The following is a 126,638-nucleotide window of genomic DNA, read 5'->3' as shown; positions in this document are numbered from 1 at the left end:
TTGGGAAGGAACTCCTCCCTCTGAGGATGGGGAGGGGCTGGCATGGCTTTCCCAGAGAAGCTGTGGCTGCCCCTGGCTCCCTGGAAGTGTCCAAGGCCAGGCTGGACGGGGCTTGGAGCACCCTGGGAATTGTGGAAGGGGTTGGGATTGGAACTGGATGAGCTTTAGAGTCTCTTCCAACCCAGACTATTCTGGGATTCTACACTAGGAGAAAGGCAATTAGTTTAATTAGCTCTAATTGCTCTTAGTCAGTGAGACTGAACCTGTTCACAGATTCACCTGCACAGTTTGGTGCTGGCCCTGAGCTCTCCTGGGTTCCTTATCAAGCCACCACTTGTTCTCCTTATCTTGCACGCGCCTCTCTGTTATCTCTCCCGAGCTTACCCTGGATTTGTGTTAATCCTTCCCATTAAACCCATGGCTTCCTGCCTGTTCCCAGTTCTCCTCCTGTGCGAGAGCAGGAGCGTTCAGAGAAGTGCCAGCTCAGTTCTTTAAAAAGCATCAAAATCTTCGTAGCAGCCTTTTCCCAGCAAGGTGCACCCGAACCACGGCTCACGTTTGGAGGAGGATTTGATGTCCAAACATCCCAGCTTGGGTTGTTGCTATGTGTTTGTGCTAGAAAAGGTATTTTTTCCCCCAGAAAAGCTTGTTCCAAATTCACCATAAACAAGGGAAGTGCTGCCCAGCACCAAAACGCTGCCACGGCTCTGGGCTGAGGTCACATCGTGTGCCCAGGGTGGGATGGGGCACCTGGACGCAGCACCCACTTCTTTGGGGCTTTAAGGAGATCCCATAGAATTCCCCAGCTGGAATGGGGCTGGGAGAGGGTGGGAATTTTAATGACTCCAGCAATGCAATCCTCATTCTGTGCATCCTTCAGGAAAGCTGGGCCCCACCTGCCCAGGCTGTGCAGGGGTTTGGGATGGGAGGTGTGGCGTGGCCAGTGTCACCTGCAGGGTTCTCCCCTGTGTCCTGTGGGGCACAGATGGCTTTGGAAAAGAAAATCGGGGATGTGGCACTGCTCTGACCCTGCTCCAGTTGTGCTCACAGCAGGTGTTGTGACTCCTGGGAGTTGCTGCTTCTCCTTCTTTTGGTTGTTCCCATTTTGTCACACAAAAGGAGGAATTTTCCCTCTGGAAAACCAGAGCAAAGTCCCCCAGCAAGGCTGACCTGCAATACCCGCTCAGAGTGCTCCTGTAAATATTTTATTGCATGATTATTTTCATCCTTTTGCGCTATTTTTAAGAAAACAAACCCAGACGAGTGTTTGAAAGAGGATTTTTGGCAGGTGTTTAAGCAGCTGCAGAGGCCATTGGCTTTATTTTATGGCATGGAATGGTTTGGGTTGGAAGGAACCATAAAGCTCATCTTATTCCATGGGCAGGGACACTTCCCATTATCCCAGGTTGCTCCAAACCCCATCCACCCTGGCCTTCACCTGGTTTATGGAATACTGCTGGACTTTAAACCTTCATGTTTGAGGGATCTCGAGCTGCCAAGCAGGAATTTGGCACTTTTTGTCCCTGCAGTATTTGGCAGCTGTCCCAAACTCCAGGGAAAATCCACCTGCTTGGCTTCACCTGGAAACAATCAGCTCTAGGGAATGTTCTGTGAGCCCAGAACCCACCTAAAAGCAGAATCCACATCAGAAGTGGGAGATGGGAAGATTTTCTCCTGGTTTTTAGTGAGAAAGGAGAGCTGGGGAAGCTCCAGTGAAAACAATGGGTCAGTGTTGGCTCCCACAGGCTGACACTGCTCAGCATGGAGCTGTTTAAATTCCCTGTGCTATCTGCAGGCTTTTGATGGAAGGAGGATGAGAGCAGGGCAGAGCTGCCTCCAAGGCTCGCTTCCATCCAAAGTTCAGGTCTGGCACGGGGGAAGAGGTTTGATTTTTATTTTTGTGTTTTCCTGAAGTTAAATAAACCTTGATGTGCAGAGTAACCCCTGGATAATCACAATGAACCAAAGGGCATCCAAGGAACTGCTGGAGGTTTTCTTTTCCATTATCCACTGTCTTTTCTAACCTCTGATTTATTTGGGGCTTGGTCCCATCCGATGCCCGTTTTCTGCCCTGATCTACACCCCATAAAAGTTTGATGGCACTGATTTATGAGGATGATTCCTAGGAAGTTTTGGAGCCTCATTTTGCTTGGGAATGGTGAGTCCTGGTGAGTGTTCCCAAGGTCTATGGAAGAATTGTTAATTAAAAGGTTGAGGTCTTGGCATTGGGCATCTCGGGACAGCTGGAAGTTGTGTGGGGAGCTCTGAGGAAGGCTGGGCCCTTTTTAAGGAATCCAGCTCTTGGGATATTCTCCATCCTTTTCATTGATCTGGGAAGTGGAAGTTTGGGTGGAAATCCCTGGATTTTGGCTGCTTTCCATCAGGAATGTTTGGTGAGCAGAGAAGCAGTTTGGGTCAGCTTAAAAGGCCTTGATTTTTTTTTACCTTTTTTTAATCATTGAGAGGATTGGAAAAGCTCTTGGTCTGGAGCACTGTCTCCATCTCTGTGATCTTCCAGGACCCCAGCTGGAAGCAGTCACACCACTGCAGTCAAAATGGAAAAAAAATTCAGTTTTCCCACCCATTCTTACTCTGGTGCTTTCTTTTGGCCGTGGATTAAAAATCCATTGGATTGAGCAGTAAAATTAAGGCTTTTTTCCAGGACATTTGTCCTGTGTTCTTATCTGTTCTTATTATCCCTTTTTTCCTGATGGAAGGAGGAGAAGGAGTGGTGTGGGATTGGTTTTTTCCCTTCTTTTAAGTTGTCTTCTTAGGAATATTTATTTGACAGCTTGATGCTACTGAAGGTTAAATATTGTTTAATTGTATTTATGCTGGCAGAGCCCCGTTTGGAATTCTCTGGGATCCTTCACAAGCCTCTGTTTTGAGGTTTATTGCATTTTCTGTGTTCCCTCCATGCACAAAAACTGGTGGAAACGAGAGCCAGAGGTCAAGTTTGATCTTCCTCTAAATCCAGACTCCTTGGTCTGCCCGGAGCAGGGAACGAGCTCCATGAATGGAGCTGTCTGTGGATTTCTTCTTGAAGTTCCTTTGGCCAAAAATGTTGTTTCCTTGAGATTATTTGTGGGCTTGAGCAGATTTCTGGATCAGCAAAAGGAAGTAATGAGTTTTGGAATTGTTGCAATTCTTTTTGTCTTGCCATCTTTAAGTTAAGAAGAAAATGTGTCGTAGTTGAGAGATAAATACAAAAGCAGGCCTCGGTGCACAGAATTGTGTGGTTTAGTGAGTTTGTGCATGTGAAAAACTTCCTAGCAACCAGATTTTCTGTATTTCCCTGCCTCTCCTGCCTTTACATGTGAGCAGGAACTGATGCATGACTGAGCATCATTAAAATCTGCATAGTTACGGACTTCATGGGGTTTTGCTGCCTTCCTCAGCATCACCTGAACTTTGGATTTGGGGTTCAGTCAGTCCCAGAGGAAATGTGCAAAACCTGAAGGAAAAGAGCAGAAAGTGGGTGCTGTGCTTGAGTCATATCTCAGAAACATCAGGGAGCTCAGGAGCGGAGCTGCCACTTTTCCTGCTGTCCCCAGTGTTTGTTTGTTGACAGGAATTTCCTGGGAGTTGAAATCTTTTGTGTTTTTCTGTCATTTGTGGCATCTTTGTGCACAGAGTCAAAGCTGCTGCCTCTGCTTCCTGCTGAGCCCTGTGTGGGCTGCCTCGATTTCCTGAAATATTCCACGGGCACTGGGGTGTCACAGGCTCATGTTCTCATTCCTGATTTAAGGGCAGTGCTACCTAGCCAAATATTTCTGGCCCACCCCCTCACTGCATCCACCATGTTCCCTGAAGCTCCTCAAGAAACGGGATTCATTTATTTACTTTAAACCCAGCGAAAGCATTTTCTCATGGGCTTCCTTTCCGTCCCGAAGCCGGGTGAAACCGCAGTGTTAAGCCATCCTCTTCCCAGCCATCCCTGGGAAGTGAGAGGGAGCCAAGGTACATATTTGCTGTTACTCCAAGCAGATAAGTGTCAGGGTTTCAAAGCGAATTCCAGCGCTGAAATCTCCGTCGTACCTCGGCTCCCGGGCCTGGACTCGGAGCAGTTGCTGCGTTTATGGCAGCTCTCTGGTGTTTTCCTGTTCTTTTTGATGGAATGGGCCTGGATGCATTCCAAAATTACCTGTTCTTGTTATAGCCTGGAGAGGAGAAGGCTTCAGGGTGACCTAATTGGGGATTTTGGTGCCTAAAGGAGCCATGAGAAACACGGAGAGAGATTATTTACAAGGGATGGAGGGACAGGAGAAGGGGGAATGGTTTCCCACTGCCAGAGGGCAGGTTTAGGTTGGATATTGGGCAGGAATTGCTCCCTGTGAGGGTGGGGAGGCCCTGGCACAGGGTGCCCAGAGAAGCTGTGGCTGCCCCTGGATCCCTGGAAGTGTCCAAGGCCGGGTTGGATGGGACTTGGAGCACCCTGGGCTAGTGGAAGGTGTCCCTGCCCATGGCAGGGGTGGGATGAGATGATATTTAAGGTCCTTCCAACCCAAATAATTTCATAATTCCATGATAATCCCTCTGGGAAAACCCTTGAATGGCGGGGAGATTGCAGGGAGCAAAGCAGGAGAGGATTCCAGCTGGGGAGCTGCGGGTGTTCCAGCCAGGAGGGGACAGGGATGGTGAGAGGTGCTGAGCTTTGTCATTTTGGAAGGAGCAAAAGCCACTCCTGTGCTTGCTCAGGAGAAGGTTTGAGGCCTGAAGGAAATTCCTGTCCCAAAGGGATGCACCTGTCCAGAGGAGGGGCTGCGTTATCCATGTGGGGGGAGGCGAGCCTGTGGACGTGGTGAGCCATAACTCCTCCACATCCTGTCTCCCTGGATGTCAGGTGGGGATCAGGCTTTCCCCAAGGTTCTTCTAGAGCTTTACCTACAGCTCCTCCATAGGAACAGGAGGTTGCAGCTTGGATAAGGCACAGTGCCTAAAATAACAACGTTTTAGTAGCGGGATTTCGGTTTCTATCCTCAGCTTGCAGGCTCTGAGGTGATTAAACCATTAAACCCAGACTATTCCAAGCTCTGAGGTGATTAAACCATTAAACCCAGACTAACCAGCTCAGGGGTTTAGGGAGCAGGTAGGGAGCTGTGGAGGTTTCTGGGGTTGCCTCTGGATTCACCATTTGTTATGGAGGAGACAAGGGGTCATTTTCCATTTGTTTCGTGCCTGTTGTGGGTCGTGTCCCATTCAGCAACTTCCCTGGAGCTGGGCTGGAGGAGCTGTGGGATGGAGAGAGTGGGAAGGATGAGGAATCCTGAGCGAGCTGTGGTTCTCCCTGTCCCCAGGGATTGCTGAAGCTCCCTGGAGCAGCTCGGGGCCGGCGGTGCCGCGTGGGCTCCGACTGCCCCATCCCATGGAGAGCCGGCTTCCAGGGCTGGCTGGGAAACAGCAGAGCAGGAATGGGCCCTGGAGCTCCTGGCTGCTGGGATGGCACCTCCCAGCTGCCTGCCTGCTATGGAGAGGGGATTTTTCCCTCTGGAGAAGAGGCGTTGGGGCAGGATGACAGCACGTGGAGACCTGCATGGGAATGGGGCAGTGGTACTGAGGGAAAGTCATTCTGCAGCTCCCAGAAAATAGGGAATGAAAGGAGAGAGCAAAGATGATCCCCCCAAAAACAGTGAGGGAGGGAATAAAGAAGCCATGAAATCTGGGAGCATCCTCAGGGGGAAAAGAGCCATGGAAAAGGTGAAGGATGAGGAGCAGAAACTGCTGGGAAAACGGTTCTTGTCCCCTTGTTTCGGGTTCCTGAGGGAATGCTGGAATTTTGGAAGGGAGAACGCATGTGATGTGTCTGACAGTGACAGCACAGCCCTTTGTCACCGATTGTCACTGGGACAAATGCTGCCAGGACCTTTTTACTCCGTGAAATACAGGTTGGAAACAGCAGGGGTGTAAATCTGGGGTGGTGTCAGGGCAGTCGGATTTGCCCAGCTGTGCTGGATATCTCAGCCAGAGGAAAGCACAGCCTGGAGAGACAGAAATTCCCAGAGGGATGGCGAAGGGAATGCCAGGGAGGTGTCTGAGGGGATAATGCTGAGCTGCAGCTCTTCCCATCTGTCCTTTGCTAAGCTTTAAAATCGCACTCTTTGTCCCCTTTATCACAACATGGAATATCAGTATTTCACATTCTCATTTACATGGCTTCTTAATATTCCTAATAATATTCCTAATAATATTCTTCTGGCTCATTCAGCTTTTCAAACAGATGGTGGCCAGGGAGAGAAGGAGAAGAACTTTAAAGTCAAGGTTTGGTGGTTTAGAATCAACCCTTTAAATGTGAGCTGCAGTAAATCCAGCTCTGGGATTGATGTGACCTGGCTGTGCCCGAGGCTGGCACTGGCTCCGGGGCCATTCTCCCTCTCCTGCACATCTGTGGGCACAGCACAGGGAGCTTTGTCCCAAAAGGCTCCAGGATTTCCAGCTGTGTTGGCTGTCAGACCCTTGGGATGGGTGCTGGATTTAGGATTTAAACTCACCCCCCAAGTCAGGAGTGATCCCGACCTTGGAGCAGGGATAAATCCCCATCCTTAGGGATTTTCCATGGGCTGCTGGGTGTTTGATCCATGCTGAAGCTCCTTCTCTGTTGTGGAAAAGCCTTCCTCGTGTTTGGCTGTGTTGTGTCAGCCCTAGGATGTAGCTCAGGGGGTGATTTCAGCCCTTCTAAAATTTATTTTAAAAGAAAGTCACTGGATGCTGATATTTCCCCATCCAGGAGCAGGGAGACCTCAGAGATCTGCAGGGAAAATGCTCCAGAGATGGTTAAGCAGGGGAATTTGGCCAGGACTTTCTAGCACACAGCTTAGACAGTTAAAATAATTTATTAGAATATTTTCCCATCTGTTTGTTATTATTAAATATGAAGGACTGGTGTTGCACAATCCTACCTTTCGGATTTATGGCCAGAAGAAATAGGTGGAGGTTTTTATTGAGGACCCTTTAACTCTGGCTTAGTCACAAACAGCATTTGGAACTTCTCCTCGGTGAGTTTTTAAAGTAAAATGAAATTAAAAAGCTCCTGACACATGCTGCTCTCTAAGGGTCAGCACTTTCTCTTTGGAAAATTGTCCTGTACAGTGATATCTTGGAGTGTTTGATTTCATTTTTGAATCCTGGGATGCCACAGGTGCTAAAATCTCCCCTCTCTGCAGATGTATCAGGAAGAGGATCTGGGCTCTTCTTTGGAAATGTGATTTTCTCTCCTTTGGGAAGCTTTGCTGTGCTCTCTTTTCTTTATTTCCACATTTTTAGATACTTTAAACAATAATTTATCTTTAATATCTGTGCTTCCCCTGCCTTGTGCTCTCTTAGAGTGGGACACTGTCACTTTACAGAGAGTTGATCTCTCTTAAATCCTTTTCTAGACCAACTGGCAATTTGGAATGAGATTATTTTTAAGGTCCCTTCCAACCAGAATCATTCTGTGATTCTATAAGAGAAGGATATTTTTGTGTATAAAACCCAACGGCATTTAAAAACTGGCTGATTAATAATGATTTTAACAAATAACAGCTATTTGAGATTTGGGGTTGGTTCCCTTTTCACGTTTTAAATGATTTTTAAGCAGAGCATTTCTCCCTCCTCCACCCAGGGTGTCACTGGGGTGCCACACGTGGCCTCAGGTGGTTGATAAATCACCAGGATAAGCAGTGCTGGTGTTCCAGCTGCCTTCCCACATGGTTCCAGTTAGGGAATTCCAGCCCCCAGCTTTCCTGACAAGTTCCCCATTAGTGACTGAACCTTTGCATCAAAGCCTGGGCAGTGATTCCTGTCGATAAATTGAATTCTTTCTTGGAGAAACGGCTTCAGAGGTGCTGCCATCCACTTGAAATTGCAGGGATTAAAGCAATGGCAGGTTATTTTCCCAGGTTTTAGGGTATGGATAATTATTTGTCTGGAAAATCCCTGAGCTGTAGCTGCTATTTTACGATTCCAGGTTGGCTTTCTGTTGCTGAACACTTAAAAAACTGGGGTTTTTTTCTGGATCCTCTGTTCTGGGGCGTGTACACGATGATCCTGACAGTCCCTCCCACCCCAAAGTATTGTAGGATTTTCAGCCTGATTTAATAAGTGCCGAGTGAGGACTGAAATCATTCATCTGGTTCATTTTAGGCACTGAAGTCATTTGGATTCCTTACAGGGCAAACGACTCTTGTGGTGCCGGGACATCTGTGAGGAGCTGTTTAATATCACTTGTCACTGCCCTGGCTGATTGTTGTTTTAATGTGGTCGATTCCAGTGGTTTCCAGTGAAATGTAAAAAGCTGCTTCTTCAAATTAGAAGCAAAAGTCCGTAATTATATGGCGGGGAATGTGCTCACAAGTGCCTGTGATGTCACTCGCCTGGGAGAGCCACCACCCAGGCTGCCGGCGGCGCAGGAAAATCTTGCTGGGTTGTGTTATCATGGAACTGCTGGATCCTTCCAACTGGCAGCAGCACTCAGGGAATGGGAATATTTGTGGGAAAACGTGCTGCTTTTCTGCTCCCCTCCTCTCTTCACCAGGAAGGCTCCGCGGCGTTTGCAGCGGGGCTGGAGGAGGGGATCTTGGGAGCAGCCGTAGGTGGGTTTTTGCTGGGTTAGCCAACCTTGTGACTCTCTTCAGGAGCTGTGAAAGTGAGGCTGGAGAGGCCCTGGCACAGATTCCCAGAGGAGCTGTGGCTGCCCCTGGATCCCTGGAAGTGTCCAAGGCCAGGTTGGACGGGGCTTGGAGCAGCCTGGGACAGTGGAAGGTGTCCCTGCCCATGGCAGGGGTGGGATGAGCTGATCTCTGAAGTCCCTTCCCACCCAAACCATCCCAGGATTCTCTGATTTAGAATTCTCACTGCACTCTGTGTTGCTTTATGAAAGGATTACTGAACTGGTTCATCTTTCTTTGTATCAAGAGGCAGATGTCAGGGAGATTCTGAGCCTTGGCCCATAATTCAGGTGGCTGACCAGCAGCATTTCTGCCTCTGTGTGTGTTTGCTCCTCCCTTTGTGCTGTGCAGGGAGAGAACGATTCCCTAACCCAGCTGCGGTTTTGCCATTGGTCCCATCATCACCAAAAAGCTGCTGCTTCCTCCTCCATCTCATCAGATCTCTTTAAAATCAGGTTTTGAAAGCAGCTTTTTGATCTTCTGAGATCCACGTTTGGTCTCCTTCCTCCTGCTCCCCCTTCCTTTGTTCCTGGAGGTTCAAGCTGTGGGCGTTGGGGTCCCTTTGGGCACTTCCCTTTGGTCATTTCTGAGCTCATGGTGTTGGAAAAGATCTGCATCAAAGCAGCCCTGAATTGCAGCGGATTTCCAGCACCAAAAATTCCTTAGAGTTGGTTGAGTTCCGTGAGGGGTGTGGCTGAATGAAGACTCTCGTTTACTTTTGTTGGGATGGAGGGATATCCAAAAGGACCTGGCAGTGCCCATTTTCTTACTTAACTGTAATCCCGAAAAATAGCCTTGAGCGTGGGCAAAGCAAACCCCCTTTTAGGATCAGAGAAATCACATTTATGGGTACTGAAGTGGTTTTTGTCATGGTCTCTTGTTTAAATTGGGTCCTTTTTCTTGTTTGGTTGGGTTTGGGTTTTTTTTTTAAGGGTTTCGGGTGTAAAAGATGGTGCAGGAATCCCAGAATCATTGATGTTGGAAAAGACCTCCAAGACCATCAAGCCCCCACCTTGTCCCCAGCCCAGAGCACTCAGTGCCACGTCCAGGCCTTCCTTGGACACCCCCAGGGATGGACTCCAAAGCTTCCTGGGCGCTTCCAATGCCTGAAACCCTTTCCATGAAAAAATTCCTTCTGCCCTGGTAAATTCTATCAGAAACCACTCATGGTCTTCTCTTGGAATGTAGAAAATATTTCTTCATGTAAAGAGTTGTCAAGGCCTGGAAGAAGCTGCCCAGGGCAGTGGTGGGATCACCATCCCTGGAATTGTTCAAAACCCACATGGATGTGGCACTTGGGGACACGGTGAACATGGTGGCTCTGGGTTGATCACTGGACTTGATGAATTAAGAGATCTTTTCCAACCTTAAAAATTCCATAATTCCCACACAGACCTTTCAGATCACACCTTTGGTGTCACTCCTGTGTCTGTTGGGGGGTGCTGGACAGGGATATCTGCCTTGAGGTTAATCAGTTATCCAGCAATTTTTTCCCTACTCCATCTACAAGCTGTGCTTTAAAAACACCATTCAGGAAAAAACATCAGGGAGGCAGAGATGATATTCCATGAGAGCTTCACTTCAAATTCGGGGGCAAGCCTGAAGGAATCATCCCCTGGCCTGGGTTTATCTCCTGCAAACGCCGAGGGTAAAACCTGTGCTCACACGAGGCTAAAACTGGATCTCTGCAGGGCAGTGGGAGTCTCACGTGACACAGCAGGAGAAATTTGTTTAATCTGCTTTTTATTTCGAGGCTTGCTCACTGTCTGCTGGCAAAAGCCCTTGCCAGGTGCCTTCATGGTGTTGGGTTTAATTTGTTCCTGCTTGAAGTGTGCGAGCGGGGAATGGCAGTTTGGGATGGGGAGGGAAGCGGGCTGGGATCGGGGGAACAGCTGCTCACGGGGTCTGAAGCTGCCAGAGCAGCCTGAAGAAAGATTTAAGGCCCAGCAGACACCTGTTGGGAGCAGCTCAGCTCCTCGTGGAGGCACGGGGCTGCAGGGGGCCTGGCCGGGAGGAGCGGGCGGCGGGTGGTGCAGAAGGCTGGCCGTGGCCGCGGGGCGAGCGGGACCGCGCTGCCGCGGCCTCCCGTGCTGCTGAAGGGATGGGCTTCTTTCCACCGCGTGGGCTCGCCCGCTCGTGGCGCTGGCATCGCTTGTCCCGGGCCTCTCCTGGCTGCCTGTTCCCATTTCTCAGCCAGGCCCTTCCAGCCCTTCCCGTTTCATTTATTATTCCCCGTGGGATGTGTGGGCTGTGTGTCTCACAAGCTCTGCTTTTCTTCAGGTTGGACATCAGGGGAATTTCTCCATGGGAAGGGTTTTAGGTGTTGGAAGTGCCTAGGGAGGTTTGGAGTCCCCATCCCTGGTGGTGTCCAAGGAGGTGGCACTCGGTGCTCTGGGCTGGGGACAAGGTGGGCATCGGGCACAGCTTGGACTCGATGACCTTGGAGGGCTTTTCCAGCCTGAATCCTCCTGGGATTGTGTCCCTTTCCCTGTGGCCAGTGTCAGCCCTGCTGTCTTTGGCTAAATTTAGGGGGGAACCCTGGGAATACTCTGGCTTCTCTGGGCTCTGAGCCCTTCCTGGTGCTTGTTCCTCTCGCTCCCTGGGATTTGAGGCACAGGTCATTGGCTTTGTGAGGATTTTCAGGGGTGGTTGAGATGTTCAGAATCCTGGAATGGTTTGAGTTGGAAGGGACCTTAAAGTTCACCCAGTTCCAACCCCAACACCTTCCACTATCCCAGGTTGCTCCAAGCTCTGTCCAACCTGGCCTTGGGCACTTCCAGGGATGGAGCAGCCACAGTTTCTCTGGACAGCAGGAGTGCAGAGAATGCTGTTTCCCATCTCCAGGGACATCTCACCCTCCCTGACCAGTGTGGGCACCTTCTCCTCACCTTGAGGCCAAGCTGGAGAGCTCCTGGTGCCCCTGGAGTTCATAGGAACAGGGCTGAAGTTATTTGCCTTCCACAAAGACAGAGTAATTAAATACAGTATGTACGGATCCCTCAAATTGACAGCCGCCCACAGAGCTAAAAACAGGAAATCCATTAACTTCATTATTTAAAAAATAAAATAAAAATCCTCCCAACTGATTCCTCTGTCACTTAAAGTTCTGCATGGAAGGAGGGCTAATTTAACGCTGCATTAACTCCCTGTTATCACCCTCCTGTTACCTAAGTAGTTCCTAATGACTACCCTGGAGAGCACTTGGAAGCTTTTAAAAGTTTTTATGCTAAATTTTATTTTTTTTTTCTGGGGAGTTTATACTTTAAGAACAAAAGTTCCTGCTAACGTTCTCCCAAATCCACCAACAGCCAGAACTTTCCTGGTGGCTGCAGAAATGTGAGGTACCCCCAGTCTGAAGGAACTCTGGTGAACAAGAAATGGGAAATATTTCATGGTGGTGGTTGGAGATGGGTTTGGCTGGGGGAAGCTGGGTCAGATTTTGGCTTTGTTGGTGTCCTGGGGCCGGGGTGGAGGGCTGGGGTTGTCAGCTCTGCCCAGGATGTGGTGCCAGAGGGGATTCTGAGCTTCAGCTTCCGAGCTTTGGCTTTCAGAGCCCTGAAAAACCTCGGGACCCTGCGGGGCTTGTGAGAGGTGTCCCTTTGTTGTGGGGTCTGGCAGTGAGAGGCACTGCTGAATGAGAAGCAATAAATCACAGGCTTTCCTCGTTGTCTCTTCCTCAGAGATCTGATGGGCAATTTCTTCCTGTTTTAATCATTTATGCTTTATCACTTCTCCTTTCTCTGTCCTGGTTCAGCTCTGCTTCTCAGAGCAGCATCTCAGAATTCTGGGGGATTTTTTTGGGGTGACCTCAAAATGAATCATCCTTGTTGCTCTGCAGTGTATTAAAGTCATAAAGTTGAAACTTTGTGCTTTATATTGATCAAAAAGGGAGCTTTGCTGTGCAAGTGCCTGGGCGTTGCTTTCCCACTGACTGGAAAACCGGAGTTATTTGAATATTTATCCTCACATGTGTGCTCTGCCTGTTGATGGAGGAGATTCAGAGCTGCTCTTCCATGTTCTTAACAGGGGGTTGATGTTTACGGGTTGTGGTTTTTGGTTTTTCCATTAGGAATCGCCACAAATCCTGTCCGGTTAGAGGGAAACTGGGAAAACTCGACATGAACTGGAGCATTTCCTACATGGTTTTGTGCCTCTGTTTCTACTAATATTGGAAAGGTGGGGGGTAAAAGGAGAGAGTTTGTTGCTCTGGGATGGTTGTTGTCCTTCTGGAAAAGGAAAAATGACTGGGAAAAAGGCAAAAAGCCCAGAACTGAGTGAAGAACCCTCTGCCCCAGGCTGCAGTGGAGAGGGGAAACCAGCACATTCCAACAGGTGGTAACTGGGGCCTGTGGAAGCCAAAGCCAGCTGGACCTGGGGGTAATTCTGCACTGGGTGTGAGTGGGACCAATATTCCCACTGGAGATAAACAAGGTGTTTGTGGTGAGCTGGCAAGAGCAGGATTTGGGGTGTTTCTGGAGTTTTGACTGGAGGTGTTGTCATCTCTTATAGGGATGGTTTGGAGCTTTGCTTTCTTCTGAGGAAGTTGTAATGATCCACAGGGATCATCTGGCCCAGCTCCTGGCCCTGCACACCCCAAAATCCCTGTGTGTGCATCCCTGGGAGCGATGTCCAAATGCTCCTGGAGCTCTGGCAGCCTCAGGAATGGGACCATTCCCTGGGGAGCCTGGGCAGTGCCCCAGCACCCTCTGGGGGAAGAACCTTTTCCCAATATCCCACCCAAAGCTCCCTGCCCCAGCTCCAGCCCCTGCCCAGGATATCCCGAGGTCCCCAGCAGCACTCAGATATTTCCAACAGGTGCTTTAATGCTTGAGCTGAAACCAAACCACGCTGGGTTTCAGGGAGGTGGGCTCGGGAGCAGGTCTAATTCCAGGGAAAGTCGGTCTGGATTGGATATCTCCCTCCCCTTGGCTGCTGGGCTGTCTGACACACAATATCCACAGGGAGACAGCTGCACTGGGAGCTGGAAAATCTGGATATGTTGGAGCAGCATTTGTCTGTGCCATGCAGACATGCTCTCTGTAAATCTGATGTACAACGGGATTTCTGTACAGTGAGAAACATTTGGCTGTTTTCACCTTATCCCCTATTTCAGGAAGGGGAATTAATAAAAATTAATTACATGAACTGCTTTTGGCATAGCCAGGTGTGAGGGTTGATTTTGGCCAGATGATTTTTTTTGAGTCAGAAAAACAGAAAATAACAAAATTCATTACCTTTGGACCTAATTTTTATCTTCTCCTGAAGGCTTTCAGCCCTTCCCTCCATCCCTGCTTTCTCCCTGGTTGTCCAACAGAGTGGTTTGGGATGTGGAGATTGGAGGAAAGGGACTGTGCTGGCTCCTCTACAGCCATGGCCAAGCATTGATAACCTGGGATGGTGAATTTATTGATGATAAATAAGAAAGATGAAAATTGGGCATCACTTGGCGTTGAGCTACGAATACAAACCCTACATTGCATGAGGGGTTCGAGCGTTTGAAAGAGGTAAAACCCTTGGAAACCCTAAAAGGAATATGGGAAAGCGTATTTAGGTTTCGGGTTTGCCTCCTCCCTTCCCTCCTCCCCTCTGGCACATCCCTGCTGCTCCTCCTCTTTCCCTGCCCCAGCAGAGACCTCTGGAAAATGCCAAACCGTGCATTTTGCCACATCAAGTTCCGAGCGTGTCCCAAACCCTCGGAGCGCGTGTGGGGTTGAGTGCAGCCGCCATTGGCGGTTGATTTTATTCCCTTTTTTTTTCCCCCCCCCCCAAAAAAAACCCAGCCCGTGGCTCCCTCTCCGGCTGCGCCAGAGATAACAATGGGGGGCTTTGTGCTGCCCTGCAGCTGCTGAAATTTGACGAGATCCAAGTGAGGAAAACAGGAGCAGGTGGGTCAACAACGTGACCCTTTCGTTCCCAGCAGTATCAGTGAGCCCCAGGATGGAGCCCAGGAATAAGGATGTGTTGGTTGGGGCTTGGAGGATGGCAGTTGTCTCTTGGAGGGAGCCCTGATGGGGTTTGCTGCTGTTTGTGGGATGGGTTTCACACCCAAAACTCCAGGACTGGGGAATGTTGCTGGAGGTGATAAACCGGCATCGCTACAGGCAGGAGATCTTTGCTCCCTTCATTCCCAGATTGTTTATGGGTTTTTGGGATGCTCCATGGCTTCCACATGGATGCTCTTGAAGCTCCCAATGGTCAACATCTGCCTTCCCATCCCATAGCCCCAGTGGGGCTGTCCCAGATATGGCTGCCCCTGGATCCCTGGAAGTGTCCAAGGCCAGGCTGGATGGGGCTTGGAGCACCCTGGGATAGTGGAAGGTGTCCCTGCCCCTGGCAGGGGTGGCACTGGGTGATCTTTAAGAACCCACCCAAACCAATCCATGATTCTATCTCAATTTCTTCTTTGAGTCCCCTCAGGTCATGGAGATGACTCCTTTGTGTCCATGTTTGGTGCCGTGTTAGAACCACCCTACCAAATGTCAGGGGTGGGAATTGCTGCAGTTGGAGGAGGGCTTGGGATGTGCTTCCCAGGGCGTTTGGTGCACATGGAGGATGTGGCTGTGCTGGGCTCCTGGCACTGCCATGTCAAATGCCTCTTGTAGAATCCTGGAATGGGTCGAGTTGGGAGGGACCTTAAATCATCACCTTCCTCACCTTCATCACTGCTCCCATTTGATAGCAGCAAGAGGAGGGCAAAACCAGGGAGAGAAATCCTGGAGTTTATGAGCTGGGAATGAGGGTCCCTGAGGAACCAGCTGCTCCTCAGGGCTCCCCTGCCCCGGCGGGATGGCCTGGCTGATCCCTTCGGGTGTCACAGCACATTTGGGCTCTGTGAACCCCTGGATGGTGTTCAAAGGTGGCAACGCCCAAACCTCAGCAGGGCTTTGGCTCTAACCTCACACCTGTCTGAGAATCCAAAGGATTTGGAGTCTGAAGCTTTTAGGGCCGATGTGAACAACTGTGTGTGAGTCAGCAGGGAGGAACGGGAGGTTCTGCCGATGGATTTGGTAATCTTGGGCCTGGTATCAGCTTACAGCCAAGTGAGGGTGAGCTGGAGCCCAGCTCCCCCCTCGTACGCTGAGCTGTGGATTCCCTTGTGCTGTTCAGCACGTTCATATCCTCAAATCTTCCTGATTGAGCTGGAATTTTCATAGAAACCACAGCACAGGAGCATCCGGGATAATCCCACCATTCCAAGTGCTTCCACTGGTCATGGAGCTGCATCCAGCAGCACTTTGCACAAGGTGAAGGCTGAAAGAGGACTGGGCTCAGTGGTCTTAGAGGTCTTCTCCAAGCTTAATGTTTTTCTAGGAATGATGGGTTATGGTCAGGATGAGTCCGTGCTGGATGGAGAAGGGGAGAGGGAAGCCTGTGGCCAGGAGAGGTCCAGGGCAAGGACATGGATTGATGGATGGAGGCTGGGAAGAAGCACAGTGGGTGATGTATCCCAGAAAACTGATCCCACATGGGCAGCTGTGGAGAGACTCTGTCCCTCAGGAAGGGGGGTTGTGAATAAATCAGAGCCTCTCCAAGCTGATCTGACTCTAAACCTGGTTTTAGCAGGACCTTGTGACGTGCCCTGAGGTCAGGAGCACAGCCCCACATGTCACATGTGCCCTGAGCAGGGAGCAGCCAGAGCCAGGCAGGATTCCACCCCAAACTGGAGGAATTTGGGGCCCAGACTCCTGACCCGGCCTGTGACCGCAGTTTGTCCTTGGCTGCACTTGCAGTTAAGCCCGGCTTGGGGCCGGCTTAGCTGTCAAGCAGCCGGGGATGCCGGAGGTCTGTCCCGGCAGCTGGCAGCGCTGTTTACTCCGTGCTCCGCCGTCCCCTTCCCGGCACGGCTCCCGTCCGGTTGTGCCAGCTGGTGCCAGGATTCCAGCCTGTCCCTTTGGGATAAAAGCACAGGTGCAAGGCTGAACTCGTGGTCCAGGGAGGCCAGGCCACACTGGGAAGGCTTCGCTTGGCTTGGGCCACGTGGGTGCTGGGAGCATCCTCCCGGAGCCACGGGATGTGCGGGAATTGTCCAGCGGGATCGTGCCATCCTTCCGTGCCCCTTCCCTCCACCTTCCTGGGAATTGGGGCTCCAAACAAAGCAGGAGGAGCTGCTGGTGTGCCCCTCTGGCTGAGGGCAGTGCTGCTCTCTCTCCCAGGGAAGGGATGCGCTGGGATGCGGGAGGGTTTGGATCCTACCCCGACACCCATCGCCACGCAGGGCAAGGCGGTGATTAGCATATGAAAACAGGGATAACAGTGGGATTCTTGTGCGGGCAGGAATGAGGGAGATCTACGACCCTTTTGGTGCCAGTCAGCCCCGGAGCTGGGTTCAGGCACAATTAACCTTTCACTTTTGGGATGAGCCGGTGCTTTCCTGCTGCAGCTGCTTTTGGGACAATATTCCTCACTTCTGCTCCCAGAAACGTTAATTTGGGCAGCTGGGGGGGCTGTGCTGGGAACCACAGGATGTGTGGAGGGAGGAGGGGGAGTTTTTAATAGCTTTGATGTGTCATAATCTGAGTTTTAAACATTTCGTTTTGATTTAAGGGGCTGTGTGCTCATTAAGATTAAAAAGAGATGAGGTTCCATGACTGTAATTGAAAATATTTTGAGGCAAGTTCCACGTCGCTTTGCTTGTGTGACAACATCAAATCAGGGCTGGAAAAATCTTGGGGTGGAGGATCAGGGGGCTCAGGCTGAAGGTGGAAGGGATGGATGGGTTTGGAATGTATTTCCCTGCCTTTTTGGGCTGGGTGAAGGGAATTGCTCTGGATCAAACTGGTGAAGTGCCTGGAGAACCCTTAAGAAGGAACAGGAGCTGTGGATACTGCATGGTTTAATTTATGTAGCTGGGAATATCAGTGCCTTAATGCTCCAACAAGGAATTTTCAGGAATTCTCCTCACCAATGTGCCTTTTTTTAGTGGTTTCAGAGTACAATTATATCACACAGAAATATTTGAGAATCAGAATAATTGGAGGTGGGACAAAGCTGCAGCAATTTAGTTCTGGCAGGGATAAATTGGTGCTTCCAAACGTGGTGGGGGTTGGACTTCACCTGTCAAAACAGAGCTCTGTGTTCTGCCTCTCTTGGAATAATCATTCCAATATTTATAGGCTGGGATGGAGGAGAAAATGCAAAATACAGATTTGCATGGATTAGGTGGAGTCTGGCTGCTCCAGAGCACCCAGGGAGCAGGTGCGTGGTGGGATCCCAAGGCTCTGCTTTGAGCTCAGACCACGGTAATTTGGTTAAATCCAGGGATGTGTAAAATCCAGCGATGGGTACAAGTGGCCCAATGGACAATTTTGTTACTATTTTGATTTGTATGATTGAAAATTCCAGGCTTCTCATTGCACTGAATGTTGATGACAACAAGACTTAATAGGACCTTAATTAGTGTCTTTTGAAACTAAAACTGCCCTGTTTTGACACAAATCCAGCCCAGCCCGTGGCACTGCTGGATCCATCCATGACTGGAGGAATCAGTGGCACTGCTTGGTTGTCCCCTGTCACTTCCCAAGTCCCTTAAATCCCATTTTTCTCTGCTCCACAGAAGTTAATAATTTTTATAGAACACCCCCTTTTATGCCATGTGTGCTTGGAGAAGAACAGCACAACCCAAAAGCTTCAAACCCCTGAATCCCCCCTGTGTGGGGTGTCTGGTTTAGGGCAGCTGGTGTCTTAATTTCCCCCAAATTAACCTTAAAAAGCATTCAAGGTGGGTTTTTTTTTAATGCTTCCATTTAAATTTAATTCCAGGATAACTTCCAGCACCTGCACCATAATTATTTCCTTTTTCACTTCTTGTTGGCCCTGCAGGATGGGAATCACAGCTCCTGGAGACAGGATTCCTGGGAATATTCCTCTGCCCGCTCTGGACCCTGTCCCGCCTGCCCCAGCGCTCTCCTCCTTCCAGAATTGTCATCTGGGCTTTCCGCTGGCTGATTTTCAGGATCATGCTCGGAGCGGTGAGTGGGAATTCATGTTCTGCTTCTTGGAGCTGACAGCAGCAGGAATGTCCCATCACAGCTGGGAATTGCCCCAGTCCAGCACCTCGGAATCCATTGGTTTAGGAGTTTTTCCAGTTATAGGGAAAAGCTTCCTGCTCTGGTTTGCAGGATCCTTCAGCTCGCTCCTGGTGTTTGTTTAGAGGAGGAAAAGCAGGAGGAAATGATCACTGTGGATGTGTTGGTGCTGCACTTGAGTGGCTCTTGCAAAGGAATAAAAGGGAGGTTGGGCATTGTGGCTTTTCCATAAGACTGTTGGAATGCAGTGGGTAATTCCCAGCTTTTCCCAGATTTCTTCTCCTTTGTGTGTGCTTTTCTGAGATGTCACTCTCTGCTCTGTGGTTCCAAACAGAACAATTGCTGCAGAACTGTCCTGGTGCCAGAGGGAATTCCCAGGCAGCTTGTAAGGGAGCAGACACATCCCTGTTAAAATAAAGGTGTGGCAGGGGTGTTATCCCGTCAGCTCCATCTGCTTGGATGTTCCAGAACATCCCAGAACTTTAAACTGAGGATCATCGCTGTAGGAGGAGCGGTTGGGTTTTTTTTGGAGTGGCTTTTTTGACTTGGAATTTTTTTCAGGGATCTCAGGGTGAAGATTTTATTTGGGGCATTTTTCACTGATGGGATCGGAATCAAATGTCAGCACAGGCCCTTCATCCCTGAGGGATGGAGGCTGAATCCCAGGGTCTCGATGCTACTTGGGATTCAAGGAATGCCTAGATGAGGCACTCAGGGCTCTGCTCTGGTTGACAATGTGGGGATTGGTCACAGGATGATGATTTTGGAGGTCTTTTCCAACCTAAATGATCCCAGAATTCTGTGGATCTCAGTTGTGATGCTGCTGATTGAATGAATGGACAGCCCATGGCACCAAGTCTAGCGAAACATCCCTAATTTCCTTAAAAATTTATCTGATCACCAGTTTGCATCCTGCTTTCCTTCTAAACTGGGATCTGCTTGAGCTTTGCTCCTGCTGATGTGTCTCATACATTCTGAATTCTGGGACAGGCTGGATGGAAAGGAAAACTGTGCTTCCCAAACGTCTGTGTTGCTGTTACTTCTGCGCTGCTCTTGGCTTTACCAGGACAGCAATAACTCCCCCGATATTTTCAGGAAGAGAAGTGCCCCCGTGTGCCTGGGACGCTGATATATCCCCAACAGGCATGGGAGAGGAAAACATGGAAAGCTCATTAAATGGGGACCCCCACAAGCAAGTGACTGATGGGATCTTGAACGTTTTGGGGCCCAAACTCGTGTAGGATTTCTCCTGGGCCAGGAAAACGGTGCTCGCAGGCAGCGGGAAGGAGAAGGATCCTCCTGGAATCCAGGTGCACCTAGGGCATCTTTGGTTTCCTCCTGACCTGGCCAGGAGCTGAGCATGTGCTCCAGTGTGTCTGAAGGAGGTTTTCCTGGGGTGGCGTTGGCAGTAGTTGTGTTTTAGGCAGGAAGTTCGGCTTTCCCGCGCGGTTCTCCTGGGATTCTTCGGGCTATTTGGGGTGAGGCCTTCCTTGGGAAATCCTCCAAGCATTTCCTGAGGGCAGCTGGCCTTTCCTCACCTTGTGCCAGGTGTGAGGGGAGCATGTTGGAAATGCTCCTTGGGGTGGGCAAGGCGGTGTCTCCTCTGCAGTGATGGCTCCAGGTTTTCATCCCATCGCTCTCCTGTTCTCCATGGTCAGTTCCTGAGCCGTGGGGCTGATTTCACTTGGCAGCCCCTTTTCCCTCCACTCAGTGTCTCATATTTGGGATTGTTTTCCACATGGAGCTCTGACCACGTGGGACTTCGCATTGAGCAAACCTGGTCTGGTGGAGGATGTTGGAGGAAGGGTTGGAACGGGATGATCTTTACGGTCCCTTCCTACACAAAGCATTTCATGATTAGGGAGTTGTGCTGTTTCCAGGCTAAACCTCCACCCCGAAATCATGTCCAGACCTTGCTTTATTTTGCACATTTCCTCTGGAGCTGGCTGGGCTTGTTTAGGGGTGACACAGCACCGGAGAAGTGGGATAATCCCGGCTGTGGTGGGAGGTGAGGAGCTCAGGCAGGCGCTGCTGCTGGGGTTTGATTGGCAGCGAGTGCTGGGCTGAGCTCAAATATTGCTGCCTTTTTAAAAGGCATAATTACGTGATTCAATCTATATGTTTGATGTTCCTAATAATCCATTAGAGCAGGATGTAAAGAGGGGATGCTTCCCAGGAACACGCCGAGGCAACAGAATAGGGGCTCTTTGTGTGAGCCAGCAGCTTGTTAGGCAATAAGTGCTGCAAGCACACATTTGCAGGGCTGGTTTCCCTCAGAAGAGCTCGGTGGTTTGATGGCTTCATCATTTTGTTTGTGACTCTCTGTCACTCGGATTTCTTGAGGCTTGGAAGATGCAAAGTGGTGGATTTGTGATCCCACCAGAGTCACGAGGTGGGAGGCAAAGGTGTGTGCTGAGATTTCTGCCGCTCCTCAGGGGAAGGGATGAGAGGAAATGGCCACAACCTGCACCAAGAGGGTCAGATTAAATATTAGAATTTTTTTTTTTTTCTCTGAAGGAATGGTCAGCACTGGAATGAGTTGCCCAGGGAGGTGAAGTCACCATGGAAGTGTTCAGGACATTGGACGTGGCACTTGGGGATGTGGTTTAGAGGTGCTGGGCTGATGGTTGGACTGGATGGTCCTGAAGGTCTCTTCCAGCCCGGATGGTTCTGTGATTCCGTGTTAACCAAGCCGCAGGGACTTCCCAAGAGGAGCAGCAGGGTCCTTGACTTGGTGGCACTGAGGTGTTTTGTCACCTGCAGCTGCCTGGGGACCCTGCTGTGCTCTCCAAGCCTTGTCCCTCTCTCCAGTAAACACAAATATTTTATCCAGCAGGCAGAGTTGGTTTTCCAGCTGCTCCATTCCCTGTGGAGCTGCTGTTGGGGTCAGTGCTGGGATGGGTTTGGGGTGGTGCCAGCCCCTTCTCTGAGCCCCTCGCTGCAGGCTGGGGGTCCTGAGGGGGCTCCTGGCAGCCATTTTCCCAAACTGCAGAGTTTAATAACCCCTGGTTCCCAAGAAAGGGATTGATTGGAGCTGTGCTTCCATGGACCAGCATCTCTCTGAATCTTGTGGATTCCCAAAGCCCAGTCCCATTGGTGCCAGCTCTTCCTGGAGCTTTTGGGGGAGCTTCTGATTGAATCCCTATCCTGTGCTGCCAAGGTGAGGCTTTCCCTCCCAGATGGAAGAGTTCCTGCTTCATTTTTGGGTTGTTTTGGGGTTTTATTGGGCAGCAGCCTTGCTCAGGAGCTCTCCATCAAACACCACTCGTGGCTAAAACCGCATTCAGCAAACGTTAGTCCTGGGCTTTTTCCTGCAAGGCTTGAGAGTAGATGACAACTTCATGGAGTCCATATATCCTGGGGAATTCCCTGCTGCAGGTGAGACCCACGTGCTGGGGGAGCCCAAATTCCTGCCCACGGATCGACTGGAGCTGATGAATTGCCAACAGCATCCTGGGGAAAGCCTGGAGTAGCTCCTTGTGCCGTGAAAGTCATCAGGGATTGTTGATACAAACCATAAAACTGAGTTTCTGTTTCTTCATCAGTGGAGAGGCTGAGGGACGTTGTGTGAGCACGAGCTCAGAAATGTGAGAATTTCATTGGCATCAACACCTGCCTGCAACTGCAGCAGCACTGAGCACACCTGGGAACTGCAGGAACGCAGGGAAAGGGACAGGAGCGTGGGAATGGGATCTCAGTGGGGTTTGGGAGGAGTCCTGGAGCAGCAGTCCATCCTCCAGCCCTGCACTGGGTTAGGAGGCAGTGCTGGGGGGCATCCCCTGATGTCTCTGCCCTGGGGTTTTCCTGGGTTGCAGGAGCACCATTCCCTGACTGACTTGTGGGGTGGGGGCTCTGGCTGCATCCTGGGGTACTTGGATGGTGTCCATCAGCATTTTCCCAGATCTCTCAGCACTGCTGGGATGTGTCCCTTATCCAGAGGACTCCTGGATCACGTTTGCCCCCTTGATGATGTTCTGTACAAGGAATATTATCCTGGAATGGTTTGGCTTGGAAGGGATCTTAAAACTCATCCACTTCCAACCCCGAGACCTTCCACTGTCCCATGTGCTCCAACCTGGCCTTGGACACTTCCAGGGATGGGGCAGCCACAGCTTCTTTGGGAAACAGGGAATAATTCTCACTGCTGGGGGTGCATGGAGGGGGTGCGGGAGCTTTGAGCACTGGGGGTGCATCAGCACGTTGGAAAACTGGAAATAAACAGGGAATGAAGGTGGAGCTGAGCCTTGCAAAGGATCCCAGACATATGGAATAAGTTACCAGGGAAGGTGGCTGGAGCAGAGAGTGTAAGTGAGTCTGAGACGTCTTGATTAGTTTCTGCAGGAAAGGATTGGAGAGTGGAGTGAAAAACCAGGGAAACAGGATTTAAAGCACATTACCACTTTAATTTAAAAGTGCCCAAAGCAAGGAAATTCAGATTTAAAGCTGCCAATCTCTCCCTGGCTGCTGCAGGTGTTGGGGCTGGGAGGACTCCGGGGTCTGTGTCCAGATGGGTCCTGGGGCCATGAGCCCAATCCCAAACCTCGGGTTTGTCCCAGGAATGAGATCCTTTAATAGCTACGTCCTGTAATAATTTTATTATTTATAAGAGAAACGTATTTTTATTAAATAATCTGCCCTTGACATCTTCCCTGTGTGATTCCCTTAAAACTTGCAGGATCTGGGATTTGGTCCCTCAGGAGGGGTTTTCTTCCCCCTCTTAGGTTCACATTTTGGAGAGCCCTTCCCAGGAGTCGTTCCCTCTGCTCCTCCTTACGTCCTGCATGAGATCCTGAGGAGCACACAGGGAATTTAGGGAAACCCAAAAGTGTCATTTCCACGTGGGATCTGTGACTTGGCCATCCCTCCCCTTGCTTTGCTTCCTGTAAACAAAATTTCTCTTTTTTTTTTTTTTTTCCCCACTTCCCAGCTTTCCCTTTCTGACTGTCAGACTGACCCCTCTCTTCCCAAATCCAGGCTCAGCCTCTCTGAGCTGTTCAAGAACTTCCTCGGAAGTGGCTGCAGAACAGAGGAGTTGGGAGCATTTCTTGGCAGGCAGAGACTTAGAAAATAATTTCAGTCCTTTGCTGTTTCAAAGCTACACAAGAGATATTTTCCCCTTCTGCAGGAGGATAAAAGATCACTTAAAGTGACAGTTTTGGGGAAAAAATGGTGCAAAAAGATCTATAATAACCAATATTTTTTCCCCTGAAATTATCACCATTTTTTCCTGTGGCTTTGTCCATCTTTCTCAGAGATGTGTTTTCACAGAAAAAGGATCAATTCCTTCCAGATTACTTATACACCACTTGATATTTAATATGTTTTTAAATGGTTTTGAATTTTCTTTGCTATTAAAAAAAAAGTATTTCTTTTAACCCACTGCAGCAAATCCTTTTAGAACCTTGCGGTTCGTGTGAAACTCTTCGTGTTCCTTGTTTTGTTTTTGCTTGGAGCCTGTTAAAAGTGTCAGGACGTGGGTGGCATTTGAAAGGTTACTGGAAAGGGTGGAGCTGTGATTAGCTAAGAAGGGAGATGAACTTTCTGGCAAAAATAAGGAAGACTTTGAAGCAAACAGAATCTGGATGCCTGCAGTAAAATCACATTCGATGGAATCAAATAAAAGTTGGAATTCAGGCGCTCCTGACGGCAAAATCCAGCGGATGTAGATGTCAGCTCGGTGACAAGCGTGCCCTGATCCTGGGCATTATGGCCCTGAAATGGAGAATAATTATTCTAATTTGTTTTATTACATTAGCGTGGGTAGGAGGGAAGAAAGGGAGCTTTCTTCGCTGCCTTTCTCATTATTCCTCGGCGAGCTCGGCGGGGCCAGCTCCCGGCTCCCGCGCCGGGGCTTCATGGGAATTTTTGGAAAATGATGTCTGCAATGTTCTGACCTTTGCCGTCCCAGCTGCAGCCTCCTCCTCTCTGCAGGGATCCCACACTTGACTCCTTAGCAACCTCCTTTGTGCCTCTGATCTCTCTCCATTTGTCTGGTAATAGCCCTTGGCAGCGGGACTTGTTGTTCCTTGGTGGCTGGAAAAGGCAGGAGCCACCAATGCCAAGGATTTTGCAGAATCCCTTTCACCCACTGCTTGCAGCGCTGCCTTCAAAGCCCCCCAGATGCTGCTGCGCTCCTGGTGGCTTCTCAAAGGGGCTTTTTGGGGGAGCTGAGCAGGGGAAACAGCAGCGAATAAAAGGAAGCAGAAGTCAACACCAGGGAATTCTCCTCCAGGGCTGCGGTTTCCGCCCGTGTGGGGCTTTGTGGTTGTGGTGGCTCCGGTTTGGCTCTGCTGGCCCAGCCTGGGCCTGTTCCAGCAGGATGTGCAGGTTCACCTGAGCTCCTGCAGGTGGGACCTGTCCTGGGGCCAGCTCAGAGCCCCTGTGTGCAGGAGGGGACCAGGCAGGTGGGGTTTGTTCACCTGGATCGTCGCAGAATCCTGGGATGGTTTGGCTTGGAAGGGACCTTCATGGGCAGGGACACCTCCCACTATCCCAGGCTGCTCCAAGCTCCATCCAGCCTGACCTTGGACACTTCCAGTGTCCTCAGGATGGTGTGGAAGTGCCAGGCTTGGAGCTGAACAGGGCTGGCTGTGGGCTTGGAAGGGATGGGTAAGGGCCGGAGCAAAGCAGGGTCAGCTGAGGAGCATAAATCTCATTCCCTGGCTGAGGAATCGTGAAACATGGAGTGGTTTGGGCTGGAACAGACCTTAAAGAGCATCCAGTCCTACAGTCCCACCCCATCCATGGGCAGGGACACCTCCCGCTATCCCAGGTTGCTCCAAGCCCTGTCCCACCTGGTCTTGGACACTTCCAGGGATGGAGCATCCTGTTCTTCCTCTTTTCATGGAAGAAGCAGCAGGAATCTGAATTCAGTGAGGTTGGTGTGAACATCAGGTGCCGCTCTGGTTCAGAGCTTTGCTTTGCTGCTGTCACAGCTGTAGCAGAAGCTGTGCCTGTGTCACCTGTTCCCTAAATGTGTGACATTCCCTAAAGAAAAGAAAACCCGGGATCCAGCTCACCCTTCCTGCACCACGGACCTCGATCCGTCAGCAGGGTGGGAGATGTGGAAGGTCTGGAGTCCTGGAGCTCTGAGAGGTTTCAGACCTCCAGCAGAAGTTGGTCGCGTTGGATTCCTCGGATTTAGGTTCTCTGGGAGCCTCTTCCAGGCCTGCCCTGTTAGCCATAAATGATTTCATTTTTAGATTTCACCTTAGGAAGCCCCTTCCTCTCCCATGAACTGGGGTCTGAATTTGTTTCAGAACACCCTGGTGAACGTTTGGCTCTCACAGAGATGCTGAAACCACTTTTCCTGTGGGTAGCAGAGGTGGGGAGTGCTCGGATCTGGGATTTTCTCTGGAACCGTTTCTTATTTATAGCACGAGCAAAATGAAAATGTAGGATTTAGATTAGGATTTTTGGGTGGGGTTTTGCCCATCTTTTGTACAGCAAAGACAGAGAAAGGTCTTTAAATTGCCTCTAAATTTATAACATGGGTGCCCTGTTCCCCACCCTTGCCTCTGGAGCCGGGATCAATAGGGAATTTTGCAGACATAGCTTGAGTCACCAGGCTTTTGCTCAGCTTCCCGTGCTATTGGCCTGTCTGTACCATTTTTTTTTTCAGAATTAATTTTGGGCTGAAAAAGTCTCAAAGAAGTGCTTTGTTCCTCCTTGACACTCACTCCAGGGGAAAAAAAAAAAAAAAAAAAAAAAAGAGGAAAAAAAAAAGGAGAAAAAGGAAAAAAAAAAAAACCGTGGAAAATCTGACATCTGCATTGTAGAGAAAAATCAATAGATAGGGAGGAATATAATTATCCCCCACTCCTGAAGGAATTTTTCAGATATTTTTTGGAACAGTGACTCATATGGGCTTAGGGCTTGAATGACATTTTAATTATTCCGGCTTTTTTTCGGTTTGAATCACCCGAGTACAGCAGCCTGGAAGGGGCACAGCCATCCCAGGAAGATGAGAGGGCAGGATTTGGTGCTGGAGCTGAGCTCTTCCCTCCCTTCAGGTGAGGGGCTGGATCCCCCCTGGATCCCCCCTGGATCCCCCCTGGATCCTGTTTGCTGGCATCCTGTAAATAAGGGAACTCTTCCTCTGCTTTGGGAATGTTTTATTCCATGTTCCAAGTGTAAAATCCTCGTGGAATTGTCTGATGGTGCATCTGGAGCTGGGGCTTGTGCCTGGGTGGGATTTTTTTTGGGAATGAGGATCAGGGATGGTGGTGAGGGAGGAGAGGGAGCAAGAGCAGTGCTGTGGTGTTTGTTGGGATGTGAGCAGGTTTAATTAGAAGGGAGCAGCTAATTAGGAACTAATTGGGAGGAGAGAAAGGTCTGGAGAGAACCTCCCATTCCAGGGGGTTCGGACCCTCTGCCAGGGGTGGCAGGATCAGGAACTCTTCCCCGCTCCGTGTCCAGCTCAATCCCAACATCAGGAGCTGGGAATGATCCAATCCAAGGAGCAGTGTCCAGACGTGCTCCTCTCCCTGCAAAAACCCAGTGGGAAAACAGGGACCCATCCTTTTCTCCTCCTGGCTGTGATTTGGGAAGGTGAATCCCAGGATTCAGGGCAGATTCCGATGTTGGTGCCCTTAAACTGAGGAATGCTGAGCCTTTGGAGGAGTTTGCTCACCTCTCATCCCAGTTCTGTGTTGTGCTCCCTGTTCCACCACTGCGATTTCTGCCATGATTTAAGGAAACTTACGGATTTAGGAAAGAAAAGCTGTTCCTAAACTTCCTCCTTGTGGCTTCATTCCCCCTGAAATCCCTTTTGTTGACACTCTGGATGCCAAGGAAAGAGAGGGGGGGTGTGAGGTGACTCTGTCAGGCAAGACTAGAATTGAGTGAAGGGATGATTTGATTTCCATCCCCAAAATCCCTTGGATACCGGCTGGATTCAGGAATCTCCTCACATGAGAGAGAATTTATTAATCATAATCAGCCAGTTTTGGTTGGAGTTTTATAAGCCAGACAGCAGGAAGGCAGCAGGATCCATTTTTGCTGGGAATTTGCTGGGAAATAGATTTTTTTTTTTTTTTTGGTCTGATTCCTCATGGATCAGCTCAAGTGAATTTGTGGCCACATTTCCTTGAGCACTGTAGGGAAATATCAGAGCTTGTGATGGTGCTGGAGTAAAATAGGGGCTTATTTATCTCTTATCTTCTTTCTCTCACCTGGCTCTATCTTATCTAACAGAAAAATACGGTGGCAAAAGTCTCCCATGGTGTATCCAGAGTTTGGGAAGTGCCCTTCAGGTGTGATCCCATGGATGCAGAGCAGGGCTGGTGGATGGAGTGTGTGGGGACAATGAAACGCAGGAATTCTATTATCCACCATTAAACTAAATTAAGAAACAAATCCAAAATGTAATTTTCCTTGCCCTGTGAGAAATGCTGCTGGATTTAATGCCCCTTAATTTGGGGAGCCTGGAGTTTTCCATGTCCAAGCAGGTGCTGCATCTCCATCCTGCCCGAGCTCCTGAGCTATGACCTGGAGGAAGCAAACCTGGCAGGGGAGGAGGAACTGAGCCCATATTTCATCCTGGAGCTTAATTCAATCCAGGGGCAACATTTTCTGCTCCTCCTGCTGTAAATTCCTGTGACGAGGACCTCGAGTTCCTCCTTCCCAGGCCAGGAGCGCTCATTATCCCAAGGAACTGGAGTGCCATGAGTGCCCGACCCCGGTGTCCTTGCAGCCACCAGCCCAGCTGTGGGAATTTAATAATCCTGGCTGGAGCTGGATTCAGAGCAAGGCCACAGAGGTGAAAGGGCCACTGCTGGTTCACTTGGCCACCTGTTTGCTTGCCTTGAGCTCAGATTGGACTTGTATTCCTGAAAACTTCCCAGTTTCCAGGAGTCCCCTCGATGTGCAGAGCTGGTGTGGGGTGCCTGGTGCTCAGGGATCTTTTCCACCCTCAGCAATTCCAGGATTCTGTGATTCCTCCTTCTCTTTTCCTGCCCCTCCTCAGCAGAGCTGAAGCCCCAGGACACGGGGATTTTCTGTGCTCCTTTGGCTCTTGTTCCTTGGTGCAAATCCTTGGGAAAACTGGAAAACTCAGGTGCCAGTGTGGGAGTGGAGTGGTCTCGAAGACAGCTCAGAGTAAAGCTGACTTTGAAACCCTTTAATGATGGGAGTGGGAGGTTTTTATGCCGCAAAACGTCTTTGATACGAAGAGCTTTCAGTGACTTTCCTGTCTGAAAGCTTTCTAGTAAACAAAAAGGGATGAACTGCCTGAGTGAGTGGAAAATTGGGATTTTCAGAGCGCTGCTTTTCCCCGATCCTTGTTTTAATTGGAGTTTTAATTATCCCTGCTGAATAATAGTGCTTGATAACAGCCCAGGGAAGGGAGAGGAGGGAAGGTCATCAAGATAACTGTCCTGTTTTAATATTGCAGCATTCCTGCCCAGAGCTTCCTCCTGTGGCCTGGCCCTGCCACGGCTGGAGCTGCAGCACATCCTGGGAGATGCTATCGCTGGGTCCTGTAATTTTGGAAAAGCTGGGAGGGCAGGACAAGCCGGGGGTGGCTGGGGAGGGGAGGATGGAGCCATGGCTGTTGGCAGTGAGGGTGTCTTGTCCCTGCCCCTCCTGCTCCAGAGGGATGGAGGGGAGAGTGCTGGGATGTGCTGAGTAAATCCCTGGAGATAAAACTGCTTTGCCATCCCAGAAATGCTGGCTGATATCACTTTGCATCCCTTTTCTACCAGTCGGGAGTTCATAAACTCTGCTCTGCCCTGTGCTCTCAGATGTCACACAGACAGACATATACAGCTCTGGATACTGGATATTCCTGGATATTTCTGAGGTCTGGACAGTTTTGGAGGGTCTTTAATTGGAATTTTGAATTCCTTTTGAGCTCCAAACATGTTAAACTTTGTTTAATGCTGCAAGCGAAGATTTGTTTTAGCGTGAGCAGGGAGGCTGGAGCAGAGGAGCCACTGTGGTCTCTTCCAACCTGTTCCAATTCTGTTGGAATTTGGGTGGAATTCATAATGCCCTAATGCTGAAATCTCCTCCTCTGGGCTCAGATTTTAGTACTGGGAGGTCACTGATCCCTTTCCTGCTGCAAATGTAAGGAAGCCTCAGGATGCTCCCGGTGGAGCAGCAACGGTTCCCGAAACTCCCAGAAACTCCTGGTGTTTTTGTCCTGGAGAAAGCAGGACCATTATAATTAGGGCACTGTCAGAGGTAGGCAAATACCCCCTAATTGTATGCAGATGACAGAGCTGCTTCAACCTTTTGACTAGTGAAGCTTTCCTCAATTTGGGATATTGTGATCCTAATCAGGGACCTCTCCTGGACATCAAAGCAGGCCTTGATTGCATGGCTTCCTGCTCCAGCCCATCCCTGCCCAGGTGTCTTTCCTGCTCTGGCCGACTGATTCCTTTCTGCTCTTCATCACTGAGGCAAAGAAATTTAATCCCAATATTGCTGCCAGCCCTGGAATGGACCCAGTGATTTGGAAATGTCCCCGTGTTGTTGCCCTGAAGTCCCGGTGCAGGGGATACCTGCTGGTCTCCCTGCCAACCTCTAACCTGAGGTGGGGCAGAGCTGTCAGCAGTGCAGCCATCTGTGCTTGGAGCTGGCAGCTTCCTTCCCCTGCTCCTCTTTTGTTTCTCTGATTGCTTTGATTGCATCTCTGTCCCTGCTCTGTGTCCCCCTCCCAGCTCCGTGGCACTGCTTCCTTTTCCACAGGCAGCAGAGGTGGCTTTGCCCGAGGAAAACAGTTGGGTTTGGATGTTAAAATCGTGAATCTTGCTGGGTTTTGTCTGTTATCCCTGGTTTTTCCTGTTGCTGCTTCCCAGGGATGCTGGGAGCAATGCCAGGAGCCCAGGGCTGCTCAGACCTGAGCAAAGGCTCAGGTGTGGCTGGGGCTTCTTCCTTGAAGGGGAATTTGGCATATTCCACAAGGATTTATGCCAGATTTTCAGTAACCAGGCAGTGGAATGAGTCACATCCATTATGTTCCCTTGGGAACAATGACTGGACCGAGGCTGTGGATGTGCCGTGGGTCTTGTTCAGCCTCTGCAATTTAACCACAGAGTGTGGCATCTTGAGACACAAAATAAAGTAAAATAAAATATTTGTGACCATATTTTTGCCCTTTTTCCCCCCAGGGGCTGATTAAAATCCGAGGAGATCGCTGCTGGAGAGAGTTAACTTGCATGGATTATCACTATGAGGTGAGTGATGTGCACACAAAACCTCATTTCTCTTGTCTGCTTTTCTTTTGTAAAACAGTTTTCCCTTTCCTCTCCTCTCCTCTTCTTTCCTGCTAAGTGAGCTCTCCATGTTCTCCCTCTTGTTCCCAGCCTCTGGCAGTCAGGCCATGTCCATGTGCCAGCTGGGTGATGCTGGTTTGCCCAACCACAATCCCAAAAGTCCCATTTCTCTCCTTCCCTCCCATCCCCATTGTGGATCCAGGAGCAAACCTGAGCCTCAGTGAGAACTTCCCCTGCAAAACTGCTGCAGGGCAGGGACAGAAAGGAGCTTTCTGTGGTGTTGTCCCAGCTTACACTCCCAAAATGTGACAGAAACAGAGCATCCCTGTGCTCTCCAGCACGCAGACAGATCGCTGGCAGTTCAGAACTCCGTGGGTTTATCTTTTTGGCATCTGTTGCAGTGATTATGTTGCATTCTGATTACGAACTGGGGGTTGTGTGCTGGCTCTGGGGCTCCTCTCCTCTCTGGTTACAGAGGCAAACTCGGCTCCCCCTCTCTCCTCACCTCTATTTTTGCATTTGAGTTTTCTATCAATGGTACAAAGGAGAATGCTGCGTCCAGCGATGCTCTCGGGGTGAGGAGCTCTGGGTTGGTGAAGGGAATGGTCCTGAAGGAATATTTCCTTCCCTGGACTGATATCACAGCCACTGCCAGTGGCCCAGGCTGTTATAATGCTTCTGCTCTGGAATCCATGTCCATCAAGTATTTGGGAAGACAAATCTGATGGGGAGTGGCTGAGGGAGCTGGGAAAGGGGCTCAGCCTGGAGCAGAGTAGGCTCAGGGGGGACCTTGTGGCTCTGCACAACTCCCTGACAGGAGGGGGCAGCCGGGGGGCTTCGGGCTCTGCTCCCAGGGAACAGGGACAGGCTGTGCCAGGGGAGGTTCAGGTTGGACATTAGGGAAAATTCCTTCCCTAAAAGGGTGTTCAGGCATTGGAAGGGGTTGCCCAGGGCAGTGGTGGAGCCCCCATCCCTGGAGGTGATCAAAATCCATGTGGATGTGGCACTTGAGGATATGGTTAGTGGTGAATGTGGTTGGTGTTGCTGTTTATGATCTTAAAGGGCTTTTCCAACTTTAACAATTCCATGACTTTATGAAATAGAATTTTGCAGGTCCTAAAAGCTCTGTTTGCCGTTCCAGCTTTAAATCTCCTTTTCTGTGTCACTGTCATTTACTTTTACTGGGCTTCCCCCCTTTAGTGTGGGGCTGTGCCTGTCCAAAAGCTGCCGCTCTCTTGGCTCTCGCACAACACCGAGGATACAACTTCATCCCGAGTAAAACTTGGGATGAAAGGACCCTGCAGTGCTGTCATTCCTAATCCTGAACATGGAGGTGGCTGCAGTAAATTATCCCAGTAAATTATCCAGTTTTGCTATCCAGGCACCTGGCAGCACTTGGGGAAAATCCAGCTCTGAGCCAGCCCCCAGCCGGCTCCGCCGCTGACCCCAGCCCACAACAATCAGTCCCAATAATCCCAGCTCTCCCAAATCAATCCCAGCATCAGGTCTGGAGCCCAGAGGGCTAATGAAGACCATTCCTGTCATATCCATAAGGATCCCTAGCCTGCACAGGCAGTTGGGACCAGGGGCAGGGGGCAGATCTCGTTATCAATATCAATTATTTTAATCCACACAAAAGAGGCTGTGAGAAAAGGAAAATGAAAGAGACCAAACTTTGTCCACCAGCAATAACAGCACAAAAATCCCAAAGGGCTGGGATTCACCTGCTGATTTCAGCCAGAGGGAGGGAGAAAAGGGGGAAGATGAAGGTACCTCTTTGAGGGAGGGAGGGAGCTGGGAATCTGCTTGTAATTAGGATGATAAAAGTGGGGACTGGAGCAGGTCAGGGATGGTTTTGGGCCAGATGGAGTGTGCTGGGATGTATGTTGGCCACCCCAGCTCTCCTGCTCCAGCACGAGCTTCATCCAAGATCTACATGGGCTCCTGTGCCAAGAGAATTAATGGAAACACATGGCCTCCATCCCTGCCTGGGCTATTTTATTTGTAGTAGAACCTGCAGCTCTGCTCGTGGAAGAGAACATTTCCACTTTTGTCAGGAGTGGTGGATGGAATAGTGCGGTGGTGTTATGGTTAAATGGGTCCTTTTCCTTCCCTCTTTCCTTTCTGGGATGTAGGGCCTTAATCCCAGCCTTTCTGGGGCTCTGCTCCTCACTGAGGGCTCTCTGGGTGATTGGAGAGGGGAGTGGCATGGTTGGCATGGGAGAGGGATTTTCCCACCAGCCTGACCCTCCTGCATCCCTGAGGAGCAGATGGGATGGAAATGTGGGAGAGAATTCAGGCTCTGCTGGAGGTGGAGAAGACTTTGCTGCAGCACCAGGCACAGCTTTGGCACAGGAAGCTGCCTGGAGCCTGGAGTGAGGGTTGCTGGATTAATCGTGGCTGTGGGTGCCAGGAGTTCCAGACTCCAATCTCAGCTTGGCAAAACACCACGAACAGGGAATTTAACCTCCTTCTCAGTGGATTTCTGTGCTATCCAGGCCAGGGGCTCCAAGGTGGGCACGTGGTTTGTGCCTGGAGTGTCTCTGGGTCGGGGTCTTGGAGCTTCGTGTGCTCCACGTCCACATGGACACACCTGGGTGGCACCTGGCAGGGGAAGCCCTGGAATCTGCCATGCATGTGTTTATTTATCCCTTTTTGGGGGTTGCTATTGTTTCACTGTTGTTAGAGGGCTCTTTGCCATGCAAGAAATCCCAGGAAAAGGGAGTTTTCCTCAGTGGAAGCTGTTCCTGGTGCAGCTGATGCAGAGGGAAGCTGCTCTGGGTCTCGTGTCTGGCGTCAGGATTATTGGGATTTACCTGCTGTGGACACCAGGCTTGACCAATCTGTGTGCAGGGATTGCAGGCTGGAGCTGGAATTCTGCTTCCACTTGAGCCTCTGGCATGGATCCCATGGTGTTCAGGGCATCCTGCCTGCCAGGGAAGGCAGAGGCAGCCTTGGATCCCTGCCTGTGCAAGGGGGAACGTGGCTGAGCATGTCCCCCTGTCCCTGGCTGCTCCAGAGGGATCATTCCCAGAGCCCAACAGCTCCATCCCACAGCCAGTCTGGGAAGGGCTGCCTTGGAAGGTTTAGAGCCACTCCAGATCATTTCTGGAGCTTGCAGGACATTGTCCAGGTAGGCTGGAGCAGCTTTCCAACCCCTCTTAGCAGGTACCGGCTCTGAGCCAGGATTGGGATCGGGATGGGGGAGCACCTCCTGTTCCAAGCTTTATCTGGCCCCAGCTTGGCTGAGCCTGGGAGTGCAGCCTGGCTGGCACAGGCACAACATCCTAACGTGCTCCAAACGGAGCAAATCCCCTCAGGCAAGAGCCAGGCTGGAAAATCCCACCAGTCCTGCAGCTCCCGACCCTGCAGAGCTCCCTCTGCCCAGATGTCCTGGCACGGAGCAGCTGTGGTGGCACAGGCAGGACATGGACATTTCAGATCCCAGCCACTCCAGTAGGAGCCTTTGGATGCTGGTGGAGGTTTTGGCAGAGCAGTCCAGCTGATAATCAAAGGAGTTTGGGAATGGGAAAGTCCTCCATGGTCTCATCTCTCCCATCCCGCCATGTTCCACCAGGGAAGTGCTCCGGATGGGATCCAATCCAGTGATGCATTTTCCTAATGGCTGCCAAAGTGCTGCTGCTTTTTAATTCCAGACAGATATCTTGGAAAATTCAGCCACCAACTGGTGGGAACAGCTGTGGGAGCAGCTGCTGGGGCAGGAGCCCTGCTGGGCACCAAATCCATGCTGGAGCTGCTGGACACGGCCACGGGTCCCTCCTGAGGGACCTCACTGACCTGTCCGAGGAAAGGAGGGGCACTGAGGGGCTGGAGCAGGTCCAGGGAAGGGAATGGGGCTGGAGAAGGGGCTGGAGCAGCAGGAGTGGCTGAGGGAGCTGGGAAAGGGGCTCAGCCTGGAGCAAAGGAGGCTCAGGGGGGACCTTGTGGCTCTGCACAACTCCCTGACAGGAGGGGGCAGCCGGGGGGGGGGGGTCGGGCTCTGCTCCCAGGGGACAGGAGCAGAGGGAACGGCCTCAGGCTGTGCCAGGGGAGGTTCAGGTTGGATACTGGGAAAATCCCTTCCCTAAAAGGGCGTTCAAGCATTGGAAGGGGTGAAGTCCCCATCCCTGGAAGTGTTGAAAAAACGTGTGGATGTGACACTTGAGGATATGGGGCAGTGGTGGCCATGGTAGTGGTGCTGGGAGTGGTTGGACTTGATGCCCTTAAAGGTCTTTTCCAACCTTAATTGATTTTCTGAAGCAAAGGGATAAAGGGAAATCAAAACTAAACCACACTCCTGGACAACAAATCTCTGTCAGCGTTGGAAGTGAGATCTGGGATTTGCTGCCCTGCTCCGGAGTTACCTGGAGGAGCTCGGGATGGGTTGGTCACCACAAAGCAGCAAAGTTTGCAGGATTTTACTGACCCAACCTCTGCTTCATCTGAGCCCCATTTTAGTTCCCAAAGTATCGCTGCTGCTGAGAAGAGCTTTGTTCTGTCCCCAGCCCCTGCACAGCCACAATGCCACTCCTGACAGGGACAAATTGTCCCTAATTATTGTGGAACTGCTTTTCCCAAGCAGAGGCTGTCAGTCAGTGCTCCATCCCCTGCCACAGCAGCTCGCCAGTTCCTGGAGAACCTCTGGAAGGAAACACAATGGATTTTGTGCCTAATTAGGGCTTGCTGACTGATAGCTGTGCTGATAAGGGCGATAAGGAAGCTCAAACTGCTCCTTAACTGCCTCTTCATTCCTTTTCTCCCTTCTCTCCGCTGGATTAGACCTCGTTAAGCTTTTCATCCAGCTTTTTCCAGGCCATTATGAAACAAAAAGTAAATAATATTTAGCAATCTGTTCGGATGAATCAGAAAATGAGCTGCTTTTATGAGCCCGGATGGCTCAGGGTGGGCTTTGTTCCAACAGTTTGCATCGCTGGAAGGGAAAATGTTCCTAGCAGGGAAGCAGGTGCTCAGATTTCGTGCTGAAAATTCTAAAGTTGCAAATTCAGACGAGGGAAGTGGTGCTGAATTAAAGAGAAAACAGTAATTATTAAAGGAAGTTACCATGCAAATAATTTGGGAGATCTTTTCGTTGGTAACATTAATAATTATGCTATAAAATATTTATGGAGCGTCCTAAGTTTACAATCCTTGGACTTGTGCCAGGACCTCACCACCCTCACAGGGAAGGATTCCTTCCTGAATTTAATTAAATGCAGAATAATTTGTGTCTCTGCTCCTTCCTTCGTGCAGGGTGGGAACTTGAAGGGTTTTGCTGATGGATTTTGCTGGTTCCAGCTCAGGGCTGTGTGAGGCTTGAAGGAGGGACAAGATGCAGCCTTGAGATGGGGAAATTGTCCAGATTTCCCCAAAACTCATTTGAAAAGTTTATGGAAGTCCAGCAGCCCTGGGTGAGCTGGACACGTGGCAGTGAGCTCAGGGCCACTTCCAAGAAGTGACCGTGGGATTGGCAAATTGAAACAGAAAAATTCACCCTCTGGAAGTTGTGTTTCCATGAAAATGGGAGTGAAATGAGCTGTGCTCCATCTCTGCCCTCATGGGACAGCTCTCTGGAGAGGCCCAAGCTGCTGTTGATGAGTTCTGGGTAAGGAGAGCAAAGAGGGAACAAAATTCTGCCCATGGAGGGCTGTAAATGCAGTTTATTTTCATCTCCTGGTGCAAAAGCAAACGGCTCTTTGAGTCAAGGTGACTGATACCAAAGGAGGAACACACTTGGGCTCAGCTGCTTTAGTTTTTTCCTTCCCATTTGGTCCTAAGTTTTGAGAATTGACCTTTTCAGAGGTGGAATTGCAAAACCACTTGTCTTTATTCCCACGTCTCAAAGGGCTGCCTGGGGGTTGGAAATTGAGGATTAGGGGCTCTCTGCTGGGTTTTGGGGAGTTGCATGAGGCTGGAGGAAGGGCCAAGGGCTGAGCTGGCCTGGGATCAATGAAATAATGAGATCCATCATAGGGCAAGTGCTTGGAGCAATAACATTGGCAGATAAATGTCAGCAGGACATCAAAAGCTCATTATGCTGTATCTGGACTTTGTATGGGGCTCTGCAAGAAGGGCTTGGTCTCAGACAACTTTCCAGATGAATCCCAGGTCTCTGACATGGATTCAAGGGATCTTTGAATGCAATTTGCTGGAAAGGTTTGTTATTCCCAAGGCTGAGTTGGCTCTGCAGGTCTGAATGTGCCCATCACTTAAAAAAAGAGGGATCAAATGCTTTAAATCTGGGATTTGGGCTTGGCTTGGAGGACCTGCATTGCTGGGTTTGCACAGGTCAGGTTTGCTGGCAGAGATTCAGGGATATCACTTCCAGCTGAGCACTTCTGGGAAGGAGTGCTGGTTTCCCAGGATTTGGAAGTGCTGCAGACGGGCAGTGCTTCAGAAAATGAGGGCTGAGCTCTCGGAGCAGTGAATTCCCAGAAGTGTAACTGTCCTGGTGGAGTTACAGTTTTAGGAGACAGCATGATAAATATTGACAGTGATGCCCAGTTAGGCCAGGTTTAAAAAGTGGAAAGGAATTCCGGGGCTTGTGCCCTCAAAGGATGTGCCGGAAGAACAAGGGTGATTAATAACGCCGGGCCTGAGGCAGAACAAAAGCAGATTTATGCAGGGATGTGGTGGGGGATATTTTATTCCAAGCAGAGCAGGCAGGGAAGCAGCTTTCCAGAGGCAAGCACTGGTGGGAGCAGGGCTTTGCTGTCAGTCAGGGCTGGAGCAGAAGTCTGGCTCATGTTCCCGGAGCACCTAACATGGCAGACATGTGGGAAGTGGAGGCCCAACACCTCAAAATCAGCATCAGTTTTGTGTCCAGGGGGACCAGGATCCTGGCAGGGAATTCAGGAGAAGGGGGCAGGAGTGTCTGGTCAGAGAATTATCAAAATAAAAGGTGGAGCTGCAAATCAGCATCAGAAAACAGCCCCAGCATCTTTGGATTCAGGAAGCCATGGCCTGCTGGAGGAAAGTGGATGGAGGCAGGTGCTGAGGGAGAAACTTCCCAAAGGAGAATCGTGCAGGAACTTTTACAAGGGCTTGGAGTGCCAGGACAAAGGGGAATGGCTTCCCACTGCCAGAGGGCAGGGATAGATGGGATATTGGGAAGGAATTCCTCCCTGGGAGGGTGGGGAGGCCCTGGCACAGGGTGCCCAGAGAAGCTGTGGCTGCCCCTGGATCCCTGGAAGTGTCCAAGGCCGGGCTGGACGGGGCTTGGAGCACCCTGGTATGGTGGAAGGTGTCCCTGCCTATGGCAGGGGTGGCACTGGATGGGCTTTAAGGTCCCTTCCAACCCAATCCATTCCAGAATTCCATGTAAATTCTATCTAAGTTCCAATGACAATCCCTCCCAGACACGGCTTCCACAGGCAGTGGAGCACCGGGTTTGGAGCAGGATTTTGTCTCTTTGCTGCAGTTCCAACCTGCTTTTCTCTCTGTGATTCTTCACCATAAATGCTATCTGTATTTACCCCAAAACACCTTCTGGGATTCCCCCTTGGCCGAGCAGGTGGGTGGCACCTGCCACTTATTGTCCCCCACTGGTTCCCTCAGCTTTCCATGATTCCATCAATACCAAACCAAACCAGGGCAAACCAGCGAAGGTTTTGTGGAGATTCCCCCCCGGGGAGCTTTGTGTGGTGAGGGTTTGGGGTGTGGGAGGGGGATCAGCAGCAGAGCTGTCAGTCACACGCCAGGCCTGCATTGGGAATATGCCAATCCCCTTTCCAGCAGTAACACAATTCCTCTTCCTGGATTCTTTGCTGTTTTTCTTACGGATTTGTTTTAAGCCTGGTGAAAGCTTCCTGTACACCTATTGGATTTCATCTCTTCGTTACACTCTCCCACTGTTCCCAGCTCGTTTACAGACCACCCAGGACCCTCCTCACTTCCCTTAAATATTCCCTTTTCCTCCCCCCTCCAGCCTTTTGGTCTTTTTCAATCCTAATCAGATGAATCCTTACAACAGCCACTCCACCAGTTCTCTGTGCTCTGCCCCGGCACGTGGCTCTGGTCCTCCCTGGGCTCCTCCAGGGGCAGGAATGTTGGATCCCATCACATCCCTCTGTCTTGCAGGGCTGTGGGGAATAATGCACTGCTCCTGGAACATGCAGGGCCCAGGAGGTTTGGCAGCTTGCAAGATAACAGAGGCAAGGCTCTGGTAGTTATTTAAATTATGGATTTATGAGCCAGTTAATGGGGTGTTTTAAGAAATGTGCAAAGAGAAGGAAGATGACAAATTTTGATGCTTTCTGGAAGACAGAAATGAGAGGGGGAAGTGGCAGAAGAACATTTTCCAGTCTTTAGAAGTAACATGGAATGGTTTGGGTTGGAAGGGACCTTAAAGCCCATCCAGTTCCAACCCCAACACCTTCCACTATCCCAGGTTGCTCCAAGCCCCATCCAGCCTGGCCTTGGGCACTTCCAGGGATCCTGGGACAGCCACAGCTTCTCTGGGAATCTCTTCCAGGGCCTTCCCACCCTCACAGGGAGGAATTTTTTACCAGGTCTGTTTTTCTTGCTTTAAGAAAGAGGAAGGCCCAGGGGCCTCCCGGGATGTTCCTACAAAGGTGTCTCGGTCCACAACCTCCAGTTTGGGGCCTTGGGGCCTCCAGACCTTGCCCAGAGCCCTCATCCCGATGTATCCACACCTGGATTCTCCCATTGGTCAGAACTAATCCCCATGGCCATAAATAGATTCATTTCTTCTCATCCTTCCTGGCACTTAGGGACATTAGTCTCTTTCCTGGTGTCCTCCTTGGCAGGTGCAGTTTAGGGAGTCATTTTTCCCATCCATTCCCACCTTTCTCAGTGTTTGTAGGGAATTTACCCTCATTCCGGGTCCCTCGCCTCAGTTCTGCTAGAGAAGCTGCATTCCCAGTGGTGGATGGGGGTTCACAGCTCTCCTCCTCCTCCTCCAGTCTCTTACTGGGATTTTCTTCTGGAAATAAATGTAATAACCCATCCCAGTTCTCTGGTTAACATTCCTGGCACAGGGTGCCCGGAGAAGCTGTGGCTGCCCCTGGATCCCTGGAAGTGTCCAAGGCCAGGTTGGACAGGGCTGGGAGCAGCCTGGGATAGTGGAAGGTGTCCCTGCCCATGGCAGGGGTGGAATGGATGGGCTTTAAGGTCCCTTCCAACCCAAACCATTCCAGGATTCCATGATAATATTTTTTGTCATGCACCAAAGGTTTTAAGCTCAGCTTGAATTTTTATTCTCCCAGAATAAAACAGGGTCTGGCCAGAAGAGCCCACGACGGGCAGAACCTCATAGAAGCAGTGGAGCCCTTCCCTTATTTGGATAGCTCCAATTTCCAGTTAATTTATGCCATTTCCATGGAATTCCCTGTGGTTTTAAGCTTCCCATGTTGGACATACATTGATTTGAAGTGCAGCCCTCAGATTGTGTCACCTCAGTGATCAGGGGCCGATGGCCTGAGCCAATTCCCAGGCACATTTCCCTCCTTCCCAGAGATCGGGAAGAATTCCACATGTTTTTCCAAGTTTTTTGTGTCTTCTGAGTACTCCAGTGCTTACAGCAAGCCCTTGTAGCTCTGGAAAAAGAAGAATCCAGGGGTAGAGGGGTGCAGGAATGAGTTAATTTGAAGTCTCTGCCGTGGTGTTTTGCTCCAAAGTCGTGTGCGCCAAACTGACCTTTAATCTTGGAATATAAATCACTTTCCAGTCCTATTATTTCTAAAATCCTACAGGCTTGCAAATGCACAAAAGAAGCCTTTGTCTCTTATTAATTTAATTTATAGGTTAAAGTTTCAAATCAGTGGCAAGCACAAGCTGATTTACTGTGCACTGCAGGAATTGCTGTTCTGGGAAGCGCAGCATTTGCTCCACTGCCTCGAAACGGGGATGTGTAATTAGGAGCTTCTGTAATTAGATGTGATGTAAGATAATTTGCTTATCGTTTTCGGAATGCATTCTCCAGAAAAGCTGGGAGGGGAACTCAGTGTGGATTAGCTCTTTCAACCCGAAAAACTCCCCAGATCAGTAAAATCATGTGTGGAATCGTCCCATCATCTCCTGTGTGATGTTATTTGTGCTGCAACAAAACCCAGCCACTTTTGGGATAAAATTCCCATAAAAGCAGGAGGAAGCCTTTTTCCACCAGTTTAAAACAGGACACCCTTTCCTATTTTTTTTTAATTTGAAATGTTTAATTTTTATTTACTTTGAAGCTACAAAATTCCCATATGGAGTCAGATATGAGGCACTGGTTTCTCTTCCCAGCCTTAGGAGCGTTCCCATTTTCAGACTCGTTTCTTCCACTTCCTGGGATTTCTAGTTAAGGAATTTTGTAACCAAGTTTTCTAGTCTGCCTCCAAATAGCTTAACACAAAGAAATAAAACTTTTTCCTAACCCTGCTGTCATTCCCCATTCCAGGGGAAAAGCTTTGACTCCTCCAGGCTCACTCTCCAGAGGCTTTTCCCTCTTGACCAATTTACACGGAAAACAGGGATTGTGACTCGCTGCCCTTGCCAAGATCGTGGAAATATCTGTATTAAAACCAGCATTTCTCTTCCTCCTATCCACAAATTCACTGATCTGGGTTTTCCAAGGATCACATTCTTCCTGTTCCCTCTCAGTCTCGGTGGCTGAAAGGGCTTTTCTTGCCTCAGCATTAATCAGGACATGTGACAGGACTGAGCTGGATCGTGTCCAATTAGCCCGGGACAAGATTGAATTTCCCACTGTCATGTTGGATCTGTTTGACTGTAACACAGGCTGGGCAGTGTCTGCAATCAACCCATGGATTTAGGGATTCTGGGATGAGGTGAGGGAGTGCCCACCCTTCCCCGGAGCTGGGCCTGGGCTGTGCTGGGGTTTCCCATCAGCTGCTGAGGGCATAGAATCAAAGCTTGGTGGGACAAGCAAGGAGAAGGATTTCTTATCCTGGAGCCAATGAGTTCCATGAACTCCCCTTCCCTAAGAAAGGAGAGCTCCTGGAGTCCTGCTGCTGGTTCTGCTCTTCTCCCAGTATTCCACACTGCCGGTGAGTTGGGACCAAAATCCCTTTTCCACCCCTCTTTTTCCCTCAGGAATATTTCTACTTTTATGACTTTAGGGTGTCAGGCCATCCCTGCTCATGCAGAGGAGCATGTGAGGAGTCCTCAACCAGCAACTGCTGGAGCGCCTTCAGGTCCTGGAAGGCCACAGTGAGGTCACCCCAAAGCTTCTCTTCCCCAGGCTGAACAATCCCAACTCTCCCAGCAGAGCTGCCCCATCCTTCTGCTCATCCTGGGGCCTCCTCTGGACTCTGTCCAGCAGCTCCATGTCCTTCCTGTGCAGGTGGGGTCTCACCTGAGCAGGGCAGAGGGGCAGAATTCCTTCCCTCATCCCTGTCACCTGCTGGAGGAGCAGGAGTGTCCCCTTGGAGGTGGCTCTGCTCCACGTGGGATCTGTCAGGGTTGGTAAATCCTTAAGGCAGGAGCTGCAATGAACAGTTTGCAAGCGGCCCACGATGGAAATCTGCTGGAATGTGTTATCCTTGGCCCCGAGGAGAAGAGGGGAATATTTTAATTCGAGGAGTTAGCTGCAATTTTAGCAGCCTGTGAGAGCTTGGCAGGTGATGTGAGACCCTGTCCTGCTCTGATCTCAGCTGAAGGACTGGGAACACCAGCATAGATGTGGGAATCAACCAGCAGCAGGAACGGGCTGGGAATGTTTCTGGGCTCTTTCTGTCCCTCATTAATGATTTTTAGTGCAGCTGCCACGCTTTTAAGTTGCTGAAAATCATCATAAAGGGTTTTTCCAGCAGCTCCAGCAGGAGTTCCCCATGGGCACGGAGCAGGGTGGATCCTGAGGCCTCCAGACAGCTCCAAGTGCCTCCTCCCTTCCCTCTCCCTCAGCAGTTGTGTTGGTAAACAGAGCTGATGGACATTTCCCTCCCTTTGAACATTGAACCTGAACTATCCCAGGGCACAAGGATTGACAGGAGGGAGCGGGAGCCAAGGAGAGCTCCAGGAACTCTTTGCTGTGCCGGGAGAAGTGGAAGGATAATTTGGGCACATTTATCAAAGGGGGGGGTCCCAAAGCCGGTCAAACCTGACTTTCCTAATTAAACTTTGGATTTATGATGCAGAAAGGAACTGGATTTGGAACCTGCTGAGATTAAAGTTCATGTGCTGGTGCAACCCATGGGCAGGGACTCCTTCCACTATCCCAGGGTGCTCCAAGCCCCGTCCAGCCTGGCCTTGGACACTTCCAGGGATCCAGGGGCAGCCAGAGCTTCTCTGGGAATCTCTGCAAAGGCCTCACCACCCCAGATTCCTTCCCAACATCCCATCTATCCCTGCCCTCTGGCAGTTTAAACCCATTTATCCATGGCTTTGCCCTGTTCAGTGTCTGTATTTGTATCCTGTAGGAATTTTTGGGTCTCACTCTCCTTCCAAGCTGGAATAACTGAAGAGTGACCCAGCACAAGGAGTGGGACCCTCCGTGGTCCCAGGGGAGCAGGGGTTTCCTTCACTCTTGGCTCAGCACCATCTCCTGTTTTATCTGCCAGGGATGAATCCAGGTTTCCTGTCCTGTGCTCATGCCAGGCTGCAGCATCTCCCTCCCAGAGCACTTTTTTGGGCAAGAATACAGGATTTTAGCAGCATTGCCTCGACATCACACATGGAATGGGTTTAATTGCCAGTTTGGATGTCCCTAACTTCTCCTGGATGTCTGATGTTTCCTCCCCTCCAGGATTTTATCTGTCACCCTTACAGGAGCCGTTGGGGCTGGGGGTTTCTGGGAGAGCCCTCTGGAATTCCTGGCTGTTCCTCCGGCACTTTGGTTCAATTTACACCATGGACTGAAGGAAGAGTTCCCTTTAGGGTAGGATAGGTTACCTACTCTCCTCCATGGAAGAACAAAGAGCTGCCTGTTACATGATAAACGTTGGGAGGTGATGGTGCAGATGGGGATTTTGGGATGTATTTTGGGATGTATTTCACATTTTAGGGGCGTGAAAAGCAGTGAGAACCTTGCAGTCAAACAGGACACAAACAATCCTTAAACAGTGGAAATACAGGAATAAATGGGATGATAAAGCCCAGGGATCTGGCTGCAGTGCTGTTTGTAGCTTCGGGAATGCTGGATCCTGCTGGCTGAGGGGGCAATGGGGTCAGGGGTCACTGCTGCCCTTGGGCTGTGTCAGAGCCCATGAGCAGCTCAGCCCTGCTCCAGAGGGTGCATGGATTCCTCCACCTCCATGGAATCTCTCACTGCTGAGCTTAATTCACATCTTTGTACCAGTCTGGGATTTTTTGGTGCTACTGGTTAAAGGTGGTGGCCAAAACGGGATGAAATCCCTTTGGGTTTTTAATTAAAATTTAATCATTTAGCCAGATCCTCATGGGGGACATTGTTTGCCTTTCCCTGCATTGTCCCAGGTTCTCCTTGGCACATTCAGGAGCCTTTTATTGCATTTTTGGCCCCATCCCCTCCAATGATGGAGCCAATCCTGTGTTTTTTGTGGCAGGAGAGCCCTTTGTAGGGTGTGCTGTGACATTCCCGGAGTAAACCCCTATATATCCGTACACTGATGTATTTCCCTGGAGATTTTTAGTCCACCTCCTCCTTTAGGGCCTTCTGGAGATTCCAGGCAGGAATTTTTATCCTGGAGTAGTGGATGAAATGATGAAGTTTGTTTCTCCTGCCGTTACAGAAGAGCTACCTTTGATCCCGAAGAACAGAGAATTGATTTCTTTAGATCTCCTCCTTCTCCTCTTACTCTGATCCTTCCTTCAGCCATGGATCTCGTTGCCACTTTCCAAGTCCTGGTTCCCTGAAGATGATCCCCACTTTCCCAGCTGGTAGATCTGAGCCCAACGTGCCCGAGGTGATGCCAGACCTCGGGCTTCTGTCCTGCAGTTTGTCCCGTGGCTTGGGAATGGGGAGTAAGGACCATCAAATCCCGGGAGTGGGGTTTGGCTGTGGAACCAGGAGCTTCCACAATGCCTGATGCAGTCATGAGTTCGTGCTGGGAAGGTGCCAGCCCATGGGAATATGGGATTTTTAGCCAAATATTTGACTTTCAGCCAAAATTTGCTCTCCTGAAAGCATCTTGGGAAGAATTCCTTGCCAGGAATTTTGTTGCCAAGTGTGCCGTGGCTGTGTCAGGGTTACAGGTGTCAGTGGGCAGTAATTAACTCACCATTTAATATTCCACATTTTTAATGGTTTCATGGCTTTGGAGAGCCCAAAACCATTAAAAACTAAAAAACATCCAGATTCTTGATTTCTGTTGTTGTAACCCATTAGGAAAACTTGCTCTGGGATTTGCTTTACCTGTTGAAAGAATTTATTATAAAAGATATTAAGAGCTTTGTCTTGTTTCGTTTCCAGATTTCATGGGATAAATCACATCCATGTTCCAGGACCATGGATGTGTGTCTGTGACAGCAGCTGGTTTTGATAAACTCCAAAATGTCCCTCTCGAGTAAATGAAACACAAATTTCACCCAGCAATTACACATCGGCCTTTTCATTCCCTTCCCTCCAAGCTCAAATTTGATTTTATTGCCTGAGATGTAGCAGAAATTTAATACTTTATCTCCTTCTGAACCATCCCTCTCGGACCCAGCATTCCTTTGGCTGGATTTGGGGTTCCAAGCACAGCTGATATTTTGCCAAATTGAAGTAGTTCCATGCCCAAGTTTTGGGGATGGCTTAAACTTTTGAAGTTTGCCCAGAAATGAGCTTTATGCTGAGTTGTGTGGCAGGAGAGGTCTCTCCTTTTTCATTTTTTGTTTAAAGCAGCCTCTGGAGAGCCCAAAACCATCAGGAGTTGCTCTTCTCCCCAAATTCTGGGTCAGGGCTGCAGCAGGATCTGCTCATTCCATAGGGATTCAAGGCTTATCTTTATGGAAAGAAAGGAATTCCGAGGCAGCTTGTGGTTCTCAGCTGAGCATTTGCTCTGCTTCACAGTGGAGATGGGATATTCCCACCTTCCCAGTGACAGGAATTCCATCTGTAATAAACACTGCCATGTGGGAGAGTTGTGACAGTCCAGGATAGGATTTTTATGGATGTTGGTGCACAAAGGCTTGGGATTGTGGGGTTGAAACCAGATCGGTGCTGCTGGAGAAGGAAAACCTGGCACACAGGTGGGAGGGGAATGGGGTTAGAAGGGGTGTGGGATGGCTGAAACCAAGGGAATGCTGGGGTGCCACAGAGCTGATGTCACAGGAAGCATGGTGGGGTGAGGATGTTGATGTGGGATGAGGATGAGGAGCTGGAGGAACCAGGAATTTCAGCTCCTGCCAGCACAGCTTTCATGGCTTTGGTGCCGTGTGTCCATGAGGGAGAGGAAGCTGGGAAGGTGTTGGTGCTGTTGGAGCCTGCAGCAGCAGCCCCATGAGCTCCCTCCTGGATGGGATCGTGGCTTGATCCCAGAGATCCGACTGCTTTTGTAGGGCCCCTGGCTTAGGCTGTCTCTAGGAGAGCCATCCAGTGCTTCCCACAGCGCTTGGAGTGTCCCAAACCCTCCCTCTGGGGCAAGGGAAGGCCTCTCCTGGCTTGTTTTGTCGAGCTAAACCAAGGATTTGAGGAAAACCAGGTGCTTCTGAGTTTCCTTGGAGGCTTCACGTTGGGCTTCTCCTCGGAAAGAGCTTCTGGGTTGCAGAAGTTCAGTTGTGAGAGACAGGCCCTGCTCTGAGGCCTGCCAAACCATGAATATATTTCATGTTCTCCAACATGGTTGATCCTGGTCTTTTAGGCACCATTTCATGGAATTCTCCCCTGGATGTTAAAGCTGTGGAGACAGACTCTTGGCTTTAGGGTTTGCTTCCAGCCTGGGTGCTCAGGGAATGTGCTTTGTTCTTTTAAATAAAAGGGGGCCATTTCTGCAGCAGGCCCTGGGCCCTCCCGTGGGAGGCTTGGGGTGGGTGGAAGAATGTCCCCATTATTCCCAGGCACACGTGGCTGCTCCGTGTCCTTTGCAGGGACAGGAGGAGGAAGGCAGCAGGTTGGGTTCTCCGCAGGGGCTTCACCCCAAAGTTATCAAGGTGTCGTCCCATTTTGGTGAGTTTGGCTCTGGTGCAAAGATCCCCAACCTCCCATGGGTGCGCTGGCAGCAGCTCTGAGCACGGTGTGCTCGGTGAATTATTTTCACGTGGCTGTTGGTGTGGAAATCTGTGTTGGGGTGTAGAAACAACAGCTTTTCCCTTTCCAGTTAAAAAAAGAAACCAACCCACAGTGTTGTTTATTCCTGTGGGTTTTGTCCAGGAACTCCAGGCTTCTTCTGCCCGAACGCAGCGATGGAGGCAGCAAATCTTTTGTAATAAAATAGGATTTTTTCTGCTTTGATATCTGAAGCAATTCAATTTCTAGTGCTTTTCCATTTTCCACTTGCATTTCCATTGCCTAGAGGATTCGGATGGATATTCCAGTGAAAGGTGTCCCTGCCTGTGGAAAGGGGTTGGAATGGGATGAGCTTTAAGGTCGCTTCCAACCCAAACCATTCCATGGTTCTGTGATGTCCTTGTGGATCATCGGATTAGGGATGAGTGCTGGGACTCCCCAAGGCAGGACAAGGCTTTCCACGTGGGATGAGCTGGCAGGAAAGCCATTGTAAAGCCATTGTAAAGCCATTGTAAAGCCATTAAAGGTGTCACGCTTCTTATCTGCTTTTTGCTTATTAAAAAAAAAAGAAAAAAGAAAAAAACAGAGGTTACAAATAAAGCTGTGTCACGAGATCCCCCTGGTAATTGAGGGGCCGAAATTAATTAGCCATGGTGAATGTTCTGCATGGCTCTCTCTCCCCTCGGAAGAAGGAGCCCTTTGTGCATCCCAGCCAAAGGCAGGATCTGCACATGGAATACCTGAGGGCATCACGGGGCCTTCTCCTCCCTCTGCTCTTTTCACACTTCTCTTCCCCATTCCCTGCCTGTCCTTTCAGATTCTTTGGATGGGAGGATTTCCTGACAGCTCTTTTCAGCGTGGCTTCCTCTCCAGCTCCCTCCCACACCCCTCAGGAGTGGTGGAGTCACCCCTTTTGTTTAAATTTTAACATCGGGGATGAAGCCGTGGATGCCCGGAGTTTGGCAGGCTCAGGTGGAGCTGATTGCTCTCAGCACAGGGTGGGATTGTTGGGATTGTCCTGTGCAGGGCCTGCAGTTGGACTTGATGATCCTCCTGGCTCCCTTCCAGCTCAGGAGATTTTAGGATTCTTTCTGATGCTGTTTGTGCTCCTCTCTTGTGCTGCTTAGTTTGGGGTTTATTGGTTATTTTTTAGATTTGCTTTTTGTAGTCAATTCCATCCTTCTTCTGTGAGGATTTGCACTCTTCTGCTCTTCATCTGCTGACTGAGCTCTGGCTTTTTGGGAGTGCTTTTGGAGCAAGCCTGGATATCTCTAGAGTTGGGATTTTCTGCCTTTTTATTGTTCAGTCTCTTCCATTTTTTTGCATGGCAGATTCCATCTTACAGACAGTGGCTGGTAAACAAAGTTGTGTCGGATAGAATCATATCATTTATATTGCAATTCATTCTTCAGTTGAAATTTAGAATAAGCAATCAGCAGATTCCTGGCCTTTTTTGCTTTCCACCTTTAATTTGTTCTTCCAGGCCTGGCTTCTGCCCTCGCAGTGCGCGCGCGGGGTTTTCCCTAAAAACTCCCCCTTTTCCGTGGGGATCCGCAGCTGGGGAGCAGAGCTGGTGAGGAATGTGTCCATCAGCCCCGGGATAAATCAGGATGGGAAGTGTGTCGGGGGCAGTAATCCCCAGCTGCTGCCCCAAGCTGTCCCTGAGCACTCAGGAATTAAAGCGGGATCACAGACACGGGCTCGTTCCGGGATGTCTCCGTTCCCTGCGAGGGGAGGCGTTGAGCCAGGCTCCACAGGGAGCATTCCCGAGGGCTGGGCATCCTTTGGGAGCAGCACCCTCTTTCCTAAGGATCTGTGCCACAGCCCCGTGCTCGGGAGGAGCTCTGGAGGAAACCTTAAAGCAGGATAAATCCAACGGGAAGCCGTTCCCCCCAAACCTGGAGCAGTCTGGGAGCTGCCTCTAATCTGCAGTTGAAACTTCCCATTCCTCACCCTCCTTCCCTTGTAATGCTTTTGGGGCCGTTGAAGCCGAAGCTGCTCAGCGTGAGCAGAATCTGATGGCAGTGGTCAGCACAGCCCGGGCTAATTAAACTCCACATCCTGACACTTGGGCCGGAGCAACTGCACTAAGTCAGGCTTAAATCCCGCAGCCAGGCCTGGCATTGGAGACATATTTCACAGGGCAGTAACGAGCCGAAATTCCAGGTATTCCTCTTCCCTGCACAACACACTGTTTACTCAAGGAAATGAAAGCCAGCACCGTGCATGCTGAGGGGCTTTTATTTGGTTTTTTTGTCTTTGAAAAAACAACAAAAAAATCCTCACAACCCTCCCAGGCTGTTAAAGTTTGTGCATGATTGATTTTAGGATTAAAAGAGCAAACTTTTTTTAATTTAATTTTTTTTTTTTTTTTTTTTTTGCCACGTTTCAAATCATCCAAGGAGACTTTTCCACCCCGGGAGCGGGGTGTGCGTTATCCCAGATTTAATTGTGGAGCCTGGATGTGTGCAAAGTGTTCCTGAAGGTAATTGGATGAGGGTCACTGGCTGCCCTGAGATATATGGGCACAGTAATCAGAGAATAATTTCGACCCAGGTTGGAGTTGCCAGTAAAAGTTGTAAAAGTTAATTTTATAGGAGCTGGGACAAAATATCAGCGAGAGCAGGTTCAGGGTTCTGGTGTGTTTGCTTTGTCTGGTGACGTTTTTATGATGTTTTATTATTATTATTTGTGTTTTAAATGCAATTTGGGGCAGAGGGGAGGGAGGGCTGACCTGATTAGCAGCGTGTGCAGATGGATCAGCCACAGGAGGAGGAATTCGGCACTGAGAGGAGCTGCCCTGGGCACCACCAGCATTAAGTTGCAGGGTGATTTATTTATTTTCACCATCCCTTGATTTCCAGCAAGGAGCAAACCCCATCCAGAGGGTGTTAAATAAGTGGCTTTTCATATTCCTGTGTGGATGAAATCTTCCAAACCTCTGTCCTGGCTGAGCCCTGTGGGGACAGAGGCAGGGATGGAATCATTTAGGTTGGAAAAGACCTCCAGGATCATCGAGTCCAGCCTTGGGACAGGGCTCACGGAGTGGGAACACTCCCATTTTGGAATCTCTGCAGGGCAGCATATGCCAGGAGCAGTCAGTTGGTTTGGAACTTCATCAGATCTATCACAGAAGGTCATTTCTGTGAGTCCTTCCTTCATCTGGCCCTAAAAATATCCCGTTGTGCACGTTCCATTTGTGTTAATGGGTAGAAACCGAGTGTCGCTGGGTACAGGTTGCTTCCATTTCTGTTCTTATTTCAGGTGAAATCAGAGAATCCTGCAGTGGTTTGGGCTGGGACAGACCTTTAAAGGCCAGATTTTTTCTTTTGTTTGACTTGAGTGGCACACAAAAGTATTTCTTGTAAGTGTCCTCAGTGGGAGGACACTTCCCTCGCTGTTGAAAATTCCCTTGTCAGGCATGATGTGGTTCCTGGGGGAGAACGGGAAATATTGATTATTCCCAGCACCAGTCTTTGCAGAGTTTCTTTTAAAAAATAGTGGGCTTAATTATTCCAAGGAAGACAAATATTTGCATGATGAAAAACATCTGCATCCAGCTGAGATTGCTCTTATCAAGAGAAACCTTAATTGCTTGTGACTGACGCAGCGAATGTTTATTCAAATCTGCCTTTATGTTGATGATCTTGCTAATTAAGCCCTTTATTTTATTTAGACAATTATGTCTAAACAACTGGGGAGTTACAGTAGCTCTAATTGAGCTTTTATTTCCTTACCTGCTCCAAGATTACACAGGGCTTTAAGGAGAGAGGGAGAGGAGGGGCTGAGTTCGTGTCCTGGGGGATTTCAAACCCGTAAACTGGTCAGCTTTCAGTTCCTGTTTCGGTCTGTGAAGGTTACAGGGAGAGGAGAGGGGTTTGGTTTATTCTTGATGATTTTTTTTTTTTTAGTGGATTCTGCTTCTCCCATCCCAGCATTTCCATTCTGGGAGTGGGGGCTGCTTCTCCCAGGGAGCTCCTCTGCTCTGGGAGAGCTGGAATTGTTCACCCTCAAGAATTGAAGGTTCCAGGGAGAGCTCAGAGCCCCTTCCAGTGCCTAAAGGGGCTCCAGGAGAGCTGGAGAGGGATTTGGGACAAGGGATGGAGTGACAGGACACAGGAATGGCTTCCCACTGCCAGAGGGCAGGGAGAGATGGGATATTGGGAAGGAATTGCTCTCTGTGAGGGTGGGGAAGCCCTGGCACAGGGTGCCCAGAGGAGCAGGAGTTTCAAACCACTGCAGTAGTTTAGTAATGGGGCTCAGGAGTTGTTTTAATTACATTTCCTAAATGTATTCCAGGTGCAAAATCCCTAATTTGCCTTTCCTCCTTTCTCCCTCTCTTTCCATCCCCTCCTCAGGCTCTGTGGTGTTTCTCTCTTGGCTGCCACCAAAAGCCACAGCAACCCCCCACTGTGTCCAGCCTGGGGACAGGGACAGACCCTCGGTGGCCCCACAGCTTTTGGGGTTTCAGATCTGTGCCAGGGGGATGTTATTCCTTGAGATTCCAGTTGGTGCTGCTTTTGGGAGGCAGGCAGGGAAGCGTGTGCCTGCCTGGCTCTGCATACCCACATCCCAACACCTCGGTTATCCCATGCTTTGGAAGAGAAATTCATTATTCCAATCACGAATTTGGTTCTCATCTTGGTGTCAAACACAGAGCTGAGGGACAAGAGAACGGGATTCTGAGTACTGGAGGTGCCCAGGGAGGTCTGGAGTCCCCATCCCTGGAAGTATCCAAGGAAGGATTGGATGTGGCACTCGGTGCTCTGGGCTGGGGACGAGGTGGGGATCAGGCACAGCTTGGATCTTGGAGGGCTTTTCCAGCCTCAGTGATTCCGGGATTTTGTGATCTTGCTCTAAAAATGGGAGTTTGCATCATCAGCAAAGTGCTCTGCCCACTGCTCCCCCAAGCCCTCAGCTCTTCCCCTGAGTGCAGCACACACAGATGAATGTAAGAACCATTTTGTCACCAGCTCGGGGCGGGGATGTTTTGACCCTTGCAGAGCTGTTGGGAAGGAAAAGCAGCTCCCTTGCCTTTCCCACCTTGTTTGTCCCTGCAGGACCGGTTATTAAATTAAAAATACTCCTGTCCTTTGGGCTTCAGGCTGCTTTAAGCACCAAGGTTTATATTTTAGAGCTTCTGTGGTCTGTGCCTGTAGAAATTGGGGTGCTCTGCCCCTGTCCCTTGGTGCCTTCCCTGTTCCTCTGCAGTCACCCCAGGGTTTGGTGAGGAGCCCATGGGAGCTGCACATCCCTGGCACTGTCCTGGCCATCCCAGGGGACTGCAGGCAGCTGATCCCCTTGTCCTCAACTTCCTGACCTGGAATCTGAGCAAATGAAGTTCATTCCAGACCTGTGCTGACCAGGAGCACGGATTAATCCAAATTTAGTTGGTTTACTTGGAACAGGAAGGTGCCATTTGGGATGGGCCACACCGAGCAAAGGGGATGAAGGAAGTAACTCCTTCTCCTGTTGCTTTTCCCTGTCTGTGCCATCCTGTCCTGGAATGGGATTTGGAGAGCCCAAAGTGATTGTCAGTGGTCCCATCCCAAATCCCCCCTGCTCACTGGGGCTCCGAGGCCCCGGGCTCTGGCAGGTGTCTGTCCCAGGGGTCCTGTCCGGATCAAAGGGTGTTTACTGCCCTGGGGACAAGGAGAGGCTGTGTTGTGGCAGGTGTGACCGAAGCTGGCAGAGGATGCTGTCCCTGTGGCTGGATTTCCGGAGCTCCTGGATTTCCCGGAGCCGTTCAGCCCTGTCCCGTGCCGAGGGTAAATCCCGGGGTGATCCATCCCCCCCTGAACTGAGCCAGCCTTGGTTCTGCTCTCCCAAAAACGCAGCAACAAAGAGGAGTTTCCTTGTTTGTGTTTGCTGGGAATGTCAGCGGGATGATGGATTTGCCTGGAAAGGTAAATAATCCACCAGGGTGAGGCGTGGCCCCAGCAACCCTGGGAATGTGCAGTGGGTATCTCGAAGGTCTTTCAGTTGTTACCTTGGATTTGACAGATTTTGGGGACTGCTCAATATTTGCCCTCTGCTTTGGGCCCGTACTGTTTATTTCTGTTGGAAGTTCCTGAAACATCCCAAATTCGCTCTCTTGAAGCAGTGGCTCAGTTTGTAGAGGCTTTAAGGCAGTGGGTGCTTCTGGCTTGGCTTTGCAAATAAATAAATAATCCACTTCCAAATAAATAAATAAATAAATAATCCCCTTGCAGGGTTTGCAGTTCTGTTTATTTTCCTTGAGTCCTCACATACATAGAGTGTAGCTGGGGCTGCAGGGCAGGCCTGGGTGATCCACTGGGTTAATTCCATCCTGGCTTATTTAAAAGGGATGCACCACGAGGGCCTGGAGGTGGAGAGGTGGTGTTTAAAATGTGCTGCCAGAGCACTGCAGCGGCTGCTGAGGAGGTGCAGACAGATTTTGGGTAAAGCAAGGCCATAGGATTAAGGGAGATCCCATTCCCTTCTCCCCAGGTGATGCTCTCCACTCGGCTTCTCCACACACAACTTCTACTCCTGGAATTAAAGCTCGTGTACAATGAGAGTAGTGCCAAGCTGAGGAGGAGCAGGGGAAACCTCCCTGCTGCGAAATCCCCACAGCTGCCGCCACATCCAGCCCATGAAAGGATTCTTTTTGGCAACTTTGTTGTCAGCCCAAGTCGTGGTATTTTGGGGCAAAGGGTGATAAATTTGCTCAGTTTTTGGTGCTGGATTCTTGTGTCCTGAGACAGAGGGAGAAGGGGGAGCCCTGGGATCTGTGGATGGGATGCTCTGGGAGCAGGAGAGGCTGCAGGGTGGGATTTGTAAGACCAAGAACCCCTTGGGGCAGAGCTGGTGTTGGGGCAGTGGGAAGGACGTGAGGGAACGTGCAGAAAGTCATCCTGATGTAGGGAAAAATGTGATTTGTAGCTTGTAGTAAGTCAGTGGTGATTTATAATTGATGTTTTCTCCCAGAAATCATGGAATGGTTTGAGTTGGAAGGGACCTGGAAGATTATTTAATTCCCACCCCATGACACCTTCCACTATCCCAGGGTGCTCCAAGCCCCATCCAGCCTGGCCTTGGACACTTGCAGGGATCCAGGGGCAGCCACAGCTTCTCTGGGAATTCCATCCAAGCCCCTCCTCACCTTCCCAGGGAGGAATTTCTCCCTGATATCCCATCTATCCCTAACCTGGGCAGAGGTGTGGGCAGGGCAATGTCCCCCATATCCAGGTGCCCGCAGCAAGGACACAGCTCCTCAATCCCTGCTGAGGGCTGGGCAACCCCACTCCCCACTTCTTATTTTAATTTTTGGGGGTATTTCCATGCTCCCAACAAAACAAGCTCCTATCCCCCCAGTGCCTGGAGCCATTGGGAAGCAGATTAAAAGTTTTCATCAGCTCTTCTTAATAGAGGCAGATAAAGCAGCCTAATGGTCATGTGTTGAGTTATTGAAGGGAATTCAGGTACTACAAAATCACCTTTAACCCTCGGCTTCCTCGGACCTCCTGCCTCGCCATTGTTTGGCTGGGGTGTAAAAAACCAGAGTCCAGTTCATAAATTATTATGGAGTTCCAGTCCCCTTAATGCAGCACAGCTTTGCCGGTGTTTCATTTTGGGGTGGGAGCTAATTCTGGCTGTGAGCACCATAAAGCTCCAGTGTTCCCAGGATTAACCCTTTCCCTGCCAGCTGGGGGCTGGCTGGAAGGGAATGATCAATATTGGTACACCGGCGTCTCTGGTTTATTCGTGGGAGTGATCCGTGAGGAATTCTCTCTTTTTGCGAGTTCCTGGGTAAAACATAGCGGGAAGATTTTGTTCAAAAAATTTTAAAAATCATCCAAGTTGTCACTTTTTAGAATTCAGCGTTGACTGCGATGATTTTGAGGATTTCGGCCTAAAATTTATGGCTAAAAATTTTGCACCGATGATCTTAGAAAAAGGTATTTTGGTGTAATGTGACACAGAATCGTTGTGGGGTATTTTTTATTGATTACAAACCAGCAGATTCCATGCCCTGGGCACTTTCCTCTCCACTGACCGCGGCAACTTACCCTGAATTCCTTGCAGCAGTTCCTCCTCTTCAGCAGTTGCTGTTTTCCACGTGAGCTGCATTTTTAGGGAGAATCCGTGAGGGATGAAGTTCAGATCTTGCTGTTGGACACAGCAAAGAGGAGTTCTCTGCCTTTGGCCTTGCTCTCCATGCCGGCATTCCCAACGTTCCTTGTTTTTGGAGAAAGTTCCTGCTCCATTAGCTCTGCAGGGCCTGGATGGCATCCATGAGGAGGGAGATGTGCACCAGAGGAGCTGCACTGCCATGGGGGCGGCTGAACTGCTCCCAGTTCACAAATCCGATGAAAATGATCCCTCTCCACACTTTCCTGCACTGGCAGCTCCATCCAGAGAGAAGCCACGGACTCTCCAGTCCATCCAACCCCCAGGGGCTTCCCATATTTGCCAGTTTGTTCCCAATCCTTGGGAATGTTGTTATTAACATGAAGCAATGGTCAGATCCATAGCTGGTTTTTCCCTAAATATAGGAGGAAATTGCTGGCTGTGCTGAACTGAAGATGTTTTAATGGCCAGTTCTGTTCAGGAGTTTTATTTCTCGGCGTGTTAATTTTATTTTAATTAATGCCTGGACTTGGAAAAATGTTAATCACCAATCCAGAGGTTCTAGCAGCTCTCTTTTGGGGTTGGGGCACACTTTGAAGGCACTGAGCTGCCTGTGTGGGCGAGAAGCTGCCTTTTGAAATATTTTATGGAAGGCACGAAGTCTCTGAGGTGTTTTATGTGGCAAGCTAAAGATGGAATTTAATATCAACAAATAGCTGAGGGGTTATCCAGGGAAAGTTTGTGTCTGTGCAGGAATGCTGCAGAATGTCAGAGAAAATCCAAATTTCCTACAAGTTGTGTTCTGTTGGCCCCCAAAATCACCGAATCTCAGAATCCAAGATCATCAGTTCCCAGCTTTGGAACCTTGAGTCACAGACCAGGGCACTGTGTGCCACGTCCAGTCCTTTCCTGAAGGACGAGCCGGTGGCTATATTTGGGTTGCCTGCTTTTTTTATGGAATAGTTGGATCCTGAAGTCTTTACTTTTCCCTGCTGGGTTTCTGGAGCACTCAGGGTCACCGACTGTGGGATATCTTCCACTGGCACGTGGCTTCCAGGAGGGGTTGGACCCAGTGACCACTTGGATGTTCTGGCTGTGATTGGAATAAACCCCATTTCTCTCGCTCAGAAATTTTCCAAAATCCCATGTGCTGGGGGCCTGTGAAATCAAATTTTCAAATTCAAAAATTCAAAATTCAAAAAAAAGTAAATCTGTTGTAGAAGTCTCTATAAACATTTTTTATTCCCACCAACTGTCTCCTTCTCAGCACTGAGTTAGAAGGGACAAAAATGGCTCCAAACCCTGGCTCTCCCCATTATCCTTTGGGATAATGTGTGGAGTTGGAGCTTCTGGTCCCATCCAGTACCAAAGTGCCACCAGAGGAGAGAGGTTGATTGTAAAGGAAATAGAAAATGATTTGTAGTAGAAATGGTGTGAAATGTCCTTATGGGGGGACAGTGGAAGTGGGGAATCAAGAGATGGAGAGACCCCTCTTCAAATCATTGATTTCATGTTGTGTTTTAGGGCCATCCCTTTTTCATGCTCCTTTCCTCCCATAAATCTTTCTGATCCCTCACTTCCTTGCTATTTTCACCATGCTCACATAACTGAGTCCCAGACGTGGACAAGCCACTCTCCAACCAAAAACACCAGGATTTTTTGTGTGCAGACACATTGGGGATGAGCAAACACGACAGCCCTGAGCACCTCTCACCTTCTTGTTTGCTCTCTCTTGGCAGCGCCCAGGACCGGGCTGCAACCATTGGAATAATCCATAAATTACTGGCAAAAACCACAGCCCATTGCGCAGGGCTTGGGCAGGGCTCTGTGTCCATCCAGCTTCATTCTGATCCCAAATCCAGATCATTTAAATACTTGGATGGGCAGGGAGGCGCGTGGGGGTGGCCTCATCCCTGCGCTGCTCCCTGGATTCCGCGCGGCCGGCGGCTCTCGCTCGATTTCACCCGTGATTGGAGTACAGCTGGAAAGGCAGCTCCGACTGCATTTAATAACCACTCCTTCAACACAGCGAGGTGCAGAAAGTAATTTGTCCCCTTGCCAAGGAGCAGGAAGAATGGGCATTTTGTTCCCGGTGATTTTACCTGGCTGGACTCTGCAGAGAGAGCAGGACTTTGTGCTACCGTTGCCCCGCACGCTGTGTTGATTTATTGAAATTGGAGCCCGCGGGTGCAGTCCTGAGGTACCTCCTGACATGGAATTTCTAGGAGAAATATACAATTGGCTTGGTTATTATTTTTTCCCTCCTCCCTCTGCTTGGGCGTCTTTCCAGCTTTTGCACTAAGGAACAAGATTTTAAATTAGCCTTGAATTTTAACACGGTGCAGCTTGGCCTTGCTATTCCCAGGGTTTTATTATGAAGCGTCTGACGCTGTGTCCCGGTTTCATCTCCATCACCTGCCCTGAAATGCCGAGTTTCTTCTCTTTTCTTTATCTTTCTTACTTTTTTAGTTTTTGTTTTTAGAGGAAGGAATTTAAAAGAGCCTGTGGGCTGTTGTCCTGACTGAAATGTCATCGTCCCCCTTCCCTGTGTGTGTGTCTGCAGAGAGGTTGTGGAATCTCCCTCGCTGGAGATATTCCAGAGCTGCCTGGGCACAGTCCTGTGCTCTGGGATGACCCTGCTTGAGCAGGGAGGTGGGAGAAGATTCCCACTGTGGTCCTGCCCATCCAGGGATTCTGTGACTTTCCAGATGTTCACATCCAGGCAAACCATCGTCTTTGGAGGGGAGTTCCCAATGGAGCCAAACTGCTCCTCAGAGGGATTTGCCTGTTTGTCCCCAAGGAGATGCCACAGTCGGCCTTCCTGGCAGGAAGAGGAGGAGCCAGGCTGGGCTGGGAATGGGTTTTATCCCATTATTTCCTGGCCTATAACAGAACTTTCTCTCTTGTTTTAGTCCAAGCACAAGTGAGAGGCAGGACGAGGCTCTCTAGGTTGGGATGGTGGAGCTGGGCTTTTGGGGGGCTTTATTTTGATTGATGTGCTCATATTTCTGAATAATTTGGGATCAGCTTCCAGGAGCTGATGAAGGCAGTGGGGTGAAGGTGTTGGGGTTAGGAATGGCCTGTCCATCCCAGGGAACGAGCTCTCAGGAAGGTGCTGAACGTTCAGCTAAAGCAGCAAAGGGCTGGGAGCAGAATCTCCCCATGGATGTGAAGTTCCCAGAGGAGCTGCCACTCAGGCATTCAAAAACATGGGAAAATTTCAGCTGGATTGTGGTGAACGGTGTTCTCACCCCTCAGTCTTCCCAGCAGGATCATCACCTCAAATCTATTGCTCTATTCCAGAGGGAGGACCAGGACAGCCAGGCCCCCACTGGCAGCCAGATGTGCACTGGGGGCTGGAAGAGTCCAGCCCTCTCCCATCTCACTTGGGTTTATATATTTATATATTCATATATTTGTATATTTATATATTTATATCTGTCTTCACTGAGGCCTAATAAAGCACAGGGTATGGAAAATACTCCACTGGCTATGGAAAAAGTGATGAGAAAACCCCAAGGAAGGGATGGCTGGAGATGTGGTGCTGTGTATGTCTAAGATCTGTGAAAAGTCAATTCCCTGATAGCAACTCCAGTTAATGCATTTCCTCTCAAGCAGTATTAAAATACGAGTAAAAATCCTTCTCTTAATAAATATTTATCTGTTTTTAAGTTTAATTTATCTGTTTTTATCGTATTTGTTTTTAGAGCAAAAAATTTCAGGATTGGTATTTTATGCTGATACTTCCAGAGGTTTTTTGCATCTCCTTATTGGACATTTAGGCTGCTTCTCATCCTGTTTTGATTTATTTCCTGCACAGGTTTTAGGAAAAAGCTCTCTTTGGGTGAGAACCCTGCAAACCTCGTGGGGTTATGTTGAGAACCAGCCTGGAATCTCTTCCCCTTCACAGATTCCCACCAAATGGAGTTGGGATTTGAGCAGCAGTTTTCCCTGTGCTTCACCATTAACGGGTTTCTGTTAATTATTGTCCCTCATAGTTATTAACAGTACCTGTGCTGGTCCATGGTTCTCCATGGAAGACAAAGCTGCCTCTTGCCACTTGTGGTAATTCAGGAAAACACCGGGATGCTCTGGGAGCGGGAGCGGCCGTGTGCCGCCGGATCGGGATGGGCACGGCCACATTCACCACCTGGTAGTGGTAAGAGGCAAATTTTGGGAGCACAGGTAGGGCCAGGAGCTGGAGCTGCTGCTGTGCAGAGCCTGTGGCAGCTCAGCACAGCTCCTCCAAGCCCTCCTGCTTCCTTCCCGTTGGATCCGCGGCACAAAGCCGCCTTCCCTCTCTGGTGGGAGCCCGGCTCCCGAGTAATGCTGTGCAGCTGGACTGACAGAATGTGATTGCTCATCAGTTTGCTTGATGACTTAATCTGGGGCTGATTAGCATCTTGGAGCCTGTCCAGACGATCAGAAATGATGCAGAATTCTGCTACGGGCCCCGGTTTATTTAACATTTGAGCATTGTCCCGGCTGTGGCGGAGCAGCAGGGGCTCGCCTTGAGGTGCCTGTTTGCTCTCCATGAAGTCTGGGGTTGGGGAGGGGGGTGTGCCGAGGCCAGGCTCCTGTCAGGGAGCTGGGATGGCCCGGCTTTGTGGCCCAAGCATGTGTCAGTCCACCAGGCAGGGATGTAGAGCATCTCATGCTCACTGTGGAGCATCCCGTGGCACTCAGTGCTCTCATCTGGTTGACAGGTGCTGATCAGTCTCAGCTTGGACTCAGTGATCTTGGAGGGCCTTTCCAGCCTCATTTAATTTGTGATCACTCCCAGCAGTGTAGTGTGCCCTTGGAGTAATGGTAACTCCATGGGAGCAATAAAAATCCTCTCCTTCCCCTAAAAACTGCTTCCTTAAACAAGTGAGGACATTCCCTGCTCCTTCCAGCAGTTTCAGCTCATCACCCCAAGATATTTTGCTGCTGGGGGAGTTTGGGGAGCAGGAGATGGGACAAGGGCCAGGATATGGGATGATGTGGGAAGGCTGAGCTGTGGAAGCAGCCGGCTCCTGCCCAGCAAGGGTTAAAGCTGGAGCAGGGACTGCTGGAAGAGTTCAGTTGTTTCACATTAGGCCGGGCAGCCCTGGCTGCCTTCCGTGCTCGGGGAGCCGGGGGCCGAGTCCCCAGCGCTAAATCTGCGTAACCGATGCCGTACAACTGGCACCAGCCTTGACCACAAGTGGCCGTTAAAATAAACATCCCCGGGCTTAACTGACAGGCAGCAGCGAGCAGAAACAGCCCGGCATGACGGGGAATATTAAACACCCAGCCAGAACCGAATTTCGGCAGGCAAACCCCCCCCATCCCCGCCCGGCATCGCCCCGGCCCCGCGGCATCAATGGGCGCAGTGTTTGGGACCGGCGCGTGCCGCTCCCGGGGGTGACGGGATGGTGCCAGCAGTGTGGGAGATGGGAGAAGTCCAGCCCAAAACACGGCCTGGGTAAACACAGGGCACGAGCTCCAGGGTGGCACCGGCATGGAGAAATCCAGCCCCAAACACATCCCAGGTAAATGAGCCCCATGGCAGCACCAGGATGAAGAAACCCAGCCCGAAACCTATCCCGGCTGAAGACAAGGCACAAGTCCCATGGAAGCACTGGGATGGAGAAATCCAGCCCCAAATATATCCCAGGAAAACACAGGGCACAAGCCCCAGGGTGGCACCAGGATTGGCCGGCACAGAGGACAGGAGCTGCCATCCCTTGGGCACTGAGCTGCTCCAGGATCTTGTTTGGCATTAGGAAAGGAGGTAAAAGGCTCTATTAAAAATGAGCTGTTTGCCTTCGGTTGGCAGATTTATTTATAATGGTGATTTGTGAGTGCTCCAAGTCAGGACAAGAGTGAGGGCATTATTATGTCCACGGGGATAGAGGAGCGACACTTTTATTGGGTGGAATTTATCTGCCTGGAGAATTTATTTATTTCTTTTATAAGAAAAGCATAGAAACAAGCAACACTTGCAAAACAAGCGATTACACAAGGGCAAAACTTGCCAGAGCTCGAGGCAAAAGGATTTGGACATTGGGATGGGCGTTGATTGGTGCTGCTGGGTGAGGCTTCTTCCCTCCTGGATAAGAGCACAACTCCCTGCTCTGGCACGTGCTGCTTGAAACCCATCACGTTTTTGTGTCAGAAGGGAAACCACTGGAGTTATTAAGGGTGTGCCGGAGAAATTTCCTGAAATTGTGTCCTTTAAAATGTAGGTAATTATTGTTTTCACCCAAGGAAGGCTTTGAGAAGGACAAGGACATTTCTAAGAAGTGCAGTTTTGTGTCCAGGAGTCCAAAGATGCCCGAGCCTGTTTTCCTGGCATTAGCAGGATTTAATGTGTGTGTGTATTACATCCTAGAAAATTGTCAAGTTTTGTAAGAAACCCTTTAATTTTTCAAAAAAGAGTTATTGGAATGATGGCCACACGAGGAGATGCAATGCCTGTGTCACTGGTGGAGAGATGCAGCTCATGGAATCACAGAATCAGACTGGATTGGGTTGGGAAGCAGCTCAAAACCCGTCCAGTTCCAACCCCAACACCTTCCACTATCCCACGTTGCTCCAAGCCCTGTCCCCCCTCACAGGGAAGAATTCCTTCCTAATCTCTAATCTAATTCTCCCCTCTTTCAGTTTAAAGCCATTCCCCCCTTGTCCTGCCACTCCAGGCCCTCATTCATTGGCAAGGGGGAGCAGAATTGGCTGCTGGGTTCACCCAACAGAGTTTGGACATCAGCAACTCTCACAGCCGAGAGTTTACTTGTGACTTGTTTTGCTTGTCCTAAATTCTTTCCGGCTGCATCCTTTGTTACTCAGGAGAAAGCCTAAAACAGAAACACGCTCTCCTAAGCTTTTGGCTCCATCTTTGGGACAGCAACCTGGTTTTTCCTGGTGTCTTATTTTTATCCCATTCTGCTCTAGAAATGCTCTTGGATGAGCAGGAGGTTCAGAGCTGGATCAGTCACGGTGGTTCCTGTGGGGCTGGTGATGGATTTAAAACCGTGTGGATGTGGCACGTGGGGCCATGGGTTGGTGGTGGCCTTGGACTCGATGATCTTGGAGCTCTTTTCCAACCCAAATGATTGTGCAGTTCTGTGTTGGGTGTGCTCTGTCTCCTGGGCAGTTGCAGAGTTAAACGAGTTCCCCCTCCTGCCACTGGCGCTGGCTTTGGCTCGGAGCGCGGTGGCATTGCAGTTCGGAGAATTCCAGTGACCAACCAGGTAGTAGGCTCCTAATGGCACAATTTACCCTTTGTGAACACATTTTATGAAAGCTCTCACTGTTTGTCTCGAGTTGTGGAGGAGGGGGGAAAAAACCCAACCCAACTGTAAATGTCCAGGCCACGGAACTGCCTAATCCAAACACAGGCACGAGCCGGGGCTGCGCCGGCGCTCGCAGGCTCCCTGTGTTCCTTGGCCTGGTGCTGAGCTCGTGTTTATGAGCACACACCAAAAAAAAAGCCCTCCAAAGGAGACTGGTCCTGGGTTTAGCACTGGACTTTTTAAAGGGAATAAAATGAAGGCATGAGGAGCTGTGGGGTGTGTTTGGGGTTGTGAGTGGAAGGGTAAAGCTCTGGGTCCTCTGAGCAGCTGTAGCCATTGGAGAGATGTTCAGGAAGATGTTCTTCCACTCTCCAAAGCCATTGGGTTGCCCTTCAAGGCACCAGAGTGTGCAAGGAGCTCTGCTGGAAAGGTTGGAAAATCCCAGTGCATTGAAAAATGCTGTAGTGAAATAGTCCAGGTGACTTTGCTGACGGGGGAAGGGCCAGAGGGATGAGCAGGAGCATTGTCAGGGGATGTTGGATGTGCCAGACATCCCAGGGGAATGGGCTGTGCCACCCAGTCTGGTCCTGCCTGGAGTTAAGAGCACGGAAGATGCTGCTGGCCTGGGATGGCCCACATTCCTTGGGAAGAAATGCTGCCATCCTTCCTTCTGGAATGTTTCTCACTTGGGAAAAACAAGAGGTTAATGTTGGAATTGTTAAGTTCTGTCTCCTCAGCCCACTGGATGGTGGAGCTTTGGGTCTTGCAGTGATGCTCAAGGCTTGTCCTGGTGTCCTGGCTTCATTTTCCCTGCTTTCCACTGCTTATTCCCATCGCTGTTCTGTTTCCTCATTTATTGGTGGTTCCTGGTGCATGGTGGGAGCTGGCAAATCCCTCACCGTGCTCATGAACCAAAGCAAAACCTCTGGCCTGCGGGAGAAAACACCAACTGAACCCCACATAATGGGTATTAAAGGAAAAAGCAAAATGGCAGAGGGCACATGGAGTGAGCAGAGGTATTTTCTGGCTGTCTGGTCGAAGGTTTGGTATCATTTTTCTCCAGGATTACAGGGGCTTTCACCTCATAAATTTGGGCCTGTTTGAGGTCGTTAATCTTTCTTTACATGTTGCCTTGCAATTTTAGAGCTTTGCCACCATCTGGGATCACATTTTAAATGGAGTTTCCACTCACTACGTCCCTTTTCATGGAATTATTTATATATGGAGAAATGCATAATAAATACATCAGCTCTGGGTTGTTTTTAAACATTTTCAGGGCTTACCTTGTGTGGAAAAACTTGTCTTCTCTAATAGAGAGTCATAACAGTGACCAATTAAAGGATCACGTTTGCAATATGCTCTTAAATGGCAATTTAAAATATTGGTGAGTGATCCGCAGGGAAGGAGAGCTCCAGGCCAGGGAGCGCGTTCCTGAGTCGGAAAATCCCGGAGTGTGAGACATAACAGCACCATCTGATGGAAACAGCAAACCTGGGCAAGGATTTCAGCTCCTCCCTGGCCTTTGGGATGGGACCTTGTTCAGTTGCCCTTAAATCTCGGTTTTTCTTCACAATATGGTGGTGTTGGGTCAAAGGTTGGACTCGATGATCCTGGAGGGTTTTCCCACTCTCTGATTCTTATGGATGGACCTTCCAGCCTGTCCCACTCCCTAAACCCAACGTGCCCCATCTCTGCTGCTCTTGATAATCCAACCTTCTCCCCAAAGGCAGGGGGGACCCACAGTTGGTTTCACCAGCTCCTCTTGGCCCCACCAGAGCCAAGATGTCTGCCCCAGGCCCCGCCAGTTATTTGAATGGGGTTTTGAACAAATAAATAGCCTCAACAGTTCAGTGGTTCCTTGTGTAATTTTAGCTCAGGACCTCTCCAGGAATGTCCAGAATAAATAGGTGAATCTGTAATCCATCCCCAATTAACTGGATATTCCGGGAGCAGCTTGGAGCACGTTACGGAGGAGCAGTGTCAATAAACAGGGATGCTGTGGGCCCTGGAAATGTGGGCTCTGTTCCTGGAGAGGGAAGGCTTGGACCAAGAGGTGGGTGCAGTCTGGAAAAGCAAACAAAAAGGAGCCTTCTGCCCCCACCCAGGTGGCTGGGATTCCACCACCCATCATTCAGTGTCCCCCCAGTCCTCCTGGGGCGGCTCACCCTGAGCACAGCTGAACGTGGCAGGGAGGTTTCACCTCCACCCGTGACTTTGCAGCGCTGTCAACAGGAAAACAACAAATTCCCTGGGAGATTTTACACTGCTGAGGCATGAAATTGCAGAGCAGAATCTTCTCCCTGAGCCCCCTTTCCCCTCTGGCGGCTGCAGCCACCATTCCCGAAGAAATCCAACCTCCAGACGTGAATCACTGCTCAGATTTTTCATGCTTTTAACTTCTCCTCGCTGAGCCCTCTCAGCCAGGAGGAACGGGGACCTGCTGGAGCTCTGAAAAACCTCCGAGCAAGGGCCGGCTGGGGAAAGGAGTTAAAAATGAACCAGCAGATTTTTATATATATAAAAAGTAAAAATATATGTTCTCCATCTGAAGTTTATTTAGGTCCTTTGGGAGAGTGGCGCGGCACCACGTCTCTACTAAATTGCCAACATTTTATGGCCGTGCTGGCACCGAGTCAAACACGCATCTCCTTGGCTTGCTCTGCTGTCTTAAACAGGCAGATTCCAGTCTGTTTTTCTATGGACTGAATATTCCTATTGACTGGGCAAGGGGAGCTCTGCCCAGCAAGAACGTCCAGGCAACTTCTCTTTTTATTACTTTATCGAGGCTTGATTATTTTGATATTGCGCTGCCGAAGAGCCGACCCCTTGTGACCCACGGGATGTCAGAGCAGTGTGCATTTCAAGCCAGATACAGCTTTTTCTTTTTTTCCTTCTGATTTTATTTGGATTGGAATCTTATTAATAACTGGAAACTTTTGAAGGGGCTATTTTTAACTGCTTAGCTGTCGTGTGAGTATTTCAGTAGCGTGGACGTGGAGCTTTGAGTGTACAGATAAAACACCCCCAGCACGAGGCGCTGCTGGGTTTAAACCCAGCCTGAGCAGTTCCCTGCTCCATTTCCTTCCCAAACCCTTCCCTACATGAGAATCCTTGTGCAAAATCCCTCTGCTGCTCCTCAGTTGAGCTCGCTGCCTGTGTGGAACCCCTACCACGGCAAGGAAGCTCTGGAATCTCCCCCTGTTCCAAGCTGGATGTTTTTTAGGAATCCTTGGTTGCCGTACAGCCTGAGACAGTCTGACTTCAGGCAGGACACACATCTGCCCACACTTCCCAGCAGCTGGGAGTGACCCTCTTTGTCTCCTCTCCGCTCGCTGCCTCCTCGCACAGGGCTGGGGAGACGTTCCCGCTCGGGCTTGGGAACGTGGGGCTTTGATCTGCAGATGCCTGAGGAGCCAGGTCAGGCTCTGAAGCAGAATGGACTGGCAGGGAAAGCCTGTTGGACTACACTGATCCAATTATGCTCCGTGATGGAGAATCCTTTTTACTTTCTGGACCAAAGCACAAGAGAAGCGAGGGCTTTGCTTTGAAGCCGAGGAGATGAGTTCATGCCTCGGTGCTTGCAAAGCTGGAGAGCTGAGCTTTGCAGTTCATCTGCATCTTCCACAGCACTCCAGAAGACATTTAATAAACCTCTCAGCCTGGTGCTCCAGGGACTGCTGCTCCTCACGCTCCGCTGGGTGTGCCAAAGGCTTTCTCTCTCTCCTGCCTGTGGCAGCCTGCAGAGCTGTTCCTGACGTGTTCGCTGCACCTCTGTGGGTTCAGGATATTCCATGTTTCCGTAGGACAAGGGGCAGTGGCTTCAAAGTGCCCCAGGACAGGGTTAGGTGGGATATTGGGAAGAAATCCTTCCCTGTGAGGGTGGGGAGGCCCTGGCACGAGGTGCCCAGAGAAGCTGGGGCTGCCCCATCCTTGGAAGTGTCCGAGGCCAGGTTGGATGGGGCTTGGAGGACCCTGGGATAGTGGAAGGGGTCCAAGGTGTCCCTGCCCATTGCAGGGGTGGGATAAGATGATCTTTCAGATCCCTTCCAACCCAGGCCTTTCTGGAATTCTGTTTCTTTTGACCAAATCGTTGCCTTTTCTCATTACTTATTCCTATTTGCTGTTGTTCCATTTCCTTCTGTTTTTCAGAATTTCTCTGCCGTGAAATGCACTTGGTTGGACTCGTTGATCTTAGAGGGCTTTTCCAACCTAAACCATTCCATGATCCTATGATTCCTTACCCTCCACACTCCCATGCTGCTCAGTTCCTTGCATGGGAGCTATGCTGTGAGCTCAATAAAGAATCTCAGGATGGTTTGGGTTGGAAGGACCTTAAAGCCCATCCCATTCCACAGGCAGGGACACCTTCCCCTATCCCAGTCTGCCTTGCTGTCTGAGCAGTGGGTTGTTTGAGGACAATGTGGGATTTGTTTCCCTCTAGGAGAGGCTGGAGCTTTCCCTAGGCTGGGCTGGGCTATCCAACCCCGGGATTAAATCCTCTCTCGGAGTTTCTGGAAAGCCGTGGCAGTAACGGGGCTGGGAGGAGGGACCGTGGGCATTTACAGCCCCCAAGAAGAGCCTTCACTCTGCCATATAATGGCCTTCTGTTGGCTTTTAGTGGGGTGCAGTTTAGTAAATTAGGAGTCTTCAGGTACTTAGCACTTTAATGGTTCTCACTAAGAACATAATTAAACCATAGACCCCGTAGGGAGAAAAACCAGTTTATTGTGCGTATTTTTAGACTCTGTTACCAGCCCTCATAAAACCTGGTCGATCCAAGCCGGGGAACAGGCCCGAGCTGGCGACCCAGAATTCCTCCAGCAGCACTCACACCTTACAAATCTGCCCCGTGAATTATGGAATTCATTTTCCTGCTACGATTTCCAAAGGCGTTTGCAGCGGTGGTTTCTGTCCGGCTGCTGGAGGTGTGAGGGAGGCACGAGGGTTATGATGTTGTGCTGGCACACAAAGCCAGGGTTTGCTAATGGTTTTTTTATTTAAAAACATTGTATGTCTCATGGAGGTGCCCAGAAACGGGACTGCTCCGAGCCCACGGCTCCGCTCGCTCCCTCTCCGTGTGCATCCACCTTGGGCTTGGTTGTTTAGTTCTGTCTGACTTGGAGCTGCATTTCCCATGTCTGTGTGTCAGGAGGTCACAGTTCTGGATGTAGAGAACTCCCAGCTGCTTCTAGGATGCTTCCTAGGATGAAGAGATGGAGAGGGAATTTTCATTAGGAACTGGAGTGATGGGACAAGGGGGAGTGGCTTCAAAGTGAAAAAGAGCAGGGTTAGATGGGATATTGGGATAAAATCCTTCCCTCTGAGGTCAGAGAGGCCCTGGCACAGGCTGCCCAGAGAAGCTGTGGCTGCCCCTGGATCCCTGCAAGTGTTCCAGGCCAGGTTGGATGGGGCTTGGAGCACCCTGGGATAGTGGAAGGTCCCATGGGGTGGGAGTTAAATCATCTTCCAGGTCCCTTCCAACCCAAACCATTCTGAGCTTCCATAATTCTCCTCACAGCGCAGCCACAAAGCAAAGTGTAAAGCTCCAAATCCCAGGAACAAGCTGGGTGAGGAGAGCCTGGAAAGCTCTTCCCTCCTCCTGGGCTCTGACACGGCCACTTCCAAGACTGCCGAGATGTTTCCATGGGATAGGATTACTCTGGAATTGCAGGTGTGGGGCAAATTCCCTCTCTGCACCCAGCAAGGTGCCCTGGGTGCTTTCCCCAGCAGTGAGTGCCTCTGGGCACCAGTGCACTCGGGCACAAAAAGAATCTAGGAAGTTTTCCAGCATCCCAGGCTCCTGGTGATTCACAGGCTGCTCTGGGTCTTTGCTGCGGCCTCAACGCCCCATCCCGAGTAAACACGGCTCTCTTCCCGGGAAACCTGTGCTCTGCAGCATCTGGAAGGCATCGGGAGGAACACACACACAGAGATCTCCTCCCCCAGCAGCTTTTAAAGGATATCTGGGACGTGTGAATCACTTCTCTATCACTGGGGTTTGGTTTATCCTGAAATCCCAGACTGGTTTGGGCTGGAAGGGACCTTAAAGCTCATCCCATTCCCACCCCTGCCATGGCCAGGGACACCTTCCACTATCCCAGGCTGCTCCAAGCCCTGTCCAACCTGGCCTTGGACACTGCCAGGGATCCAGGGGCGGCCCCAGCTTCTCTGGGCACCCTGTGCCAGGCCCTCCCCACCCTCACAGCCTCCAAGCTGGCCTTGAACTTCCCACTGCAGTGGGATTTGAGGCTGGAATTTTCTCTTTCTGCCCTTAAACAATTTGGGATGACAATATCTCCAGTCCCAGCCCAAACAACAAGTGGGAATAAAACATTAATGTATTAATTACAATTATAAGTAGGTGTGGAATTAGTAATTCTGCCTGCTCTCCGTGGTCCTCATCCATAAGTGCCAAACATTCCAGCCTGTTGGATCAATACCTCAGCTGGGTCAGGCTTGGTTAAAGCACTTTAAAACTAATAATAATAATAATAATAATAAAAACATTAAAAAGAGCCAAGGAACAACCTGCATGTTTGGAAGGATAAAAGCATTTCTCAGCAATTTGGGATCAAGGTAAAAACACCCCTTTGCGAGCCTCCCTGGGAATGCTGCGAGGAGCCCAACACGGGATTAACTGGAAGCAGGTCCTGGCAGAGGGGAAGGACCCTGGGGGGCACCTGGGGCTGCCCTGACCCCCCAGCCTGGCCAGAGTGGCCTTGGCACAGCTCCCTGACCCCGGCCCGGCTCCATCCGGGAAGGAAGGATGCGGTCTCCTGTCCTAAGGGGCCACAGCAGCCTCCAACCCAGGCGAAGCAAGAGCTTTATTAATCCCAGCTTTGCTAATAAGGAATTACAATAGTTGTGGGATTTGGCAGTGGGAGCGTGCTCGGCTGCCATGCATCCTACAGGATTTTCCCTGGTTTGTTTGTATTTTGGATTTAACTACAAATAATTTAAAGATGTGTTGTGTCTCCTTCAATTAACATTGGTGTTTTCGACCTCTCTCTTTTTTTGTTGTTGTCGCAGTTTTAAAACAATACCGGGGAATTTGAGGCTGTCAGATACGCTCAGATAAATTAACATTTCTTTTTGCTCCACTTGTGGGATTTCTTAGGGTGGCACCTATTAACATATCAGAATTTGGGGTTGCTCCCTTCGAAAAATTTGCCGCTTTCTTGTCCTCGATGGAAAAATCTCCCCGTGTCAAAAAATTTCAGGCTGATAAAAGAATAATATTGTCCCAAGGCCAGTATGTAAATACCTTAACCAGTATAACATGCTTAGAGGAATTACACTTTCCTCTCCCAAATTACCATCTTGGAAAGCAGCTCTACCACCACATTTATTTGAATTTTAAACATTTTGAAAGCAGATCTCCGAGGTTTTGAAATCTGGTTTCCATTCCTGGCTCTGTTTGACCCAAGGCCTGACCCTGAGCAAATCTTGGGCTCAGTTTCTGGATCTGCTCCGTTGCTCTGAGGATCTTCACTCAGTTTAACATCCCTCAATGCTGAGCTAAGTGTAAGATTTCAGTGTCAAATAATAGTGGGGTTCATTTAAGATGGGGTTTGGTTGTGATGACAAAAGGGAAACTGAAAGTCTTGGTTTTTAAAAGATGAATTTGTTTAAAGATGCGTGAAAAAACTTGAATGAAGTCATTTTCTCTGCCAAGAAACGAGTTCCCAGAGGTGAAGGATGGTTCTCCTGAGGGCACACTTGGGGAGAGAAATAAGGAATAAGGCCAGACCTTTGTAGTTGCCCTTCGTAACAAGTTTTGGAGGGGATTAATTCCTTTTTTCCTGTTATATTCCAGACGCAGCCGGTGCCCAACCCCATCTCATACTTCATGCACCGCTCGCCGTGGTGGTTCCACCGCTTCGAGACCTTGGTCAACCACTTCATTGAGCTGCTGGTGCCCTTCTTCCTGCTCCTGGGCCGAAGGATGTGCATCCTGCACGGGCTCCTGCAGATGCTGTTCCAGGTGAGCTGCTCCTGCTCTCCTTCCTGAGGCTCCCATCCTCTCCAGCGCTGGGCTTCCCGACTCCTCTGAGCAGCACCGGGCTCAGGGGGCAGGACAGGAGCTCAGGCTCCAGGGAATGAGGATGATTCCCAGCCAGGAATTCCTGGGTGCTTGCCACTGCTCTCAGTGCTTTGCTGGAGGTTTGGTTTCTGTGTGGCAGAGAAACGGCAGCCCAGGATCAGTGCAAAGGGTCTGATCCTGCAGCTCCGACAGCTCTGGGGAATCCCTGTCATTCCCCCAAAAGTTAATCTTTGTAGACGTCTTTCCCGCTCTGAAGGGCTTCTTCTTTCTGTGTTGATCATTCAAGGATTGTTCTTTGTCTCTGACAGTGGTTGAGCTGCTCTTCACAAACACCAGACTGACTGAGCCGAGGCTCAGAATGGAAATAATTCCTTGAAAATGTAATGGATTCACGTTCCAGTTGATTTTTGGGTGGGTTTTCTTTGTACCTCTGCAGAACTCAGAGGACAAAAGCTGCTGCAGAAATACTTTCCTAGAGCCCATCTGATTTTTGTCCTCTCTGCCCTGGCAGAGCTCAAAGAGCTCATTAAACCTCTCAGACACTCCGTTTCCAGCCCTTGCTGCCCTGTCTTTGTTCAGCATCATTTCAGCATCGTGAAATTCATACTCAGGAGCTGTTGCTGCTTCCTGTGAGTTCATGTGATGATTAAACTGGAGAACAGCTCATAAACCCCCTTGGTAAACCACAAAAATGCTGATCGGGTTTTAAAGGTCTGACAGAAACCCCACCGGGTTTGTGCCCTCGCAGAGTCCCCGGTTCCTTCTGCTTCCCAAACGCTTCCTGTTGTGTCTGGGTGCCACTGAACGTCAGCTTTTACCTCTGCACAGCTTTTGGGGGCAGCTTTGGTTGGGTTGGGATGGATCTTGAGCAGCTGGAGGGAGAGGTGTGACCCAGGGAGGTCCCAGGGTGTCACTCCAGAAGTGCCAGCTGTGTTTGTGACAGATGTCACACCTGAGGTTTTCAGAGGCACTGGGAGGATTTTATTCAGCCTGACCCTAAAAATACTCCTGTTTTGTCTCATGGACAAAGCAAAACCTCCCCTCTCTGCTGGTTAAGATGAAGGAGGGCAGGGCTAGGTGGGATATTGGGAAGAAATCCTTCCCTGGGAGGGTGGGGAGGCCCTGGCACAGGGTGCCCAGAGAAGCTGGGGCTGCTCCATCCCTGGGAGTGTCCCAGGCCAGGCTGGAGCACGCTGGGACAGTGGAAGGTGTCCCTGAGGGTTGGAACAAGATGATCTTTAAGGTCCCTCCCACCCCAACCCATTTCATGTTCAATGCTCCCCTCCCATCCCCTTCTCACCTCGGGGTTGCTCCGTCCCTGCCGAGCTCCTGGCCAGGAGTCTCCAGCTCCTTCCTGGCTCCTCCAGGGGCCCTAACGAGCAGCAGGGCCCTGGGGGGGCTGGGGGACGTCAGACAGAGCCACGGGGACCTGGAGCAGCCGAGTCCACCCCATAAAGGCTCCTAATGACAGCGAGTAAATGCAGGCATCAAGCGCCCTTTAATTGGCCCTTTATTGATAGTTGGCAATTACTGACTTATTTCGATCACAAGGGGAGTCTGCAAAGGCAGAAAGGGTCCCAGTGTAAGAGGCAGCTCTGGTGCATTTATAGCATTTCAACAAAAACCTGTTTATTTAATATTTACTGCCCTTTTCTTCATTCAGAATGACTTTTATTGACAATCCTTGTGCTCTGCAAAGGAAGCAATAAAGTTTAATGTTGATATACCACTTAATTCTGCTTTTCAAGATTTGAATTGACATTACAGACAAGTTTTATTGGACATTTTATAATTGTTATTGGAGTCATGGTGGCTAGGTTGAGTGAGTATACTTTTCCAGATTCCAACTGGCCTGGAGAATATTGCTTTGTCAGGAACCCAAAAAAAGTTGGGCTTTAAAGGAGGGGAGTGGGGTTTTTTTCCAAGTGTGAACTTATTCTTCTTGCCTGCTTCACGTTTGTAAGGAAAAAAAGGCTTAGTGAGGCTGGAAACGTCAGAGAGGAGGGGCTCAGCAGCCTGAGGGTGGATGTGTGTTCACCATGGGATTCCTGTGGGGTTGTGATCCCAGCCTGGAGTTATCCCGAGGGAGCTGCAAGCTCCACGTTGTTCCCAGCCTGGATGTGCACAGGAGGTCCCTGCTGGAGTTGGGATTTGATGGTGGAATTTAGGGTGGATTTGATGGACCCCAGAGTGCTGCCAGCACCTTGATTCCCCCCTGGAGGGGCCACAGGGACCCTCTGGATGAGCCCATTCCCAGGCAGCTTCATGCAGGGCTCGCTGTTGCTGCTCCTGGCCAGGAATGGTCCCTTCTGCAGTGGCTTCCTGCCCCTCAGCTTTAGGGTTTTTGCCACGGTCCCCTTGTGAGCTCAGCTCAAACCCCACCATTTCTGTGGATCTCCTGGGCATTGCTGCCAATTGTCTCTGCCAGGAATAAATTATCCCTGGAAGTGTTCAGAAAACGTGTGGATGTGACACTTCAGGACACGGGGTAGTGGTGAATGTGGTGCTTGATGGTTGGATTTGGTGATTCTTAAAGAGCTTTTCCAACCTTAACCATTCTGAGATTGGCTGGTTGTTGCAGTGGAGGTGGGGTCTGGGCCTCAGAAATGCACACCTGGATCTGAAACACCCCAGTGTGCAGGAGAAATCAAATCCAAAATGTGGCTGTCAGTACCTGGAAGGGGGAAGAAGAGATCTTGGAGTCCCCACGTGAGGTCTGGACTCTTATTCTTGGTTCTGTAGAAGTACCAGGGCAGAGCCTGCCCATACATCGAGGAGTTTGTGGGGTTTTAGGAGGTGGGAGGTTGGAAGTGCTGCTGGGGAGGGCAAATCCTGCAGCTCAGCAGGGGTTTTGCTGCTCCCTGGAGCTGCCTCCTCAAAACCCTGGATCTGCCTCTAAAAGCCCTGGATCTGCATGTTTTTCACGCTGTCTAACTCACAGCTCACACCAGCAAACGTATTTCTTGGCTCCTTGGAAGCCAGGCAGTAAAATTGCACTGCTTGGCAAAAGAGTTGATGAGGGGAAGCAAGAGGAAAGCCAAGAAAAAGGCAGGAAAAAGCCACCTTGCCCCTCAGAGCTGGCAGGTAGTGCTGGGTTGGAGGGAGGGAGGGAGGGGGCTAGGGTGGATTTGGCAGTGCCAGGTGGGAAGGAGCTTCAGGATGAGAAAGGTGAAATCCATAAATGAATAAATAGAATGGAAAGTCCCCGGCTGGTGCTGTTGGAAGGGCCAGGGCCATTGCTTTGCTTCCTGGTCACAGCCAGAAAGGCACAATCTGGGGAGTTTGGAATGTGGGGAGAGTTTGAAGCTTTTAAATCCCTTTGGATCTGGATGGATTTGTGGAGCCTGACTCCTTCCCGTGGCCCCTGGAGCATCCTTGTGGCTGGAGAAGCCCCTGGATGAGCTCAGCCCCACATCACATACCAGGACAGAATTCCCTGAAGGAGCAGAAGTGGTTGTGGAATATTTCCCCGCTCCAGATCCTGAGTGTTGGCGTTGCCAGTTCTTCCCTGCACCCCAGCAATCCCGGGATGGTTTTCAGCAGGATCCATCTCCAGAGCAGAGGGATGACAATGCCAGGAGCGAGGCACAATTCCAGCAGGCAGAGATAAAACCTCCCCAGCCAAAACCCCTCCAAGGTTCAGAGCCTGGAGAAGGAACCACCCGAGGCAGCTCCCGGCATCCAGCCAAGGAACACGGGGACTTCAGGAGCTGGAGAGGGATGGGGGGACCCGCTGGGAGAGGGACCCCAAGGGGGAATGTGGCAGAAAGCTCCGGCTCTGTTCCCTTGGAAAACAAGCTCCCAGCACTACCCTTGCCCAGCTGGGCACTGCACCAGGGACACACAGCCCCTGGGAGCTGGGAATGTGCAGGAGAGTGGGAACAAAGTCATTTTCCTCCTCATTTTTTTTTCCTTCTCAGGCAGAAAACAGTTGTTGAACAGATATTTTCTGGCTTTTTTTTTTCCTCTTTGGCTTGGCCAAACCCCAGCCTCTTAAAAATTTTGATAGAAACGGACGTTTCCCTCTGGTTGATTTTATTCCCATCTCTCCAGGAAGGCAGGGGAGGCCAAGTGGGGGTTCCCCCCTCTTTTCGGGAGGGGAGGACCGAGCCCCCTGTTGTCCCAGCGCTGCCTCTGCCATGCCAGGAGATGCTGGAGGGATGAGCTGCCCCTGCAGCCGCACACACACAAATTGGATCAGGCTGCTGCGGTGCCACAGCTGCAAGAGATTGTGTTGCTGACTTCGGAGGTAGCAGAGGTCACAGCAGCAGCCTGGAGAGAGGGAACAAAAATTAAGCAGCCCCCCCTTCCCTGCAGAAAGTGTCTGAATCCAGTGTTTGTTTTCACTTGTCAGACCCGAGCTGGGGTTTGTTCTCATTGCAGGGCTGGTGTAAATCAGGGGTGTCTCCAGCAGGATTAGCGGGGTTAGGCAAGCGCCAGGCTCGTGGCAGGAGGATCAGGCCCTTCGTTAGGGCTTTAATTGTGCACCCACAGGACACGGGCACTGCTCAGGGAGGGGTTTTTCTGTATTGGTGCCCAATTAACTGGAGGATGGAGCAGCCAGAAAATTCAGGAATTATTCTGCAGTTCACAGAATCCCAGACTGGTTTGGGGTGGAAGGGCCTTAAAGCCCATCCAGTGCCACCTCTGCCATGGGTAGGGACACCTTCCACTATCCCAGGGTGCTCCAAACCCCATCCAACCTGGCCTTGGACACTTCCAGGGATCCAGGGGCAGCCACAGCTTCTCTGGGCACCCTGTGCCAGGGCCTCCGCACCCTCACAGGGAACAATTCCTTCCTGATAACCAATATAAATCTGTTTTCTTTCAGTTTAAATCCATTCCCTCTTGTTCTGTCACTCCATACCCCTGTAAAAAGTCCCTTTCCTGCTTTTCTATAAATCCCTAAGGATGCTGGGGAGCGTGGCCCCCCGTGGCCCCCGGCCCGGCAGCGCTGGCAGGGTGGGACTGGGTGGGTGTCACTGCCTGGGCTGGGCAGGGCCTCCCCTGCGAGAACAGAGGAAATTCAGCCTTCACCGAAGTCCAAACCTTGTTGATTTTGTTGTGGTTTAGAAAGAAAGAACAAACAGAGAATCCCAGGAAAGCAAACAGCAGGACACGACTGGAGGAACGGACCCATGGAAAAGAGTTTTGCAGTTCAGTTGTTTAAAAATCCGCTTTGGACTCGGGTGAGAGATGGAAGATGCAGGGAGAGAGATTCAGAGGTTCTTTGGGAATGTTGGAACTTTGGACTGGGATTATGGAGGTTGATCCCCAGCGCTGTGCACCCATCCTGGTCCCAGGGCGAGGGTGGCCCGGGTGTCCGTGCCCCTCACTCCCTCCTGGATCCCCCAGATCTCTTCCCTCAGCCCTGGCGCTGCTCCAGCTCAGCTTTTCTGTGCAGCAAAACAAAAGGAACGTGGAATCAAAGCAGTCACAGGGCATCTGTTACATTTAAGCCCCCTTAAATTAAATACCAAGCTCTACACCCCCCAACAAGAAACATTCTGAGTTAAGCAGGCAGAACCCAAACTATTTAATCACTCTGATATTTGATTTCACATCCAGCTTGATAGGCTCTGCTGTGCCAGACACGGGAATAGCAGCACATACCACCCCAAACCAGTAAATAACACGGCTCCCATAATGGGGTCTGGGATTAGTTAACAACAAGTTAAGTCCTTGCATTCTGCAGTAGTCAGAGGGACTGAGAAACACTTACTGGGAGCCATAGGAGTGCATTTAATTAGCTCCTGATTCAGGGCGCTGGGGGTTTTTTCTCCTCTCTTTTTTTTGAAATCATTAAATAAAGTGTCACCCCAAGCCAGTGCTGTAAACTCTATTTTGATTGTGGCTGCAATAACCCCTTTGGGCGTCATTCAGATTGTACTAAACAGTTTCTGGAGAGCGCTGGTTTCTCTCAAAATAAACCCAAGTCCGGCTTTGACAAGCTCTAATGAAAAACAAATTGTTATATTACTTAGAAAAATAATTTGAAGGAAGTCTGAATTAGTTGTAAAGGTGGAAAAGGTTCAGCTACTTGAAAATAGAAATTTGGAAGGTATTTATTTTAACCATTAAGCCAGTGGCCTTGAAATACAGCCTTGTTTGTTCCAGAATGCTCCTAACGAGAGCCATGAATCATGCTGTTAATCAGTATGGGAATTTGATTAATTGGAGAGGGGACCGGCAGTGACTCCAACGGGCGGAGCCGCCTGGCAGCAGCTGAGCCTGGAGCTGGGCTCGTTTACCATCACTCATCCTGCTGGCACGCCAGGGGCTTTGGAGGCATCCCACAGCCTCGGGCTTGGGGCTTTTTAAAGTTGGGAATCAAACGTGGCTCTTCAGGACTCCGTCAGCCTCGGATTCCCGTGCTTCTGCCTTTGGTTGGCTCGGAAGGGGCTGGTTTTCCATGGAGCAGGGTTTGGAGTGTCTCTGGTAACCCCATCCGGCCTGGCATGGCTGTCAGCTCACCTTTGCTACTGCTCCTGGCTTTGCTGTTAAACCTGAGAGGGAGATTTGACGCCCAGCCGTGAAATCAGATTTGCATGGGAGGCCCCCGGGGTGGGAAGCGCTGCCATGGCTGTAAAAATGCAGCAGGAAGGTTGGGATTTGTTTTCACTCCTGACCGGGGCTCTTGGCTTTGGGGCCAACGGGAGCTGCAGTGGGTTTGGCTGTGCACAAGCACGGGGTGGTTCTAGGGCCGCGTGCGTTCGCTCGTGGGGCAGCAGGGAGGGGAGGCAGGGATGAGCTCCAGCAGAGTTTCAGGTTCCTGCTGGAAGCTGCCACGTGTGCCGGGCTGGCCCAGTGCTGGTGGCCCAGTTTGGTGCCACCTCTGTGCCAGAGAGCCACGGGGACAGGGTGGGCCACGGTGTCCCTGGGAATATTGCTGAGCACTGACTCCTTAAATTGCGAGATTTGCTTAAATGTAGTGGAAACTCCCCCAATCCTGGTGTGTTGGCCACATTACAGCTTTCCAGGGGCTCTCAGCTCTCTCTTTCTGTGCTGCTCCCTGTCCGCTCTTCCCGCTCCAGGAACACCTTCCAGAGCCGATGGAATTACGTGGGAATTCCCAAGGGAAGAGCCTGAGGAGGATTCCACCTCCCTGGGCTCCGGGGCAGCTCGAGGTGGTTGGTTTTTCTCCCTGTTGGAATTTTTCACCTGATTCTCAAGCTTCCTCCGTGCTCCAGAACCTTTGCGTCCTCCAGCAGAATTTCCAGGTGCTTGGGCTGGATGGGGAAAATCGATGCCGAGGATGCTGGCAGTGCAACGATCCGAGCTGGCCGGGCTGCAGGAGCTTCCAACAGCTGCACTTCCCAGATGGGATTCAGCATTCGGGCCCAGGCTGGGAGATAAAGGATGTGTTGCACGTGTGAGTGAGGGCATAAAACATTTCTGTCCGATGAGAGCCAGAGCAGCTGGAAAGCAGAGATGTTCCTGGTGTCCATGACAGGATCTTCACCATGCTCTGGTACCATATTTCCTGGGATAATTATTTATTTACATTTAGGTGTAGCTGCTAACACTGAGAGAAACCATCACAGTCCATTCCTGTGCCCAAGCCAGAGCACTCGCCCACTAAAACGTGTCAAATATCTTTAAATATCCTTGAATTTCTCCGGTTTCAGTGCAATGGTTTGAAGACATGGTGAAGTTCTTCCGAGTTTAATCCCATTTTCTGTCCCTTAGTCCTGATCTGGACTGGTCCCTTTGCACCTTCCCAGGGCAGGGTGACAGTGGTGGGATTTGGGATCTGGGATCTCTCCTCCCACCAGCAAGATGACAGGACCTTTAAATTATGTTTTCTATTCCATTTCAAAAAAAGAAAAAGAAGATGAAATCAGAACAGCCTAACTGGAAACAGATGGCAGATGAGGAACTTCTTTGAAAGGGAATTTTTAATACATTTATTATGAAGAAAATCAGTTATTGGTGTCAGAGATGGACGTGTGAAGACAGAATGAGCCCATGTGAGGAGTGGAAGGGGCTGGAGTGGGATGATGCCTTTGGTGTGGTGTGCGTGGAGCGAGAAGAGGATTTTGCTGCTGGTGTAGTGACTTTCCCGGCTGAAAGGAGGCTTCTTCCCATCCCTGCTCCTTAATCTTCCCTCTGGTAGCACTGGCTGTCAGAGCAGTTTCAATTATGTTCTTACTGTGGGTTCCTGGCATGGTTTTCTTGGAATGGTTTGGGTTGGAAGGGACCTTCAAGCTCATCCAGTTCCAACCCCAACACCTTCCACCATCCCAGGTTGCTCCAAGCCCCATCCAGCCTGGCCTTGGGCACTTCCAGGGAGAGGGCAGCCACAGCTTCTCTGGGCACCTCTGGCTTCTGTCCTCCCAGGGGGTCAATTTACAGTTACTTTAAAATTAATTTGCATATTCCAATCAGTTCTGTCCGGTCAAGTTAAATGAGTGTGTGCTTTTTGCCTGTGGATAGTGGGGATTTGAGCCCACCTCGTGTCAGCTGGATGTGTAGAAGCATCCACAGACAGAGGTGGAAGTTTTCCCAGTCCTCCTCACACAGAGATGGGACAGCTTTAATTAAAGCAATTTAAACAAACCCCACATAATTTCAGAGGATGGACCTTGGTGTCCGGGCTGCTCAGGGATGGAGGTGAAGATGGATTTTCTATTTTCCTGCTTTGATGAGAATAACTCTTCTGCTTGTTCTGGGTTTTAATGTTCCTGTGAAACGCTGCTGCCTCCAGAGAGGTTTTATTTTGCTTTGGAAGCATTGGGATGAGGATGCAGCCCTGGGATGCTTTAGCCCACACGCAGTTTACACAGCTGCATCATCCCGTTCCCCAGGCTCCAGCAGGGCCGTTATCTCTTTGGTGATGCAACAGCCAGAAATTGCAGGAAACCTGTGTCACTCATTACTTTCATCTTCCTATAAAAACTGGGATTTTTGGAGCTGTGACTCAGAGATCAGTGCAGGATACTCTTGGAGCAGCTGGGGTTTGTTTGGTGCTGCGCTGGGACAGGCTCCTTCCCCTGAACGTGGGATGGAGATGCTGGGCCGTGGTCAGTAGTCAGTGGAGAATTGTTTGCAAACCCCAATCTTGCTTTCCCTTTTCCCAACAGATTGTGGCATCCCCATCCCTGAAGGTTTCCAAGGCCAGGCTGGACAGGGCTTGGAGCAACCTGGGCTAGTGGAAGGAGTCGCTGCCCAGGGCAGAGGGTTGGAGATGAGCTTTGAGGTCCCTTCAAACCCAAACCATTCCATGATCCCAAGATTTCTGCTGGCATTGTGCAGAGGGTCCTGGATTTTTCTTGCTGGTCTAAACCCTGAGCTGAGCCCCAGAACACCTCGATGCAGGCAGGTGTCTGCAGCACGAGGTCTCACCTCTCCTGCTTTCTTCTGAGGGACTCTTGGGTTTTAATTCCATCTCTGCCAGGAGCACAGCAGGATGGTTTGTCCATGTTCCTGAGTAACTTCTCCCACACGTGAAACCCCCTCTGGAGTCGGGTTAAGCTCAGCAGGAACCACGTGGGTTTGGTCTGGGCTTGGTGTCAACTCGTGGAGCTGTTCAGGGAGAGAAGCAGCACTTTACATTTCCACCCTGCTCCGATTAGAAAAGCCTGGAAGCAGGGAGAAATCCCAGATGGGTGCCAGTTTCGGAAAGGCTGAGAAAGCAAGTGCCCTCCTTGCAGAAATCATGGATAAAGGGGGTGCATGGAGGAAGTCTGGGAGAAAAGTGCCCAAAAAGAGCAGTTTGGGAACGTTTTGTCCTAAATTTTGGCCAGTGTGGCGTGGCAATGATGGTTGGGATGGCTCATGGATGGATTCCCCACACTTTGTGAGTGAACAAGCAGAAAGGGACAGGAATTCCATAAAATCCTGGAGTGGTTTGGGTTGGAATGGAGCTTAAAGCTCATCTTGGGCAGGGACCTGTCCACTAGACCAGGTTCTACATCACGGTCACCCTGAGAGAAGCTGCCAAAATCCAGGAGCAGTACCAAACTCAGGATATTGCAGTCAACAGGAATTTCAAAATTTCCTCTGGAAAAACGAATCAGATTGCATTGATTGGATGGGTTTGGGAATGGCAGGAGTGGAGGGTGTGAAAGAGACAGGGATTACTTTTATGGCATCAATAATGTCATTTATTCCATAGCCAGCCCTTGAAAAGCAGTTGTAATCCCCACACAAATCCCTCTGGAGCAACAAGGGCAAATCTGCCCGTTCTGACCATCCAACACAGATCGTTCCTGCAGCCAGAAACCTCAGAGGGAGCAGAGCCAAGGTAAAAGGGTCAGGGGCTGCTGAGGGGGGCACCCTGAAACCCAGTGCATCCAAATCAGCTCCATCTCTGGGATTCCAGGGGCAGTGGGATTGTGCTGGAGACGCTGCAGGGTTGATATTGCAGGGACAGTGGGGTCCTAAAGATGGAGAGGGATCGTTTTCCTGGGGTTATTTGGAAAAAAATGTGCCCACAGATAAGAACTGGAGCTTCAAAATGTTGTGTTCCTTCCCAATTCCCCTTCTCCACCCAGGCAGGAAGGGATCAAGTCCTTGTTGGGCAGTCTCAGGTCCTGATTGTTGTCAGTGAGAGGGTCCTTGGTGCTGCAAAATCTCTGCTGGAGGGTTTTCCTCTGGCCCCTGAAGCCCAGGGAAAGGGAGATGTTTTCATGGAAATCTGTTCCTCAACCGTCTTGGCAGGCAAACCTGAAAGGATTGGAGTCTTTTGCCCCCAACTCCACGTTTATGGTCAGTGTGAAACCCCACCTGTGATCACCACATGCGGCCTCTGTGAGACTGCAGTAAATTAAAGCACCACGGGGAATTTTAAGGAATACATCCTCTTCCTTCTTGGAGTCAGGTTACAGCGACCTCGGAACATCTGGACACAGTGTCTCAGGGCTCCCAGAGGTTCTGCTGCATTAAAGGTTCATCTGCCTTTGTTAAATTCCCGGCCTTTTCCCTTCCTCGTTGCCTCCCCTGGATTCAGGGTTGCTCGCAGTGTTCCCAGCCATCTCCTGGTTCCCTGTGTAAAACACCCCACGGAATTTTAGTGGTGTCTTTCCACAGGCAAGCACAGATCCATAACTCCATGGCCACTTGCTGTGCTCGTGGGAGAACTCTAAAATAAAACACACTCCTATTTTTCCAAAAGCCTAAATTCCCTCTAAGCTACTGGTTCCCAGCATCCTGAAAGACTCAATTTAGGAAAAAAAAGCTATTCCTTAATATTCCCTAGATCTTAGGGATGTCCTTGGTGGTGTGATGCTTCTTTGCCTTGGAATTCCTTTGCCTGATCTCCAGGTTGTCCTGGCAGGGTTTGATTGAAATAAGAGTGTGGAGGTGGATCCTGCTGCCTCCAACCACTGGGGTTTTTGGGAATCCAGAGCAAGGGAGATGCCAAAGCCATGGGGTGGCTGTGGTGGCTGGATCCATGGTGGTCCATGTGGTGGTCCCTGTTGAGAGGGTGATGTTGAACTCCAGCATCTCCTGGAAGTGACCCCATCCTTCCCCTGGGAGCAGCACATCTCCATCCCACCCCATCCCACCCCAACCCTCTCGCTGTTGTGCAGAGCTCAACGCCCAAAAGGAAAATGCAACTCCAGCTTTTTGCTTTTGTGCCTCTCAGGCCCAGACCTCAAGGTTTTAAAGACTTTCATATGTGTTTGACTTGATGTGCTCCGAGTATTCCCATCGAAGTGAACTAAGTGGATAAGACTTTGCAGGATTAAAGCCAAATGAATCCTCACCCACCATGCTGGGAAGTCTTGTTGAAGTGGGTCATTGGAGGGAAAGGAGGAGGAGGCGGTTCCGAACTTGCCCCTTTCATTTTATGCTTTTATTTATTTAAAGGATTTTTTTTTTTCTTTTTCTAAGGCAGCTTGGGGGGAGAAAAGAAAATAAAAAGCCCCAGGCTGTGGTGTAACCACCGCAGGCAGATGTTGTCATGACTACTAAACAAGAAACCTGATTTATAAAATGAGGAAAAACAGATGAACGTGAAATAAAAGAGAAAAAAGAGAGAGGCGATCTTAAAATATTAACTCTGATGTAGAGAAAAATATAAACAGACAGGGTTAGGAAATTCCATAAGGAATATGACTTGTTTAATATTAATCATAAAGGAAAAGATTATGAGAGCTCCAAAGGGTGCCAAATGAAATACTCCACATGCAGCCACTGCTGTGATAAGAGTCCTTGTGATGGTTCTCCTGGGCTCTCCCTGCCCTTGGCCATGCTCTGGGGGACATGTCCTGCTTGGAGGTTGTTCCAGGGATGGACTTGGTGGTTCTGCTGCTTCTCCTGGTGCTTTTCCTCCCTTGCAGTAGTTTCTAACTGAGTGCAAACCCCCAGCGTGTGACAGCCAAAATAACCTGTGCTTTTATTGACAATACGGGCAAGTTGGGAAAAGTGATTGTGTTTGGGGATGTGGAGGGATTTCTGTGCCAGGGTCGGGTCAGGAGTGGGTGTGAGGTGTTTTCAGCCAGGGGTTAAGGATCTCCCAGAGCTAAGGTGGCTGCAGATGAGTGCCTGGGTGGGGCTCAGGTGGCTCTGCTCCCATCTCCGTGGGTGCTGTCACACTGCTGCTCTTCTTGCCCCTCTCTTGACATCCTGAGCTGGGAAAGCCCGTGAGGATCTGGCACTAGAGAAGTGCCAGGTATCACAGTTCCTGCATGAACGCTCCCAGACCATTCCTTGTCCAGGGCAAGGCCGAAACTGGGAGCCCTGAGGGTCTTCAGGACCAGGAGAATCCTCTGGGCTGGTTCCAAAGGAGCTCTCTGGGTCCATGCCAGTACCCCTTTGTCTCTTGGGCTGGCACCACTGGTGTTCCCTGGTGACAGTGCCCAATGTTGCCCGGGCCCAGCGAGCCCCAGCACCGTGACAGCGGCGCTGCCACCGCAAGACGCCAGAAAGGAGCAGCTCTGACCACAGCTGGGAGCGCTGGGAAATACCTCTGTGGGATCCCGGCTGGAAAATCCTGGGCAGAGCTGTAATTTGCCGCTTGGTTTCACTTCCCTCCGTGCTGTCTGGGCCACTCACGGCTCTGTCACGCCGACATTTCCAGGCCCAAATGGTGCGTTGGGAGATTAATGCCTTGTGGCACGGCCTGTGCTCCGGCAGGGAATTCTGGAACTCTGGGATTGCTGCTCCCAGCCCACATTGGCCCCGGCTCTGGCTTTGGCACTGGCCTGTAAACAGTTCAGTTTGCAGAAACCTTCAGGGCTCCTTCTCGCTGTCAGGAGAAATTAAGTTACAAAGCCAGACAGAAACTTTCTGTAACAACAAGTCCATAGCCTGAAGGTCCAGGGTGGAGATGCCCACCCAGCAGGACCTTGCAGGGCTGCAGAGCAGATTCCCCTTGCAGAATCCATCCAGGACACCTGGGCAGATCTACTCTCACCTCTCCAGGTGCCTCTGTCCTGCTCCTGATCCCGTGTCCTGACCTGGCACTGGCCGTGCACACATTGCCAAAGCTGTGAGCACTGTGGGGATGGTGCAGAAAAACTGGAACAGCCAAGATTTCTGCATCTTTTCCCACCTCCCTGCATTCCTCCCCCAGTTGTCTGCATCTTTTCCCACCTCCCTGCATCTTTTCCCAGCTCAGCAGCCTGGGAGCATTCAGCTCCCTGCCCCTTCTTATCAGTCCCTTTCCAGTGCTCCTCCAGCAGCACCAGGCAGTGCCTGGCACGTTCTGTTGCGCCAGAGTCTCATTCCCAGTCTCCGTCCCAGTGTCACTCTGGCACCTGGCTCAGAGGAGCTCATTATCCACGTTGCTGGATGAGGCTGCTGGAATCACAGGATGAGGCAATGGTGGATTTTTGCTCTTCCCCTCTGTTGACAAACCCAATTTGTGGGTGAATAATGAGTAACCTTTGAAAGTGAGCCCCGTGGCTGATGTGGATGCCCTTGGGTTTTGTGGGATGAGTCACTGTGGAGAGCAGGAACTTCCTCATGGACAGGCAGCTGCACTTCATCCTCTGCTGCAGATTCCTTGGAGCTGGAAAACCTCAAGTCCTGTGCAGCATTTTTCCAGGGGAGCATCTTTCCCTGATAACAGCACAGCTGTCACTGGGTGTTTGTCAGGGCAGTGTTCCCCCTCTGGTGACAGCTCTGCCTGGAATATCCAGCCTGGAATATCCCTGTGTTTTCATTCCTCTTCCAAGGTTCCTCTCATATGTAAGCCATCAGTGCAGCAGCATGAGCAGGGATCTTGCAGCTGTGACCTTGCAAGTGGGTGGCATTTTCTGCTTCCTCTCCAGCATCCTCCGGGATCGACAGCTCATGTGATCCCATCTGCCACAGGCCAAATCCGGGCTGGGAAAAGGAGGATGAGGCTACCAGGAAATACCCGCTGCACTCTTATGGCTGGGATCTTCAAAGCTCCCAGGAGGAGCCATGGGGCGGTGCAGGTGGCTGCAGCCACCCTGGCCCCTGAAGATCCAGCAGACACCAAGCTGTGGTGGTCGGACCCCGAAGTTTAATGCATCACTCTGTAGTTAGGGTGAGAGCCCATAATCCCCCAGTTCTGCAGTTTACATATTTGGTATGATAGGTTCGTGTTTTCCCCTCCCTGTTTTATGTATAAGTTTGTTAATATTCATTTCCCCGAAGTTAATATGTATTAATTCTAGAAAATTCTGTAGTACTCGACACCCCATTGATTCCCTCCCTAAGTCCCTCCTGTGTGTTGTTCCCATTGGTTCCCAGTTTGTTAATATTCATTTCCCCAAAGTTAATATGTATTAATTCTAGAAAGTTCTGTACTACTCGACACCCCCTTGGTTCCTTCCCTAAATCCCTCCTGTGTGTTGTTCCCATTGGTTCCCTTGCCCTCAACCCCACCTCCTGTCACGTATCCCATTTGCTGTATCCCTTATCCCAGCCTTTCCTCTCCCCGCTATAAAATCCCTGGACACCCTCAGCTCCTTGGCTCTCCATCTCTGCCTCCATGATTTCGCCTCAGTGAACCTTCTGTGTGGAACTCACACAGAGGAGAGTCCCCCCTCTCTCTCTCTCTCCCTTCTCCGCCTCTGCGCCTTCCCACCCTATTTGGGGAGGGCTCCCTGGGGTGAGGAGCGCACCCCGTCTGTCTGTCTGCGCTTCTGTGTGTCTGTCTGTGCCGCCGTAGTGCAGTCAGCTTGTGGCTACACCTGCAGGCTCTCCTTGAGCCAGCACGCTAAACCTGACAGAGCCAGGCTCCTTAGGCAGCCCTGCAATCCTAATTTGCCGTTCGTGCAGGCAGCAACCTCGGAGATAAAGAGCTCCAGGTTTATTACATCCCATCCCTTTGGAGCACCTGGTCTTCCTCTGCAGAGCTAAAAGGAGGATTTGGGTTTCTTTTGGCTTCTGTTCCTGTCTAGTGTTGAATAGACTCCATCAATCCCTGTACTGGAGGTTTATTTCAGATTTCTAGAAGTAAATAAATCCATATAAATAAAATAAAAGTTCCCCCTAGCAGAGCTGGAGCAATGAGCATCCCCATCTCTAGGGTTCCACATGATCTTCCCTGCCTCCATCCCAGCATCATTTTGTCCCACGTAGAACCAACTGCTTAGAGAAGGCAAAAGCTGAAAAAACTCTTTTTTTTTATCATTTCATAATTTACACCTCGCTCCCATTGTAACTGGAATTATGAGTAAGGCTGAAAAGAAACTGCTGCAGATGGCAGCATAAAAATGTGATTTTTAACACATTTTGTGTTTTCTTAAGCATCTCTGGTTTTGCCCAGGGTACATTTCATTTGCTATTTATTTAGTCCCCACCTCTGACAGCTCAGGGATTGCTAAGCTGCCATCTGGGATGGAAGGAAAATGGGAAAATGCCCTTTTTATGCCTCTTTTTCTTCTTTTAACTTGGAAAATTTAACGAGGGCTCGATGTCCAGGGGGTGGGCATTTTGTAATTTAAATGTGCCAGTGGGCTGAGTGGTTACAGCCTGGAGTGGGACTTGGAATCCTGGAATGGTTTGGGCTGGAAGGGACCTTAAAGCCCATCCAGTGCCACCCCCTGCCCTGGGCAGGGACACCTTCCACTATCCCAGGCTGCTCCAAGCCCCGTCCAACCTGGCCTTGGACACTTCCAGGGATCCAGGGGCAACCACAGCTTCTCTGGGAATCTCTGCCAGGCTGTTACCAAAGACTTCAGTGATCCTCGTGGGTCTCTCCCAGCTCAGGATATTCCATGATTCTCTGACATTTATTTTAAGTTTTAAGCCATTTTCCATCAGGGTTGAGGGAAGGATTTGGGTGCTGCAAAGGCCCTTCACCGAGGCACGGTGGCTGTTCTGCCCTTGCTTCACATTTCTCCTCTTTTTTTTTTTTTAGCATTTCCATAAAATTTTTACATCCAGTCCTTCACTGTTTTTTATCCTCCAGGCTTTTGCAGCCTGGCTTTATTGAAATCAAATGCTGCCCAGCCCCAAACACAGCACTGGGCTGGGTTTTCCTGGTGTGTTTTCACACCACAACTGTTTCCCATTTCTCCCAGGCTCTCAGGAGCCCACGGGCTCAGGGCTCAGAGATCAGCTCCGTGTGTTCCCCATGAACGTGCTCTTGGTTTGCTGGAAAAATCCAGGTCACCCCAGAGCTGGAAATGCACCCAGCCTTGGCTTCCAGTGACACCGAGTAGCCAACCCAAGTTAAATATTTCACTGCAGATGTTGCTGAGAGCTTAAAGTTACCCAAAATTATGGATTTAATGAGGCAAGGACAGGAGCTGCAGAAAGATCCAAATCAGGGAAGCCATCAGTGTTTTCCAGCCTGGTGTCAGGCTGATCAGATGTGACATCCTTGACTTTTTCCTTGCGTTTTCCCTGTGCCTGCGGATGTGGTCGTGTCCTTTCCTTTTAGCTTGAAAAGGCAGAGATGGGTTTGAATCCGTGTTGGGCTTGAATTTGGGGAGCAGAGTCCCAATGTAGCTGTTGCAGAAGTCTCCACAACTGGTGAAACCAAAACCTTGGATCTGAATTGTTTTGGAAGGGGGTTGTGACACAGATCCCGTTTCTCTGTGCCAGGGCTGTCTGAGATTGGCCATACTCAGCATTCCCATCAATATTTATTCCCAAGAATATTGTTTTCCCCATATTCTGTCTTTAATACCAATTTCATCCAAATTTTACCAAGACCTGGACTAGTGAAAATGTTTGCTATCAGAATAGATTTTTGTTCTGATGTGTTCTCCTTCTCTCCTTCCCCAAAAAAATTTGGTTTGCTCTGATTTTGGCAATTGTTAAATACATCTAAATATTGCAGAAAAAGTGATTTTCAAAGGAGCCTGCAGTGCCTGGATGGGGAAAGGGAATGGAAGCATTTTTGCCAGAAGTGTTTTAGCATTCTTTCAATCAAGGAATATAAACAGTTCCATGTGACTTTGGGCTGATCCAGGATTTGAGAGCAGGGTTTAATTCACATCATTTCTCGCAGAGGGAATTTTGAACCCACACATCTCCTGGTGAAGAATGTTCTAATTAGTAGGGAGAAGGATATTCTGGATGAATATTCACTTTCTAGTCTTGATGGTGTTCCACTTCATTATTGATCACTCAGTTATCATGCAGCGTTAATTACAGGGGAGTTCTGTGTAACTGAGTTATTGATTGGTGCCTATTGACAGCCCATTCCAGGCTGTAATTAAACCTCAAACCAGGATTATTTCTACACGGCTGAAAAGTGCTTTTCCTGAATCCTTCTTTTCCTGTGTGTTGGTAATAGGGGATAATCCCGGCTCTGCAGCACAAATGGCAAATGAAAATGGTGTTTGTGGTTTGACCAAGTCCAGAGTTGGTCCTTGCGGTGTCTGGGTCCTGCTGAAGCCGGTGGGAAAGGCCCCATGGAGTTGAGGGCTGGTTCCAGCCTCCAAAATCTGCGTGCCTGGAACCTTTTGGGAAGGAACAAGGTGCTGGGAATGCCTGGGGTGGAATTCCTCATCCTGGCCACCGTGTAGAGCTAAAGGGCCCTCATTTTACCACTTGAGTAAGTGACCGTCTGCTTTTTGCTTTGGTTTGCACGTGGTTGGAAATTAGGGAGGAATTTCTCTATGGAAAAGGCTGTCCAGGGTGGAATACCCATTCCTGGAGGGATTTCAAAGCCATGTGGATGTGGCACTTGGGGACATGGGTTAGTGGTGGCCTTGGCTGTGGTGGGGGAACGGTTAGACTCGATCTCAAAGGGCTTTTCCAACCTAAACAATTCCATGATTCCGAATAACACCCACCCCAGGGTAGGTCACAGGGACAAGCCCCCAACCCCTCTTGGCAGCCACATGTTTTCCCACAGGGATGGTCTCTGCCATGGATGTGCCCTGGCTGTTCCCAAGGCGCTGCATCCCAGCTCCACTGGGATTTGTCTTCATCCCCTTCCAGAGGCACATCCAGCCGACAGCACAACCTCCCCCATGTAACTGTTTGGGGGTTTGACAGTTTTATAACCTTAAATTTGCACCTTCTGGAAAACGGTGACAGTTAATGATTCATTGCCATGGTGGAATTTTTCTTATGATGTCTTAATATCCGAGCATGGAGCAGAGCTCAGCAGAGAGGGAAAATAAAAACCTGGACCAAAACGCTCCCAGAACAACTTGAATAGGCAGGAATTGCCCAGTCCTGCCAGTGCCATCCAAGCTGTTTCCTGGGTGTCCAGCTCCAATTGGAAACTGGTTTGAAAGGAAGCTGTGAAAAAAATGTCTGTGGGTGCATTCCTCACTTTTCAAGAAGGAAGTTGATTTTGGTATCACAAACCATCTGCTGGTTTTAACCAAAACTGGCAAAAATTAATCAAAACTTCATACTTTGGAAAGACCTAAAGCTGTGCTGACAAAAAAACCACCCATAATTCAATCACTTTTTAGAGTCAGATCAGTGCTTTCAGTTTCTTTGCCATCATTTTTCCCTATCCCTGGAAGTGCTGGATGGAGCTTGGAGTAACCTGGTCTAATGGAAGGTGTCCCATGAAGCAGAATGGTCTCCAGGCATCCTGGGCAAAGTGCTCAGAGCTGAGCCTGGCCCATTGTATATTTTGATGAATCCACAACTTCTGATTGGAAAGAACCCTTCCCAAGCTGCTCTCCCTGTGGAGGAGGCAGATGGAGGGCAGAGCATGAGGTCCCTCTGGAGCTCGTGGGGCTCTTTCCAACACCCCCACGTGGAGACACCACCGGAGCAGAGCCCTTCTGCTGGACTTCAGCTCTGCACGTGCCATAAAAGTGCTTTTAATGGGCAGCATGGAGCTGGTTAGTGGAACACTTGGAGCATTAATGGATGCAGGGACTTTTTAAGGAGCTGTTGGACTTCACGGCTGGAATGAGCTCATCGGAACAAGCGCTGCCCTCGTGCTGACTGAAGGAACCCAGGCCTGCTCCGAGGGAACAACGCACAGCAGCTTTTCCAGTGCTCCCATCCTGGGGATGGATCCTGAGGTGTTTTTCCAACAGCTCTTGTGGAGCTCTGTGCTGGTTGTAGGGCATCAGCATTCCTTGCTGTGTGCCAGAGGGAGCAGGGTCCTGCTGGGATGCCGGGAAGGGCTGCAGTGCCCTGGTTGTAACAACCTGACTTGCACTTGGAAAAAATTCCTCTCTGGGAGGGTGGGGAGGCCCTGGCACAGGGTGCCCAGAGAAGCTGTGGCTGCCCCTGGATCCCTGGGAGTGTCCAGGGCCAGGCTGAACAGGGCTTGAAGCAGCCTGGGATAATGGAAGGTGTCCCTGGCAGAGGGGTGAAACTGGGTGAGCTTTAAAGTCCCTCCAACCCAAACCATTCCATGATTCTGTAATTTTGGGTTGAGGTTGTCTCCATCCTGCTTTTCCCATGTTTGTACAAAATTCTATGGTGCCTTTTATCAGGTTTACCTCTTCCTCCTGATGGCCATGAAAGGTGTGGTGGTGACCTGCCAAGACTTCTTCCAAAGGTCAAGGTTTGGGTTGGCACCTTGTGGGTGGGACCTGCGTGCAGGGCCGGGCTGGGTTTGCAGCTGGAATTCGTTCTGGGTTATCCCTGCACGAGCTCAAAAGCTGAGGGTCTGTAGGGAGGGTCTCCCTGTCTCATTTGTCACCTTCTTTCCATGTGGTGATGTGTTCTCCATGGAGAAACTATCCAAAACTTGGAGGACTCTCAGGCTTGCCTTCCTGCCCTTTGTCAGCATCCTTATGGAATGGTTTAGGTTGGGAAAGGCCTCTCAAACCATCAATTCCAACTATTCCCGGCACAGCCAAGGCCAGCACTGACCCATGTGCCCAGGTGCCACATCCACACAGCTTTGAAATCCCTCCAGGACTGGGGCTCCATTCCTGCCCAGGGCTGGACAGCCCTTTCCAGGAAGGAATTCTTCCCTAATATCCAATCTAAACCAACTAAGAGGCCTGCCACTAAAATTTTTGGAGGAAACTGGAATAAAATCAGGAAGAAATGATCTGAAATTGCTCCTCTGATGATGAAAAGCTCGTTGGGATTCGCTGCCTTGTGGAAATGCTTTTTGGCCTTCAGTAAAAAATGTTTAAGATGCTGGAAGATTTTTGCCATGGATTGTCTTCATGGCAACTTCCCCCTTTAAGGAAGGAAGGGTTGGAAAGATGTTAATAATTCAGAGCAGAGTAGCAGGGAATTCTTGCCTTCTGTAAAATGATTCTTTCATTTCCGAGTGGTCCAACACTTCCCTAACCAGTCCTGGGGCAGTTCTTAGCCTGTCCTGTGTTAATGTGGAATTGTTGCCTCCAGCAAGGAGTCAGCGGATCAACCAGCACCAAGAGGGATTTTCCATAACAAAGATGCAGTGCAGGATAAAAGTGTCAAAGTCAGGAATTCCGAGCCACATCCAGGCTCGGCAGGAGCAGGACAGGAGGAGCCTGGTTATGTTTCAGACCCAAAGCGAGCGACTGATCCTCAGTTCACACACAGGCCATGGGTAATCGAGTTAAAGGGATAAAATTTCCCAAAACAGGAATATTTGCTGCAATGTCTTGGGATCAGTGATGAAATAAGTTGAACTTCTCTGGCACTGGATTTGTCTCTCATCCCAACCCCAATCCTGGGGGTTTTAGAAGGGGAGTGTGCACTGAGCCTGTCTGTCCATTCTTCTCCTGACTTCCTGTCCTTGGAATCAGAGAAGCTCTGAGGTTGGAAAAGCCCTCCAGGATCATCAAATCCAAGCTGTGCCCAATCCCCACCTTGTCCCCAGCCCAGAGCGCCGAGTGCCACGTCCAGATGTTCCTTGGACACCTCCAGCAATGGGATTCCAGCACCTCCCTGGGCATTCCAAATGCCTGTCAGCCCTTTCCATGAAGGAATTCTCCCTGAGAAGAAAGGAGGAGGCTAGGAGGTCCTGCCCTGGAGGGCAGGGGGAGTGCTGAAGTGTGAGATTTGGGGATAGATGTGTGTATAAATACATACATACATATATAAAACCATAATCACTCCGCTTTCACTCCGTTGCTTCTCTTTAACATTTTTTCCATTGAAAATCTGGAAGCGGTGCTTATCCCTAGAAATGCTCGGCAGTCAAATCCCATAATCTGTGGGAACTCTGGTAGGTGGCTCATATAGCAACAAATTAAAAACCAGTTGGGAAGGAGACACGTTTGGATCAAACCCAAATGTGGGGTGTGGGACAGCAATGGAGAGGATTTGGGTCCCTCTTGCTTTTAGACCCAGGATTTAGGCCTGGAATTGCAAAAACCTGACAGTGCAATTTGTAATGGGTCAAAGCCTGACCTAGACCAAGGGCAGGTTTTAGTGAAGATTGTGCATTTCTGTGTTGGTTGATTCCTCAGTAGGAACTGACCTGCTCCCTTTTCTCCTGGTGCTTCCAATAGCTCTCTGAATTTCTCTGGGATTCACAAAACCATCTCCTGTCTAAATCAGAGCAAGTGCACAGAGGTGATTATTTTCCTGTGTATTTCTCTGCACTAAACAGCAGAGATTAAGTCCTCATGCAAGTATCCAATTAAGGAGTTAACAAGAAATTAAATCCATAATGGGGGAAAATGAAATATTCTTGTTGCTGCTATTTAATGGGAATTTTTTTATCTGTGCCTATGATAAATTTTTGGGGAAAACTGCACAAATGAGTATTTTCCTAGGAATAGCTTAACAAATAGACTCTACTTTGACTTTTAGACTGTACTTTGACTTTTAGACTCTACTTTGGGGCAGCAGGAAGGACTGGATGGTTCTTGAGGTCTCCTTTTTCCTTTAAATGATTTATAGTCCTTCCACACATCCCAATTTTGGCTTTTCTGTGCCAATGGCTCGGTATCAGGAAGCCCCAGCGAGGTGATCCTGTCCTGGTGCTGAAGACAAGCTCCAGGTAGCCCTCGCCTGTGTTTAAGAGTTTCCAGCTTGTTTTTGTCCCTCCTGGACAAATATCCAGCCTGTGCCACGGAATATGAGCTTCCTCTGCCTACTGGATGTTTGTAACAATCTGGGATTTCAAAAAAAAACACCAAACCCCAGCCAAACAAAGAAGCCCAACCTGTAAAAGAGTTACGGCTGGAGGTGCCCATTTTCTGACAGAGGGGTTTGGTAACGGGGCAGGGGACAGAAATGTGAGGAATAATTGGTTTTGGGCCTAGAACCAGGAAAACTACTTTTCCAAATTAATCCAGCGAGAGCCATGAATCCACTGTATTTCATATCACACTTCATAAAACTCCAGTCATAATCCATAAAAGTGACATTATTAGATTAAAACCCTCAGTTCCTCCTAGAAGGAGCTCGCTCATTAGACATGCTGTAGTTTTATAACCTCAAAGTTCCTCCCCAATTACCATGATTAATACTGGGCTTTAATAAAAAATTTCTCCCCATCACCACAGGGGTTGATCCCATCTGGTTGGTGTAATTGGGAATTCCAATATTGTCCAGCAAGGGAAAGACACTTGGGGAACACAAATCAAGGCTGAGGATGGGAGCAGCAGAGGATGGATGAGGATGGAGGTCAGGAGATCCAGCTGGGTTTTGATGGTGGTTGGAGCATGGAAGAGCCAAGGTGATGTGGGCCAAAGGCTGGAATTGCTGTGGGAAGCGTGGATGAATTCTCCTCGTGCAGCCGATGGGAAGGAACAGGGAAGCTCCCCGTGCTCTGCCAATGGGGATCTGCCCTGGGAAATCCATCCAAAATTAAACATCCCACCCAGAACTAGCACAGCTCCACCCTGCCAGGGGGAGCAGCACATGGAAGCTCCAGCGGTTTCCCATGGGAAAGGCAGGATTTGGGGAAATACGTGCTGCCTGCTGAGGTTTGGATGGCAGTGGATCCCCAAATCCTGGGAGAGGCTGCGCTCACGGGATCAGCGCTGTGGGAGACACAGGGGGTCAGCTTCACCCTGGGTGCCATGGACACATCAGTCCCTCTGCTCTGCTCTGCTCTGGTGACTCTCACCCGGAGCACTGCCACCAGCATGAGGACGTGGAGCTGCTGGAGTGAATCCAGAGGAGGCCATGGAGATGCTCCCAGGGCTGGAGCCCCTCTGCTCTGGAGCCAGGCTGGGAGAGCTGGGGGTGTTCACCTGGAGAAGAGAAGGCTCCAGGGACACCTCAGAGCCCCTTCCAGGGCCTAAAGGGAGCTCTGTGAGAGCTGGAGAGGGACTGGGAACAAAAGCCTGGAGTGACAGGACACAGGGAATGGCTTCCCACTGCCAGAGGGCAGGGAGAGATGGGATATTGGGAAGGAATTGCTCCCTGTGAGGGTGGAGAGGCCCTGGCACAGGGTGCCCAGAGAAGCTGTGGCTGCCCCTGGATCGCTGGAAGTGTCCAAGGCCATGTTGGATGGGGCTTGGAGCAGCCTGGGACAGTGGAAAGTATTGGGGTTGAACTGGCTGAGTTTAAGGTCCCTTCTCACCCAAACCATTCCATGAGGATGATGATGAAATAACAAAACTCACTCTAAAAGCCACTTGCTGGGACACCACCCCTCGGCATGTTTGAAAAATCCCGTTTTTTGGCTTTGAAGCAGGAATTCCTTTGAGGTTTGTCCTTGCAGATCCGAGGGGTGCATGGTCTCATCAACCCTCTGTGAGCAGGAGCTGGCGCGAGCTCCGAGCCTCAGCCAGAAGCGCTGAAATTAAAAACGTGTCGGCGCCGTGATTCCTCCACAGCCCAGAAAATGCCAAACTCATGTTATTTTTGAATCCCCTGATTTTTCAGGGCTGCTGGAAATAAGATCTCCTGTTCCTGACTTCCAAGCACTAAAAAGAGGTGAATCACTCCTGAAAAACCCTCCCGTGGACCACCCAGGGGCTCCTGCAGAGCTGGGAACCAGAAGTGGCAAAGAGCAGAAGGATTTTCTTAACACAACTGCAACTGCACGAGGCAAAATCACCTCAGAACAGGAGCAGAGTTCCCCAAGTGAGAGGTGTGATAATGAATCCAGGCTGATTAATATGCATTGAGCTGAATCACATTCAGGTCAAAGGGTGAGCCCCAAACCTTGAGTGTAACACGTTCCCTTCCAGGACCCAACATCTGTCTGGAATTCAGATAGAAATAGCTTTTTTTTTCCCCCTCATAATTATCCAACTCAGCATAAATTATTATTTTTTTAACTAAATAATAGTTAGGATTTTTGTTCCTTGCTGTGATTGGTCAGAGCTCTCCTTTTTTTAACGATCTGTGACTTTCTGGAGAGTCCTGCTGGGGTTTTAAAACTTGTAACTTGCAAATCAGCATGTCAAGAACCATGGTGCCAGTCATATAAAATATGAAATCACACGTTCTTAACATTTATTTGTTGTCATTTTTAATGAGAAAACATGGGGTTTTTTAACAGAACACTGGCTGAAAGTCCTCAGACTGAAATTGTCCCTGTGCTGTTGATGTTCATACCATGGAGTGGTATTTTGGGAGACCACATGCAAGATACTCTCCTAAACGGCCAACAAAAGCTAAAATTGAACCAAAATAACGCCTCTTAAAATGCACACTTCTATATTTAATGCTGCTCTTTCATTAGAAGTTCCAAGATTTCCTCCTGAAGGGTTTCAGGAGCGTTGCTGTCACGGTTCCCTCGGAATAAGCAGGAAGTGGGTGATTCCTGTGGGAGCACTGTGGAAATCAGGTCGCTGTGGAAATCGAGTCTCTCTATCCCCTGGCTGGTCCCTCGTGGGCAGAGCTCACCTTGTGAACCAGGGGGACACATTTGGGCTGGAGCCTGGGCTCCAGGAAGGCTTTGCCATCCTGGAAATCCAGCGAGGTCCGCGTTGGGATGCTAAAATCCATCACCGCGCGTTTTTGTTGGCATTTAGGGAGATCCAACGCTCTCTGCTTCCTTGTTTCCTGTTTAGGTGCTCCTGATCATAAGTGGGAACCTGAGTTTCCTGAACTGGCTGACCATGGTGCCCAGCATCGCCTGCTTTGACGATGCCAGCCTGGCGCTGCTCTTCGGCTCCCGGCTGAGGGAGCGGGTGGCGCGGATGCAGCTCCCGGGGCCGGAGGGAGAGAGGCTTTCCCTGGGTGAGTTATTCCCAGAGAGGGAAAAGTTGGGATTTTGGTGTGCTTGGCTCCAAAGCTTTCATCCTCAAAACAAAGCTCTGCTCCTCTGTGGGCGGAGGGTGCCTGGACCTCGCAATGTGAAGCTGGGGGTTGTCCATGAGGGTCTGTGGGACATTGCTGGAGGGGGGGATGTTGCCATGGGGACGTGGCTTCTGGGACATGTCCTCTGCAGGACCAATGTCACAGCAAATCCAGGCAGTTGCAGCTCTGGAAAGTCAGTGCTTGCTTTGCCCCCGGTGACTCGAACTCACAATAAGAATGTGGAGTTGTACAGTTCACCTTAGGGTTTTGTTTTGAACTTGTTTGTTAATTTTGGCTGTTTAAAGACAAGGATGAAACACCCAGTGCGGCTTGAGGTGGGCTTGGAAGCTGCGTTCTCACATTGGCTCTCTTTCATGGCGTGATGAAGAGAAGGCTCCAGGGAGACCTCAGAGCCCTTTTCAGTTCCTAAAGGGGCACCAGAAGAGCTGGAGAGGGACTTGGGACAAGGCATGGAGGGACAGGACACAGGGAATGGCTTCACATTAACAGAGATCAGCAATAGATGGGATATTGGGAAGGAACTGTTCCCTGTGAGGGGGGGAGGGCCTGGCACAGGGTGCCCAGAGAAGCTGGGGCTGCCTCTGGATCCCTGGGAGTGTCCAAGGCCAGGTTGGACGGGGCTTGGAGCAGCCTGGGATAGTGGGAGGAGCAGCTGCTGGTGGTCACCACTGCTGGCGTGGTCACCATCGAGGTGGGGAGGGAATTGCCGAGGACAGGGAGGAGGAGAACTCCTGTTCATACCATGAATATGAAAAAGCAAATACAAGGGGGGTTAAGACTGGAAAAAAGGGCTCGAGGTAGCTGATTTCCCCTTCCAGAGGCAGTTTCCAAGCAGCCCTGATCCAGGAGAAGCAGCACTGGGATGTTTCTCATGAGGCTGTGTAGCAGATGGAGAGTGGTGTTTGCAGCATTTTTATAAACCGCATATAAGCAACAAATTGCCTGTAATATCAACAACAATCACAGCTGCTGGGGTTAAATATCCCAAACATCTGTCAGAGGAAGGAAAAATGTCAACAAGAGGCAGCATCTGTCTCTAGTCTTTTCTACCAAGAAGCAGCTTATTAACCAAAAATGGGAGTTCCAGCCATGCAGCTTCAGTAAGTAAATTTTGTGTCTTTTATTTCACATATTTTGCTGGAATAAATCTTTATCGGCTTTTCCCCTCCTGGAGCTTTGCTTTAGAGCCTGTGAAAGTCTCAAACTTTTCCTACCAGCTCCATTTATGCCTCCAATCCCAAACAACACTGAGGCTGCACCTTTTTTTTTGGGAGAAGCCAAAGGGAGTCCCTGTGAGGGGGAGGCAGGTCCTGTTTTGAGGAGCTCACACCTTTTCTGTGATGCTGTCCAGAGACTCTGAGCCAGGGTGTCCAAGCAAGGACATCATCCATCCAATCCATCCATCCATCCATCCATCCATCCATCCATCCATCCATCCATCCATCCATCCCACTCTGGGTGTAACCATGCCCCACCCTCAGAAGGGGTGGGGTATCTCTAATATCCCGGGAATTTGAATTCCTGCGTATTTTCTCTGCTAAGGAAGCAGGGGCTATTGAGCTGGGGCTGATGGGTGCCAGGAGGCTCAGAAGAGCCCTCAGCCCTGGGCCACCAGAGCAGAAGACAGGAGGGTCCCCAGCCATGTCCTGCTCATGACCTGATTTTGTGAGGCCACATCCTTGAGTGTGTGTTTGATTCCTCCTGAGGCTTCCACTTCCCATCCACATCCCACTGGCTCCTGTCCCCAAGTTTTGCTCCATCTTTGCCATCTAGGTTATTTTTTTCCCTGAGTTAACTCCTTTTTCTCTCAGATTGAGCGGCTGTGACCCCAAGGGCCTGGAGACAGGATGAGAATCACCCCTGCTGAAGGATGAGCAGTCCCTGCATGGCCATGGACTGCTGAGGAGCCAAGTGGGGGCTCTGCCTGTGCCTGCCCTTGAATTACAGGGGAAGAAGTTCAGCCCATCTAAAAAACCCCCCAAAAATGCCCCAAAACCTCATACACAGCAGCACAGGGGGTGAGGGAAGGCCCGATTCAAATGATTCTCCAGAAATGTTCTCAGACTAAACAATTATTAATAGCTTCTGAGAGAGGTTCAAATAAACATCCCTCTCCTGCAGAGATAAGGGGAAAGCTCCACGCAATTGCTTTGAATCTGATCCTTTGGCTGTTAATGTTAAATAAATTGAAAAGGGCCATGAGGGAAGCAGCCCCTCGGGGGTCACCTCTGCTTATTTGTCTGATCGTGGCGGTGTTTGCCCGGCCTGGGATCCAGCCCAGCCCCGTGCTGCTCCTGCAAACCCCATCCCAGAGCACTGGCAGAGCAACACACATCTCCTCCAGGAATGGTGGGGAACAGGCATTTTGCAGAAGGAAAAGCCCTCAGGATGGGGAGAGCAGGAGGAAGCAGGAGCGGCCCCAGGACTCCAGGCCTGGCTCCCAGAGCAGGAGGCTGATCCTGAGCAAGGTGCAAGTGCCAGCTGTGGTTTTTCCCCTGTATTAAAGCCATGATTAATGTCACATTTTAGACATTTTTCCTTTTAGCCCTTGCTCAGACTATTTAGAGAAAGGCAGATCCCAGCAGCGATAGCGGCCCGTGGCAAGGTCGGGGTGATTACAGCGGGGTTTTGTCAGTGGCGGGGCCGGCACGGGGGGCCCTGGGAATGGGAATGGGAATGGGAATGGGAATGGGAATGGGAGCAGAGCAGTGAAATCACCTCCCTCTGATCTGGTTTTGTGTCCCCCACAGGCTCCTGTGTCCGCAGAGTGCTGAACATCTCCTTGGGCCTCCTGATCATCTACCTCAGCATCCCGGTGGTGCTGAACCTGCTCAACTCCAGACAGGTCATGAACACCTCGTTCAACCCCCTCAGAATCGTCAACACCTACGGAGCCTTTGGGAGGTACAGGGGCTTTAATGGCACATCCCAGACCTCTGCCCAGGGTATTCCAGAGCCAGACATTCTGTGTGCCTTAAACCTAAACAGAAATCCTTCCAGTAGACCTGGAATATGGAGGAGATGGAGAAAAAGAGCAGGTTTCTTTCCCACTGAATTTATTTTCTTTGACATTTTTCTTTGACCTCCTTTCTTAGTTAGCTCATTCTGTCATTCTGTCTGTTCTAGGCTTGGAGTATCTGTTCATGAGAGAGATGGAGAAAAGGAGCAGGTTTCTTTCCCACTGAATTACAATTTATGGATTATGTGTTTATGAGGCAGAAGGAGACAAGGAGCAGGTTTCTTTCCCACTGAATTTATTTTCTCTGAGCTGTTTATGAGTCAGCTCATTCCATCAACATAGCAAATGTAAGAGCAGGATGAAAATATCCATAGGAGAGTTCATCCAGTGGATAGACTTCACCCTCCCCAGCCCTCTTTATTTCTGCTGAGCTTCTCTTCCCCTGCACTCCTTTGCTCTCCCTCCTGGAAATATCCACAGCAGCTCTTGGTAGCAGATTTTAGGCCAACAAAAGGAAGTGCTTTTTCCATCTTGGGGAATTCATCGCTTCAGGAATGGAGACCAAAGTAGGAATGGCCTCAAAAGAGAAGATTTGAGAGGACAGGGCCACCAGCAGCTCAGGGCTGCAAGGTGGGATGGACAAGGGAAGCATCTCCAGCTGTGTTTGGAAACACACTGGTTTGGGCTGGGTTTTAAGGATCCAAATCTGGTTTTTTGGGGGACTAAAGCTTAGGTGAGCCATGGCTGGGCTCAGCATAACCCCTCTCATGTGCTGTCCATCCCAGCCTCTTCCAGCTGGGAAAATGATGAAAAGCAGGGCTGCATCCTCAGGTTGTTCCAGGGACAACAACAAGGCTGGGCTTCTCTGGAGGCTTTGCCACCACCTGCTCAGGGTGACCATGGGATGTTCTCCAGAGCTCTGGGATGGGCTCTGGACAAGGCTCCAGAGGAGAAGCCAGCAGTAAATAAATACATTTTGCAGAAGGTGAAGCAGTTTGGCTGTCAAAGGTCTGGCGGGGCGGGTGGTGAAGAGGAGGAACGAGTCCCACCACAAGCACTGGAGATGCTGAGGACTCATCAAATGAATATCATCTTTTCCTCAGTTTTTCAAATCACAGACATTCTGTGGACAGAAAAAAATGAGAAAAAAAACATTAAAACCATCAACACTACTTGTGGAAAATGCCAACATTTCCTCTTTTTTTTTGAGAGAGAGAAATAACCCCAGAAGCTCTTTGAAGGCTGGAGTGGTGAAGCTCCAGGAGATTGTTTTCTTTGGGTTGTTGTTCTTTTTCTTCTTCGGTCTTTGGTTTCTGTTTCAACAGTTACCAGACCCTACAGAGCATGTGCTGCAATGCTGCTGTAAGATGTTTGTAATTCCAGCCTATGTAAACCAATAAAAAGAGGATTGCAGCTTATAATGAATCTCCGATGATGTGAAACCTGACAGGTTTTGAATCACACAGTAGGACCATGCTTTTATTGGTAATTTGGTGTCCCTGATTTACAGAGTGCTCCTAAGCCTTGGGCAGCCAGCCATGGCTCATAACTCAGCCCAGGGGATAATATGGAACTTGGCTGGAGAATCCAGAGATCTCCTAAATGGAGAGAACAATTATAAGAGGAGATAGTCAGCATTCCTTGGGTTGGGAGCATCTCTCCCTGGAAGCCATCAGGGCAGAAGGTGAAGGTGGTGTGTTCCCAAACTTTCAGTTTCTTGGGTTGGAGGAGGCAAAATCAAAGTAGAAAAAAAATCAAAAGGGTGTTGGGAGCTGGAGAAATTTGCCAGGCAGGTTTCTGTAGCTCCGTGTTCCTCATGGAAAGCAGCTCCTTGGAGCAGGTGGGTGTCTCTGGCAGGTCACCCAGGACTCCAGGGTGGTGTTTCCATGATCTGGAGTTTGTTGTTCCCACTGCTCTGTGCTGGGAGCACAGCTGAGCCACATGGGATTAGTCATGACCTGCCTCTGATCCAGAACCACAGACCCACCGTTCCGTAGGAATCATCTTTGTGGATCCCTCGGGCTGGAGTAGCTGCAGGTGGGAGAAGGAAAGGCATGGAATTTGACTGTGCTGCTGGAGAGAGGAAAGTCCCAGGATCCAGAGGTTCTCTGGATCTCAGGATCCAACTGTACCTCCAGCTGGGCCAGTGACTCGTGTTCCACGTGGACTCTCATGTACCAGAGCTTTTAGTTGAGATATTGGTGAGACATCCTTCTCTGTGAGGGAGGTGATGCTCTGGCACTGGGTGCCCAGAGAAGCTGGGGCTGCCCCTGGATCCCTGGAAGTGTCCAAGGCCAGGCTGGATGGGGCTTGGAGCAACCTGGGATAGTGGAAGGTGTTGGGGTTGGAACTGGATGAGCTTGAAGGTCCCTTCCCACCCAAACCAGTCTGGGATTTTATGATTTTCCATGACTTGAGACAAATAACAACATCCCGTTGTATCCCACAGCATCACCAAGGAGAGGACAGAAGTCATCCTTCAGGGAACATCCAGCCTGGATCCCAATGATCCCACTGCAGTCTGGGAGGAGTTCGAGTTCAAGTGCAAGCCTGGGGACTTGAGGAGGAGGCCGTGCCTCATCTCCCCCTACCACTATCGCCTCGACTGGCTCATGTGGTTTGCTGCCTTCCAGGTAGGTGCCTTTGAAAGCTTGGGCCTTCCTTGACCAGGAAAAACAAATTATATGGATTTACTACGTGTTGGGATCACGGGGGAATGTTGGAAGCCGTGGCTAAGTTCATTATGTTAAAAAAAAAAAAAAGCAAGGACAAAGGTTGTGTTCCTAAAGGATTGTGCTACTGTAATGAAACTTTTGGCAATTTGATGTGAGGTTTTTTAAGGGTTTCTTAGCAATACCAAGAATCGCTGTCAGGGACACCCCTGGGGACAGCAGCTCTCGTTCCCTACCTGCCCACACATGGACACTGGTCCCTCCACATGTATTCCCCACGTGGTACCAGCAAACAGGTGACAGCCAGAAATTAAATAAGGGGGGGGGGAACCATGAAATGTTAATTCTTGCTTAGCTTATTCTGCAAATCTTACCCACATGATGTGGACTGGGTTTTACAAAACTGACTGACAGCAGTGGTGTGAGGCAAACCCATGTCAGAGTATCCCAGGCTTTTCTCTTTGTCCCTGCATCCTCCCCTGGAATATCTTCTTCCCTCTGCCCCAAACTCCCGTGTTTGCTTTCCCTGTGGCATTTTCATTTCAGCGCCTTTGGGATTCCTGGGCCATGACATCAGGCCACGGCTGGATATTTACCCTGCTAGTTTGTGTGTGCTGGAATTTCATTTAATCTGCATTAGGTCTGCTTATCCCTCAGGAAAACCACAGCCAAGGTCCAAACTCCAGCCAGGAGCAGTGCCCGGAACTGGGGAATGGTGCAGGGGGTGGATGGAGCTGGTGGTTGAAGTCAGGCTGTGTTTTGGGAGGGCTCTGAGTGCGGAGAAATCAGCTCCCCCAGGCAGAAGTTGTTTCTGAGGTGAGAAGAAGGCTCTGCCCACGGCAGAAATGTCCTGAAGGTTTAAAATAAAAGGGATTTGAGTTTTAAAGCTGAAGAGGATGGGACACAGGTCCTGCTGTGCAGAGCAGAGTGTGGGCCCTGCCGAGGGATGCTGGAGCCAGGTGCTGGTGTACCCGTGAGGAGGAAGAGGAAATAACTCAGCCTCTTTGCATCTTTATTGTTAAATTCATTATTATTGGTGTTTATTTCATTATTTGTAGTGTTTAATTCATTATTTTTAGTGTTTCGTTCACTGAAAGCTTCCCCCAAGTGTTCCTGTTCACCTGTTGGAGTGTTGGTCTCTTGAGGTGTGTCCACAGCATCTAATTAGCAGTAATTAATGTTGGGGGTCTCTGTGCACAGGCAGGGGGAGGTGCATCCCTCCCACGGAGTGGATCTGTCACCCTGGATCCCATCTGTCACTTCCCACTACTGCAGCAGCACCCTCTGGAATGGGTCTGGTGCTCCTTCCCAGCCATCCCACTGCAGCATTCCCACATCCCTCCTGCCACTGGGACTTTCCATGGCTCCCCCAGCACACACAGAAATCTCCGTGGAGCGATTTCAGATTCTGCTTAGAAGAGCTGTTAACAAAAGGAGGAAAAAAACCCTCTGGAAAGTGGGAAGTGGGGATGACTCGCGGAAAACAGTGGGAAGGCGAGTTGCCTGGGCACGGCAGTGAGCCCTGGATGCTCAGGCATGTAAATACCTGCTTAAGCATGGAAGTAAATCCCGTTTGGAATGGCCTCTGGTCGGTTGGAGCCCTGAGAGCTGCAGATCTGCTGCCAGCTGTCCTCCCTGGGCAGCTGCTGCACAGCCGGAGAAGTCCCTGGGTGTTGTTTAGACTTTGTGTCCCCCAGAGCTGCAGAAGGATGAGAAGCAGGAGCTGAAAGCCCAGGAGGAGCTTGTGAAGCCAGAGGCGTTGTGCAAAACCCGTGTGGGAGTTTGCAGAGTCCATGAAACCGAGTGAGTTCAGCCTCTGGGTTAGATTTCAGTTGTTTTCAGAAGCTCTGGGTTGTTTCTCTGGCCCCGCTCTCCCAGGGCTGCGTTTGCACTTCCCTGGCAGTGGCCGGGTATGGAGTTGACATTCCCAGCTCTGACAGGCTGTGGAAAAGCCCCGGGCTTGTGGGAAGGATATTTCCCATCCCTTTGTGCTGCTCCTGACAGGCTCCTCTTTGCACCTCATCAGCACCTGACAAATGACGCCTTCCTGCACTCCAGGATTGCAGCGGAACTTTCCACCTTGGATTGGCTGCAGGATTCACTGGGAAGTTGCCTTCCAACCTGGCGTTGGATACTCCCAGGGATCATGGGGCAGCCCCAGCTTCTCTGGGCACCCTGTGCCAGGGCCTCCCCACCCTTTGAGAAGGGAGGAAATAGTGGCTGAAATGGCTGAATATGATTTAATCCCACTTTTCCCCCCTTGACACTTCCATGTGTTAGTGCAGAAACATCCTGGTTTTACGGCAGCTGGTGACAAACTGTTAAAGGTTTATCTGTGCTCCAGCTACTGATGCCAACCCTCCTGTAATTATTTGACTTCTGGTTAATGCTGGAATTTCAGGAAAAGCCCAACACTGAGCTGGGCTGGCACAAAATCCATTACAATTTCTGCATTCAGCACCGCTGGTCAATAACAACCAGCAAACAAAATACTGCTCCTACTTCTGGGGCTTCGAGTTGGTCAGTTCTGCTGGTGCTGGGATGTCTTGGATTCTACAGAAGTTGGATGTTTATTGTCCCAAAGGTTTGTTGTCCACCAGTGGAAAAGGAAAAATCAAAGGGAAAGGCTTTTCCCTTCCTTATTGTGGCTTGAAGGGTATTTATTCTGTTTGAGGACGCCATGGAAACACAAAGGCACCCTCTTGGTGCTTATCAAATAATTCCTGCTCCAAAATAACAAAATATTGCTGCACTCAGATTGGTTTTAAAGCCCAGCGTGTGTTGGATTGTTCCTTGAAGCTGCTCCAAAAGTCTCTGATGTAAAACCACTGTAGAGCAGCATTTGGGATGCTCTGAGATGCAATGTGTGTTTTCCAGAGATGAGGTTATTTATAAACAACCTTCAGCTGCTTTCCTAAGAGCAGAGAGAGCCTCCAGCAGCAGGGTTGGTGCTCTGAGGTCCTGCCCTGGGTGGTAACAGAGAGTGAGGGAAACTTCAGGTTATGCATGAACTGGAAGAGCTGAGGAAAAGTAACCCCGTTTATAGAGAAGGCAGGTTTGTATTTTTATAAAATTTGATTCAAGCCTCCTGTTATCTCAGCCTTGCAGCCAGAAGGTGCTTGGAGGGAAAAGCTGCCCGGAGGAGGAGGAGGTGTGAGTGTCGTAATCAAACCTCAGCCTCGTGCTCCCTGTACCCAGCTCAGCCTTTTCCATTTCCTTTCTTCCCCCTTCTCCAAACACAGGCCTCAGCTCACTTCCATTTTCCATTGCAGCATTCTGGTCTGTGTGCAGCAGGGAAGGCTTTGCTTTCCTCCTTTTCACCGGGATTATTGTCTCCCTGTGATTGTGAAGAATTCCGCGGGCTGGCTCACGGGCAGCCTCACCTCCAGCAGGAACAGTGCCAGGGAAGTGCCCAGAATCCCAAACCAGCCTGATATCCTATCATGCCACGGGCTGGATAAATACAGAGTGAGACCTTGTCCATGCAGGGACTGATTCCTGCCCACAGTGGCCACTGTGTGTCCCCCCCTCTGGAACAAAGGGACTTTTCTTCCCCGAGCCAGAGGTGATACGGGAGCTGTGCCAGGTGCGCCCTTTCCCTGGATAGGTGGGATTGAGGAGCTGGCTCCCAAAGTCTTGCTCTGCTCTCTCATGCAGCCTTTCATTCCTGCCTCCTTCAGGGAGCAGCTGCTTTCCCAAGGATTTTCTAACGGGATGGACTGAGGGATGGCTTTTAGTGAGTAACGTTGGGCTGGAGACACGGCTTTTTGGGAAACTAATAGAAAAAGGGGATGAAATTAGGAAGAAATTCCTCCCTGTGAGGGCAGAGAGGCCCTGGCACAGGCTGCCCAGAGAAGCTGTGGCTGCCCCTGGATCCCTGGAAGTGTCCAAGGCCAGGTTGGACAGGGCTTGGAGCAACCTGGAATGGTGAAAGGTGTCCCTGCCTGTGGAACTGGATGAGCTTTAAGGTCCCTTCCAACCCAAACCATTCCATGATTCCCTGTGGGTATTGGAGATAATGAGAATGGACCTTCCTTGGATAAGCTGCTTGGAGAGCAGGATGGTAACAAGTGATGGTGAGCTGCAATTACATAAAACAACAAAGGGGGGCATTAACGGTGGCCTCCTTTCTGTGGGACAGGGATTGTTTCTCCTGATAGCTCAAGTTCCCTAAACAGCAACAGTTGAAGGTGCTTAACTCCAGCAGTGCAAGCAGCAGTGTGGATACAGGGTGAGGATGCCCAGGATGGTGGAATTCCATGGTGGAATTCCCGTGTTACATCCACAGTGGGTCGGCAGTGACACAAAAAACAACCCTCACACCATAACACGGGAAATGGAACCTGCCCTGCCCCTCTGGCAGCCACTGACTCCGATGTGAAACCACTCAGGGCTCCCAACCACGTGAAATAATAACCCTGGGCTCCCGTGCCAAGTTTCCAGCTGTTCCCACATGTGCATCTCGTCCTGACCTCCTCCTGCGCCCGTGCCAGCCCCAAGATTCCATAAAACACCACACTAATCCCCAGTCCTTTTTCATTAAATGACCAATTAAAGCTAAAGGAAAAGCCTCCTTATTATTATTATTTCAGTTGGGAACATGTTCCCTGTTGCGCCGGGGGGGTTCTGTGGGATTTTTTTGGGATGATAACGTTCCCTTGACTCTGTTATCAGCAGAGCTTGGTTGCTACTGTGGCTGCTTTGCTGCGGCTCCTCGCTGGGGCCTGCCTTAGCAGAGCTTTGGGTTTCAATTCTGTGCAGTTATTAAATTCTCCTGGACACAAGCGAACGTGTTCAAGGTGAGAACACCGTGTTTATTCCCTGGAAAAGTGTCGGAGTGGAGAGGTCAGGCAGTGCCAACAGCTGCAGGGAAGCCCCGGGGCAGCGCTGCTCGGGAGGTGGGTGGTGACGCTCAACTCCTCGGTGTGGCTGGGACAAGGAGCAAAACCCCTTCCCAAAGTGGCATTTGGGGTGAGACTTGTGTGGGAAGATGGGGGGAAGTGTCTGCCCGAGCACTGCACGAGGCTGAAACCCATCAGCAAATCAAAGCTCCCGGGGTCTCAGCACCAAGTGCTCGAAGTTCTTCGTTAGTCCCCTCTGTTGTACCTGAAACGGGATTTTCGGGGGTTCTGGGTGCTTGTACCAGCTGTAGGGACAGCTGAGGATGGTCTGGCTGGAGAGCTGCCCCTCGCACTTCCATGGATCTGCATGGAATGTCCATGAACAGAGAAAGGCTTCAGCTTCAGAGTTGTGTAACTTTGAGACCCCTCAGCTCTGCTCCCCCTGAGCCTTTCTTGAGTTTTGCACTTGGGTTGGCAATGGGGTTTTTGTGTGTTTAGGTCCCTGAATTGCTTTCTGTGCTAAAACAGAAAGAAAACTCAAAAAGGTGAGAAAGGGAAGTGTTTTCCTCCCCCAGGGGGGCTGCACCTCCCCAGGAGTGCTCTGGGCAGGGTCAGACAATGACTGTGCTCCCTGCAGTGGCTGTGTGCTCACTGGTTCCCCAGTAACCCCAGTATGGATGCAGCACGGGCTCTGTGTGGCGTGGGGGGAGCTCTGGCCCCAGTGGAGCGCAGGAGCAGCCATGGGAGTCGTGGTCTGTGTCTTGATGGAGATGGAGCAGCCCAGGGATCCATCGCTGTGCAGGATCAGTCCCGGCTGCTTCTCGTGCTCGTTGAAGATCCAAACCCTAAAAATGACCCCAAAACAGGCCTGCCCACCTGCCAGCAGTGCATGCATCTAGCCTGGATTCTTTTTTCTGTTATAATTAACCCACTGGATGGTTCAGGCTCTGCCTGTCCTGTTTTGCTCACTCAGAGCTGGCACCATCAGCTGGATCCCTTTGTCCTGATCCAGTTCAGAGCTGGATCCCTCTGGGTCCAGGGACAGAGGAACCCCTTGGAGTGACGCTTCCCTGGGTGCAGCCCAGACCTCCTGCACTCTTTTTTGCCCCCCTTTGCCGCGGTATCACTTTGCAGAGTAATGAGTTAAGCAGGGTCATTAGCGCAGCTCGGCTCCGGCTCCCGGCTCCAGCGAGATCCAAAGCTCCGTGCGGGAAGGGGGGTGGGGGCTGCACCGGCTGGAAATTTCTCACCGCAGACTTCGCTGGGGCCAGACATGTTGTAAATTTTACAAGAAAAACACTTTACAAACCAGAAGTCCAACTCTGGTGCGCACGGAGCTGCTAATTAACAATTTGGAGACCACGGGAGCCGGGGAGCCGATCCCACCTTCCCGGAGCCTCCCGGTTCTCAGTCAGGCTCTGAAGGTTTGGGGGCTTCCGTCAAGCTCCAGCTCGGGGAGTCTGGTGATTCCTGTTTCCATTCTCCTGTTGCTTCCCAGCTTTCACACAGGAACCCTCAAATCTCCCGGGATCTCCTGGAGATGATGTTTAACGTTGTACAGGGCACTGGGATGTCCGCGGAGACTCGGGACACTGAAGGTGTCACTTGTGATCTTTGATCCCTGCAATTGCTGTTGCACCTTTTGGGGGATCCTCTCTCCCAGCCAGCGATTCCCAGGGTGGGAACCTTCCCAAATCCCAGCCTGAGCACCTCCAGATCCCGGAGCTGTTGTGGGACACGGAAACTTGGAATGAGTCGCCCATGGGAACACAGCCAGCCTTGGGCAGGGATGGGGACAGTGCCAGCTCTCCCTGGGAGATGGGTGAGGTTCGTGTGGCACATCCCACACGATGCCAAGCTCCTGCTTCCAGGGCTCCTTTCCCAGATGGTTGTGTCAGGACCACGGTGGCCTCAGTCCCCTGTCCCTCATGAGAGCCACCCCCTCCTCCTCTGTGTCAGGAGGTGGCACCGGGGGTTGGTGGAGGGGGTGGCAGGCTCAGCATGGGGCTGGTGGGGAGCATCCCTGCCTCCAGCACCCATCGCTGATGGATGAGAGCAGATGGAAGGAGCAGGACGGAAGCAGGCAGGGGGGGAGAGTCATCATTTTGCAGAACTCGTTGGCTGAAATAACTGCGGTTTTCCTCTAACTCGTGATGAGCTGGGGTCAGTAACCCTGCGAGGTGGAGCTGCCCTGGATGGGCCTTTCCACCAGCGCTCGCTGTTTTCCATGGCGTTTCTCTCCCGCTTCCCTTGGCGACGGGAATAACAAACCGGGCCATGAGGGAGCTCTGCAGAGCAGCTTCGCCTCGGGGCTGGGTTTTAGTGAGAGCCCTGCAGGTACAGCTCCCGGGTTTCCCTTTCCCACAGTGTCCCCTGCTGCTTGCACTCAAAAATCCACTCAGGAACTCGCGGAAAAAGCAGGAAAAGAAGAAATCTCAGTGAAGCCCAAGGCACAGGAAGCCACCATGGGGAAATGTTTTTAGGGAGCCTTAACAAGAGCGAAGAGCAGGATTCCTGCAGGGAGGGAAATCATAGGAGCAGGGAGTATCTCAAGCTGGAAGGGATCCATAAGGATCATCCAGTCCAACTCCCTGCTTCCCTCAGGGCTGCCTAAATTCAGAGTCAAACTCTGCCACTGCAACCTGGGCTGGGGGGCCCAGAGCTGCTCCAGAAGTGGCTCCTTGAGGAAGGAATTTAAAGAGGATGGATCACACAGCAGGAAATAAAGAGGAGACAGGAACTGGGAACAGAGAAGCCACTTTCTTCTGTTTTCTTTTGGATAACACCAGGGAACAAACCCAAACCCTTTTCCCAGGGGAAAGCAACCTGGATTAAAAAGGATGGATGGATTATCCACAGAAAATGTGCTGCTGTGGATCCCCTGTGGGGTTTGCTGCTAAATAAACTGTTTAAATCAACTATTTGGGTGCAGAATTGGCAGACGAGTTGAGACAAACCCAGGGAAGCTCTCCCTGCTCTCTGTCTGGACTTCAAGGATCCCATTGGATGTGTTCTGAAACACTGGGAATTTCATCATTTTCCACCCAAATCTGCTGAAATGTCTCCTCAAAAGTCTTTAATCCCAGTAACACCCCAGGAAAAGCCCAGCAGTTCCTAATGTTTCCCTTTCTTCTTCCTTCCCCAAGACCTACGAGCAGAACGAATGGATCATCCACCTGGCTGGGAAGCTGCTGGCCCAGGAAGAGGAGACCTTGTCCCTGCTGGCCACAAACCCCTTCGCAGGCAGAGACCCTCCAAGGTAAGCCTGGAGTTATCCCGAGGGAGCTGCAAGCTCCACGTTGTTCCCATCCTGGATGTGCACAGGAGGTCCCTGCTGGAGTTGGGATTTGATGGTGGAATTTAGGGTGGGTTTGATGGACCCCAGAGTGCTGCCAGCACCTTGATTCCCCCCTGGAGGGGCCACAGGGACCCTCTGGATGAGCCCATTCCCAGGCAGCTCCATGCAGGGCTCGCTGTTGCTGCTCCTGGCCAGGAATGGTCCCTTCTGCAGTGGCTTCCTGCCCCTCAGCTTTAGGGTTTTTGCCACGGTCCCCTTGTGAGCTCAGCTCAAACCCCACCATTTCCATAGATCTCCTGGGGCATTCCAAAGACAAAACAGCCCTGCAGGAATTACTGAGTTTGTGGACACTTGTCTTGGAATTGTTTGTGTTTTCAAGGAAGAGACAAAGCCAACATCAGCCAGGGAGAGGCACAGAGGAAAACTTCAAGGTTTTATACAAAAGGAATTTTGTCCCAAAAGCATCCGTTTTGTTGATGGAGTTATTTTTAGCTGAGAAAACATTTTTGGGGCATTTTGGATCAACTCAAGTCACGTTCTGCTCTTGCTAATGTTTTCCATTTGAGGCTCTGAGGATGCACTGCAAACAGGGATGCAGGTCTGTGTGGAATGAAATTCCCCTGGGATCCTGCTGATGTTTTCCAGCTTTAGGGCAGTGCATCCTCCAAACCTTTTGAGGAGAGGCTCCTTCTCCAGCTGAGGCACAGAAAACTGCCCACTATTACCAAAACGTTTCCTCTGGTAAAAATCACAGAATCCTGGAATGGTTTGGGGTGGGAAGGATCTTAAAGCCCATCCAGTTCCAACCCCAACCCCTTCCACTACCCCAGGGTGCTCCAAGCCCCGTCCAGCCTGGCCTTGGACACTTCCAGGGATCCAGGGGCAGCCACATCCGCTCTGGGCACCCTGTGCCAGGGCCTGCCCAACCTCACAGGGAGGAGTTTCTTCCCAATATCCCATAACTCTGCCCTCTGTGATGTTGTGGAAGTGTCCCTGCCCTTGGCAGAGAGTGGAACTGGATGATTTTTAACCTCCCTTCCATCCCAAACCATCCCTGATCCTGTGATTCTGTGATCCTGGACTGCAGTCCAGGCTGAGGGGAGAGTTTGCTGCCAACCTTAGGGATCCCTTCACTCCCACCACAGCCCTGCTCCCTGCAGTAGCCAGGTGGAAAAAAAAAAACCTAATTTTCCTACCATTATTCCCCCCTCCCTCCACTCTAAAGGGAATTTTGAGACTTAATTATTTTCATTCCCTGCTAGACTAAATAATTAGGGGAAGGGACTGTTTTCCATAAGAACCTTGCGCTCCGTCCTCCACGGAGTTTGTTCTGTTAATGGAAACTCTACACCTTAAATAGCCAAGGGACTTTCAGAATGAGTTAATGCCTTCGAAATGAAATTTCGGAGACCAAAGTTTGGAGGGTTCTTTACAACTCAAAAAATTACAGTATTTTTTCAAGTGTGATAAACTTCAAATGAGAAACAGGTGACTGATTAAAAATGAGGGCATTGTTGAGGGCCCAGCCTGGCTGAGTGGGAAGCTTGGACTTGGAGGCTGGGGATGTTTGGGGAATGTGGATTTCCCAAATATTCTGGGGCAATGGATAGTTCCTAAAAGCCCAGCCCTCATAAATCTGAACGGGAGGGCTTGGGCTGAGAAATTAAGAAGTGTTGAACACGCCATGGAAAAGGCTGCAACAATCAAAGAAAGCAAAAATCAGGTTTTGCCCATGGGAGGGGGAAAAAAACCCAGGTTTTTGGGTCTGTTCAGTGTCTCTGATGTTAAATCATGGTCACTTCAGGATTTTTATTCCAAGTAGCACTTTGTTGGAAAAGCCCCACCATGAATGTGAAAAACTGGATTTGTAGTGGTGGTGGTGGTGGTGAGGGAGCTGGTGCTTCCCTTTGGATGCTCCCTGGCTGCAGGAACACGAGGGGAATGTGGCATTTGGGATTCCTTTTTATTGGATTGCCCTTTTATTTCCCATTTTAAAGTGACTGGACTTTATACCTGGGCCGGATTTCCAGGCTGTGTGAGTCCCGTGGATCCTGGCAGAAGGTGTGGGCGTGGGATCCCACATCCCATGGGATCTGTGGGGTCAGCCCAAGCTATGGGAAGAGCTTGGTCATATTTGCACTTCGTAGAAGCCAATTTGGACCCTCCCCAGAGGGATAAAGGTGACTCTGGAGCTGTTGGGAGCAGAGCTGAGAGCAGGCAGGAAATGGGAATTCCTGGAAAATCCAGGCATCACTGGGGTGCAGGTGGAAATGAATCTCTCAGATATTACCAGAATATTAATTAAATAAATTGAATTAAATTTAAAAATTAAAATTAAAATTCATTAAATTCCATGGTCCTGAAGGGAAGTTTAAGGGATTTGCTTTGGGGGAAGACAACCTCAGCATTTCAGGGAAGGCAGAGCTCATCCCAGGCTGTCAGGATTTCCCCCAGGCTGGCAAATCTGGTTTGCAGCCGCCTCTGGTAGCTGTGGAGCAGGACAGCCCCACGTGTCCCGTGGCCATGGGATCTCTCTTCCTTGGCAGGGTAAATTCCAGCCTTGGATCCATCTGGAGCCAGGTTTTCTTCCCCCCCAGTTTGCTCTGCCCTTGGCCTTGTCCCACCCTCTTGAGCCTCCCTTTCTCACCCATCCAGAGAGGGAAAACCAGAGAGGGAAAACCCCACTGTGCCACTTCCCAAGGGGGTTTGGAGGCTCAGCTGCCCGTGGGATGCTCTGGCTCTGCAGGGCCAGACCTTGCAGGAGCCTCGGAATCAGAAGCACTAAAAAACAACCCCACAACTGCTCTGATTCCCCAAATTTTGGCCAAGGTGGATTAATTTATTCTCCCTCCCACCAACAGGGCAAAAACAGTGATGGTGGAGGCTCTGTTACCCTGATGAATTTGGACTTCCCACCACCTGATTTACAACAGAGCAGGGAACCTCGAGATTAAACACCCCCAAAACACCCCTTCACCAACCCAAAAAGACACCCATGTTTTGCTTTCTTTCTTTCTTCCCTCTCCCACCCCTCCTTGCCTTGTCAGGCCATTAATTCTAACAGAAACCACCACTGGCTTTTTCCCTGGAACCCCTCAGCTGTTGCAGGGAGACAGCTGCACCCTCTGGAACTAATTACAGCTGTCTGGGAGATTTAGGCCTCCATCCCAACAACTCCAATATTGCTGCTAATTTTTAACACATCCAGTTGGGAGATGTCAGGAGGGGCTGATATACGAGCGACTCCCGAAAGCGCCACGGGGCAGCTGCTCCCGGGCATCTGCTGAGGGGAAAATATTGATTTAAAAAATAATGCTGATTATTTTTAGCCTTTCTGGCCTCCCCCCGAGGCCAGGGCCTTGCCCAGTCTGGTGGGGATGCCCAAAAGTTGGTGGCAGATGGGTCCTTGGGGTGGCTCAGTTCTCCCTCCTCCACCAGCACTGTTTCCCTCCTGGCACCACTGTGGGATCAGAAGTTGCCCAAAGGGCCCTTTCGTCCCCTTTCCTTGTTGTTGTCACAGCAGAGAGGGTGTTCCACCTCCTGGAAGAGTCCTTGGAATGCCATCCAGTCCCACCCTTGCCATGGGCAGGGATATCCTCCACCAGACCTGTCCAACCTGGCCTTGGACACTTCCAGGATGGAGCAGCCACAGCTTCTCTGGGAATCGGTGCCAGGGCCTCCCTACCCTCACAGGGAGGAATTCCTTCCCAATATCCCATCTAAATCCTTCAGTTTAAAACCATTTTGTAATGGGAGCTGGTGCCACTTGCTTCCCAGGGAGCCAGGAGGAGCTGCCAGCTCGTGTTTGCTCAGTAAATCCTGGGAAACTGCTGGTGGCTGGGATCATCCTTCCCGACCTTTCCCTGTCTCCTCTGACCCACAAATGTTGCCATCCTTCTCCGAGTAGCTGTCACCACCTGGGACATCCTGGTGAGGTCAGGCAGCTCCTTCATGGCCTTCCCGAAGCTGTTCCCATTTCTCCAGAGCAGGAATTGGGGAATCTCCTGCAGGTTCAGTTTCCAGCATCAGGGAGACCCCAAGACCTGTGGATCCCTTCCAGCAGCCAGGAGATCTTTGTGGGAGCCCCAAAACTGCCCAAACCCTGTGAGCCCTGGAGCGATGGATTTGAGGGTGTCAGTTTGTAGAACCTTCCCTCCCTGAATCCTGGGAAGAGGGAGCAGGACCAGCACTAGAAGAGCTGGAAAATCCCATAATTCCAGGATTGAGGCACCCAGGCAGGTTATAAACACTGGCAGAGCTTGTAAACTCTGTGAGCCCTGAAATGAGGGGCTCCAGTGGGTATTAAACGCTGCAGCTTTCACACCCTGAGCCTGGCAAGGAAATATTCCCCTGGGTTCCAGGTTTTCCCTCTTTCTCACATTTATTTGGGAATATATGGAGATGGGTCCCTCTTGGGAGACGCTCTGCAGTTGCTTAGTGAAGGACAAACCCTGAAGCACCAGAGTGGCAGGTGGAGGGATGCGTGGAGTAGGAGAGGGACTGCCATAAAATCAGCTTTTGAAGCATCTGTGGGAGGTGGATCTGGGTTTGGAGGTGGGTATGTTTTGGGAATTCCAGAAAGCAGCCGGGCAGCACAGTTTGGAAATCTCCAACCATCCTGGAGAGGAACCTGTGGCTACCTGGAACCTCAGGGATGTGGCTGTTTCGTAACACTCCAGTTATTAACAGGAATTTTGTGTTCCTGCAAAGGAAACCCTGTGGGAAAAACACTTCAGCCCTTGTTTGGCTTTTCCCAGCCTCAGAAAACAGGGAAAAGAGGGACTGCAGGAATGGCCCTGGCTGTAATGAAGGCGGCAGCTGCAGGGCAGTGTTTGTGGGCATGAGATGCAGGTTTGCACTCCCCAAATTCCACTCAGAGCCCCTTTTCCCATTTATCTTCCTTCATCCTCAGAGGGGAAACATGGAGGTCATCAAATCATGGAATCATGGAACAGTTTGGGAACTGGAAGGGACCTTAAAGCCCATCTCATTCCACCCCCTGCCATGGGCAGGGACACCTTCCACCATCCCAGGCTGCTCCAAGCCCCGTCCAACCTGGCCTTGGACACTCCCAGGGATGGGGCAGCCACGGCTGCCCTGGAAAATGTGATGAGTGTGATGAACACAGAATCCAGGATCACTGAGGCTGGAAAGGGCCTCCAAGTCCATCAAGTCCCATCTGTGCCCAATCCCCACCTGGTCACCAGCCCAGAGCACTGAGTGCCACATCCAGGTGTTCCTTGGACACCTCCAAGGATGGAGACTCCAAACTTCCCTGGGGTTTTCCCATGTTTTTGTAGGAGAATCATTCCTGTCGTGCTCTCCTGGCTACCAGCAGGATTGAAACGGAGCTGTTGGGCTGTGCTGGCAGAACCCTTGAACTGGGTGCAGCTTTCCCCATGCCCTGCCCTCTGCCCTGCTCCCCAAAGCTGAGCACTGATGGCAAATCCATCGGAGCCGTCCCTAATTATTTCAGCAGCAGGAAGGGCCTTCCCGGCTGCTCCAGGGATCCCACAGCTGCGGTGCCCTGCTCAGTAGCAGGGTCTGTATTTTCCTAGCGGAGCAGAGCAGCTTTAAATGAGCACTGACACGACTTTGACAGTTTTATTTTGTGGGTATTTTATGGACTCGCCCGGCGACGCCGGCGATGCTCCCGGCAAAGGCGGCGCGGGCGCCGCTCCGGCCCTTGTCAGCATGTCCTACATCAAGGGGGACAAACCCCCCGGATCCAGCAGCATGGGCAGCTCCCAGAGTGTTTCCCGACACTGATGAATGTTTCTTTCTGCACTGCTTTCAAACCTCCTTTGCTGTCAGCTCCCGGAGCAGCCGGAAAACAGATGCGCTCGGAGCCGCGCGCCGCTGGCTGGGGCAGGGGGTGCTGGGGGAGTCAGACTCCCTACTCCAAAATAATCCAGGCAGAAATACTCCAGGATGGCTCTCAGAAAGGAAAAAATCATATTATTCCTGCTTTTATTATTATTCTTTCATACTTAGCTGTGGAAAGGTGTGAGGAGTGCGCGGGGCAGGGGTGTTAAAGCTTCTCTGCTCCTGCATCATTCCCGAGGCACATCTGGATGCCAGCATTCCTGAGTGGCATCAAGAGGAGCCTGGGAGCTTCCCAAAGCTTTCCCAGTGTCGCTGCTGCCAGCTGTGGGCATCCCAAGGATGGATGGATGAAAGGATGAAGTACTGGGATGTGGAGCCAGCCTGAGCCCCTCGAGCTCATTTCTCCATCCAGAAAGGCTCAAAAACTCCAATGCCAAGGGAATAAAAACATGGTCCAAGCCTCTTCCCAGGAGTCATGCCAAGGCCTGAGCTCCTGTTTTTGTCTCCCACAGGTGGATCCGGGGGGAACACTTCAAGTACAAGTTCAGCCAGCCCGGGGGGAAGCACGCCAGCGATGGGAAGTGGTGGATCCGGAAGAGGATCGGGCCCTACTTCCCCCCTGTCAACCTGCAGGGCCTGAGGAAGTTTTTCAAGGACAGGAATTGGCCCTATCCCGTGCAGGACTGAGGGAAAAAGCCAGCCAGGACAAGAGGGACCAGCTGGGAAGAGGGAGAACGGGCAGCTCCCTTGCGAACACCTCCTGCCTCTCTCTTTTTTATCCATATCCTTGTTCACACCTGTTTTCCAGAGGTTTCCCAGCCAGTTTGCCCACTTGCTTTGTGAGCTGCTTTTTCTCACCTCAAAGACTGATTTCTTTTGCCAGGCTGCTCCGATCAGGAATTGTCACCTCTGGAATTGGGAAAAAGGCAAGCAAAGAGCCATGACTGGTTTGGAGGGAGGTGCTGGTGTTGCCAAAAGCAGCTGAATGTTGGTTTGAAACAAAAACAGGGGAAAACAAACCAGGAGGGATCTCTGTGGCTGTGTGGCCTGCGGATGCAGGCACAGGAAAGCCCTTTTCCATGTTTTTCCCACCTTTTTGACCACATGTACTGAATGGGCAGCACCAGGAGCGCGTTCCTGGAAAGGGATTAAAGTGAACAGTTCTGGAATAACCAGTGGGAGCTTCCCTGGGTTTTTATTTTTCCTGGAAGTGCTAAAAAGGTAAAAAAAGGAGCCTCAGTGCCTGCCCTGCTGTGGCTCACCAGGGACATGGCAGGTCCCACAGGAATGGGGTGACAGGTGAGGAATGAGGTGAGTCCTGGGCGTTGTGGGATTTATTTGTGTTTTAGGGAGAATCTGGTGTCGTGTCCGAGTGTCTGATCCCTGTCCCGGTGATCCAGGGCCGTGAGAGGAGAATTCTCCCTCCCCTTGTCCCGTGGGTTCAAGGGTGCATTTGCATGGGGCTCCCTCATGGTTTCAGTGGATTTTCCTTCCAAGCTGCTCCTTTTCCAGTGGATCCAGCTCAGGATGGGATCCACCTCCCTGGATGGGTGACAGGTGACCCCCATGGGCACCCCCCATGGACTGGGCACGGCAGCCAGCAGTGCTGGCCTCCCCCTCCCCAATTTCATTAATTTCTCTTGCTTTCCAACCTCTGGCTTAGGGATAATGGATCCCAGACCAGCATTCCCATTCCTGTTTGCTGCTTGTTAAGCTTTTTTTTCCCTTTGTTTTTCAATGCAAGCTCCCCTCCCTGCTCCGGAGCAGTGCCTGGGAGATAACACCCATCCAGACAGGCAGGCTGGGGATTCCTCTGGAAACCTTTCCCTGGAACAAGAGTTTGAAAAAGAAAGGGAACAATTATTCCGAGGGAGGAGGAAATCAGAACCACGTTGTGATATCTGTTCACTGGGAGGGGTTTTGTGGAGAGTCTTTTTATGCCAGAGCTGCAGCATTCCCGAGTCAGCACCGGGAATCCATGGGAAGGAAACTCTGTCTGGGGGCTGCTCCTGCCAGCTCTGATGTCTCTGAGGAGGGGAGGGGACGTGGGGACACCACCACAACCCATCCAGGAGGTCCCACCACCTTCTCCAGCAGTTCTGGAGTGAGGGTTTGGGTCCCTCAGTGAAAGCCATGATGGGCTGAGCCCCTGGAATGCCGCCCTTCTCTGGGCTGTGTTTTCCAGCTCATCCCAATCCAGAGCCCGATCTCATCCTGCTCCCTCCTCCTGTTTCTCTATGAGGTCCAAGGAGGTCCCAGAGCTGAGACAGGCAGCACATGGCTGGGTGGTCACCCCTTGTCCATCCTGAGCAGCTCCAGCTCCACTGTGGCCAGGGGTATCTCAGGGACATTCCTGGATCCAAAATAATCCATTTTATTTCTGGTTTTCTTTTCCTACATGGAAGTTATTGACCCTTGGGGCACCCCAAGTATTTATACTTGGTGTAACCGAGGTCTAAGTGTCTTCTTTTCCTTTTTCTCCAAGATTCCAGACTTTTGGAAGCACGAGGTCCCCTCACAAGCCCAGCTGGGTTTGCATTTCTGCCCATCAGCTGCCGGCTGTGCCGAGGTCGGATCCAGCCCATCCCAGCTACTCTTCCCCTCCAATAAAAGGAATTCTCCCAGGTTTTTTTTAATCCCACATCCAAATGTGTGTTCTGGGGGGAGCAGAAAATGGATGTGTCTGGACAGAAGGGCTTTAGCTCATCCCTTTTACGTAGGGAATGAGGAAATGATCCGTGCTTGCGTAATTTGGGAAGAACCGGCAGCTTTTGGAGCAGGCTGGAAGGGATGATCCCATGGTAAGGGCATGGTGGTGTGGGAGGCTGGATTGGGCCATCCAGATGTTCTCAGAGGGGCTGGAAAGAACCTTGAAGCTCATCCCATTCCATGCCTGCCAAGGGCAGAGACACCTTCCACTATCCCAGGGTGCTCTAAGCCCCGTCCAGCCTGGCCTTGGACACTTCCAGGAATTCAGGGGCAGCCACAGCTCCTCTGGGAATCTGTGCCAGGGCCTCACTGGATCCACCCAGGTTCCATTCTCAAACATTGCTCTGGCTAAAAATGTGGATTTGGTTGGTGTTTTGGGAATGTGGCCCCTGTGGAGGGGTTAGTGGTGAGGAGCTGCTGGAGATGAGTTTGTATCCATGCAGGAATCACCAGGAATTATCCCCACCAACCCAGCATTTTTCTTATTCCTGGATCTTTTATAAATTGGACTTTAAAGTAGCCAAACTCCAGGCTGGGAATTCCCATAGGAAAGGCCTGTAGCCATATCCATTCCCTGCTCCCAGCTCCTTGGAAAAGCTGGCTTTGCTTTAACACATATGAAAGGAAAAAGCTTTTTTTTCCTTCCTGGTAGATTAAGTTTGGCCAAACAATTCCGTGTGAACTGCTGGGCAGGAGGCACAAACCTGTAGGCGAAATTATCCAGCTGCTCCAAGTTTAGAGCAGCATGGGATGAATTTCAGGATCGTATATTAGTTTGCATTTAATCTGATTATTCCAGGCTGGAGTTCCTGGAGGGTCTTCAGGTTATTGTCAGTCAAAAGAATCTTTAAAAGCTTCCATTTGCACTCAGCTTTTCCCATTCCAAGTCTATTTTCATTATGGATCAATTTTGATTTTAATGAAAAAATGATTCTCCCAACTCCCTGCTTTTCTTCCCCCCCCCCCCCCCCAGCTGGAGTTAAAATTGAAGCCACAACGGGGTCTTGCCACTCAAAATCCCATTTTCCTGCTTTGTTGGCTTGGTTGAAGGAGCTTGGGCAGACAACAAGGGGCAGATAATTTGGGAAGGCACCTTCTCTGCTCCAGGGATGCTGCCTGGGGCCCATCTCCTCATCCTCAGCCCCTTCCTCACTGGGAAAATGCTTCAGTAGCTCAAATCCTGGGGGATTTCTAGAGAGTCTGGGAGACTAATGCAGGATTGGTTGATGTTAAAAGCCCCCTGCTGCGCTGTCACTTCAGGGGCTCATTTCTGTCACCTCCTCTCAGCTTCCAGCCTGGGGGCTCCAGTGGGAGCAGCATCCCCCAGGATTGGGAAGGCTGTGAATCCCATGTTTTGTGCTGGGGGGGAAACCCTTGCCAGGTCTGCCTGGTGCAGGAGTGGCAGCTTTGTGGCAGTGGGGTGGCTTTGGGCTTCCCAGTGCTGGCACCTCCTTGGGGTGTCCATGGCAGCTCCCTGGGGTGTTCCTCCCACCTCTCCCCAGGGCTGTGGAGGAATGAAACAACAGCAAGGCATCCAGAACTGACCCCCAAATCCATACTTGGGATTTGCACAAGGTTTTACAGGGGATGTGCCTGCCTGAGCCTTCCAGGTGCCACCCATGATCCCAGCACTGGCCTGTGGAGGGACATGGGCGATGCCAGCCCAGTCTGTGGGAACATCCATGTCCTGGTTCCTTGTCACTGCTCCAAATCCTCAGTTTGCTCACATTTTCTGGACAGGTGAGGAGGGAGAAGCTGAGCTCTGGAGTCATCCCCATGTGAGCTCTGGAATCGTCCCTGTGCCCCAGCCGGACCCCGTGTGCGTCCCTCCCGGTGGCATCGGGGTGTCCGTCCTGCTCTGCCTCCTTATCGGGGTTAGATGGGATATGGGGAAGGAGTTCCTGGCTGGGAGGGTGGGGAGGGGCTGGGATGGAATTCCCAGAGAACCTGTGGCTGCCCCTGGATCCCTGGAAGAATCCAAGGCCAGGTTGGAGCAACCTGGGATAGTGGAAGGTGTTGGGGTTGGAACTGGATGAGCTTTAAGATCCCTTCCCACCCAGACCATCCCAGTAAGCTGGTGCTCAGGACAAAGCCCTGTCCCATTTTTCCATAGATTTTGCCATGCCCATCCCCGTGTTTCCCCCCATTTCCCCGGCCCAGGTTGGATCCCACTCCCTCTGCAGTAGCAGCTCCAGATAGGATTGCACAGGGCTGGGCTTTTCCCGGCGTGTGCCGGGTGCTGGGACAATTCCACTGAAATCCCACCACCTGCAAGTGGTTACTTAGAATAATAAATAAGTGATAGATTATCAAATAAAGCCTTGCCTTCGGATGAGGTCATCCCTGCCCTATGTCCTGCGTCTCCGAGGGTTTGGGAGCAGCTTTCCTGCCACTCCTGGGCTAAATCCCTCTTGTATCAGGCAATAAAAAACTTGTCGAGATTAAAGAATCAATTAGGAATTAGCCAAAGGGGCAAAGCGTAACCCAAACACGCTGATAAAATCCAGTAGGTGATTATGGGAGCGGGTTTGATTTCACTGGGCTTTGGAAAGGAATAATTGCTCCTTACAGAGCATGGAACAACCCGGAGAGGATATTTCCCCAGCTCTTTAGAGAAGGAAATTCTGGTGTTCACTGACAAATGTGGGGACACTCCGCGGTTTGGGGCTGAAAGGGCAGTTTGGGGTCCTTAATTTGAGAAGCATCGTTCCCTGGTTGGAGAAAATTATCTTGGAAGTCTTTTCAAGGCCAGGTTGGACAGGGCTTGGAGCACCCTGGGATAGTGGAAGGTGTCCCTGTGGCAGGGAGTGCAATGAAATGAGTTTTAAGGTCCCTCCCAACCCAAACCATTCTGGGATTCTGGGATATTCCATGATTGGGATGCAGCAGGATGGGCAGGGATGTACCACAGCTCTGGCACTGCCTCTGCTCTTCCACAGGCACAGGAAAACAGAACAAGGAATAAAAGGCTGGGTTTAGCTGTAGAAACTCCTGGAAAAGCTGATTTTCCCAGCTGACGATGGCAGGGAGGGGATGGAGCGCTCCCGGGATGGTGCAGGAGCGATGAGGAGTTGGATTTCAAGGGAAAAGACCCCCATCCTGGCCCGGCAGCTCCGTGCCACTAATCCCTGTTTATTCCCTGTCTGGCCCAGCTGCCCACGCTCCCGAAGCTTTTGCTCATTAATGAGATCCAGGGAAAGAAGATTCCCCACGGCAGCGTGGCCGCAGTGCCGGTGCTCTCCCGGCACATCCCGGGAATGTCGGTGTCAGCCGCATCCCATCCTCCTCCAGCACAACTCCCTCCTCCCGCAGCAGCTCCAGGCTTGGCCTATTTGGGATCATTTCAGCCACGGGGCAGCCCTGCTGCTCCTCAGTGTGGATGAAGGATTTACACTTCTAAGGAAGTGGCATCACAGCGGGATTGGCGTTGGATCCGCAGGATGAGTTCCCAGAGCAAGGCAGGACCAGGGTGGCTTTGCCATCCTGTGTGACCCCAGGTGCTACCCCGGGGCTGGAGCAGTTAATTGCCTCGTTAATCCTCATCTCCTGGGCCAGATTCCAGAGGCAGCTGCTCCCCTGGAGTGGGGTCTTGAGTGGGAAGGTGGGATCAACACCCCAGGCTGTACATCCAGTTTTGCTCCCAGTGAAGCGTGGAAAGAGGCAAACCCCTTGTGTATAAGATAACTGGAATCATTAGTAGTGATTTGTCATTGATAATTAGTTATTAATAATTAATAGGAATGGAATACTGAGATACTAAATGGACTTTGGAAACAAAAGGCCAGTCCATAAAGTTTGCTGGAATTTTCTCCTCTCTTTGCCCCTGGAGTAGAACATGGAGGCCAAGAACCAGCACCTGACAGGCCAGAATTTGAGTCACAGGCCAGGCATGAGAATCTGGGCTTCTCCCTGTCTCCAGGAAGGCCTCCATGTTTTTGGGAATGACCCACCACACCGACAACCCTTGCCTTGATCCCACCCTGCCGATCCAAGCCGAGGCCGGAGTAGCCGCGGCAAGGCCGGACTTTCAGAGCTGAGCTTTTCCCTGTGTGTGCCTGGTGCCCGTCCTCGAGCCATCCCAGCATCCCTCCCGCTTTTCCTGCGCCTCAGTGGGATTTCTGTGCCTTTGTGGCCATCCAGCTGCGGCGGGCGCGGGGCTGCAGCTGTGGCCTGGAGCTGCCATCTGCCCGCCGGGAGCAGCTGCGGGCGCCTGGTACCGCAGCACCCGCGGGCTCATTCATCACCGGCAGCCCGGGCAGGGAGGCTTGGCAGGGAGAAAGGAGGATGGGAGCCACAGGAGGCAAATCTTAACAACCCCCTGCCACAGCAGGGTTGTATCCGCAGCATCCCAGTGTTTGCTCCAGCTGGAGGAGGAGGAAGGGCAGGATGTGTCCGTGGGGTCTCGTGGGGATGGAGCAGTCCCGAGGTGCTGCCTGGAAGCAGGGGAATGATCCAGGCCCCAAGGGGTGGGAGCAGGGGGAGGCAGGGGCATCCCTTCCCAAGGACTGAGCGTTTAAATCAGCACTGGGTTTCGTTGGGAGGTGATGGAGGGACCTTTCTTAGCGGCCTTCTGGTGAGAGGCCCTTCCTGCCCACCTTTCCCAGCTCCCAGACCCACACAGGAGCTGGATGATCCCTGTGCATCCAGCTGGGGGTATTCCATGATTCTGCAGTTCTGTGATCTGTGACGAATGACAGGGGACACCAAACTCTGTGAGGGGAGCCCTTTGGGTACTTTTGGGGTGGCCAGCTCTGCTCTGGTTTTGGGAGATGCTGCCCAGGGCTCTGCCCCACCTTCCCCCGTCCCTCCCGCAGCAGCTGACGGTGCCACCACGGGCACTGCGGGCGCACGGAGCAAGGCCACGGTGCTGGCTGAGTTCCCAGGGTGGCCAGCTCAGGTTGGCCGCCCCAGCCTGTCCCACGTGCCCGGGACACCCAGCCGTGATGCCCAGCAGGAGCTGACCTTGCCTCTGCTCTCTCTCCTGGCCCCCACAGGAGGGCGGGAATCGGGCAAGAGGACCAGGGGGTGCCACCCCAACTCCTGCAGGTCCCTGGGCACGGATGCCACCCCCGGCCCTGTCACAGCTTTGCTCGGGGAAGGTGGGATGTGCTCACCTCCCCGGCAGAACGAGGTGGCAGCCGGGGGGGACAGGGATGCTGTGCATCCCGAGAGCTTCTCCCTGTGGGATGCCCCGTCTTTCCTGTTTACTGGTGGTTCTGGGAAGGGAACAATAAATAATTCCTCGCCCATCGGCTGGCGCGGGGCCGAGCCGCCAGCGGGGCTGATTTTAACTGGCCAAGTGTCAGGGCAAAAGGCCAGCAAGGCTGCGAGGGAACAGCCAGCAGCACAATCAGAAGATTAACACCTTGTTCGGTGGTCAGAGACCGTCGAGTGGGAGAAGATTGCCCCGGTTGGGCTCTATAGAGCATCGCTCACAAATTACCGTATTAAGCAGGATCCCGCTCGCCGGCGGCTCCCTGCACCTGTGTCCTCAGATATTCCCATTCATCCTGGAGAGGAGGCCAACACTCGGCCGGGGCTGCGCAGCTGCGGCAGCATTATTCCCTCTCGCCGTATTTGCATATCAATGAGGCCCTGATTAATATTTAAAGAGCCAGCTGTCCGAGCCACCTAGGGAAGAAAAAACGCTCTGTGCGGTTTTTATTGATATTTTTTCTTCTTTTTTTTTTTTTTTTTGGGGGGGGGGATAACACTCACTGCCCTTTATCAAGTGCGCTTCATTTTTTACCCCCTCTATTCTTTTAGTTTAAATTAAGGGAAAAAATATGAAGGAGTTATCAGTGAAGGAGTTGTGCTGCTCTCAATGCTCCTCAGTCCTTTTGTGCATGGTCGCAGCTGCAGGGAGCAGGTTTGGAGGGGCAGGAGCCGACGGGCGCCCATGGGAACTGGGTTTGGGAGCACGAGGCCGAGGAAACAGGGAAAGGACGGGATGGGATGGATTTCCACACCCGCAGCTTCCCCAGCTCCCGGCTCGGCGCTGGGGCTGGTGCTCCCAGGGGGATGCAGGAAGGGATGCTGGTGGTGACCTGGGGAAACTACACAAAATCCTGGCTCGAGGGGGCTGATCAATGGAAATGCCATCAAAAAAACAGGAATTGGTATTTTCCTTGCCTCCCCAGCGCTGTTCGTGGCTCGGACGTTTTGTTTCCAGCCTTAAAAGCTGTCATTTTAACAGACCGTTCTCCTGCCCATTTTTTTTTTTCCCCTCGAGCATTTGTCAATAATCCCCCGACAGCGGCAGCTTTGTTATCCCAACTAATTGGAGTCAAGTAGGGCTGCGAGAAAAGATCCTTCCCGCCCGAGCCCTGGGAAAAATGCAAAAGGATTTTAATTTTCAATAAAATATGCAGATAAGGAGAAATTACCAGTGGGGAAGGGGGCTGGGGGCTGCTCAGAGAATGGTGCTGCTCAGACGACGGCGGCTCCGGGCTCTTAATGAGCGATGCCGGCGGCTCTGCGGGATGGAGGGCTCGGAGCTGCCCCCACACCTGCACTTTTTAGGGTTCAAGCGGTGTTTGGGGAGGGGGTGGAGGTGAGGGAGTTGTTTATCCGGTGGTGGTGCCGAGCTGCAGCTGGGGAGGGGGGAATGTTTCAGGTCCCGCTTTGTTTTCATAGATAAATGTGGGAAATTTGGGCATCCCTTTGCAGTGGGAATGGGATCGCTGAGGCTTTCATGGGGCCAGGGATGGACTTGGACCTTCTCAGGCTGTGCCACTGTCCCAGCTCGAGCCTGGTGGTGGCAGCAGGATGTGGATTTTGGCCGGGATGCTCCACATTCCCTGCCCGCCGCTCGCTTAGCCTGGCTGGTGGCAGCGAGATGCTCCCTTCTGCTGGTGGGGAGCAGAAATAAAACTCCCTCCAGTTTCCCTGGATGCTGGATTTGCTGGATTTGCCTGGGTGTGCCCAAAAAGCCTTTCCTGGTGCTGCTGCTGGGTGCTTTGGAAGGGGCAAAAGGATGCTGTTCCCAAACAGGTTTTCCAAAGCAATGGGATAAAACATTTCCCAGTGAGGGGCTGTTCAACCCCTCCTGCCACGGAGGGGATTCCCGCGGGAATTTGCCCAAGGCCAGGGGCTGGGAAGCGCTGCTCCCCCCGTGTCCCTGCTGCCGTCCCTGCAGGAGATGCGGTGCTGGAGGGCTCCGCGGGCTGGCAGGGCACTGGCTGCCAGCACAGGGCACAGGGCACAGCCTCCAGAGGCTGCTGGCAGCGTCTTGGTGCTGTGTCCATGCAGAACGGGCCATTCCCACCTTTCCCAGCAGCTCGGAGCACTTTTAAGAAGACTTTGCCCGGACTCCTCCCAGCAGCCGAGCCCCATCAGGGCAGGAGCCGGCCGGGCACACGCCCAGGAGGTGTCCCGAGGGCAGGACGGAGCCGGCTCAGGCCTTGGGGACCCTGTGTCCCCCCAGGACCCCCCCAGGGCTCCCAGCCCCGCGGGGAGGGGACAGCTGAGCTGTCACCTGTTGGGGCTCAGACGCCGCAGCTGCGCCCGGCCCCACCCGGCGGCTTTGAAGCCGGGATTAGGGAGAGGAGCGCTCCCTGCGCGCACTTGTGCCCCACCTGCCAGCGCCTTCCTCCTCCTCCCTTCCCGCCTCTCCTCCTCCTCCTCTTCCCTCTCCCGCAGCCTTCCCGCTTCCTTCCAAGGGCCCCGGCTGCCCTTGGCACGGCGGGGATGGAGGTGGAAGGATGCTCAGGCGATGGCCCAAAGCACCCTCAGCACTTGGGACCCAGGTTCAGGTCTGCTGAGCTGGATCCTTTTTATCCCAAACAGGTAAAACCATAGGAAAACAAATAGGTGAACCCACAGGAAAATAAAAAGGTAAAAGCATAGGGAATCACAAGAAAAAAAACCCCAATATTCTTTAATTTCTGCGTGTGGACACGGCCCGGTGCCCAACTGCGGGGTTTTTCCCACTCCATCTTTTCCCATCCTATTCCCTACTTCCCACTGGAACCCTCCCGGGAGAGGAGCAGGTGGGTGGTGGCCCAGCTCGGCAGGTGTCCCCTCTGTGGGCTGGCCAGGGGGGGACTCCTCCTGTGGGACGTCCCATCTTCTGGAGCTGCTGCATCCCCAGTTGGGGTGTGCTGGGTGCCCCAGTTTGGGCAGGGAGCCCCAGTTTGGGGACGAGCTGCCCTGTGACAGAGGGTGCCTCGTGGTGGGTGGCTGTGGCACGCAGGGTGGCTCCATTGCTGTCCCAGCACACACTGGGATGATGTTCCCCATTCCCAGGATGGATGGGGACATTGTAGGGTCACACTCTGCTCTGTGGGCTGCTGGTATTTGCTCAAAGGTTGGACTTTGGGATCTTTTCCAACCATTTTCCAATAATTTTTAATGATTCCACATCCTCCAAGCACCACCCCCATTCCTCCTTCCACATCCCTGCTCTCACCTCTGTTTTCCCGTGTTCCCTCAATCCCAAATCCAACCCCATGGAGACAGACAGGCTGATTCCGTGGTTTTCCAGCAGCAG

The 126,638-nt window shown here is 50.8% G+C and overlaps 1 protein-coding gene across 1 annotated transcript; it reads left to right on the top strand.

Moving 5' to 3' along the window:
* The first annotated feature begins 18,520 nt into the window (after positions 1-18,520).
* LOC138118807 (lipase maturation factor 1-like) lies at positions 18,521-116,610 on the top strand. The gene is made up of 8 exons (XM_069030027.1): positions 18,521-18,613; positions 30,784-30,849; positions 70,139-70,306; positions 95,593-95,761; positions 98,593-98,746; positions 101,251-101,434; positions 109,461-109,573; positions 115,951-116,610. The coding sequence occupies exons 1-8, from the start codon at positions 18,602-18,604 to the stop codon at positions 116,123-116,125; spliced, it is 1,041 nt and encodes a 346-aa protein (XP_068886128.1). The 5' UTR covers positions 18,521-18,601; the 3' UTR covers positions 116,126-116,610.
* The last annotated feature ends 10,028 nt before the right edge of the window (positions 116,611-126,638 follow it).

This window comes from Aphelocoma coerulescens, chromosome 14 (genome assembly GCF_041296385.1).
Source record: "Aphelocoma coerulescens isolate FSJ_1873_10779 chromosome 14, UR_Acoe_1.0, whole genome shotgun sequence".
In the NCBI taxonomy this organism is placed as follows: Eukaryota; Metazoa; Chordata; class Aves; order Passeriformes; family Corvidae; genus Aphelocoma; species Aphelocoma coerulescens.
This window is presented reverse-complemented; position numbering and strand designations above follow the sequence as displayed.

Coding starts and splice junctions, on each gene's coding strand:
- LOC138118807 (XM_069030027.1), top strand. Junction 30,850..70,138: donor GCATGGATTATCACTATGAG/GTGAGTGATGTG, acceptor GTTATATTCCAG/ACGCAGCCGGTGCCCAACCC. Junction 101,435..109,460: donor TGTGGTTTGCTGCCTTCCAG/GTAGGTGCCTTT, acceptor TCCTTCCCCAAG/ACCTACGAGCAGAACGAATG.